Genomic DNA, 144179 nt, shown 5'->3' on the forward strand with positions numbered 1-144179 from the left:
CCACTGAGGCAGGAACTGAACAGAAACTTTAAAACGTTGTGTAACTTGGGAGTCTCACTGGATTCAGTTGGACTTGCTTCTGAAAAAGTATGCATGGAGGAGGGGTGAGTCGAGCTTCCACAGCATTGCAATCATGCATTCTAAGATATCCCATTGTGAGTAAAATGTGCCAAGTCCCATCCTATTTTCATTTTGGCTTTGGGCGCTTGTACTATCTGTGTGTGTAAAAGTAAGAATCTATGTCAGCTGCAAAGCATTCCCCACTTTTTTTCTTCCCTCTGTTTAAACTGCTGGAGTAAACTTTTTTTAATGGTTTTAAATAAATAAATAAATGCTCATGCAGTATTTTTCTCTTAATCTGATAGTTAAGCGCCTTTTAGGGGCGTGCATAGATGTTAAAAATCAATTAAAATAACCAGGAATTGCTCCAGGAATTGCCCCGTTTGACAACCCACGTGTTTAACACCGGAAGATCTCTAGCTATGTCACCTGCCGAAGTGACCAGTCACGTAAGCCCAGCCTCCAAGCCTACGTCTTCCCCGCCCACTTCAGGAAAAGCGGTAAATGGCGCCTTTGGGAAGAGGACACTACGCGCTTGCTCAGAACGCCATTTCCGGTTCCTTCCTTTCCTATTCCCCGGCTCTTGTTCCTATTTTGCGTTTGATTGGCCGAAAGGGACGGGGCGGGACCGAGCGAACGGGTCTCCCGGGTGACAGTAAGACAGAGGTGGCAGTGGCCTACGAGGGAGGTGATGGCAGTGGCAACAGCGATGGCTGAACGGGAGGCGGCGCCCACCCTTGAATGAAGGGAGCTCACAGTCGCCGAGGGAAGCGGCTCGCCCTCGGCTTGGGCCGCGTGGCTTCTGTCCACCCTCCGCCCTGGACGAGGTGAGCGCGGAAGAGGCGCATTCTGCACTGGAGTCGGTTTTCTAGGACAGAGCTTGACAGCTCTTTCCCCGGCTCAGGGGAAGGAGACCTCAGGCGGGGTCCCATCCCCCTATTCCTTCCTCTGGCTGCATATTCCTGATGAGGTGGCGGCTGGTTAGCTAGTTACGGCTCCCCCTCCCACTGGAGGCCTTTCCTTCGGAGCGGAAGACCCATTGGGTCCAGTGCGTTCTCGCCTCTGCTCCGCCTTTTAGCCCTCTCCGCGTAAGAGTTGCAGCCTGCCTCACGGGGTTGTTGTGAAAGCAAGCAGAAGCGTCTTGTGACACCTTAAAAGGCTAGCGACATTTGTCGTGGCATATACTTTTATAGGCCAGAATCCACTTTATCAGGTGCACGGAATGGCATTTTGAGTGGGTAGGCACACCAATGCGCACAGCATGGAGAGAAAAGGGGCAAAGAGTGTTAGGAGTGAGGTCAGAGGGATATGAAATGCCAAAATGCCAAAAATTACAGGCGGCAATAACAGTGTTAAATCTTACATGCATGTAAAACAAGTGCAGCTTCGACATGCCCCTTCCCTGAATGTATTCCGCCAAGCTTCGAAGACCTGGCTCTTCAGACAGGCCTTTGGGACTTCCGGGGAGGGTTAAATTTTTACGACCAATAGCCTACTACTCTGTACTGGAACTGTTTTATTGTTTTATTGTTATATTGTATTTTATGATGTATTTTATTATGATGTAATGTATTGTTGTTAAATTGTACGTCGCCTAGAGTGGCCATTGGCCAGATAGGCGACCCACAAATTAAATTATTATTTATTATAAGTGCAGCTAAATGGCAGTGTTGATGTTAATACAGACATCCCGGTGCTTAAATTAATTAACAAGTAGTTATTTTAATTTGAGCTAAAAGTGATAGAATTGAACATCTGGGAAGGGTTGTTGTGGCATGAGTTTCCATTTTGTTTTGTGGGAATGAGTTGGGTAAAAGTTGGAAGCAGCTCTGAAACTGGCGATAGTTCTTTATATAATGGTGAGTTTTGATGCCTGTTTGTTTCTCTATACCCACATAAAGTTGTCACTTGGAACAAAACCCACCATTATCTTTTTTTTTAGTTTGGGGTGCCTTCTGAGCATTGCAGTAGTTGACTTAACACCACTGGATAAATGTCCTAATCCCTCTTCTTGGTTTTTCAACATTTTACAGAGCATAGATGCATGCCTTACAGGTAGAGATGTGAAGGCCCACAAAAAAGGGGAAAATTGTGTTTTTCTTTTTTTCCCTAATTGCAAGTCAGTTGGCTTGGCTGTTTTCTTTTAGCTAATGTAGAGAGTTATGGGCTATTGCACTTTATCGCAACCTGGGAGAAAGTAGACTAAGCAATGCATGCTTACCTGGGAGTAAGCCCTGTTGAACCCAATGCAGCTTACTTCTGAGCAGACATGTGTTGCATTGCAGCCTAAGGAATGTGAATGGGAGATGCTTTGTTTTGCGAGACAGGATTCAACCTGGGGGGGGGCACTCTATGGAAGAGATGCTTAAGATATGTAACAGGACAAACTTAAAATGGAGATTCTAAGTCATGGAAAGAGGTAGAGAGATTTTTTAATGAGATATACCATATTGTTAACACTTTTTTCCACAGTTCCAAAATTCTAGTTAGTAGTAAAACTACAAAATGTAACATTTACCAGTTTGTTATAGTGTACAGTGCTTGGAGGTAGGTGGGAGCACCATGAATGCCTGATTAGTCTAAAGTCATGGTCATACTTCATAATGCCAAATATTTGGTTGCCTACAGGTTGCTGTAACTGGTAAAAACTGCTGGGTGGGAGAGATTCAAGACATTTAACAGTTGCATGCTTGTTAGCTCTGTAGGACACATTCTAAACCATGTGATTTTCAGAATATCGCTTCAAGTGCTGCTACATTTGCTATGAAAGATCCTGAATTTGTCCCTAATCAGTAGCGCAAACTAAAAAGATACAGGCTACCTAATTTTATATTTCCATTTTCATCATTAAGTCTTTTCTTATTGAGTTAGGTTAGTCTACCTGTGCTATTGATTTTAATTATTTTAAAATTCTGGTTTGTTCTCTTTAAAACAAAAGTAATCTCTGAAATATAGCTCTCTAGTTGTAGGGGAAAAGCCTTGTGTTTCCTTTGCTTTGTGCTAAGAAGATTTGTGGCAAAAGGAAAACCCTTTCCAATCTAAGCAGTGTGAAAGCCGTAGTGCACACTGGCCACTTGTCCTTCCTCATTGCTGTGGCATTTCCGGAAGTCTCCACAGCTAAAGTGGCTTGGAAGATGGAGTCAAAGTTGTACATAAAACGCCTTCTTCTCTCACCTGTCAAATATCAAGAGCTTTTTTTGGATGACAGCACAACGTTCCCTCCTAAAAGAATGGCAAAGCAAGAACAGTATTGCTCTGTTGCCTCCCCCTTCCTTTGCCCCCCTCCAATCCGCTCCCTCCTCCTTCTCCATGGTCAGTTTTACCTATCCTAACCATGATTGCATAGGAGTAAATCGCATTGAAATCAATAAGCATGCAAATGATGACCTGCTTTTCCCCTTCTTCCCCTCTCCTCTCCCTTCCTCTTCCCCTCCCCGCTTCCTTCTTCCTCCTCCCCTGCCCACTCCAGCACTCACTCACTCTCCCCCCCCCAGTCAGTTTTACCTATCCTAAGTATGATTGCACGGGAGTAAATCCCACTGAATTCAGTAAACATGCAAATGATCAAACCTGTCCTCCCCTCCCCCTCCTGGCTGCTTTCATCCCCCTCGTCCCCTCTGCCCTTCCCCCTCTCCCTCCCCCTCCTCCCCCTCTCCATCCCCCCTGTGGTCAGTTTCACCTATCTTAACAATGATTGCACAGGAGTAAATCCCACTGAACTTAATAAGCATGCAAATGATCAATCCATTCTCAGCAAACTTGCACAGGATTCCATTTCTTACCTCCTGGTTTAAAAACAGAGAAATTCACTAATAGGCAAAAACCTTGCAGTTTAAGAACGTATCCATAGCCCACAGACTTTTCTATCAAACTTTAAAAAGCAGGGAAATTGGGCAGCTATAGTGAATGCACCAGGAGAGCAGAGACCTGACCTCTTCTCTGAGATATTGTACTGCCCTACAAATTTATCGATATGCAAACACAATTTGAGTTGGTCTTTCACAGTCCAATCTATTTCCTGTGTAGCTTGAACGAATTTGGAACGTGCCTCTGAGCAAGATGGAGAATTACATTTTTGTATGTTGGTGTCCTTACTTTGCTTCTTTCCTGTGTTACTACTGTTTCTACAGAGTATCTTAACCTAGAAAATTATATTTCATTATTCATCCTAGAAATCTGTGTCAAATTTATTTTTATTAATTTCACAGCCTTTTTATTGGTCAATGTTACATGATGTTGAAAATATCCTTTTGTGTTTCAAACTGGAGGTTATGTTCTATTTCTATTTTGGGTGCATTACCAGTTGAATCTGAAACTGCAGTTTGATGTAAAACCAGACTGATTACAATATGTTACCACCTAAGCAATGAATCCAGCTGTTGGGGGGGAAAACAAACTTGGTCTGCCCAACATGTGTATTTTCAGCCTGCTATGCTTAAACTACTCCACTTAAGGAAAGGTGGGCATGGTCAATTAAAAACATAGAGCACACCTAGAAATTTGCTAGAATATATTTCACCTCCCACTGTTTTATCTTGTGAAAACTGAGACACTCCTCATGTCCATTGGAGACTATTCTGCAGAATAGTCAGCGCCATTATTCCACAATTGTTTTTGGAATTTTTTTGAGTCAATTTTGTTGCTGTACTTCACGCATTCACAGAAACAGCAGCAAAAGAGAATGATTTACTATAGGAAACTTCACTAAAATTGCAAAGTAAATCAAACATTTAAAATGACTATCTGAGCTATATCAACTGTCTTACTATTGTTGCTTCCTCCCTGATAAAACAAGATCAGCATAGCACATGTCTTGTTTCTGTTATTTGGGCTGATTGCAGGGGTTGCCACCACACATCATATGCTCAGAGGCACATGTTACCAAATTCTTCCAAGTTACACAGGAAGTGGATTGGATTGTGAAAGAAGAACCCAGATTGTGTTTGCATTTTGATAAATTTGTAGGGCAGTCAAATATCTCAGAGAGGAAGTCAGGTCTCCTGCTCCCCTGGTGCATTCACTATAGCTGCCCAATTTCCCTGCTTTTTAAAGTTTAATAGAAATGTCTGTTGGCTATAGGTACATTCTTAAACTGCAAGGTTTTCTGCTTATTAGTGAATTTCTCTGCTTTTTAATCTGGGAGGTGAGAAATATGATCCTGTGCAAGTTTGCTGAGAATGGATTGACCATTTGCATGCTTATTGAGTTCAGTGGGATTTTCTCCCATGCAGTCATGCTTAGAATAGGTGAAACTGACTATGGGGGAGGAGAGGATGAGAGAGGGAAGGAGGGGATTGGAAGGGATGGGGATGGGGTGGGATTGGTGAAGGAAGGGGAGGCAATTGGAGGGAGGGGAAGGGAGGGCAAGGTTGAAAATTTGCATGGTTTTTGAGTTCAGTGGGATTTACCCTTGTACAGTCATGCTTAGGAAATATGAAACTGGCTTGGAGGAGGAGGGGAAGGGAGGAGATTGGGTTGGTGGGCACTGGGCAGAAGAAAAGCCCTTTTGCTTTTCCAAAGGAAAACATTGTGAACAGTATCATTGTTTTTCAGGGTTTCCCTCACCTTTTTATTCTACAGCAGGCACATGTAGCCGCCCACCCAAATTTAAACCAAAGCTGTCCCTGGCCACATCCACACCAGACCTTTATTTTTCTTTAGACAGTCATGGCTTCCCCCAAAGAATCCTTGGAAGTGTAGTTTGTGAAGGGTGCTGAGAGTTGCTAGGAGAGGCCCTGTTCCTCTCACAGAGCTATTCCCTCTATCCCCAGAAGAGGGGCTGACTGTTAAACCACTGTGGCCATTGAAGTTCTGTCAGGGGAATAGGAGTCTTCTATCAGCTCTTAGCACCTTTCACAAACTACATTTCCCAGGATTCTTTGGAGGGAAACCATGACTGCCTAAAGGGAAATAAAGGTCTGGACCTCAGAGCTTGGAAAAGTTACTTTTTTTGAACTACAACTCCCATCAGCCCAGTCCAGTGGTCATGCTGGCTGGGGCTGATGGGAGTTGTAGTTCAAAAAAGTAACTTTTCCAAGCTCTGGACCGTCTGGTGTGGGTGTGGCCCCCTGATTAGCCAAGCCAAACAGTTGTGAGTCTGGCTTCTAGAACACTGACAGTTGGTTCTTACTGAGCATGCCTGACACTATAACAGACTTCAATGTTAAATTTCTTAAATTAATTAAAAATCAGCCATGCATTTTTAAATTGCAGAAGATGAAGGTCAGAGTATGGGGCAAGGTCAGTAATAGGATTGCAGGTACTCTGTGAACGTGGATGATATTTAATTTCAACAAATGATGAGACCACTGACAGAAAAAAGTCCCGCTTGGGTCTGGATTTTTTTCTCTCCTTTTACACTTTGAACTCTTGATTCTCTCTGACTGTTTTGTGTATCACCATGAAAACCTAGAGGGTTGTAAGTTTTGTAAGGCTTTGTTTTGAAATGAGCTTATGGGAAGCATCAGAATGGCGTGGTTGGTATTTTCAATATAACCTTGCGGAATATGAAAAATTGATGGTGGCTATAGTATACAGCCGTTTTTGTGGCTGTATAATGAGGAAGTGCTTTAACATCATGCTGCATCATCAAAGCGTTGTTGTTAAACATTTATTACTTGCCCTTCACCCAAAGGTCCCAGGGTGGGTTACAACAGTTTTAAATTACAGCACTAAAAATAACTTAACATATATATGTTTGTGGTCATGAAAAGCAACTCCTATGTAAGGTTTGTGATAATGAAAATACACAGGGAGTGACATGCAGGCAAGACTACACTGGATCACAAAATACAAAATATGCTATAAAGCTCCTGGGAGGACTGTACAGGGGTGTCTGGATAATAGTATGGATTTCAGGTTGTAGGTTTACAATTATTTTATGCAGTTGCACTGTGCAAACTGAAATGGTCATAGTTACTATTTGAGTTTGATTTCTCTATGTATGAAATTATTCCTTAAGAATAGCTCATAGTACAATCCCTTTATGTGTCTATTTACAGTTATTCCTAGGTAAACATGTATGCACTTTTATTCCCAGATAAATGTGTATAGGATTGCAGGCTTAGTGTTGCACATCAGGAGCAACTGTAGGGTTAACTGACTGCAAAGTGAAAGTAAGTCTGACTGCTTTGAGCTTTTAATAAGAGCTAGAGTGATAAGCATTATGGCTTGGATATTTTCAGTGGGAATGTAGAATAAAGTTTATTTCTCCCAGTTCAAGTCGGTCTCTGAATGAGAGGTGGAGAGCCAAATATTATTCATTATATTAATAGCATTTTCTTGTAAAACGAGAGATTGGTTGATTTTTCACTAATTAGTATCAACTTCTTAAGTTTTAAGATTTGCTTCTCGTCAAGCAGTAGTGAAGTGCAATAGCAACTTGCCTGATAGCCTAAGTGAATACATAGTGATTCATTGATAGTCTATGCCAAGAATTGCTTCCAAATAGGGAATATTTTGTAAAATCAGAGAGTTGGTTCTTTTGTTTATTTCATACTGTTAATGTGTCACAAATTACCAACATAGGTCCGCATGGGCAGGCAGTCTAGTAATTTTTAATGACTTTTGCCAGGCATATTTTAAGTTAATGACAAGTTGCCCTGATGTTGCAGTTGAAAATCATTCATGACGGTGGTATAACAGCTTTTCTCGACTACAGTTCCCGTAACTCCTGACCATTGGCCATGCTGGCTAGAACTGATGGGGGTTGTAGTCCAGCAACATCTGAGGACGCAAAGATTTGGAAAATCGGTATAGAAGAGAGCTACTCATTTGAATTCCAGTTTTTCCAGTTTTATCTAAGTGTCTTATTCCAAATTATCTATACACACTTTAGGGAGCTATGTACAAAGGTTTAATTAAATATGTACCTTTGGGAATAACAATGACCTATTGTGAAAAAGGCAAATTCTGTGCTAGGGATCATTAGGAACAGAAATGAAAATAAAACTGCTGATATCATAATGCCATTTTACAATCCTACGGTAGAATACTGTGTACAGTTCTGGTCACCTCACTTCAAGAAATATATATTGTAGAGTTGGGAAAGGTTCAGAAAAGGGCAAATAGAATGATCAAGGGGATGGAGCAACCCCCCTATGAGGAAAGGTTGCAGCTTTTGGGGCTTTTTAGGTTAGAGAAAAGGCAAGTAAGTAGTGACATGATAGAAGTGTATAAAAGACTGGAACAGGTTCAGAGGAGGGCAACAAGGATGATCAGGGGACTGGAAACAAAGCCCTATGAGGAGAGACTGAAAGAACTGGGCATGTTTAGCCTTGAGAAGAGAAGACTGAGGGGAGATATGATAGCACTCTTCAAGTACATGAAAGGTTGTCACATAGAGGAGGGCCAGGAACTCTTCTCAATCGTCCCAGAGTGGAGGACACGGAATAATGGGCTCAAGTTTCAGGAAGCCAGATTTCGACTGGGCATCAGGAAAAACTTCCTAACTGTTAGAGCCATACGACAATGAAACCAATTACCTGGAGAGGTAGTGGGCTCTTTGACACTGGAGGCATTCAAGAGGCAGCTGGACAGCCATCTGTCAGGAATGCTTTGATTTGGATTCCTGCATTGAGCAGAAGGTTGGACTTGATGGCCTTATAGGCCCCTTTCAACTCTACTATTCTATGATTCTATGAAAATTATTCATGGCATAGAGAAAGTGGATAGAGAAAAGTTTTTCTCTCACACACACAACTAGAACCCGTAGACATCCAATGAAGCTGAATGTTGGAAGATTCAGTAACATACAAAAGATAGTACTTCTTCACAAAGCACATAGTTAAACTATGGAATTTGCTTTAAAAGAAGATTAGACAAATACATCACGGATGCTGTCAATGGCTACTAGCCATGATGGCTGTGCTCCACCTCCATGGTTGGAGGCAGCATGCATCTGAATACTAGTTGCTGTAAACCACAGAAGGGGGAGTGCTCTTGCACTCAGGTTCTGCTTGCGGCCTTCCCATGGGCATCTGCTTGGCCACTGTGAGAACAGCATGCTGAACTAGTTGGCTATTGGCCTGATCCAGCATGCTCTTATGTTCTTAATGATCTGATCACATGTCAACAAAAAATATAAATAATCTGTAGGTCATGTTCAGGATGCATACAAAGGTTTTATAAAACATCTAGCTCATATTTGATCATGTGACAATAAATTAAATATATAACCCGTTAAAATAAATAGCAATGTGTCCTTCAATGTGGCTGCTAAATGTCAATGTACGGCCTTCAAGTCGATTCCGACTTATGGCGACCCTATGAATAGGTTTTCATGAGGCTGAAAGGCAGTGACTGGCCCAAGGTCACCCAGTGAGCTTCATGGCTATGTGGGGATTTGAACCCTGGTCTCCCAGGTTGTAGTCCAACACCTTAACCACTACACCACACTGGTTCTCAATGTGGCTGCTAAGCCCGCTCAAATGCAAAAGTTTCTTGAATTATGAATATTACTGAAATGTTAGCTAGCATCCATTATCAAATGCATTTTTTAAAAATAACCAGTTAATTGAATCAATTGGAATGGCTCAAAACACAGTAAACTATAGTTTTATGTAGCTAACATATCAATAATATTCATGATTCATTTTACTTGCTTGTTTTCTTCAAGTCAAAACAGTTGTAAGCCTGGGGAATCAAGCTTAAAACAGAGTTGTGTGATCCATCACCACACTCATTCAAAAGGAAGAATTTAAAGGAAGATATATGTAGTCCTAGCAACTAGGACTGAAAAAAAAATCCCAGGGCTCCTAACAGCCTAAAAATTAATGGTCCCCCACCCCATTTTCTTAAGCTGTTGCACCATACCTAATTGTGCCAACTTTATTTAGACGATCCTCCTCTCCCCCCCCCCCCCCCCCGGTGCAGTGGAGGAAGATATCTTCAGTCTGGTTCCTTTTGCCACTCACTCCAGAGACAGGATTATGCAAATCAGACCCTCTGTGGGAGAGAACAACCACACTCTATCTTTCCTATTCCCCTGGCCAGTCTCCCGCATAGCTCTTTATCCTTTTTTCCTGTGTTCATATCAGATTTTGTGTTTGCTGATTCTTCTGTCTCCATGTTTTACCATCTCAAAAAAGACATTGTAGAGTTGGAAAAGGATCGTTTTGGTTGCCCATTTCTGAACAAGGAAATGGAGCAACTCCCCTGTGAGGAAAGGTTGCAGCATGGGGGGGGGTAGTTTAAAGAAAAGACAAGTAGCAGAAAACATGATGGAGGTGTTATAAAATCATGCATGGTGTGGAGAAAGTAAATGGGGAGAAGTTTTTCTCCCTCTCTTATAATACTAGAATTCATAGACATCCAGTGAAGCTGGATGTTGAAAGAGTAAGACAGGCAAAAAGAAAGTAATTCTTTACGCAGCACATAGTTAAACTATGGAATTCACTCCCAAAAGATGCAGTAATGGCTGTTCTCTTCCTCCATGGTTGGAGGCAGGATGCTTCCAAATATCAGTTGCTGGAAACCACAGGAGGGGAAAATGCTGTTGTGCTCAGGTCCTGCTTATAAGCTTCCCATAGGCATCTGGTTGGCTGCTGTGAGAACAGGATGCTGTGAGTTGAACCTGAGACCCTGCAGAAAGCATGATTTTAACATTGAGCATTGGCACCTCCCAAATAGCTGAGAATCCCAATAATATTTTTTTCTGTGCGCGGCAGCCCCTAAACTGTGGTACTCCCTCTTCACACAGATAAATCTACCCTCTTCATTGTATAGCTTGTGCTGTATGCTGATGACATACCTCTTTACTCTGGCCTTTAACAGTTAAGATGTTTTGTTTTGTGAGACCCACCTCTTTTGCTGAATTAATATTGTTCTGTTCCATTTGGAATATTTTTACTTGTTTTTATAATTGCAATGGTTCTATCAATTTTTATAATTGCATATTCTGTTGTAACCCACCCTGGGACCTTATGGTGAATAGTGGGGAAGAAATCAAATAAATAAAATCTCACTATCCTCCATTCAGGCAAGTGAGAGACATTATCACAGGTGAAGGGCAAATTCCTCTAGGCAAAACCCCTTGAAGTTGTGGAGCTACATTGGTGAGGGGGTATGGCCTGGGGAGAGTCTTAATAGCCAAATTGAGAGGTTTGCAGGGTCAAATTCTGCCTCTCACGGCTGAGGCCCCCCACCCCTGCTATAGATATTTTGCCTGATTGGGACGTTCCAAATTTATTTCTAATGTCACATTAAGCAACGTCTCATAGCAGCTCTAAAGAGCAGTTATTCACAGAATGACTTTGAGACTTGCACTGGGAACTGCTGTTGAAGGAGTGGTGATAAATGTTTTCCCTTCTGACTTGAGTATGCATGTGAACGCCTTGAGACCATGCCTGTGGATTCTAGTCATATTGCAGTGTATGTGCTGACTTGCTCCTGCAACAGTAAGACAGTAAAAGTAGTAAGCTGATGTAAACTTACGTTATACATGTCAGCATAACTGTATTAATTCTTTTTGCAGGTGAAGACTTTCACCATGGCCATTACACAGTTCCGTCTTTTTAAAATTTGTACATGCCTGGCAGCAGTACTCTCTTTTTTTAAGCGGTTAATATGCAGGTAAATAGCTACTCTTGCATGTGACTTGATTTAATTGCAATTTTTTCCTAACCTTTGTTCTTTATGAAAACCCTTTTTTATTATTATTTCAGCGGTGGGGGAAAATCTAAGAAAATGTTTAAAACTCTACCTTAACTTCTATGCGTATGTGTATAAACTGGCTTGTACCAGAAAGTATTGGTTTAGAACTTTGTACAAATTTCTGAATTTATTCCTGAATTGTACTGTCAAGAATAATCAGTTTTGTTTTGCAGTGGCGATTGTTTTATAAACCTGCATTGACTCCTCTTTTTTCATGTTACCTGTATAAATTTTTCTGAAACTTCTGGAGTACCTGGAAGTGTTAGCAATTTTTCTTCTAGTGTCAACTGGCATTTTTGGCATCGTAGAAGTTAACACTGTAAAAAATTGGAAAACATTTAGGAAAAAGAGAAATGTTATGCTGCAGAAGCAACCAGAATCCTGTGGTACCTGAAATACATTTTCTGTGCCATATGTTTTTACAGAGCAGAGTCCATTCTACTGGATGCATGATGTTGTCATTAAAATTAAATGAATTGGTATAGGGTGCATATCTACATCTCAAGTCCAAAGAAAATGGTAAAAAGTCTTCTTTTTTGTTAAGTACAAAGAGTTCTCCAAAGTCAAGCAATTCAAGATAGCAGTAGGTGTCGCAGTACTTGTTAGGAGTGGGTTCCATCAGTGCTAACTGGATCTTGTATTCATTTGATTTTATTTTCTGTCTCTTTTCTCCTCTTTTATTTTTCTCTTTGTTCTCTGCATAGTAGATGCTTTCTCTCACGATGAATAAGCATATCTAGATAATAGTATAAACAACCATCAAAGAGAAACAATTCCTTTCAGAAAGTTTATGCAACAGTAAATATGTTGGTCTCTAGGGTGTCAAAGAACTCTTATAGGCTGTTGCAAACAACAACAAATATGGACAAATTCCAGTGGCTTACAATTACTACTACTACTAACTACTAGTTTTTACTTACACAGAAGTAGCCTTATGGCATCAGTAGCATTCATATTTTTAAAACAGAGTTTCTGTGAAATTTCTTTTGGTTTCAAGAGTATAAAAAAAAAACCTTGAAAATATTGGCAGCTTTTCTAACAATCTTAGACAACAGGACCGTCTAGATAAACATTCTGGTAATCACAGCATAGTTCTCATTCCTGATAATCCTTCCTTAAATTTGCTTCTGGCTTAAATATGTTCTACAATATTCCTGTCTTACACACAGAAATCCAAATGTTGAGGATACACTCCCCCCAAAAAAGCTTAAATAGTAACAAGCATGCATATTTTAATTGTTAAACTTGTGCAAACTCTTTAATTGAACAGCTTGTGTTGGAGAATCTGTGGCAGTGAGTAAACAGAAATGTGATTTTTTAAAAAAACGCTTTTAAAGGATGTGTTTAACTATGCAGGTCTAATTAGGTTAAATGGTTTTGGTACAGTAGCACTTCCATATGATTATAGAAATCTGCAAATAAAAAGCAAAGTCAATGATCTCTAAAACTTCTTCTTAGTTATGTTTCTTGAGCCCTTAAATCTTAATTTTTCTGTGGTAGTTTCCCCCCACTTTTCTCCTTATCCTTCTGGCGACCACTTGAGGAATTGTACATATATATATATAGAAGCAGCTAAAGACACTTTAATGAGAGATAACAAAATCAAATTGAATGGATCTCCTATTCACACGTAATTAGCTCTTTGCCTGAAAGTTATCTACTCAGAATTAAACTCTACTGAGTTCAATGGGACTTGGATTACAGCCATAGCATCTTCCACAACACTGACTTTACACTTGTCTAGGTTGCATGGATGGGGGTAGAAGGGAGGGAAGGAAATTAATGTTTATTTATAATAGAAGTTCAGTAGTGGCATATAAAACTTCTGATAATAGAATTGTCAAGAAAATGTGGTAAATAACTAAAAAAATAAAAATTAAAGGTACTAGATTTGAAGTCTCTCTGTATACCCAGAAGTCCTGAGTTAGGGGGATAAGATGAGCAGTAAATCAAAATAAACAAGAAAAGGTTTGTGCAGCAAATGCACGCCTTAGCTGTATGCGTGAGGAATTAAAGGAATATGTGGCGATCGTTTGTGGATTAGCTGGGATCCAAGGAATTGTACAACAGGTTCTGTGCTCCCAAAGAGACTTTCGGCTTGTGTTTCTCGAAGTAGCTCTCGGTGCCACATGACAATCTGCTTTTGTAATACAGGGTATAAGAATAAAAAGTCCTACAGGGCTTACCTAAGTCTGGAGTGTCTAATAAGTCTTGGAATACCCAGCCATTGTTCTGTAGGGAGCTGAGTAATACCAGCTGCTATAAAATTTTGTTACCGTTTTGCTATTGGCTAGCAAGGAGGTGACTTACTGATGGCACGTGTTCTCACTGAGACATCCAAAATTTCAGATGTACTGCAAACAATATGTGCACAATTTAAGTTTTCTGCTTTTCACATTTGGCTATAATTACCTTAGGCACATTCAACAATAAGAGCACTGATAATATATTTGTATCAATTGATCATTTCCCCTCATTTGGCTAATGGGTTAAATTTTGATTCTACTTGTCTTTATAGCACCGGTTTAAAACGGAAACATATCAGCTGAGAAATATCTACAGTAGTTAAGTAGTACAAGGTGTAAATTAGGATGTACAGATCTGGGTTAGATGAAAAGCAGCTGCCAATCTTTCCTTCTTCAAGCCAGATGTAAACTTGTTTATAGAAAAGTTACTAACCTTTTCAAACTGCTATATTTTTATTTAGCGCTTTAATAATTTTCTTTAACTTAATTAGCTTTACTAATAGCTCATAGTGTTCATGTTTTCAGAGCTAGGAAGTATCCTGCCTTTCTTTTTCAGGACTGGAAGAGGGCGAAAACTAAGTGGAGACCAAATAACTTTACCAACTACGGTGGATTACTCATTGGTTCCAAAACAGGTAATCTCTCTAATGGGCTGGATGTCAATGACTGAACAATGGTTCTTCCAAATGGCACAGTAAAATATACATAGTTGATGAATGTCAAGTTGAAAATTGAAAGCTGAAGTCTTTCTGTTGCTCTTTAGTCAGAAGTAGAAGATTGGACTTCATGGGATGAAGATGCACCTACAAGTGTGAAGATTGAAGGTGGTAATGGTGATGTGACCAGTCAACAAAATGGTTTGGAAGAAATAGAACCTGACTATTTTAAGGACATGGCACCAACAATAAGGAAAACACAGAAAGTACGTTTCTTGCATGTATAACGCCATATTCAATATGGCATCTTCCAAAGTAGTCATTATTTATTTATTTATTTATTATTTAATTTGTATCCCACCCTTCTTCCCACAGGAGCCCAGGGCAGCAAACAAAGCACTAAAAACACTTTAAAACATCATAAAAACAGATCTTAAAATACATTAAAACAAAACAGCATTAAAAACATTTTTTTAAAAAACAACTTTAAAAAAGGGTTAAAAACATTATTAAAAAAACATATTAAGCAATTGTAACACAGATGCAGACTGGGATAGGTCTTAACCTAAAAGGCTTGTTGAAAGAGGAAAGTTATTAGCACCAGTATTTGGTGCACAGAAAGTGTTTTTTCAAGTGAATCAGCTGGACTGGTACAGTTGGCTGTTGTATTGTGATAACGTGCAGAGTTACATGTGTTATTGTCACTGGGCGGCTTGGGTTGCTGCAAATATAGCAGCATGGATGGATATGTTACTGCTGCTTGTGTCAAATTTTGGAGGCTTCAGAGTTCACTCCTTTTCTGTTCTGTAACTTAGAGCTTGACTGACTTATACTTTTCCCAATTGGTTGTTGTTAGTTAACATTATCAAGGGGGCAGTTAAGATTTTTGCCCAAAGAAAATCAATATGAACTTCCATTATACGGGCTGACTGAGATATCTATTTGTAGTTTGAGATATATGTAGTTTGGTACGCTAATCTTTTGATAGTGGTATGCTGCAGCACCATACCATTCCATATTCATTTGGACCTTCTCCAACATCCCAAAACTGCTGTGCATCACAGCATACATGTTGTGATGCTTTCTGCTAGCACAAGCAGGCCCTCTATGTGTTTTTTTTGGTGTGTGCGTGTGTGCGCTACATAAGTGTCACGGACCGTGTGTGCAAGAGAGATGTGTAAGCAACTGGAATTCCCAACACTATCTGGAGACAATTATGTACCACAAAGGGTAGTGCATTTAAGCTTTTCAGAACATCCTTTCCTCAGTTGAAAAGTGAATGAACCCACACAAGCTTTGCGATCATACTTGCTCCCTTCTCTCCTTTTTGGTATACACAAGGAGGAGACCAGAAGCATGTGCTTCTGCTTTTAAACAGCCATTCTCCAAACATGGTAAACACTGGTTTGTTTAAACTCTGGTTAATTAAAACAGACTTGGAACTGAGACCATGGGTTGATTCTCTCTAACCAGAACTAAAGTAAACCAGTGTTTCCCAGGTTTAGACATAATGGGAAACAATACTTGAAGACTGGAAGCAGATGCTTCTGAACGCTTGGCCATGAGAGATGAGAGTGGGCTTGCTCACATCATGAGAAACTATGGTTTTTCATTGCATCTGAACCGGATCACTGCATTAGAAGAGTGTGTATGTGTTCCTTTCCAGTTCAGACATGCAAATGTGAGTCTGTACCTTGGTGATACAGTACTGTCATGTGGCATGATTTGTTTTGGGCCACAGTAGGTTTTTGAACTGGAAATCGGCCGATTTATTCTGTTAATAATGGAGGTATTTCTGATTTGTTTTCTTTTTCCTCTCCAATATTATCTTTCAGATTATTGTTAAAAAACGTGAACCCTTAAATTTTGGGAACCAGGATGGCAGTGCAGGATTTTCTAGTAGATTAGCAGCTACACAAGATGTTCCTTTTATTCACCAGTCTGTAAGTATCTTCTCCATACTGATCACTTTCAGTTAATTATTTTTTCTCAGAAAAAGCCATAGCTATTTTTGCTTGTTCAGAGGCAGGTCATGTTGTTGAAATGTCTTTTAAGAATACTTGTCAATGCCAGGTTTCCACAGGCATGACCTCAGTTTATATGGTATATCTTGAAACTTTTTGATTGTGTTATTCTACCTGTGTATATAATACAAAAGACCTGCTGAATTGTATGCAAGGTAACAGTTGTAGAACTGGCAAATCCTTACCCTTCCAAGCACTGGAGAGCTTTTTTGGAGGCTCTTTGTAGAATAGCTTCAGGCCTGGCTCACTATGCTTTCTTCATTTCCACCAGTTGTTTAATGGATGCGGGATTGATTTATTCCGTCTGCTTCCTCCTTGCCCTGTATTACCTGCAGGAAATAGTTTTCATCAAAATTGAGAACTAAACTAGTGCACCCATTTGCCTCCTCTCCAAAATTGTGGTAATTTCCCCCCATGAAAGAGACACTTAGGGGTGAGATCTAGAGGTTCACCCATGATCAGGGAACCCTGCTAAAAGGGGTTGACTGTGTTGAGTGGGATAGGAAGAACCCAAGGCAGAAGGGAAGGTTGAAAAATCAGGTGCAGGCACCTTCTCTGAGTGCACCTCCCACATTTCTCCCTTCCCTTTCAGTACCCTGTTCTACAATCTACCCCATTCAGCAGGGTCCCCTGATCATCGGGGGAAACTTGCTCAGGAGCTACAGGAGAGAGAGAAGGGGGCAGGAAACTCGCCTTCTGCCAACCCCTTTCCTCAGGAAGATTTCTGCATCCAATCTTCTATATCCTTCCATGATGCCAGTTTCACATACATAAAAGCTAGGAAGTGAATGAAACATCTGATCATTTGCTTTGTCTGATAGTAAGAACATCAGCCATTTTGAATGGTTCTTCACAAAGGGGATGTTACCACCGAGTATAGAAGGATGGCAGAAACATGGAGGAGTAATGTATGCATACTTAAGAAATTAAGAATGTCTTGGCCAGCATTAGAAAGCAGAACATGCTTTTGTGTTTTCGTAAGTTTGTTCAACAGATTACAGCATGGATTTTTCACATTCCGCAGTCTTAAATTAATAATACCCCCCATGCTATCCTGATGCTTCTCATGAGCTCATTTCAAAACAAAACCTTACAAAACCTATTGTCCTGAGCTAGGGTTGCCAGACTCAGGGCCTGAGAATGATTCTGTATCTTTAAGAGAAGAGAAAATTCAGCCAAGTGCAGGTTTTCTTGCAACATTGTAATGGGGAAAAACCACAAGGTGGAATTCTCCCTTCCCCCTGCACAACTTTTAAAGATACAGAAGACCTCTTGGAGACTGGGCCTGGCAACCAAGAGGTCTTCTGTATCTTTAAAAGATGTGCAGGGGGAAGGGAGAATTCCACCTTGTGGTTTTTCCCATTACAGTGTTGTAAGAACATCTGCACTTGGCTGACTTTCTCTTCTCCTAAAGATACAGGATCAGTCTCAGGCCCTGAGCCTGGCAACCCTATCCTGAACTCAGAAACGCTTGCTTAACAACCCTCTAAATTTTCATGGTGATACACAAAACAGTCAAGAGAGAATCAAGAGTTCAAAGTGTAAAAAGAGAGTGAGAAAAAACAGACCCTTTTTGGACTTCTTTCTGTCAGAGTTCTCATCATCTGTTGAAATTAATTAAAAATCAGCCATGATCACAGAGTACCTGTAATCCTATTACTGACCTTGCCCCATACTTTGGCCTTCATCTTCTGCAGTTTAAAAGTTTAAAAAGTGCCTGGCTGATTTTTAATTAATTTAAGAAATGTTGGCTTAAAGTCAATGATAACGTCAGGCATGCTCAGTAAGAACCAACTGTCAGTGTTCTCAAAGCCAGACTCACAGCTCCTTGGCTTGGCTAATCAGGGGGCAACACCCACACCAGACTTTGATTTCATGTGAGACAGCCATGGCTTCCCCCAAAGAATCCTGCTAAGTGTAGTTTGTGAAGGGTGCTAAGAAGAGATTCCTATTCCCCTGACCGAGCTCCAGTGGCCAGAGTGGTTTAACAGTCAGCCACTCGGATTGAAGCTCTGTGAGGAGAACAAGACATCTCCTAGCAACTCTCAGCATCCTTCACTAACTACACTTTCCAGGATTCTTTGAGAGAAGCCATGACTGCCTAAAGTGAAATAACAGTCTGGTGTGGATGTGGCCAGGGAGAGCTTTGGTTTAAATTTGGGTGGGAGGCTACATGTGCCTGCTGTAGAATAAAAAGGTGGGGGAAACTCTGAAAAAGAGTGATGCTGTTCACACTTTTTTCCTTTTGGAAAATTTGTACATCACCAAATCTCTTCCCCTCCTAGCCCTCCTCCTCCCCCCTCCCCTCTCCTCCCCCAGGTCAGTTTCACCTATCCTAAGCCTGATTGCACAGGATTAAATCCCGCTGAACTAAAAAAGCATGCAAATGATCAAACCTGCCCTCCCCTATCACCTTCCAGTCCCCTCCTTCCCCTCCCCTCTGCCCTCCCCTCCTCCTCCCCCATGGATAGTTTTACCTGTCGTAGGACTACTACCTGGGAGACCAGGGTTCGAATCCCCACACAGCCATGAAGCTGACTGGGTGACCTTGGGCCAGTCACTGCCTTTCAGCCTCAGTAATCCACCTCTAAATACCACTTACCATGAAAACCCTATTCATAGGGTCGCCATAAGTTGAAGGCACCACTCACCATTTGTTCAGAGGTACGTGTTACCAAATTCTTCCAAGCTACACAGGAAGTGGATTGGATGGTAAAAACCAACCCAAATTGTGTTTCCATTTTGACAAATTTGTACGGCAGTACAGTATCTCAGAGAAGAGGTCAGGTCTCCTGCTCCCCTGGTGCATTCACTATAGCTGCCCAATTTCCCTGCTTTTTAAAGTTGGATAGAAATATCTGTTGGCTATAGGTACATTCTTAAACTGCAGTGTGTTTTGCCTATTAGTGAATCTTCATTAAATTCCCTTTTTTTTTGGCAGGGGTAATAGAGTTCCTAGTTACAGTAGGTGACACCATTACAATACTATAAATAGGATGGCACAGCCATTATGCGAAATAATAGTTTTCTGAGATTTAGCAAATATTTCTGTTGGGTGTGTCACGTGTGTTGAATTATTGTCTTTTTCAGCCAGAACTGGGAGACTTGGAGACATGGCAGGAAAACAAAAATGCTTGGGAAGAAGAAGATGCATCCTGGCAAGCAGAAGAAGTTCTTAGGTAAATTTACACAGATAACCATGAGTATGTGCTGTTAACTAGCAGGCATGGCTTTAGGGAGGATAACCTTTGACTGTGTTCGCAAGCTCCTCTGAGCTATGGTTTATAGTTACAAGGATAAACCTAGGTGATCCTCATCTCGTGTGCTCCTCCCATCCCTTGTATTTTTCTACTGCAACCATTAGTAGGAAATTGGAAGCTACAGGGCTGTATCTCAACACTGCAGCTTTACTGTTGCAACAGACTTCTGTGTGCACAACAAGCTTCCTCTTCTGTCCGCTCTAGGCCCCCTCCCGTTGGAGAACCCTCCAGAGCAGATTTTAAGGGTACATCGGGGGAGGAGAAGAATGGAAGTCCTGTTGTGCCAGCAGAATTACATGCATGGATCAATTGATACAAACACTTTTAGTTTATTTTGCTTTTATTTTATTTTTTTAAACATACTAGATACCAATACAGGACAGATAAAAATCTTTGGGGCAAACAGTATCCAGGGTCCTCTATGACTACAGAGCCTATAAATAGCACTTTTCCATACCTTCCTGTTGTATACTAATCAACACAAGAATCAAAAATAGAATGGTCAACAGGCACGTGAAGCCACGCCCTTGCTGAAGCTAAGCACGTTTGGATCTGGTCAGTGCCTGGATGGGTGACTGCCTGGGAACCACACACATACTGCCTTTCTTCCATGATGGAAGAAAGGTGGGATATAAATGTAAGAAATTCAGTAAAATTAAAAATATCCATCAGAAGTTGGGAAATGGGAATACAGAAGAAAAGGGGAAGCAGGTTCTGGTGCACAAAGGTGGCTAGTTTTCTCCTTATTTTTTGCACGAAATTAGAAATAGTATTCTATATGTGCGGAATGAAAGAAGCTAGATTTTCAGCTATGTTCACATTTCATTGGAGCACAATAACTAAAAAACTGATGTCAAAACTGTTATCTGTTGAAATTGATGGCAGAAGTCACTAGCAACACTTTCGTTTTAGACACAAACTCTTTAGCTGTGTGCTCAAGCGCTGTTACATGACATCAGAATCTAAAGGCCAGAGAAATGACTGACAAGGATGCTGAATCCCTCTCATAATGTAGTGTTGCTGTATCCTACCCACCGTTTGTCAGCTCTAGTAAGCATATACCCTTTAGTGTGGATCATTTCATCTTTTCTAGGATGCTACTTTCAACATTTGTACAGCCAGGGAGTTGTGGTGGTCTGTCCATTTTTTTATCTGCCCTTCATCCTAGAGGATCAAAACGATGTACTCTTTCTATTCACACAACCACCCTGGGAGGTAGATTAGGCTGTGAGAGAGAGATCTGAGAAATGTGGGTTTAATTGACATTTGGGCCAGTTACTAAGTCCAGCACTAACCACTAAAGCCACACTCTCTTGGAGAAGTTTGATCCATCAGATAGATGTCAAGAGGCCTGCTTGTGGTGATGGTGCAGTGTTGCTATGGACAAAGTGTGCTGTGTGGAGAAATTTCACCATTTAGTTTAAAGGAGAATATGTAATTTGAGACTATTTGAATTTCTAAGTAATTGGTTTCATTGTTAAACTGCTCTTAACAGTTCAACCCAAACCTCCTGTAGCTTAAGCTCATTAGATCTAGTCCTGCTCTCTGGGCAAATGAGAACAAGTCTTTACCCTATTCTGTATTATGACCCTTGTCCTCTTCTCAAGAGTAAATATGCCTAGTTCCTCCTCTTTGGACCTGTTTTTTAAACCCCTATTTTCATTGCCCTCCTTTGAACCCACTTCAGTTTGTCTATATCCTTTTCAGTATATCATTCAGAAATGGACTCAGTATTGCAGATGAGGTCTGATTAGTGCCTAATAAAGTGAAACTAGTACTTCCCGTGATGTGGAAACAATGGTTCTTCTTACCATAGCTTTAAATGGCTTTAACCCTTGTTTGCAGCCAGATAGCACTGTTGACTCATGTATGATTTACTTCAATTTTTAAATGTACCACTTCCAAGTCAGATATCCCCTATCTTATACCTGCACATCTGATTTACAATTCAGCCTAAGTGCCTAACTTTGCATTTGTTTCTGTTGAACTTTTTTAAAAGTTGCCCCCGTTTTCCATTCTACCAAGGTAAATTTAAATTTTCTTCCTGTCTTCTTAGATATTAGCTGTCCCCCAATTCTGTAATTGCACCATTTGACAAGGATTCCCCATCATCTAAGTTAATGGGGGGGGGGAGTTGAAGAGTACTGGATCCAGGACAGAATACTGCAGTATCTGTTTAAAAATCTCCTTCCAGTTGGTGAAGAACCATTGATCAGTGCTGTTTAAATATGATTTTCCAACCAACCTAATTACCTGTAATAAAAAAGAGCTGCCTGATTGGTAGTTGTGATAGAATCACATTAATTGAAGTGTATGTGATCTTGGCAGGGGAGAATTGTTTAAATTGGTGTTGCTTTTTGGAAATATTGAATCCACAAAATGTCTTGACTAGCCACCAGAGGGCTCAGTATACATCTAAAGTAGCCTCTCCAATTTCTGCTTAAAGAAAAATCTTGCTTCCAACTGTTTTAGCTTCTTGAGGATTAGTGTCTGCACTTGTTAATACCAGGCACTTCATGGGATGTTTTCCATGGCAAAGTCAAAATATGGTCTGAAATTGTTGTCCATTTTTAAAAGAAAATCTTATCAGACTGCCCTTAGAAGTGGTGAATCTTAAGAAAATGCTCACATAAGTTTCACACATTTCCATTATAGTCTCCATGATAGCCTACATGATACCTTGGTAACATATTCCTTTGCTCAACTCTAAATAGTATTGGAAAGCATACTGTCTTTCTTGGTAAGCCCCAATACATCTTTGGTTCAGTTCCAGACAACCATTATTTCTTTGTCACTGTATTTGTACATTGCAAGTCTTTATGTCCGCCTCTTCCTTTACAGTTTCATCTTGGCTGCTCATCAACTTTCAGAAGCTGCAGAATTAACCCTCTTAAGTCAGCTGTGGTTGCATGAGTTCCTATGGTGGATATCCTGTTGAGGCATGGATTAGATCTGGTCTACACATGCAGCAGAGTGGCATAGACTGCAGCTGGGTGATCTTACTCTTGAATGCTTCCCTATATTTAAAAAATTAATTGACAGAGACAACAAATCACATTTGTTGAAGGACTAGCATAGAACTTTTCTTCCTGCTAAGTTGGCTTTCAACTTGGCAGAGAGCTTTTTTATTTAGAAAAGCATTAAAAACTAGAATCTACCACCTGCAGTAGGACGTATATTCTACGAGTTCATTTTCCTACATATATAGACTGGGGGTTTATTAGCTATCACTTTTTACTGCTGTAGAGTTCACCCAGAAGTTCTAGAATTGTTGATCAGTAAGAGGAAACATGAACTGTATTACATAAGCTTTAGTGACTTTTCCCTTTTGTTCACTATTCTTATTTCTTCAGTACTAACCGAAAGAAAACCTGTATCTGTCATCTTGTAATGCAGCTTATATATTAGCAGACTCTTGTTCTTTCATCAACATACTAGTTGAGTGTGGCTTTTCTTACCTGCCAAATTAAATCTAGTTGACCTGGGCTTTGATAAGAAACTGTCCCTAGTTTCAAAGGGTCTGCTGCTGCAAGTTGGTGTAGACTTGTGACATCTCAAAAATGGCATCAAGAGGAATGTGAAAACAGTCTCAGTCCATGTCTAAGAATGAAACTGGCAAAAGATTGTCACAGGATAGAAAACCAGGTGGGCTCATCCTTTCCATTTCGGAGTGTGTGCCGGCATGAGGAAATCACTTTATAGGGTCATATTGCTGAACTCATAGGAAAAGCTGTCCACACACCACTGCGGTATATGCATGAATGTGCATTCAAGGGGGGGGAAGTCAATTTCATTTTGGTGTTTGTTTTACAGCTGGATCTAAATGAATCCCCATCAAACTGAATAGTCAAACCTATAGAACAGTATTCAACTTTGGACAGATTGCTTTTATTAGTAGTATCCTTTGAAGCACCCTAAATAGCTGTTTCAAATTGGAAAAGTCTTTGTTGAGGCACAAATGTATACAATATTTGATCATAATGGAAACACAAAATAGGACTTTTCTCTTTGTGTTTCTAAGCAGCATTGCAAAGTTAGGATTTTTAAGTTAATGAGCAGTGTTTTACTCAAACCATAATAATTACTAAAGGAGTATTGAAAATTGTCTTTCTAAAGTATACGGTGAGTAGCAGGAGGAATGGGCAAATTGCTCTGTGGCGCACATGATTGAGTAGGGTTCAGAATCTATTAATATTGGCATAATAATGCCACTTCTTATTTTAGTGTTTCGTGCCTCAAAATGCTGAATGGAATTTGAGCTCACCGAGTACATTATGTAAGCATGGCTGGGCAGATAATGATCCAGTGATGGAGCACCTCTGTAAATGAACACTTGTCTAACTCACCAAAGCACTGCTTATGTCAAGCGAGAATGCATACTCTCATAACGTACGTTAGTAATGCCTTGAAAGTTAAGAGAGCTAATTTTTGTTTGGTAAATTAAAACAAAAATGGGGATGGTAATTTATTTTTATATGTAAAGGCAGACAATGCTAAACTGAAGCCAACCTGCCCTTTCTGCCGTGCGCCATTTGACCTCAGCAGTCAGAGCCCATTGCTTTCAGATATGTGTAGCCTAGTTCCATGTTGGATATTAGTTTGGAATCCAGTGATGCCCAAGTATCTAGTTAAAAACAAACTGATGATGTTCAGGAAACAGCTGCAGTACAGTGTTGTCTATTGTGTTGCTCATAAAAAAACAGTATTTCATTAAATGAGCAGGCCACCAAAGAGCATGGCTCTGTGTTAATGTTAATTCTTTATCTTCTGCAGGCAGCAGAAAATAGCAGAAAGGGAAAAAAGAGCAGCTGAACAACAAAGAAAGAAAATGGAGAAAGAAGTGCAGCGGTTAATGAAGAAAGAGCAAAATAAAATTGGTGTGAAGCTGTCCTAATGCCACTTGCGTTGGTCTCACCATGCCAGAGGAGGGGAGAGAATTCAGCTTCTAAGGCATATGCATAATTTTGTATTGATCCCAGTATTTTTAGAACTCCAGCTCACTACTTACTTTTCAAGCCATCTTGGAAGAGACAGTTCTTCCACAAAGTATCTTCAACTGGACTGTTCAAATGACAAAAGCATCATCCCATTAAAACCCGTCATGACAGGACAGTGTTTTTGGCAGAAGCCCTGTCCCCGTGCACTTCTACTGCAAGAGATACTGCTGCATAAACTCTTCAACTGCCTGTTTTGAAGCTAAAGGGGGGGAAAGGTGTAAATAATTGAATGATGGCAATCTATTATTATGCTTATTACCAGAAAGGTGTGTAATTAAATACTTTTAAAGAATGTATTGCTCCACTGCTTGTCTTCACAGTCCCTGCCTTTACTGCAGTACTAAGTGCCTCATTGTAAATTCTAGGGAAGAGAATTGAGCTTACAGTATCATGCATAGAAGGAAAAGAATTGATCAACACCAGCCATGGCATAGTTGCTTTGGGGGGGGGGGCATAACCAAAAACAGGAGTTCTGAAGCAGCAAGAAAATAAAGTGGAAGTTTTGTGTGACACCATTTCCAGCACTTGTATTTAGAAAACAGCAATATAACATGTCTGCAGGCAGCAGCCTTCCAGGAAGGTGGGAATGTTGTTGAAATCTTGCTTGGGTCCTTGTACTTCTGATGCAGTTTGCTTATCAACATCTTTAAACTCCCAAGACAAAAGCTTTGCTGAGATAGCATGGGTAACTAGTAGTTCCCATGTATAAGCAACAGAAAAATCCCAGAGCTGCTTAGGTGATGATCCAAACCCCATGGCACCTTGGCAATGCTTATGCAAATTAATATAACAATGGCTGCTTCTGGACCTTGAAATTCAAGTTTTAAGGGCCAGGTCTCCTTTGATACTCTGTGATATCACAGGACAGGCAATTGTGTAAAGTCAGTGGCACCATGATTGGCTTTTGTCCTTCCTACAAAGCTAGGATGTAGTCTAATGCATGAGATCAGGTTTCTTCTACCCCATGTGTGAGTAAATTTCCTTTCCTGGTAACGAAGGGTTATTGCATCTATGCCAGACATCCCAGAGTTTGAAGAATGTGTCACATGGAAATACTGAGTTGTATCAATTTGAAGCTGGCCTCCCCAAGGAAAATATGGGTTGTTGATTGCACAGGAATGAATGGCTCCAGTTTGTATCTCTTAAATTAGCATGCTGAGCCAATCCTTGGGCTGTTTGTCAAAGCTGAAGGCAGCTGGAAACACTTACATGGATTCTTGTTTTCACAGGTTTCTCATTTAGGAACTTGTCATTACCCTGACCACTCTAGATTTGAAAAGTAAAGGTTGGTACTTGTGCTGAGGTGAGGGCCAGCCTCCATTTTGCCTTTAATATGCAGAGTAAGTTGGGATAAATGTTCCTGGGTTTGATGTGTAGCACTGGCCTCCTATGTGTCATGCTCCTCATGTGGCCTCCCATATCAACCATTAGAGGGTATAAGAGGCTAGTTACCCATTAGGGAAAATATGTAAGCATTTTTCACTCTTTTCACTGGGATTTAGTAGTGAATAAATTGTTCCGGATTACAGTCATTTTTAGAAATAGTTGTTGTGCTAGTGGGGCAACAGTGTTAGATACAGCCCCTTGTTACTACTAAATTACGGAATTCTTATGGTTGGAGTATTGATGAGCATATAAAATAAAGTTGGCAATAAAGTTGACATACCTAATCAGTTGAATAAGTGGCAGATTAATCGACTAGCCCTACTAATTAGCCATCACTTCAAATGCAATGTGATCTTTCAAGAAAAGTAGGATATAGAAAATGATTGGTAACACTTCCTGTTATCTGCTCCTGATTAACCAAATGGATGAATAATCTCATTCGTTGGGATCTCCCTAGGAAGTATCAGGCTAATTATTGTTATTAGAATAAGAGCATAAGGTTCTCATAATCCAGCATCCTGTTCTCACAGTGGTCAACCAGATGGCTCTGGGAAGCCCACAAGCAGAACCTGAAGACAACACTCCTAATTTGTGATTCCTAGCAACTGGCATTCAGAGGCCTGCTTGGAACATAGCCATTGTAGCTAGTAGCTTTATCCCTCATGAATCTGTGTAATCCAAGTTGGTGACCCTCAGTATGACTTTTGGCAGTGAATTGTCATTTAATTACATGCTGTGTGAAGGAGTACTTTTATCTGTCCTGAATCTTTAGCTTCATTGGATGGCCTGGTGTTCCAATATTACTTTCTCCACATCATTTCATACACTTTTATCATGTCCCCCTGAGCTAGATAGGCTTCAGTAAAGCAGTCTTAAATTTTTTGAGTTCTAATCCTACCAAGTTTTGTCTTCATTGTTATACAGTTGCATTGTTTGTTCTTTAGTAGACTGCAACTGAGAACATTTTTTGATGTAAACCAAGGGTATGGCTACATGCACAACTTTACTATAGAAAAGGTATAGAAAAGTCTCTGTGTAACTAACGAACAATCTAACTACATAAGATGTGCATGAAACATTCCATACAAGTTTGACCACCATAGGAAGACACGGGAAAAAAAACCCTTTACGGAATATGCAAAGATTGAAGCCAGTGGAACTTCTTACATGCTTAGAAATGCTTTTTGGCTCCACTGCACTTTAGCCCCACTGAGTAAACCTCTGAGAAAAGAAAGAACACCGCCAGCTTAATTTTTATATGAAGTTTGTGGAGAAAGTATATCTTCAGTGCATTGGTTTGAATGGGATATTTATCTCTATACACAGTCTCACCCATTTAGTCATGTTTTTTGCCAACAATTTTTTTGGGGGGGCGGGGTCTGGGAGTTGTGCATAGTATGACTAGGACCACAGAAAGCCCTTTTCTCTGACAGTCATAATCAGAAGTGGGCAATAATTTCTCAATGGCTTTGACAGGATTTTATTAGACTGGTCAGAACCAACGTGATTACAGTAATAGGTCTACATGTGACTGAAGTAATCCTGGGTCTACCCCGATCATGCATAGAGCAGGGATGGGAGAGAGATCTTCAGTAGAAGGTGCATGAAAATTCTGAGCTGGTCCATGCTGGCTGCTTACCTCTCTCCCCTGCTCCTCACCCCCGTGCTGTTTGCACAGTGGGACTTTCAGTATCTTGAGTCTAAGGACAGCATGACATTGGGAGGAGAGTTCAACTCAACAAATTCTTGCATTCCCCTTTTACTCTAAAGGCCATACTTCACATTTCACACCCATTTGTAAACAAGTTGGTTTCCTGCCATCACGTGGGGTTGTAGCCAATGTACTAACGCGTTCCGTCAGGGGATAGATATCCACTAGCGCAACAGAACTTTCCCCCTCTCCCGGTGTGTGCCCTGTGCTCTCCTCAAATCTGCTCTGGAGGGCTGAGGAAAACCTCAGGACAGATTATGGAGCAGGAATAGAGGAAGGAGAGAGGGGAAATTCCATTCTGCAAGGGTAAATCCTTGCACTGATTGAATGTATTACTTCAGTGGTTCCCAACCTGGGGGCTGTGACCTCTGGGGTGTGTGTGTGCAAAGTAATCCAGAATGGGCTACAAACAGTAAAGAATTTTTTTAAAAAAAGTCTTCACTACCTGGATGCTGTCTGCCCCCCACTGTCACTGCAGATAACTCCTCCCCCTTGCTCCAAACAAGAGGGAAAGAGTTTGCTGAAGAACCAGACAGCCATTCAGGCACGCCAAGGGCAGGCACCGGCCTATACCACACATGGTAGATGCCAAAGGAGGTTGAGGGAGCTACCAGGAAGGGGATTACTATCCTGACTCCCGTCTCCTCTCACTGCAGCTGCTGTTGATGATGCCCTTACTCAGAATGAGGGGAGAGGGCTTTTTGTGGAGCAAAAAGAAGCAAGGCTGCAAGGAAAGGCTGCTTTCCCTTTCCTTCCTGTCAGCCAGCCTGCCTGCCTTTCTTGGCTCCTGATTTACTGCCATCTCCTTTTAAAAATTATTATATGTGAGGTCACCCGGATCTTGCCTTCGGCCTGAACAGAGCCAAGGAGCAATGAGGAAGCTCAGGCCTGGCTCGCCCCCCATCTCAGGCTAAGTGTGTATGCTAGTTTCCCCTTTATTCCACCTACATTCCACCCCCCAACCTCTCTCTCCAAGATGCTGCAGCAGTTGAGGGCTTTCCCGCTCCCACATGCCCAAATGCATGCACTCCTGCAGATGCATGCAGGAGTGGCAGGTGTGTCTGTGTGTGTGCCTGAACTGATTCATCTTCTGCTCCACTCTCATTCCCCAAGTGCACACTAACCAAGTTATCAGTTCTGATGATCATCTCAAGGCCTAAAAGCACTAACCCCCCTCCTCAACCTATCCACCCTTTTGTCTTCACAATCTAGCATCCCTACTACCACATTGTTGCTTCTTGATGTGGTGATGACGATTTTAAAAAAGCTCAGCAGGCTGGCTGAGGCTGGGGTCCACATACTGCAGATGAAATATATTAATTATTATTGCACTTATATTCCACCTTGCTCAAGGTGGTGCACATGGTTCCCCCCCTCCCTTCCATTTTATCTTTACACCAACCCTGTGAGATAGGTCAGGCTGAGAGACTGTGTCTGGCCCAAGGTCACCCAGTGGGCTTCATGGCTGGGTGGGGATCTGAACCTGGATCTTAGCCCAACACTGTAACCCACTGGGGTTAGGAGACAGGACTGTACATCTTCAGACTGTCAAGGGAGGAGGGGGATCTCAAATTGATTGGACCTTTACATTAAGAAAAGGAAGCAACACCTCCCTGTCTGCAGGGAGCTTTTTATGGAAAGGGGTATTTGGAGATGTGATTTTGCCACGCACCATTTTTTTCAATTAACATAGACTAAAATTATAATTAGTGGGGAGGTTTCATTAATTTTTTTGAGCTTACAAAGGAGATCCTGTACTCATAAAGGTTGAGAACCACTGTATTAGCTGGATACCGCCCATGGTGTTTGAGCCTCAGCTGTAAAACAGTAAGTTTCCTTACACAAGTCATTAACTTCCCAACCTAACTGAAGGTTGTTGGGGGGCTAAGATGCCACTCTAAGCTCCCAAGACATAGGGTGGGAACCAAATACATTAATTAATAATGAACAAAGTCTTTCTCTTCTTAGGTCAATGTAGGAACAATAATTGCACCTGTGTGTTTTTCTTCTACATGAGCAAAAGCAGTAACTTTGGCCATGTCTATGCTAGGGCTGTGGAATCTGTGGCCCTCCAGATGTTGAATGACACCTCCCATCATCCCTGTGGGAAATGTATGGCCATCCAGATGTTGCAGAACTACAATTCACTCAGCCCTGTTCTTTGGCCATGCTTGCTGGGGCTGATGGGAGGTGTACGTCAGCAACATCTGGGGGACCACAGGTCCCTCAACCCTGCCCTATGCAGGCTGTTGCCCCTACTATTTTCTAACTTTTGCAAGCACATAAATCTTTTTGTAATAAGCCATGTTCAGCCAAATCAAAGACACCAAGTCAGTTTGAACATGCTTTACTTGTGATTATAAACCTTTTTCCCCTTAAAAGATTGTTTAACAAGAAAAAAATAAGTTAGTACATATACATTTAAAATATTTCTTCATACACTTGAGTGACATCAGTACATTCCAAGTAAGACTTCATTTAAGACTTAAAACAGACTTCATAAAATATATTCACAGTCATATTTATAAGCATGGTTAATCACAAGAGTCAAGACTCCCCACCCATCTACAATAACACTTCTTTTTTCTTCTTCTTTTGGTTATGGTCCCCTTGTACACAGGATCAGTGGAATGCAGGGCAATTACATTATTAAAGCACCACTAAGAAGCACAGACAGTACATGCTAGGATTATGTAAGCTGCCTTTTTAAGAGTAAACCTCCCCTCCCATGCGAAAACAATTTGGTATAACAATCCACACATCTGACGACAGAACGAGAAGTGCTTAACATGCTTCTTTTTAAAAAAAATGCACTTGTGTTTACACTTAGTGGAAGTAAGTTTCCATGCCACCAATAGCCTTTCTTCTTCAGTTTCAAACAATGAACATGTTTTCAACTAAATATAGTGCAAATCAAACATTTAGGAGCAAAACAGACAGACCCACCATTATATGTATGCAACTAGAAGAACCACCACACCCACCAGAACTTAGCCTCTTTTGCACACGACGCAAGAGAATTTCCTCTAGGGTTGGACATTGATGGGTACGTGGCGAAGGGAATTCAGAGCCACCAGGCAGCATCCTCGAAGCAATGCTCCAAAATTGTAGACTGGATTTGTTCCTCCTCTCTGAGTACTGAACATCCACATTACTGTTGGCAGGATGGGAGCAGCTACAGCCAAAACATCTACGAGGAAGTTGCTGCTCCAGTATCTTTTCACAACGCTTCCCTCATGCAACTTCATAACATCCTCAAAGACTTCAGAATGACAGTCTGTGAAGTCTAGTTCTTTCATGACTCTGTTTTCATAACACCTAGAATCCACAGTGCTGTGTGCTGACTCCACGGGGGACAGAAGGATAGCAGAATTTGGATCACATGGAGTCAAGTCCACGGGCAAGTCTGTGATACTTTCAGGATAAAATCCATCAGATTCTTTCAAAGCTGGGGATGGACTGATGGGACTTCCATCTTGTGCTTTGAATATGTTTTGAATTAGCTGTTCCATGTTTGAGCTGTATAGCAACACATCAGCCTGAACTGCCTGTTCCACTGCCACACCATGGCTGTGGTTGTCATCCTCTTCTTTGGAGTTTGTGAGGTTCCTTATGAGATCCAGGTGGTTTAAGGAGGAAGGTGGAAAGAGAGCTGGATGACCCAGTTCAGTTGTGGTATCAGTCATGGTCTCTTCAAATGTATCATTCCCATTGGCCACATCATCGTTAAGCAGCACACCACTATCTGCCATATCCTCTATGGAGTGGTCTTCCATGAATACGCTGTCAGCCATTTTGGAATAGGCTGTACTCAGAGTCAAAGACTTATCAGGCGATCCACATGGATACTCTAGACTCCGATCCTCATTACGAGAGCCATTCTGTGCTATTTCCATACTCTGAAGCAGGGACTCCAGCTTCTTGTTCTGGATGTTGATGTCCACAAAGTACTTCTGAATCCCTTTGTCCTTCTCAGCCAAGCTGTTTTTCATGGTTTCGATAACCTGCTTGAGCTGTTTGATCTCCTTCCTTGCTTCTTTCAAGGCAAGCTGGGCCTCTACCCGGTGACATTCTTCTTCAATCCAGTCCTCCCTCATGCGTGCGAGTTGGGATTTGAGTTCCTTGATTTCTGTTTCTCTGAAGTGAGAGAGAGAAAAAGACCAAAGGCATCGTATCCTGTGACCAACAGTAGACAGCTGGACAAGATACATGAAGGTGGAGAACATATCAGAGGTTTTTGCCTGTATCAGACAGTTAATTCATAGAGGCAGTCAACTTTGTGCCCTCCAGATGCTATTGGACTACAAGGCTCATCATCTCTGCCAACTACCAATGCTGACTGGGGCTGATGGGAGTTGTAGTCCAACAATATCTGGAGGGCACTACACTGGCTACCCTGTAATAGAGAGGAAAGTGATTTTTACCAGAAGGAAGTGATGACAAAAAAACTTTTTTCTGATACACTGAGTGTCCTCATCTTTAAGCAAGAACATTGTGCGTGAAATTCACTACTACGTGAGTGGAATCCCCTCCCACCCGTTCCCTGCAATCTTCTATCCCGACCTTCAAATCTGTCATGGAGGGTTCCCCTGGTGGGGGGATGTAGGGAGATGCAAGGAGAGAAAAGGATGGGTAAGTCCTGTTGCATGAGCAGAAGTCCATTCCACTTGTGGACTAACAGAACCAGATATTGCCCTCTATTTTTTCTCAAATATTTTTTCTCAGTTGCAGTGCAGCATGTCATTTAGCCTTAAAAATCTAAAGTGGATTCTCTAAGTTTTTTTGTTTGTTTGAACTGAAACTGGCTTCCAGTTGCTTTCCGGGCCCAATTCAAGGTGTTGGTATTAACCTTTAAAGCCCTATACGGTCTCGGCCCAGTTTACCTGAAGGAGCACCTCCAGTACCACCAACTTAGCCGCCTGACTAGATCAGCCACGCAGGGCCTTCTCTCAGTACCACCAACAAAAACAGCTAGGTTGGTGGGAACTAGGGAGAGGGCATTTTCAGTGGCGGCCCCCACTCTCTGGATCTCCCTCCCGTTCGATCTTCGACATGCCCCTTCCCTGGATGCATTTCGCCGAGCATTAAAAACCTGGCTCTTTGGACAGGCCTTCGGGACCTCCGGGGTGGGCTAAGCTTTTATCACTATTACTGAATGCCCGTTGTTTACATACTGTTTTATGCTGTAATTTAGTCCTTTATTGTCGACTGTATTGTACTGCTATGTATTTTACAGCGTATTTTAAATTGTATTTTACTGGAATTCAATTGTGTACGTCGCCTAGAGTGGCCTTGGCCAGATAGGCGACACAAAAATTAAATTATTATTATTATTAGAAACATCTTTCATAATAGGTATTTCTGTTGTGTGCCAAATGCCAGTACAAATGGCCTTTTTGACAGTCGACTTGAGCAACAATAACAAAACCCAGTACAGCTGCCCAGTTTGGCAATCTTTTCTCCCAAATAACAAAATCTGGACAGTTTTTGAAACAACACATTTCAGAGCAAGGCATGGACAATTCTGTAAATTCTCACACTATTTTTATCTCTTCTGAAGTCTCTATAGAGCTAGAGGTTTTTTCTAGGTCTAGAAAACAGAATTAATTAAGTGGTAGGATGCATTTCCTCAAAAACTGGAATCTGGAATGAGGCACTTAAGATTTTATTATTTCAGTGGTACAGAACTGAGTAACTAGATTCTTCCATGTAGTGTGCGTGATAAACAAACCATAACTACTGAGCAGTGGATTCAGACACTCAGCAGAGCAGGTAGGGATTACTGCTAACACACCCTCTAGATCAGGAATAGCTAACATGTCACCCAGACCTTGTTGGACTACAATTCCCATCATTTCTGGCTGATGGGAACAGGAGTCCAACAAGTTGAACACTCCTGCTCTAGATAAAGTTCATAACCAGATGAGCTTGTGTGCTCCACTCAATTCACATTTTACTGTGGACTCCTTTGTATGAGCTCACTAGGTATCATCCATTCATATGGAGAATGTAATATCTCATAGGTATCTCTGTAGGTGCAATACAATATGTGAGACAGCACTTCAGTGGTATCAGCTGAAGCTATTTCCATGATCCTCAAAGCCTTTCAAATGGTGGAAGCCAACACAGCTGAGATCTAACAGCTTGTGCTGCACATGGAAATGGAAGCGGTAAACCCCTACTGCAAAAAGCATTCCAAACTCCACGTCTGAAATAATCTCTGGAAGAGTCATTTCCTCATTCTAATAGCTCCTGCATAACTCCAAATCCCTAATGTAGCTTCTTTTTTGTATACAAATTTACATATCAAACCAACACAAGCAGCATCAAGTCACTTCCAACCACTATTCAAAACCCAGCTATAAACAATTTGTTCCAAGCAGTAAAATACACTGGGCTATATCCAGCTAAGACTTACTCAGAGCAGACTCACTGAAAGTAATAGACCAAAGTTAGTCGCGTGGTCTTCTATCAGTCCCAGCCGACGTGGCCAATGGTCGGGAATAACAAGAGTTACAACCCCTGGAGGGCACCACATTGGCTATTCCAGCACTAAAGCATCTTAACGTAGGTACCAAGTGAGCCTCACAGGTCATGGCATCCATTATTGGAATTGCCGTCACTGAAAAAGCCTTAACAGGAACTGTTACCTTTCTTGGAGTCTGCTCTCAGATTCCTTCAGTTTTGTTTTCAAGTGCCTCACTGTAACTTCCTTTTGCTGCAGAGGGGTCAGATACTGTTCTGGACTGGGTGGTTTGATGCCATGGTTCTCGCCACAAGAGATGTACCTTGCCGGCCGCCTGCAACAGAAAAATGCTGTTGTGCCTGCAAAGCCGTGTTTACATTCTGTGCACAGTAAAAACTGGTGATTTCGGCTGCAATTCTATACACACTTACCTAGGAGTAAATCACACGGAACTGATGGTTTCCTTTTTAATAACTGTGGTTAAATTCTTATTCTTCTTAATGACTGCTGTATTTTTTAAATCTGTTCTTCCTTCTTAATGCGGTACTGCTGCTTTACTGCATTTATTGCTGCTGTCAAAACTGTTTTTAAAAGGTTCCTTTATTTCTGAAGTGACCCACCTTGGGCTCATTGAGGAAAGGTGGGATACACAGGAATGAAATAACTCAGGGGTTCCCAAGCAGTGGTCCATGGACCACATGTGGTCCGCAAACTTCATTCGGGTAGTCTGTGGCATGTCCATGCTAACTATTCATATTGCTCTTTAATTGCTTCTTTTATTTCTTATATTGTATATTATTGTATTACTAGTTAAGTTCTATGGAGTCCAAACTGGAACACAACAAAATACAAGAAATAAAAAAGCAATACAAATACATTTGAAAATCATACAGCATCTAGCACAGCACATTACGATCACCACAACAGGCAGAAAAATCATTAAGTGGTCCACCAAGACCATCAGCAATTTTCAAGTGGTCTGAAATAATTCATAATAAAACAACTACTTTAAACCTCTCCACCCAGCAAAACACCCTGATGGAGAAGCAAATTGCTGGTTGTCAGATTTATCATTTTGATTAGTGACCTCCCTCCTCAGATGATCTGCATGCAAATGAGATTGTGGGGTGGCCACATCTACTGTGGACATGTGGCCTCTGAAGAGTTGGTCTTCGGCTAAACTTAGCCACTCGCACATACTGTAAACCGCCCAGAGAGCTTTGGCTATGGGGCAGTATATAAGTACGATAGATAGATAGATAGATAGATAGATAGATAGATAGATAGATAGATAGATAGATAGATAGATAGATAGATAGATAGATAGATAGATAGATAGATAGATAGACAGACAGATAGATAGATAGACAGATATCTCCCTCCAATTACTGTACAAAGCAATGCCGCTGGGCTGTTGATGGCAGCCAAGCCACTGCTTGAAGTGGCAGGGAAGCAATTTTTTTCCGCTCAACAATTCTGTTTTTAAAGGTAAGGCTTTACTGAAAAGGCTCTGGTAGGAACTACAGCTGTGCAGTGGATCCAGGCAAATCTCAGATCCTGAACTGAATTGGGCTGACCCAGAATTTGCTCAGATCAGATTGAAGCAGCCCCAGAACATCCTGGATTGGATTGGGTCCACCAGGAGAAATCCATAATTGTCAAGAGGGAGTTTGGCAGCAAACAGCAGGGAGGGGAGGAGATGTGCAGGTTGCATGTATCTCCTCACCATAGAATCATAGAATAGTAGAGTTGGAAGGGGTCTATAAGGCCATCAAGTCCAACCCCCTGTTCAATGCAGGAATCCAGATCAAATCATTCCCAACAGATGGCTGTCCAGCTGCCTCTTGAATGCCTCCAGTGTTGGAGAGCCCACTACCTCTCTAGGTAATTGGTTCCATTGTTGTATGGCTCTAACACAGCCTTTTTCAACCAGTGTGCCTCCAGAAGTTGTTGGACCACAACTCCCATCAGTCTCAGCCAGCATTGCCAATGGTCAGGAAAGATGTGGTCCAACAACAACTGGAGGCACACTGGTTGAAAAAGGCTGCTCTAGAAGTTAGGAAGTTTTTCCTGATGTCCAGTCGAAATTTGGCTTCCTGAAACTTGAGCCCATTATTCCCTGTCCTGCACTCTGGGATGGTCAAGAAGAGATCCCAGCCCTCCTCTGTGTGACAACCTTTCATGTACTTGAAGAGTGCTATCATATCTCCCCTCAATCTTCTCTTCTCCAGGCTAAACATGCCCAGTTCTTTCAGTCTCTCCTCATAGGGCTTTGTTTCCAGTCCCCTGATCATCCTTGTTGCCTTCCTCTGAACCTGTTCCAGTTTGTCTGCATCCTTCTTGAACTGCAGAGCCCAGAACTGGATGCAGTTCAAGATGAGGCCTAACCAGTGCTGAATAGAGGGAAACTAATACTTCACATGATTTAGAAACTACTGTTAATGCAGCCTAATAGAGCGTTTGCCTTTTTTGCACCCACATCATACTGTTGGCTCATATTCAGCTTGTGATCAATGACAATTCCAAGATCCTTCTCACATGCGGTATTGCTGAGCCAAGTATCCCCTATCTTATAACTGTGCATTTGGTTTCTTTTTCCTAAGTGTAGAACTTTGCATTTATCCCTGATGAATTTCATTCTGTTGTTTTCAGCCCAATGCTCCAGCCTATCAAGCTCCCTTTGAATTTTGTTTCTGTCTTCCACGGTATTAGCTGTGCCCCCCAATTTTTTATTATCTGCAAATTTGATAAGCATGCTCTGTAACTCCTCATCCAAGTCGTTAATAAAAATGTTGAAGAGCACTGGGCCCAGGACCGAGCCCTGTGGTACCCCACTCGTTACTTCTGCCCAGTTTGAGAAGGAACCATTGATAAGCACTCTTTGAGTACGATTCTGGAGCCAATTGTGGATCCACCTGATAGTTGTTCCATCCAGCCCACATTTAGCTAGCTTGCTAATCAGAATATCATGGGGCACTTTGTCAAAAGCTTTGCTGAAGTCAAGATATATTATGTCCACAGCATTCCCCCAGTCTACAAGGGAGGTTACCCAATCAAAAAATGAGATAAGATTAGTTTGGCAAGATTTGTTCTTCATAAATCCATGTTGGCTCCTAGTAATCACTGCATTGTTTTCAAGGTGCTTACAGACTGGACTGCTCTATAATCTGCTCCAGAGTTTTTCCAGGGATTGATGTTAGGCTGACTGGTCTGTTATTCCCTGGTTCTTCCTTTTTGCCCTTTTTGAAGATAGGGACAACATTAGCTCTCCTCCAGTAATCTGCCACCCCCCACTCCTGACCACAGGGGCACGGGGGCAGGATATGCACATCTCCTTCTTCATCCCCCCAACCACCAAATTGGTGGCCCATGCACAGCCCTAGTAGAAACTGTTACCTTTCTTGGAGTCTGCTCTCCAAGTCCGTCAGATTTGTTTGGGTTTTTTCATGTGTCTTAGAGAGGTTCCCCATCCCTGTGCTGAATGATAGTGCTTGAGTCAACCATCAGTTTGCGGTTGGAATAAGACTGTTGACAGAATGTACCTTTTTCTGGTTGTCTGTATTTCAGTGACATTGTCTCATCTCTTCTACAATTCCAGTAACTAGATGGCAAAGCAACAAAAACTGCCTACACATGATTCAGAAATATTAGGAAAGACCTAAAACTATGATACTGTTAAGAGGTTATGGAACTCTCTCTCTCTTGGAAGATCCTGTTGGTGCACTCATTAATTAGGTTTTGGGACCTTTTAGAGACATCGTTAATTCTGCCAAGAGTTTTTAAATTCATCTGGCTGCATTGGCTTGGCATTTGGTCTGCCACTCTGTTTGTGTCTACCTATTTTGTTTGACAGTTTTTAGATATTTCCTTTTTAATTTTATTAACTGTCTTTTGTATTTTTATACTGTTAGCTACCTTGGGCTTCTTTTGGGGTAGAAAAGGGGTGTTTCAATTTTTTTTAAAATAAATGCAGTAAAATATTACGAATACAGTGGGGAAAGGCCACATTCTCAAGCCTGATCCTACACTTATAAGGACAACCTGACAGGATACAGGATATCTCTGATTAAGACAGCCTTCGCCAACCTGGGGCCCTCTGGATGTTTCAGACTACAACTATGCTGACTGTGGCTCATGGGAGTTGTAGTCAAAACCATCTGGAGGGGGGACTAGGGTGGAGAAGGATGGATTAGGATTTCCCAGAATATTTGTTTTGCTAATTAGCAACCTCTTTGGACTACTCTTATTTTATTTATTTATTATTTGATTTATATCCTGCCCTTCCTCCCAGGAGACCAGCTGAACAGCTCCTGTACCCCTTTCCTTCCCCCACCCCACCCCACCCCACTACAGACACTGAGTCAATAGCAGGTTTGAGTTGACAGAAACGCACTATACATTTAAAGCAGTATGATGCCACTTTAAACAGTTCTCAGGGCATTTTAACAGTCAGCCCCTCTTCCCAGGAACTCTGGGAACTGTAGCTCTGTGAGAGGAATAGCAGTCTCCAAGCAACTTTCAGCAACTTTCACAAACTACAGCTCCCAGGATTCTTTCAGGGAAGCCACGACTGTTTGAAGTGGTATCACACTGCTTTAAATGTATAATGCAGATGGGGCCAAAGCCTATACAACAGCAAAGATTGGCAGCCAGTACAGCACTTTCAGGATGTGTGTCATATGGTCCCATCGGGCTGCCCCACTTACCATTCTGGTGGCTGCGTTCTGCACTAGCTTCAGCCTCCGGAACATCTGTGGGTTTTGGAAAAGGCACATTCTAGGCCCTACCTGGGGATGCTGGGGACTGAACCTGGGACCTTCTGCATGCACAGCAGCTGCTCTTCCACTGAGCCCTTCCTAGACATCGTATCTCCTGGAGCTGATTAAAGTACTCTGGACTAAGCAGACAGCAGGCAACATCCATTTGCCTTTGGTAATGACGCCATGTGAACAAGTGGCCACATAAAGAAGGTCAGTAGGGGCACACATCAAAGAACACAACAGTATGCAATAACACCAGAGGCTCTTTTTGCAGCCGCCGCAGGTCAAGACAATGGCAAGCAGTGTTAAATTATATACTATCCCTCAACAGACTGGTTTAGAAAAAAAGTTCCTGAAGACATTCCGTTAGTAAAGAATACATGGCCTTTTGCAAAGCTTCTTCCCTCCAAGGAAAAGAAATTGGTTGGGAAGGTGTTATTGGCGCCCCATCACCATCACCTGTTCAAATGTTTCAAGGATGTAGCTTGAATGCCTATAGAACGCATGAGCCTGCTATAATGTATAACAAAGAAAATCTTCAAGACTCGGATGACAGCCAGAGATGGAGGGGGCTCAGATGACTGTGGGGGAGGGGAGAGAAACAGCTTGGAGAAGCTCACTTGCCTCAAAATGGGGCTGTTATCACTTCCCTTGTATGAGCCTGAATTGCTGCTGCTGGCTGAAGAAGCCCCATAATTTGTGTGGGTGCTAATGGGACTCAACTGATTTTTGCACAGCATCGACAGGAAGTCCTTCTCACGGGATGTAGTAGGAGGACTAAATCCAGACTTGGAAGACAAGGCTCCGTTATTCCGTCCATGAGGCCCCCGGCTAGAATGGAAAGGAAAAACAACGCGTTCTAGTGCACCATGCAAAATATACACTAGGGCTACGACGGTTAATCAGTCAGTCAGTGGTACTAATCAGTTAAAAACCTCTTGGTCAATCGAAAAGGTATCCCAACTTAATTAGGGAAGGGTCGTAGCTCAGCGGTAGAGCACCTGCCTGGCATGCAGAAGGTCCCAAGTTCAGTTCCTGGCATCTCCAGGGAGGGCTGGGAATGTTTGCTGTCTGAAAACCTGGAGAGAGCCATTGCCAGTCAGTGTAGGCAATACTGAACTAGATGGACCACTGGTCTGATTAAGTATATGGCAACTTCCTATGTTCCTAATTGGGCAAGATACCTCTTTTTAAATATTGCTGCTGCTGCTTTTCTTTTCTTTTCTAGCAGATCGCAAAACTGCATGAGGCAACCTGAAGAGGCATCTTTCTCTCACACGAGAGGGAAAGCTTCTTCTAAGATAGCACCAGCCGGGACACCTGTGCATCAGGAGTGGGAAGCCTTTGGCTCTCCAGATGTCGTTCGACTCAAACTCCCATCATCCCTGACCATTGACCATGTTGGCTGGAGCAGATGGAGTCCAGTAACATCTGAATGGCCCAGTCTAAAAGCAAGGGCTATACTGCTCATTTCTACACAACTATTGTTTTACCCATATGCAAATGTATGCAGATTTAATCAACTGATTGACTGACAGACTAGCTAAACCTCAGGCAATGAATCAACTGAAGATTTCTTTAATTGGGTGATAGCTCTAATATGTATTAAACGGTGCACTAGTACAGGTTTTCTACAAATACATATATGTGCACACACAAAAACATAATTTTAGAAGCCTATGACAATAAATCTTGATCTTTACACCCAGGAGACACAAGTGGGGATTTGAACTCACAGACTCTTGACTTCCTGCCAGGCTCTCCTCCCCACTGTGCTATACCAGCCATGGGCAAGCTGCTTAATCCCAAGGAGACCAGTTGCCCCCCAGCTGGCAGTTGCAGACAAGGAAGGGGCTGGCTTCTGCAGCTGTGGCAAGCTGAGCAGGCCCTAGCCAGCTGGGGAGGACTAGCCTCAGAGGGAGGCAATGGTAAACCCCCTCTGAATACTGCTTACCATGAAAACCCTATTCACAGGGTAGCCATAAGTCAGGATCGACTTGATCATTTTTCCATGACAATAAATCTCAATGCCCTAATCAGAGTTCCAAATTGTGCTTGCTGCTTGCAAACAGAGAATAAATAACTTATCTAAAAGTATTGTGGCACAGCAGAAGTAGTGCTGGACTTAGAAAGAGGACACCACAGTTGAAATCCAAGTTCAGTTATGAAGCCTACTTTAGTAGCCTTAGTTTCCTCTCCACAGATATCACACAAACTATGGTTTGAACTAATCATATTTTAGAAAGCAATATCCCATTTTTGGGCAAGTAATAAGAACGTGTGGTAGCCTCCCAGCTCCAGGGATTCCTGGATGAAACGGAGTATCTGGATCCATTTCAGTCTGGTTTCAGGCCTGGTTATGGGACGGAGACGGCTTTGGTCGCCTTGGTAGAAGACCCATGCAGAGAACTGGACAGGGGGAGTGTGTCGCTGTTGGTTCTGTTGGACCTCTCAGCAGCTTTCGATACCATCGACCATGGTATCCTTCTGGGCCGCCTTGCTGGGATGGGATTTGGGGGCACTGTTTTACAGTGGCTCCGTTCCTTCCGGGAGGGATGAACACAGAAAGTGGTGCTGGGGTATTCCTGTTCGACTCCTTGGCCGTTAGCCTGTGGGGTCCCTCAGGGCTCAGTTTTGTCCCCCCGTGCTATTTAACATGTACATGAAACCACGGGGAGAGGTTGTCCAGGGATTTGATGCCATCACACCCAACTGATGACACCCAACTCTACTTCTCCTTTCCACCTAATTCCAAGGAAGCTGTCTTGGTTTTAAACCGGTGTCTGTCATCAGTGGTGGACTGGATGAGGGCGAACAAATTGAAGCTTAATCCAGACTAGACAGAAGTGCTCCTGGTCAGTCGAAAGGCAAATCAGGGAATAGAGATTCAGCCTGTGCTGGATGGGGTTACACTCTCCCTGAAGACGCAGGTTCGCAGTTTGGGTGTGCTCCTGGACTCAGCTTTAAATTTGGAGGCCCAGATTTCTGCGGTGGCCAGGAGTGCTTTTGCACGATTAAGATTAGTGCGCCAACTGCGCCCGTTCCTTGAGCCGTCTGATCTCGCCACGGTGACACATGCCTTAGTTACATCGCGTTTAGATTACTGTAACGCGCTCTACGTGGGGCTGCCTCTGAAGACTGTTCGGAAACTTCAGTTGGTGCAACATGCTGCAGCCAGAATGTTAACTGGGGCTGGTTACAGGGACCATACGACTCCCCTGTTATAAAAGCTCCACTGGTTGCCACTCTGTTTCCGGACACAATTCAAAGTGCTGGTGATGACCTACAAAGCCCTATATGGCTTAGGTCCAGGGTATCTGTCAGACTGTATCTCCCTATATGAGCCTGCCCGGGCCCTGAGATCCTCAGGAGAGGCCCTTCTCTCAATACCTACGTCCTCACAAGCACGACTAGTGGGGATGCGAGATAGGGCCTTTTCGGTGGCTGCCCCGTGGCTTTGGAACTCCCTTCCTAGGGAAGCAAGAATGGCCCCCTCCTTGCAGTCCTTCCATCGGCAAACAAAGACTTTTTATTTCAACAAACCTTTGGAACTGAAAGCTGTTAAGGACAAGACTTGAAGGGTGCTGCATTGCTATTGTCTAATTGTATTATTTTAAACTGAGTTTGAATTATTTTAACTGTATGTATGAATGATTTTAATACTGTAAATTGTTTAATTCAATTTTAATCTAGACTTTTGTATGTTTTTAATTATATGTGTGCTTTTATCTGGAAGCCGCCGTGAGTTCGTTTTGGAAAAAGGGCGGGGTAAAAATAATGATAATAAATAATAAATAAATAAACTATGGTTTATTTTAAATATTTATAGGTCACCTTTTCAACCAATGTTCCCTCATGCTGGATCATGACCTCATAACACATGATAAAAAAAATTCAAAATACAACAGTGATGCATTTGGTCTGAACTCCAAATGTACAAGGCAAGCCATGGCACAGAGCCTTTATTTTCATTAGTGAAGCACTCTCATTTCCATGGTGCAATGGCCACCGTAGATGGGACAATGGCTATGTCCATTCAGATATCATGCCAAACCAGAATTAGGGCTGCAATCCTGTGCAATCTTACCTGACAATAAGCCCCACTGAACACAATTGGGCTTACTTTTGAGCAGACATATATAGGATTGCACAGTAAAATTCAAGCAAAGGGTTAATTATGATTGCTTGAATAAGAGATCCATTCAATTAGATTTTAATATATCTGAATAAAGCACCTGTTAGCTGCCTCTTTAGTTCTTTCAGCCCTATATATACCTGCAAATCCTGAGGTCATCACCAGGAACATCAGGAGAAATGTGCAAATAAAGCTACTGCTGAAGAATTAAAAGCATTACTGCAGTCCATGGGAGTAATTTAAAGGCTAAAGAAACATAAAACAAAATTTTTAGAGCTGTTTGTATTTCCTTTTCATTTGCAGACTTTTACGTGTCGTCAAAGTGCTATTGTACCAAACGTTCCCCAATTTGACATTCATACAATTACACACGTCACCCTAATTTAGATGACTTTTTTTTTTAAAAAAGCACATATTTACACACTGGTGCATAGATTTGCTCCCTCCATTTTCATTTCTCTTTTGTAAATATTGCAAAATTAAGCTTGAAAATTTGAGGGATTTGTACCTGAAAACCTAATTTTCAAAATGAACCAATGATAAAAGTATAGGAAGCTACTTTATACCAAGTCCGACCATTGGGCCATCTAGCTCAGTATTGTCTACACTGACTGGCAGCAGCTCTCCAGGATTTCAGGCAGGAGTCCTTTCCAGCTCTCTCTGGAGATGCCAATGATTGAACCTAGGACCTTCTACATGCAAAGCACATGCTTTTACCACTGAGCTGCAGCCCTTGTTTATTTTAAAACAACTTATTGTGCTTAGTTTTTTTAAAAAAAAATGATTTCTAAGTCCTTTTCACTTCTTTTTATTTAACAGAATTATCAAAATGCCACTGGTAACATGGGTTTTGCCCACTGGAAAAATACAAATTAGGCTACTCATGTAAACAATTACATGCAAATTAGCAACATGGCAAGTCTCTAAGGAGGCAAGTGCAGAACCCGGTAGATGGTGCACCCCCCCCCAAAAAAAAAGTTTCTAAAAAAAATTAAAAGGCAGCAGTTTGGAGAGAAAAAGGGGAAGGCAGAATATACACATAAGATACACCACAAACCATGGGGCAAAAAGCTCTGAATTTAGAAAGCCTTTGAACTGGCTTTCCTTCTCCCCTTGCATGGAACATTTTATACCGACCAGATGGCGGAATGACTGTGCTGTAGGGCAGCATCCCAAGGCTGTGATTAAGTTAGCTTAGTTCTCATTTGCTTATGAGAATACAGTAGAAGGGGAGGGATGGGGGCCTGCACGGCTGTACAGATACGTTGAGCAAATCACCCTCAACTGCACCTGGCCCTTGCACAGAGGCAAAAGCCAAACGGCCATTTTTAAAAGACTTAAAAATGTGGGAGGGGAAGGAAAACAGAAGACAAAACAAAACCTGTTTGCATTTTGTGCACATGGCACAATAGAGATATTTTTGGCAGATGTAATTTGCGTCCTTGGCTCGAGGGATGCATTGAGAAGAATATTATATGGGGCTTCAGAGAAAATTTTAAGGCTCAGCCCTGTGGTTTTCCTTGCTTCGCCTCCTTGCTCAAATAACTTTGTAAAAAAAATCATTATAAATGTCTGTAACTCAAATATCCTAGGGTACAATTCTAACTTTTTTCACGGGGGAAACTGCACAAAGGTTACCAAGTTACTAGTGTAATTCACCTTACCTAGTTCCAGCAAAATTGTTTTGTTACAATGTTCAATTTCCCTTGGGGAGGATTATGTAAGAGGGAGAGGAAAGTGGGGATTTTCTTCTAAAAGAGGGACACTTCCCAGGAATCAAGCACATAGCAGCTAGGTTTTGCCATTTTATGTTGCCCTTCCTGTGAAGAGCTCGAGGCAATGTTCTTCTGCTCAAAATGCCTCCCCACCAAGCTGTCTGTTCCAGCGGCATATTTACAGTGGCAGTTATGGATAAAGAAGCCTGCAGGAAGAGAAGTAGCTAGCAGAGGTTTATTCTGGGTGGGAAAATGGCCAGTGGAGAAAGCACCTCTCCCACCCACCACTCAAAATCGTAGTCTCTCCAAACTGCTCATGTTTTAAAAAAATATACGTCGGGACTTCGTCATGTGCATTGCGTATAAGGTGTAATTTGACTTTCACTGAAAGCTGCTCTCTTATCACAATGCTTGAGCCAGTTAGGATGTAACTCTAAACAACAGTTTAGCATTACAAAAACAAGCCTCAGTGAAGTCTCAGGGGAGTTCAGAAGCTTTCACTTCCATTTCAGACTAATCGCAGCTTGCTATGTCGTCTAAACTCAGACACTATGATTAATCCTAACTATAGTTAGTGGAAACAAGGTCTATGAACCTGACTTGTTTCAACTAACTATAGTTAAGGTTAACCACAGGTTGTCCAGGTTTGGACAACACACTCAACTAGAGTTAATCTAATACATAAGTAGAAACTTCCCATCTCCTCACAGCAGCACAGGAAGAGGAGAGCGAAATGTATAAGCCCAACATTTGCTGAGGCTTGTTTTTGTAAGTCTAAACCAGGATAGCAGCTTGTATATTTTCAGCATATGAGAGAGATGATGTTCATTGTATATGGGCAGCAAATAGTTCTTAGGAGCTCCTGCGATTAACCAGGAACAATTTATGAATTAATTATAGAACGCTTTGTAGTGAGCCCAGGCAGGACAACATATTCTGTACACCTTGTCCTTTGCCAGGGCCGGTTCTAAAGGGCGGCCAGGTTGGGCACTGGCCTGAGGGCCCCGGAGCTACAGGAGCCCCTGAGGGGCCCCTAAGGGGCCCTCCGCCCCCCCATGATCCACACACCCCCACCCCCCACTTACCTGTCAGACGGCTTTTTAGTATTGCCGTTAATGAAGATGGCGGCCGCAGCTTCCCTTAAGGTACTGAAGCCACTGCCGCCATCTTAGCTGATGGCAGAGATGTGTGTGAGTAGCACGCACGTGTGCCATCAACAAAGATGGCGGCGGAGGCTTCATTCCCCTTAGGGAAGCCACGCCCGCCATCTTCATTAAGGGCAATGCTAAAACAGACCTTCATTAAGGGCAATGCTAATGCCCAGACAGGTAAGGGGGGCCGTGGGGGGGCGAGGGGGCCATGGGGGGGCGGGGTAAGCTGATGCCCAAGGGCCCCTGCATGCCTGGAGCCGGCCCTGTCCTTTGCCATATTGTAGTCAAAGCAGTATGTTTGTCTGTGTATATGTAAGTGTGCACCATATGTACATGCTTTTGGCAGGAGTTGCTTGTTGGAACATGATCTCATGATACAGATAGGAAGGCTGGGCACGACAGAATGTAGTAAATTGCCGTTAAGTGACATCTCCCATAAAGCAGTTCTGCTGCAAAAAGCAGTGCCATATCCATCCACTCTCCTCCAATTGCTTTGCCAATAATAAAAATCTACTGTCTTCCCTTTCAGTTTTAACTCCCTCCTCTGTAACCCAGAGGCCTCTGCATCATCATCCTCACCCCCCACCCTGCTTCTTGTGCCCCTCCTTCTCTTGGCCTTTCAGCCTCATCTGCTCACAGCAGCCAGAGTCCCTCTGAGCAGGCCCCAACCGGAAGATCAGTGAGACCGAGCCCCAAGAAGCAGAAAGATGCTCTGCCAGAAGGGGTCTGGAATCTGACGGAGACACTCAGGGGAAGCACCAGCTGATCCCTATTCCTTTATCCCCCTGTAAGAAAAAATGAAGCACGTCTATCATTCTGCTTGATCCCAGGGCAAGGAGGAGCTGCAGGTGAGAATCCTCACATGCAGTCCACGCATGCAATAATTCTTGCATGTGGCCCCTGGTTTTGTACACACATGCATGGGTCCTTGTCAGGGACAGCAGTAGAGGCCCCAACATCACACCTGCACCAGGCCCCATAAACCCTCTTGGTGACCCTACAAAGCTGAAAATGGGAGGGGGGTAAGGCACTCTTCACCAAGGGTGCTATTTATCCTACGGCCGGCCCTATTTAGTACCGTCTCTAGTTGTGAATGTTTTAAATTTGTTTTAAATTGTTTTTAATTATGTATTTTACACAGTTGTGACCTGCCCTGGGACCTACTGGTGAAGGGTGGGTAATATATTTAGTCATCATCTTGTAACATTTAGATAAGGTATGGGGGAACCTGTGGCCCTGCAGAAGTTGCTGCACTACAAACTCCCAACAACCCTGGCCATTGGCCATGCTAGCTGTAGCTCACAGGAATTCAAGTCCAACAATATTCAGCAGGCATTTTAAGTCAGGGTCCCCCCCCCCGATTTTTATGGTTGATTTTCTCTCTATTGTGTCTTTTGTGTAACCTTGTTGTACACCGCTTAAAGACTTGTAACCTCATCATATGCTGCTTAGTAGTATATTAACTGCTGAAGTAAATACATAACAAATAATGTCTGGAGGGTCATGGGTTCCCCAACCCTGCTTTAGATAACAACCCTCACCTAGACATCAGATTCTGGCTTGTACCTTAAAGCACACCTGCACAAATGCAGAGAATCCAGGTCAACCTTCTCCATTCCCTTCCCTTTCCCCACCAACCATGGGTGTGTAGTCATCCAGGGTCTCAGGACGTCTTAGACCCTTTACTTTTTCAGAAGCAGAGTCCATATGTCCCCAGAGAATATGCTAGCCACTGAGAAGAGTTTTCCAACTTGCTTCCTTGTCCTTTCCTGCTGATTGGAGCCAACCAGAGTGAAAGGAGGTGAACCAGCCACTGAGAAGACTCTTTTCAGTAGCTAGCACTCTCCCCTTTCATGCTGATTGGCTCCTAGGGACAACTGTTGTTGTGGGAGAAAGCATTAACAAGGATCTCATTCTCAACCCAGCAGCAAAAAAAAAAGGGGGGGGGTATGTGCCTGTGACTATCATGAAGGGACCCTGCACTTCTGAATTTGCTGTAACATGACTGCCACCAACACGCGCGCGCACACACACACACACAAATCTTCAGTGTAAGACACATTCTCAGGATGGGAGTTGGGATAAGATGTTGTTGCATACTTGCGAGAAAAGGATGACTTCTTGCTTCCAGCAGCAGACATATGGACTTCAGGAGCCGAGATGCTGCCCGTGCTGCTTGACGAGCTAAAATCAGCTTCGCTTCCTGGAAAGGGAAGGGTAAAAGTTTGGTGGAAATTCTAACTCAAGAATTGATGTGCTGGGCTTACAGCGCTGTGGTGAATCACTGCCATCCTTCCTTGCCTCTCCCACTGGAATTTGGAATCCAAGCCTGCAGTTTTGCAAAGCGTTAAGGGTGGATCCATTTCAGGTTCTTCACATTTCCTCAGACGTGATGAGCCAAGAGAGAAATAGGATATAAAAGTTATTCTGATGTTAAGATACATTGGATTTTACAGTACAGACTTTTAAAACAGCTGAGATTTACTTTTCCACCAGGAATAGTAGAAACAGGCTACGGGCTCTAGCACGCATTTCTTTTATTTATTTAGTATACCCTTCTCCTAAAAATGTCCACAGTGGTATAGAAAATCAAGTTTAAAATACATAAGACTAGCTGAATCAAATAAAAACACAGAAACAAATGGGGGGGGAAGTGTATAAAGACAGGTTGAAGGCCTTTTACCAGCTATGGCCTGCACATCAACTAGAGTCCCTGCTGGATAGAGACAACCTGCGAATGACTATCCATACTTTGGTAAACCTTGAGATCACACTACTGCAATGCACTGTACATAGGGACTGCGTTTGAAGACTCTTCAAAAATTCCAGCTGGTTAAAAACACAGCTGCAGATTTCTGACTAGGTCTGGTCGATGGGAACATCTCTCACCAGTTCTAATAATCTTCTCTGGTTAGTGGTCATTTCTTTCCTTCCAACCATTTCTTTAACAAACAAACAAGGGAACAAACAATGTTAAAAATTATATCACTATATCATGTTGTATGTTATACCTTTGGATTTGAAACAGATGGTTAAAAATAATGTCATTACAGAGCTGCTTTTTTTCTGTTACACCCCAACAAATCGTGCCACAGTGCGCTTTGTGTGGTGTGAGGTCTTAAAGTCTCATTTGGTCTCTTCCCCCATCAAATAAAGCCATACCACCGGCCCAATAAACCATCTTAGGAGTCTGTTCATCTCAATGCTTGAACTTGTTTGATCAGCTTCTCAGCTTGTGCGTTATTGCAGACATAGTTATATCATTCTGCGCCATTTCTAAGCACGATTCGAAGTGCCGGTGCCTACCTTTAAAGCCCTACATGGTTTGAAACCTGAAGGAACCCTTACCTCCACACTAACCAGCCCATGCACTGAGATTGTCACCACAGCTCTCCTCTGAGTGCCTCCACATTCAGAGCTGATCAAAGAGAGGGCCTTCTCAGCAGCAGCATTTATGGAATTTTTTTTTCCCCAGAGAGACTAATCTAATCTAGTACCTACTTTGCTCCCTCTTTGGTCCTGGGCAAAGACCTTTCTTATTCTACCAGGATTGTAACAGTTAAATTGTGATATTTTATGCTGCCAGTGTAATTCACTGTTATAAAAATTTCTGGGGGGTGGGTGGGTTAATTTTATTTTTTGTTATTGTTGTGAGCCAATCCTGAGGATATATGGAAGGACAGCACAGGAATCTACAAAACAAATAACAGTAATAAAGTTAAGAAGAAATCAAAGACTAAATGTTTTTGCCTCTTGAAAATATTCCAGGTATGAAGTAATTTGTTGGTACAGATCCCATTCATTTCAGCAGGAATGGCACTAAACCAACTGTCTTGCTGGATCGATTTCGGAATGTATGCCTGAGACAGCTAGATGGCTTATAAAACACTCTGCAAAAGGAACTGTGTGACTCTGTTGATTCTCCTTGATCTCTCAGCTGCTTTTGATACCATCGACCATGGTATCCTTCTGGGGAGACTCACGGAGCTGGGAGTTGGGGGTACTGCTTGGCAGTGGCTCCGCTCCTACTTGGTGGGTCGTCAACAGAAGGTAGTGCTTGGGGAACACTGTTCGACACCCTGGACTCTCCATTGTGTGGAGTCCCACAGGGATCGGTACTGTCCCCCATGCTTTTCAACATCTATATGAAGCCGCTGGGTACGGTCATCAGGAGTTTTGGAGTGCGTTGTCACCAGTACGCTGATGACACGCAACTCTATTTCTCCTTTTCATCTTTTTCAGGTGAGGCTGTTAATGTACTAAACCGTTGCCTGGCCGCGATAATGGATTGGATGGGAGCTAACAGACTGAAGCTTAATCCAGACAAGACCGAGACGCTGTTAGTGAGTGCCTTCTCTGCCCAGATGGTGGATGTTCACCCTGTTCTGGATGGGGTTACACTCCCCTTGAAAGAACAGGTTCGTAGCTTGGGAGTTCTTTTCGACTCTTCCTTGTCTCTTGAGGCTCAGGTAGCCTCAGTGGCAAGGAATGCTTTTTACCATCTCCGACTGGTAGCCCAGCTACGTCCCTATCTGGACAGTGACGACCTCGCCTCAGTTGTTCATGCTCTGGTAACTTCTAGATTGGACTACTGCAATGCGCTCTACGTTGGGCTGCCCTTGAAGACAGTTCAGAAACTACAGTTTGTCCAGAATGCAGCGGCCAGATTGTTGACGCGGACAAGAAGGTCCGCTCATATCACACCTGTTCTGGCCCGTCTGCACTGGCTTCCTATTTGTTTCCGGGCTAAATTCAAAGTGCTGGTTTTGACCTATAAAGCCTTACACGGCATGGGACCGCAATACCTGGTGGAGCACCTCTCCCAATATGAAACTACCCGTACACTGCGCTCAACATCTAAGGCCCTCCTCCGAGTACCATCCCATCGAGAAGCTCGGAGGGTGGTGACTAGAAATAGGGCCTTTTTGGTTGTGGCTCCTGAACTGTGGAATGGTCTCCCCGATGAGGTGCGTCTGGCGCCGACGCTGCTATCTTTTCGGCGCCAGGTGAAAACCTTTTTATATTCCCAGGCATTTTAATGCGTATTAGTATATGTATTTGATGTATTTTGCTACTGTTTGATTATTTTGTTTACCTTTGTTGGTTTGATTTTATTGTATTATTGTATTTATATATTTTGATTGCTTTATTGTATGTACACCGCCCAAAGAGCCCTTGGGCTTAGGGCGGTATATAAATTAAATTAATTAATTAATTAAATAAATAAATAAAAAGCAAAACCTCTTATAGTAGCTCTAGGGACACAGGACTCTGAGGGAGAGGAAACAACTCTGCCCTCATACGCCTCCTCTGTGAGGCTGTACAACAGGGACAGAGAACCATAGGCCTCGATTGTAGGAAAGGGATTTTTCAGAGTGAAGAAAGCAGCCCACTGTACAGTACAAAGGATATATTTGTTGCTCTCCTAACGTTTGCCTTTGGCCCCACTCACCAACTGGAAGGTTGTCCAGAAGGGCACTCAGGCTGAAAAGGGTTCCTCATCCTTGGTGTAGAAAGATCTACAACCAGTGCCTCAGTATCAGACACAGTGTTGCCAGGTCTCCAGATTTCACCCAGAGACTCCAGGTTTTGGGGGTCCTCTCCGGGTCTCAATCTCTGGATTTCTGGCTGGCCAGGGGCTGTGACAACAAGCCCAAATCTCCCTTCCTGGGCCGATTTAGGCCTGTTGATGCCCCCCTCCTGCTTTGGAGCCGGCTGCATTCAGTTGGTTTAAGGAGGAACTTCCTATTCACCCCCACCCGATCAAATGCAGCTAGCTCTGAGAGGGATTGTGACAACAGTGCCAAATCGCCCATTGTCACTCCCCCTGGCTTCATAGCCAGCTGCATTCAATTGGGGGCAAGGAGGAACTTCTTCCTCACACCCCATTCAATGCAACCGGCTCTGAGGCTGGGGAGAGTGATGGCTCCAAATCTCCATTTCAAGCACCCAAGGGTTCATAGCTGGCTGCATTCAATCAGGGGGGTGAGAAGAAACTTCACCCCCGACTGAATGCAGCCAGCATGGGATGCACCCAGCTCCAGGTGCCCATCCTGTGACATCACTAGGACTCGCTCTATGACATCACTAGGGCCCACCTCTGAAATTTCAGGGTTTGGGATGCTTCTGACCTGGTAACCCTCATTGGGCAGGGCAAAATGTTCTGAGGGCATGCCAGCCGTCCCTGATACATATACATCCTGGAAAGGAATGGAGGCAGAATTCCACTAGCCTCAGAGTTTGCATAAATTATTTCCCTCCCACTGGAATGAATGAGAGGGAAATGGTTTTTAAAACCCCTGCAGAGCATATGAAAAAGATGGTCTATCTGCCTTTGGCTCTCCCCCCCCCAACACACACAAACTTTTGGACTGCTCTGCCCCCGGTGCAATTCTATATATGTTTACTCAGAAGTCCACTACATTCAATGGGAATTATTTCTATGCAGACATGCATAAGATCACGCTGTAAAAATCACTTACTTCAGCAAGGCTTTAATATGCATAAAGATCTACCTCAGGGACAAGGAACCCGTGGCTCTCCAGATATTGTTGGGACTACAGCTCCCATCATCCCTGGTTGTAGGCCATGCTGGCTGGGGCTGATGGGAGATTGACTCCATCAACATCTCAAGGGCCACAGGTTCCCCATCCTTCATGCACCTGATAGTAGTAATAGTAATATCCCCACCACCACCAATATTTCCATCTTAAGTCATGCTATATTGTTTTTCACATGCACATGGTGGAGGTGTTGGGGGAGTTCAGTACGGTAGATGAGAAAACAATACAAGTAAACAGACGAGCTGTAAGCTATGTTCTAGGTCAACTTTTTGCATATTTTGAAATAAATGATTGATTGTATGGAGCGCATATGGCACCAGTTTTGTATTTTTGTTGGCTCAGTGTCATCCTAGATTAGTCAAAGGAAAAGGAAGGGTGATCTACTTCAAAATAGTGTGGCCATCTCAAGAACCACATTACATTCATATCTAGTTCAAAAAAAAATGCAATGGAGATTGGACAGGCTCATTTCCTAGTTAACAATACACAGACACTGTTAACATGCACTCTTACATGAAGTCATGAATCACTCTGTGAAATTAAGCAGATTTCCTATAAGGAACATGACTGAAGAAGGAGCATGTGTATTACCTTTACTTCATTGCCTGACCTCCTTACTTGCCAATTACAAGTCGGCAGCAGCAGCGAGCGTAGGAGGGCATTTTAACAGTAACAGATGAACTTCGGAGCAATTCCAGACCATTTCAAGCCAAGTACTTTGTAGCTGTGCCCACTAGTTAATAAATAATCTGATCCCATTTTTTTCCTTTCTTTTTTTCCTTTTAAAGTTCTGCAAGCCATACGTTGAAGAAATCAGAATCAGGGATAAAGGAATTACAGTTCAGGGCCATAATCCAGCCTAAATAAACACTATCAGGGCTCCTCCAGATGACCTGCTTATTGAGCATTCATCCAGATTTGCTTGCAAAAACTTTACGCGGTGATTAGACTATGGTCACATCCACACCATACATTCACAGGTAATTTGTTAAGGGTGCTGATGTCCTCACAGAGCTACAATTCCTAGCACCATTAACAAACCACAATTTCCAGGATTCTCCATGACCGTGGAAGTGGTATAAGAGCGCTTTAAACATATGGTATGGATGAGACCTAAATCTGGTCTGTATTGAGCATTCGTTCTGATTTGTTTGAGGGGTGGTTATATGACAATGCACATTCATTCTGTTTTGCTTATGGGGTGTTTATACATAGTCCCATTAATCATTCATTCATCCTACACATTTCTGTACATTTCCCTGTCACTTTCCTAACCACAGAAAGTTCATTTAAAACACAAAAAGTGGACTTGTTGCACTAGGGCAGCAGAGCACTTCAATCCACTAATTGTGCAAACCTAAATTTCCAGTACACTTGAACGACCCCTGCAAAATGGTGACTGTCTAGAGCAGCCTTTCCCAACCAGTGTGCCTCCAGATGTTGTTGGACCACAATTCCCATCTTTCCTGACCATTGGCAATGCTGGCTGAGGCTGATGGGAGTTGTGGTCCAACAACATCTGGAGGCACACTGGTTGGGAAAGCCTGGTCTAGAGGCACCCAAAGTCCTACCAGTGTCCACCACATGAGGTGGAAGGATCTGTCAATTTCACTTCTCCCATTTCTCATTTTTCCAATCTTAAATTGGAATTTAAATCTCCAAATTTCTGCAGCAATTTGAATTGAAAAAAATCCCCATGAAAATCCTTCAGCATTTTAGTGTGAATTTCTCCTAATAAACACATTTTGTATACAGTTTTGACTAACGTACATAGTTTTCAAGTAATTTCTCCTAATAGAATGTTTTTGTAGATTATTTTCACTAATATGTTTATTTTTATGCACACTTTCCTCCAATATAGGCATTTTTTAAAACATTGGTTGACGAACTGTATCTCAAAATTCAGATTAGTGCGAATTTCAAAGGATGGCTGCATTTTGGTCCCCATTTTGTTTCGGGAAGTGTGAATTTGATAGATTTGGCTTTAAATGTAAACTGAAACGAATGTCTCCACCATCCCTAACCAGTATTTCAGGATTTATTTACTCTTCCCACAAAAGTGAGGGGTAAAGGCATGGATAGCAGGGCTGTGGAGTCGGTATGCAAAACCTTCGACTCCAACTCCTCTATTTTTCTACTGTCCGACTCCACCCAAAATTGCTTCCAACTCTACAGCCCTGGAAAGGGCTGTAAATGTCTTTTTAAATTGGAAGCTCTCATAGGAGCATTTTTATCGCTGCCTGAATATGCGCTGATCTTGGCATCACAGCATTTGTCTTCATCTGGGTCCTGTGTCATACACTGACACACAAAATGTTTTCCATCTTGAGTTATGGTGAAATGCTCAACTACAGCTGACTTCATGGGAAGCTTCTTCGACATTTTGAATTTATATTTTAAAAAAAATGCCAATCAAAATTTATTTTGAAGCCATAGTCGGTACATTTCTACCGACTCCGACTCCACCCAAAATTGCTTCCGACTCCAACTCCATGACTCTGACTCCACAGCCCTGATGGATAGCTCTGCGTATTTTGTACTGGGCCACAGATCTCTTGCCCCTTCTCCTCCCCACTTAAAAAAAAAGACTAACAGGGCTGCCTGACATGCTGCAAAGGGCAGTGTGGATAAGTCCCCAGCCACTTGCCAACTTAATTTGCTCAGAGACCAAAATATGCATCTATACATACAAAGGAGCATATGCCTCAAATCTTTTAAGTACCTAGCAACACCCCTAGTTAGGTGCTTTCATTCACCTGAATGGTCAAAAATGACACAGAGACACCACTGTGATGCAGTATATTGACTACTAGTCTATGGGAGAAGCCAGCATCAGAAGTGCTTCTCCTAAAGTTTAGGGACAAACTTGAATGTGTCTTTGCATCTAACTTTCAGGTTGGTTTGTTTTAAAAACTGCAAATGGCTTTAGGCAGGGGAGCTAATAATGACAGTAGAGCAGGCATGAAGGGGGAATGTAACCCTTTCCTCCCCTGCACTGATCCTAAAACAAATCCCTCTCCTAAAGCAATGTGCTTGTCTCCTCCCAGGAGGATTCCTTTCAGGATTCCAACTGTCAGCCATGACCTCCTCCAGGATACTCCATTCCACCATCACTCAATGTTCTATAGCTCAACAGCCATTCCAACTGATCATCAATTTTCCATAGATACTGAGCATGCCAGTGTGGTGTAGTGGTTAAGGTGTCGGACTACGACCTGGGAGACCAGGGTTCAACTCCTCACACAGCCATGAAGCTCACTGGGTGACCTTAGGCCACTCACTGCCTCTTAGCCTCAGAGGAAGGCAATAGCAAAGCCACCTCTGAATACCGTTTACCATGAAGACCCTATTCATAGAGTCGCCATAAGTTGGAATCGACTTAAAGGCAGTCCATTTCCATTTTTTTTCAGTCATCAGCCTGTTTTGAAAAAGTTTTAAGAACACAAGAAGAGCCTGCTAGATCAGGCCAGCAGCCCATCTAGTCCAGCATCCATTTCTCTCAGTGGTCAACCAGATACGCACGGGAAACCCAAAACCAGTACCTGAGCACAAGAGCACTCCCCATGGTTTCCAGCAACTGACATTCAGAAGCATACACCCTCTGACTGCAAAGGCAGACCATAGCCATCATGGTTAATAGCCTTTGATACCTTCTCCATGAATTTGTCTAATCCTGTTTTAAAGCCATCCAAGCTGGTGGCCATCACTGCCTCCTCTAGCAGCGAGTTCCATAGCTTAATTATGTGCTGTGTGAAGAAGTACTTTCTTTTATCTGTCCTGAAACTTCCAGCATTCAGCTTCATAGGATGTCCAAGAGTTCTAGTGTTTTGCTCTGATTTAAAAAATGTGTGTGTAATTTTCAAACTTTTCAAACCCCAAGCATCCTGATACCTCTTTTGTGTCTCTCAACACCTTCGTTTTGTCTCCATTCCTGTTGCTACTCAGCACCACAGTTCACTGTTAGAGGGAGAATCGAGCTTGCCCTGATCTCCTTTCCATCTGTATAGTGTCTTCCCTGTCTGCCTGGCTCCACCCTTATTTCCATCCCCTGTACATTCTATAGCGTCTCAAAGACAGAAAAAGGGAAATGACTTTTATACTTATGACGGCATAGGCAATCCACACACTAGGAATGGGGTTTGCTATCTGATTATGATTCATTTTTCAATTTATTGAATTAGCTGCCAGTGACTATTCGCCATAAATTGTATTTCATTAGTTACTGCAATTGTCGATTCTCCCCTTTTCAAAAACCTTTTTGAAAAATCACGTAATTGTTTACGTTGCTCCTTAGGCTGTTATATTATGCAGTATAGAGGGAAACTGATTATGAAGATAATTACATAATTCTTGGCACGGATTCTTTTTTTAAAAAAAATGTGTCACCAACCACTGCAAAAGCACACAGAGTTCAAAGCGAACTTGCAGATTCTCTCACAGTTCGATAACAAATCTGACTTTGCCAATATTCTACCCCATCTCTATCCTGCTCACACAAGGGAAATTCCAGCTTCAAAATCTCTAGACTCATCATCTCAGAGCATTTAAATTCCCACTAGTGACTCCTTTAATATAGAGAGGTGGTGTCTTAAATGGAAGATACCTTCAACAGCGTTGATCTCATTGCTTACATTTCAGGGGGCATATTTACTTAAGCTTTTGGGAAAGTATATCCATGTACAAAAACAAGAGCACTTTTTTATAATTCTTTTGCAGAGAGATGTGTGTATTTTATGCTTTCTGCAGAGTATAGTTTCATAGAAGCGTATCCATGGAGACAGATCCTTTAATAACTCCTCAAGTTAGCAGGTCAAGTAAGCAAAGCTAGATAGCTCCATAGCAACAGGCATGAGACTAACAGGGAGCCAATCAGCAAATGAGCAGCATCTCTCTGTCTCCCTCTCTGGGGAATCTGCACAGCACATTATCACAATGCGCAGGCTGACTTACCAAAAGGGGCACTACCCATTTAATGAAGGTGCAAAAGGAAACGACAGACTGAACAAAAAGTCATTGCCTTAAGGCTTACAGCATGTAAGGACCCAGACAGCTTTATCTATGTGCAACTGGTGCTAGAGGCAGCATTATTCCACAAAATCAAGAGCAGTCATCGATAACAGACAAGTCTCTTGTAGAAAATGCACACAAGTCTGTCTGCAGCTCTCAGTTTAGAGTCCTTTTTCACTTTAGGCTCATTTCATTGGTTTTAGGGCCACTGTCATTTGGCAGGGTTTTCAACACCCATCAGGATGGGAGAGCACAGATTTGCATAAAACTTGCAAATTTTAATTTATTATTTACTTTATTTTATTATTTATTATTTCACCAGTGAGCTAAGGGCAATGAAACAGGCTGGACACCGGCTGGAGCGCAAGTGGCAAAAGACATGCTGTGAGGCTGATCGGGCATGAGTAAAACATCATAATCGTGCCTACTGTGTGGTGGTGAGGGTGGCAAAGAAGGCCCACTTGTCTGCCTCCATTGCATCCTCAAGTAGCCGTTCAGAGGAGCTTTTCCGTATGGTCAGGGGCCTGTTGACATCAACATCAGGAAATGGAGCTTTAGACCCTTCAGAGGCCCACTGTGAATTGTTTGCAAGGCACTTTGAGGGTAAAGTTGCTCGCCTCCCTAGCAGTCTTGATGCCCCATCCGCATCTACTGTAGTCCCCAATGAGGTGTTCAGTGCAACATCTGCTGCAACTTCTTGGGAATGGTTTCAGTTGATGCGGCCTGATGACGTAGACAAGGTGCTTGCGTTGTTGCAGCCAGCAAAGTGTCCTCTCGACCCTTCCCTTTTTGGCTTATTAAACCTTGCCGAGGGGGTCTGACTGAGTAGATCCAGGGTGTGGTCAACGCATCATTGCGGGAGGGAGTGGTTCCAGCTGCCCAGAAAGAGGCAGTGATCCTGAAAAAGCCCACCCTGGACCCATTGGTTTGTGACAACTACCAACCGGTTGCAAATACCCCCTTTTTAGGGAAGGTGATTGAGAGGATTGTGGTGCAGCAATTGCAAGTACTCTTGTATGAAACAGATTATCTTGACCCATCCCAGCCTGGGTTCAGGCCTGGTTATGGGACTGAATCAGCCTTGGTCACCCTGATAGATGACCTCTATTGGGAGAAGGACAGGGGGAGTGCAATCCTGTTATTCAGGGCCAGTTCTAAAGGGCGGCCAGGTGGGGCACTGGCCCGAGGGCCCCTGGAGCGACAGGGTGTCCCTCAGCTGCCCCCCTGCCCCCCGCACCTACCTGTCTCCTGTCTTTTACCATTGCCCTTAACGAAGATGGCGGCTGCGGTTTCCCTAAGGTACTGAAGCCCCTGCCGCCATCTTAGTTGATGGCAGAGATGTGCGCACGTAGCATGCACGCGTGCCATCAACAAAGATGGCGGTGGAGGCATCATCCCCTTAGGAAAACCACGGCTGCCATCTTCGTTAAGGGCAATGGTAAAAGACAGGAGAAAGGTAGTTGGGGGTGTGGGGGGGCCATGTGCGTGTGTGCGCACATGCACGCACACATGCCAGGGCCCAGGGCAAGCTGATGCCCAAGAGCCCTGGCATGCCTGGAGCCGGCCCTGCTGTTATTCTTACTTGATCTCTCAGCGGCTGACCATGGTATCCTTCTAGGCTGACTTGGTGAGATGGGTATCGGAGGCACTGTTTTACAGTGGTTCCGATCCTATCTCCAAGGTCGTTCTCAGAGAATAGCATTGGGTGACTTTTGGCCCGCTTGCAGTTGTGCTGGGGGGGTGCCGCAGTGTACCATATTGTCCCCTATGCTGTTTAACATCTATAAGAAGCCCTTGGGAGCGGTCATCAGGAGATTTGGGTCAAGGTGTCAGCAGTATGCTGATGATACCCAGCTCTATTTCTCTGTAATATCTGAAGCGGGAGAGGCCGTGCAAGCCCTGCACCGCTGCCTGGACTCAGTGGTGGGCTGGATGAGGGCCAATAAACTGAGCCTGAATCCTAGCAAGACGGAGGGCACTGTGGGTTGGTGGTTCTTGAGTTCGGATAATTGGTGAGTTGCCTGCTTTGGACGGGGTCATACTCACTCTGAAAGAGCAAGTCTGTAGTCTGGGGGTGCTCCTGGATCCATCTTTGTTGCTAGAGGCCCAGGTGATCTCAGTGTCTAGCAGTGCCTTTTACAAGCTTTGGCTGGTAAGACAGCTGCAGCCGTTTCTGGACCGGGATAGCCTAACCATTGTTGTCCATGCACTGGTAACCTCCAGGCTGGATTACTGTAATGCGCTCTATGTGGGGCTGCCCTTGAAGTTGGTCCAGAAGTTGCAGCTGGTGCAAACTGCGGTGGAGAGGCTGGTCACTGGGGCAGGGTATCAGCAACATGTCACCCTGCTGCTGAAAAAATTGCACTGGCTGCCCATTTGCTACCGGGCCAAGTTCAAGGTTCTAGTTTTGAGATACAAAGCCCTATATAGCTCAGGACCAGGATACCTGAAAGACCGTTTTATTCCTTATATACCCAGTCGATCACTGTGCTCTGCAGGTGAGGGCCTCCTGCAGATACCATCTTATCAGGAGGTCTGTTCTGCACAACATAGAAAACGGACCTTTAGTGTGATGTCACCGACCCTGTGGAACTCCCTGCCCTTAAATATTAGACAGGCGCCATCTCTGTTATCTTTTCAATGCCTATTGAAGACTTTCCTCTTTCAACAAGTCTGTATCTGTGTTGGAATTGCTTTTTAATATGTTCTTAAACTTTCTTTTTTAAAGTGTTTTTAAACTTAGAAGATGTTTTGATAGCTTTTTTTAAGCAACGTTTTTGAAGATGTTTTGTTTTAATGTGTTTTAAAGTTTGTTTTTATGATGTTTTAATGTAAATTTTTAGTGCTTTTGTTTGCCGCCCTGGGCTCCTGGCTGAGAGGAAGCGTGGGATATAAATCAAACAATAATAATAGTAATTTATATCCTGTCCTCCCTCCCAACAGGAGCCCAGGGCAGCAAACAAAAGCACTAAAAACACTTTAAAACATCATAAAACAGATTTAAAATACATTAAAACAAAACATATTTTTAAATTTTTTTAAAAAAGCTTTCAAGACATCTTTTTTAAAAAAGGTTAAAAAACATTTTTTTAAAAAAGGTTTAAAAACATATTAAAAAGCAATTCCAACACAGACACAGACTGGACACAGTACATAATTTATACGTACAAAAGAATATAAGATGCTGCTGTGATTTAGCTAGCTCAGTCTTGTCCACAATTTCAGTTGGGGTGGTATTCAATGATAGTCCTACTCAGAGTAGACCTGTTGAAGTTAATAGGCAAGACTGATTATGTTCATTAATTTCAACAGGTCAACTCTAAGTAGGACTTAACTGAATACAGCCCAGGGTTCCCTCCCTGGAATGCTTGGAGATGCCGAGGATTGAATCTGGGAAATTCTGGATGAAGAGCAAATGCTCTATCCTTGAGCAACGGCCCTTCTCTCTTGAGCTATGGTCCTTCACTAGACAGATACAACTCTTTGGTGTATGCAACTCTAGAAATCATCACTATAACAGTAATACAACACATCACTCCATAGCAGGGAAGACTGTGGCCAGGTGTCCTGTACGCCTGCTCAGACTGCTGTCCAGCTGCTTACTGCTGCTAGGGATGTTCTTATGCCTGTAAACCAGACTTGGACTAGACCAGGCTTCAAAGAGAGGACTGTCCTCTGTAAAGTAGGCCACATGGCCACCCTAACATCCATCCTTTTCAAGTATTGCCATGTGTGTATTTTTGTTGCCCATCTTCTGTTGGGGAAAGAACAAGCAAGCTTTTGAGCATCACCAAGGCCTCCTGAAGGCAGAAGCCAAGGCAGAAAAAGATACTTTAAAGACATGTAATGCTGTATCTTTTTTTTTTTTCCAATAATTTTTATTCAGATTTTCATAAAACATACAAGACAAAATCATAAAACATTCAAAGACAAAAAACAAAATCAAAAATAGTTAAACAAAAAGAAAAAAAGAAAAAAAAAAAAAACAAAAATAAAAAATAAAGAGTAAAATATTGACTTCCCATTTGTCAAAGATCAAATCAGTTATAAGTCTATAATATATAACAATCCTGTCTCTTAAGTCATATTATAAAATCACTTTCCTCCAGTAGTTATCTTACTTAATCATCAAATCTCATAAACATTACTTTATTCTTTCCACAAAAAGTCAAAGAGAGGTTTCAATTCTTTAAGAAATATATCTATCAATTTTTTTTTCCAGTTAAGCATATCGATTAATCCATCTCATTACTAATTATGATAATCTTATTGTCATAACCATAGTCAAAATAAACATTTCAATTAATCCATCACATCAGAATCTGTTAGGTTCAATAATTTCAGTAGCCATTGTTCTATTATCTCTATTAGTTCCATTTTCCATCTTCCATCTTCAGTAGTCTTGTTAAGTCCAGTAATTTCAATATCCAATCTTCCATTATCAGTATTCCATAATAATCTTGCTGTCAAAGCCATAGTCATATAGTAAGAGTCTGATGGGGATTACCTCTATCCCAAATATTTTCTTGCCATCCATTCTGAATAGGTTGCTGAAATACTGCTGTAAAATCATATCTCTGTTCTTTTTTTCAAAATACACTGGGTCATCTCTTAAAAGTTTTTCCATTGTCACATGGCTGCAGTTAATTCCATAGATTTTCTCTATATTGGGCTCCATCACATCATTCCAGTCCAGAAGATTATCCATGCCATTGATAACTTTATCTCTAGAATCTTCATTCATTTCTTCAGAGATAACATTGAGTTCCAAACAATAGATTTTATTTCTAAAGTCCATAGACTCCAAATCTTGTTCCTGTTCCACGTTGGTTCCAATCTCCGGGATCTCCTCTCTCACAGGGACCCCTATTCCAGTCTCCAGGGTCACCTCTCTCACAGGGACCCCTGTTCCAATCTCCGGGGTCTCCTCTCTCACAGGGACCCCTTCCAGGGTCACCTCTCTCACAGGGACCCTTATATCTTTAATCTCCTGCTTCATTTTACTCAATTCAATTTTCATTATCTCAATCTCATCCATTATTTTCTGAAACATAGTTATTTCCAGATTTTCAGCCACTTTCTTAATTGCCATTTTAAAAGAAAAATGTAGGAAAACCACTTCTTATTTCAGCAACAATTGGGTTAATACTCCAAACTTGGTGACATCACAGTATAAACAGAGCAGACAGCCTTATCTCTCCAATAGTTAAGTAAACAAAATGCAGTTCCCAGGATCGAAACAATTAATGGCAATCGTCAAGAAACAGATTCGTCAAAATAAAATAGACCAAAAAGAGAGTAGTCTCAAAACAGTATAATATTTTTCAAAATAAAAATCTGGAATAGAAATCCCTCTTCTGTGTATATCTTTAGAATGCAAATCCAGGACAGCTTTTTGCAACAAAAACAGAGATAAGCTATTAATTAGTGCGTAGCAGAGAGAAGTTATGGCTCCCCAGTGAGATGTCAAAAACTGATCAATCTGGCAAATCTCTTTTAAACAGCAACAATTTAAGTCAAGTAAAAGAAAAATATAGAAAGAAGGGTGCTTGCCTGTTAGTGCGTTCTCTCTTAGAAGATAAGATGAACGTTCGCTTTAACAGATAGAGCTTGCTGTTGAAAATCCGTCCCACCTTCGTCGGCTGGACCTCGTCCCATAAATTAATGAGATCTGGTCGTCCCAACAAAAATAGGCTTTGAGGTTAATCTCTTCGTTTCTCCCTACCCGGGAGAAGTTTAATCAGTCAAAAAAAAAAGAAAAAACTGACTGATATATCTGAATAAGCTTCTTTTGAGGCAGGAGCCCGTCTCAAAAGCAGGCACAGGCTAAGTCACCCTTCCCGGAAGTCAAGACATGTAATGCTGTATCAAGAGGTTCCCAAACTGCGATTCATGGACTACTAGAAGCCCTTGAGCTTCATTCACGTGGTCCATGGCATGTACCTATTAAATATTCATACTTATTTTTATCGTATTTTTATTGCTTATTTTATTTCTTACACTGTATTGTATTCTATTACAATTTGAAATCTATGGAATTAAAATTATAATACAATAAAATGCAATCTAAGAATTAAAAGAAGCCACCAAAATACAATTAAAACTCATACAGCATCTAGCACACTGCATTAAATTGCAACAACAGGGAGAAAACCCATTAAGTGGTCCACAAAGACCATCAGCAATTTTCAAGTGGTCCATGGGGGAAAAAAGTTTAGGAACCACTGCTGTGTTATTGTTAACAACAGCACCATTAACATGGGCAAACCCTGCCCCAAGGAGCTTGCAGTCTCAAATTGCAAATCATGACAATGGGAGAACAACAGAGTGAAGGAGTAGAATGGAAGGAACAAGAGTAGCAAATGGGAAAGTGGAGAAGGAGGACAGGCAAGCATAAGAAAAAAAGAATCTGAGCAAATGTAGCTAACAATTATTTCAGTTGGCTTTGTTTCAGTTGGGTTCCTAGATAGGTTGGACTTTGAAAAAGGGTTTGAACGAAGGAAGTGAGTTGGCATCGTGCAGGTGTTCTGGCAGAGCATCCCAAGCATAAAATGCAACAAAAGTCACCCCCTTAAAGCAGTCTTCCCCAATCATGTGCCCTCCAGACGTTCCTGGATTCCAACTCCCATCATTGCTGGCCATTAGCCATGCTGGATGGGGCCAAGGGAGTTCAACAACAACTGGAGGGAACAGAGACGCATTACAGAATGGCCTTTAAGGGGAGGAACCTTTGGTGACAGAGCTGTCACCAATGCTCCACAGGAAGTGGTGATGAGAAAGACGGAACACAGGATGGAGTGAAGCCATGTACAGTTTTTAAATGAGGTGTTTGCACTGCACATGGAAGAGGGATGGTACTGCTTCCGAGCCTAGGAAGAGAGAACGCTTCAGCTGCTTTGTCTCCATCATCCCATGCTGTCATCTCCTTATCTCACACTTAGGAACACAGAAAGCCTTACACAAAGCCAGACTATTGGTCCATCTATCTCAGTACCTACAAGGATTGGCAGCGACTCTCTAGGGCTTTCAGGCAGCAATCTCTCTCAGCCTTATGTAGAGATGCTGGGGACTGAACCTGGAACCTTCTACGTGTAAGGCAGAAGCTCTACCACTAAGCTATGGCCCTTCCAATCAACATTGTCCCATGGTTCCATAAACATTGCATCGTACCTTGCCTCAAACACACCCTAAGCGTCGGCCTTGAATTGGGAAAAGGGGTTACATTCACACATTACATTCATAAAGTGTACTGTCTTGTGTACATGTGTACACAAACAGTTGAGCGGTACACTCATACAGTTATTCACATTTAAGGTTTAACGAATGTACAGTCTGTGTAACTGTGTACATAACAGTCGAGCTGTACAAATCAACAAGTGTACACTGTTTCACACAAATATCTGTACATAGGAAGAGACATCTTGTACCTGTGTTCAGTGTAATATGTGAACAAGCCGAACTGCGCTTACCAGGTGAGCTCAAGTGAAGTGGAGCAAATGACAGCAAGTATACGAATGCGATATATATATATTATTTTGATCACACATGTGCTTCCTCCAAAGTTTTCCCTCTGCAGAAGATCAAAGAGAATTACTAGAAAATAAGTCACAGCAGAAGTTAATTGGAAAGATCATCAAGCACCTTTTTCATGGAAATGAAAACAGAGCCAGGATTTTTTTTTTCTACCAAGGATCAAATGTGGCAGAAAATAATAATTTAAAAAGTTCACCAAAGTATAACTTTCTCAGTATCAGTTTATCAGTGCTGAAATAGCATAGCCCTATCTTTAAAATCTAAGAGGGGACCAAGCAATATTTTTACACTGACAATAGGTCAGTGAAAAACGAATCTCCAAAGAACACTCAACCATTCCCATGGCAAAGCCACTATTCAACTTAGCACATTCTGTTATGTGTGTCTGAACAGCAAATACAGGGCGTGCACGTGCGCACGCACACACACACACGTTTGCTGATCTTTGCAGCAAACTGAGAACAAAGAGCCGCAATCCAAGCACAATATTACAAATGCCATTTTATAAAATACTTTGCCAAGTATGTTTTCCCCAAGAATAGAATATTATGCTTCTGGATCAATGTGAAGTCTAATGCTTTGCGCGACTTCCTACAAATCACAAGCTCTCTCTGCAAAGTTATATCCGTGGCTCTTACATGGGAAATTCCATGTCAATTCATGTGCTTCAAGGTAGCTGGTCATCTTTATCATTCAGTTTTCTATCTGGCTGGAGAGGCCGTCCCAACTGCACCATACCATGTCTGTGAGCACACTAGTCGCCTACAGCAAAGTGTTTCCATTGGCCACACCAGGAAGGGTAATGGGTTGATCTGCCAATCAGCTGCAAAATCTGTTTGAAGCAGAATCTTTAAAAAATATACTCGAGCTGCTCACACCAAGTTTCAAAGTAAAAAGGAGTGAGGTTTGGCTAGCATCAGGTGACCGTTTTCAGAAAAGAGAAGCGGAGACACATTGGAACCAGCAGAACTGTAAGTGTGTCTCTACCCTAAGTCTCAAAATATGGAAGTCAAATTCCTAAAGGAGAGTTAAGGCTGCAATGCAACTGAACTCAATGTGACTTATTGCTCATTGACTTTGCACTGAACAGTATGAAGCCAAGAAGATTGGATGAAACCATAGATTGAAACATAGGATCCAGTAATTTTCCCACTCTGGGCACAAGAGCACCTTGTGGGAAGGGGAAGGCGATTCAGATCAGGGAAAACAGCCACCCTTCCAATCAAATGCTGACCACTTTGTGGCTGTTTTAAAGTAATGAAAATCTTAAACCACAGAATTCCCATGCCATGTGTCATTTGAGGTCCGTACTGTTTGTTTGGCAGGTCACCCACCCCTTTGAACCCACATAGCCTCCAAAAGGCTTTTTTAAAAATAGGTGAGTAAAAGGTACGGGAGGGAGTGCTTGATCCCTCCTCCCTCCACCACTGCTCACTGCTGTAACCACCCCAGCGGCCCATCCTGCTCCCAAGCAGAGTTTCCAGACACATGTTTTTGCAGCTGTGAAAAAATCATTAGGGAAATGCAGGTGAGAAGCAGAGGGTGGGGAAAAGATTAAGAACGCCCTACCACCCTGCATCTTGCCTCCACGCTGCACCCTCCCTTTCCTTCTGAGGCTGGGGATATGACTGAAGGGCTGTATAAGGATACTTATTTATTTTATTCTTTATTTATTTGTTCTATTTATACCCTACCTTTCCTCAAAGTTGTGTGCATGGTTCTCCCCTCCTCATTTTATCCTCACAACAACCCTGTGAGGTAGGTTTGGCTAAGAGACAGTGATTGGCCCAAGGTCACCCAGTGCGTTTGATGGCTGAGTGGGGATTCGAACCATGGTATCCCAGGTCACAACCCAGTACCCTAAACATTACACTACACTGGCTCTCAGTTCTTACAATAACTAACTTAATAAATAGCATCCACCTGGTTTCCCAGATCCAATTTGGTCTTGAAGGACCATAGCTCAGTGGTACAGCACATGCAGGATCAATCCTGGATCAACCCCAGGATCAACCCATGGCATCTCCAGGTAGGGCTGGGAATGTCCCCTGTCTGAAACTCTGGAGATCTGCTGCCAATCAGTCAGTGTGGACAAAAATGAGCTAGATGGACCTTCCTGTGTTCTTAGATACCGATTTGGTGAAAGTTACCCTGAGAGTTTAAAGGCTGAATGGAGTTTAAACCCAACTGTCTCCAGTCCAAGACCAATATTTTCCGTGCAAGAAATCCTGAGGGTACAAGGGATGTCCTAGATCTCATACTACACCTGGATGTACAAGTAGCTTTGGTAGCGATGAGCCTGTTTTACCAGTCTGGGCTAGTTTGCCAGCTGTAGCCTTTCCTGGAGATGAGCTGCAGTGATCCCTGTCTTGGTGTATCTGTGGCATGACTCCAGAGTTCAGCAGCAAGCAAGACACCTAGTTATAGGCTGCAGGTTCCTGACTCTGAGCCTGATGTTAGTGACTAGGAGGCCACTAAACCTGAGGCTGGCAGGCAGAAGCTCCCTGGACCAGATGCTGTAATGGCAGGACCCAGTGAACCAGAGCTAGGACCCTCCCCTGGACCCAAGGAACTGAAAGCCTCCCATACTAACTTGCTGGTCCAGCAACGCAAGGAGCACACCAGGCAGGAGGCCAGAGAGCATGGAGGAAGTGACCATCTGCCAACTAGAGAGTGAAGAATATAAGAGGAGCCTGCTGGATCAGGCCAATGGCCCATCTAGTCCAGCGTCCTGTTCTCACAGTGGCCGTCCAGATGCATATGAGAAGCCCACACGCAGGATATGAGCAGAAGATCACTCTCCAGTCCTGCAGTTTCCAGCAACTGGTATTCAGAAGCATACTGCCTCCAACCATGAAGGCATATAGCCATTGCAGCTAGTAGCCACTGATTGCCTTATCCTCAGTTTGGCTCTTTACGGACTGTCATTCTCAAAAAGGGGGTGGAGCCTAGAAGAGGTCTCAGCCATATGGCACATGTAATGCCTATTTAAGAGGTCTCAGCCATATGGCACATGTAATGCCTATTTAAGAGGTCTCAGCCATATGGCACATGTAATGCCTATTTAAAAAAACCTTCAATGGCTCCAGATTGGTTGCCAGGCCCAATTTGAAGTGCTGGCTTTGACCCTGAAGAGGCCTGGGCCCAGGATAATAAAACAGCTGCTGGCTGCTGTATGCAGACATGAGAGAGGTCTTCTTTATAGCGACACAACAAAGCTGGCCAGCTCCCTCCCTGAGGGAATCTGGTCTCCTTCTTCCAGAGGGCTTCTCTGCTTCCCCAATTAGCTTTCGATTTTTGTTTCTGCTAGTTAGTATTTATAGATTGTCTTTTGTAAAACAAAAAATGGTTTGCTTTAATATTATGTTTGCCTTTGTATTTGCTATTGGCATGTCTTGATACTTGCCTTGGACACTTGTAGCTGAAAGGCCTAACATGTTGAAATGAAATAACAAGAGTATGTGAAGCACTCTAAACACTTAAGTGTTTAGTTTGTTATTACCATTTTTTTCTTTGTCACAGGCGGTTTACAGTCACATTATAGCAGAGAAATGTCCGGCATTCAGATTTAGGCTGCAAAGTAATACACATTTACCTGGGAGTAAGTCCCACTGAACCCAATGGAGCTGAGTAGATATGTATTGGATTGAAGCCTTATAAGTGGCTTCAGCATAATTCCCCCCCTTCCTGCCTCCCAAACATTGATACTTGATACAATCAAACATGACAGCCATTCATAAGAACACACTTTTATTTCCCCTAGAGATTATTTGCAAAAAGGTAACTCACTGTGGGAAAACTGATTATGTGAATGCTTAGTTAGCTGAAGATCAAAATAGAACTTAATGAACTTCTCAGCCAATTTTTTTAAAAAAGAGGGGGCTCTCGACTTCCGGGAAGGGTGACTTCGCTTGTGCCTGCTTTTGAGACGGGCTCCCGCCTCAAAAGAAGCTTATTCAGATATAAATCAGTCAGAACATTTTTTTTTGACTGATAAAATTTCTCCCGGGCAGGGAGAAACGTAGAGATCAACCTCAAAAGCCTGTTTTTGCTGGGAGGACTGGATTTCATTAATTTATGAGAAAAGGTCCAGCCAACAATGCCGGACGGACTTCCGAACATGCTCTATCTGTTTTAAGCGATACGTTTATCTTTTCTTCAAAGAGAAAACAGACTAACAGGCAAGCACCCTTCTTTCTATTATTTTTCTTACTTGGTTTAAATTGTTGCAGCAAAAGGAGATTTGTCAGATTGATCGGCTTTGAAGAACTTCTGGTGAGCTATAACTCTTCTCTGTTATTCACGAAATTAACTGCTTATCTCTGTTTCTGTTGCAAAAAGCTGTCCTGGAAGTGCATTCTAAAGATAATAAACAGAAGAGGGATTTCTATTCCGAGGAATGTTATATTGTCTGGGACTATTCTCTTTTTGGTCTATTTTATTTTGACGAATCTGCTTCTTCACGACGCCACTAACTGTTTTGATGCTGGGAACTAAATTTGTTTTGTATTCTTGAACATAGAGAGATAAGGCAGGCTGCTCTGTTTATACTGTGATGTCATCAAGCCTGGAATATTAACCCAATTGTTGCTGAAATAAGAAGTGGTTCTTCTTTATTTTTGTTTTGCTTTGTTTTCGTGGTTTTAAAAATGGCAACTAAGAAAGTGGCTGAGAATCTGGAAGTAATTATGTTTCAGAAAATAATGGATGAGATTGAGATAACGAAACAAACCCTGCGACAGGGTAGTAAGGAGCTGAAAATGGAACTGAGCAAAATGACGCAGGAGCTCAAAGGAATAGGGGATCCTGTGAGAGAGGAGAATGAGATCAGAGATGAGAAAAGAAAAAATAAAGGGAAGATACAAGCCCTGGAGATTGGAACAAATGTGGAATTGGAAAAAGATCTGGAGTTTATGGATATTAGAAATAAAATCTACTGTTTGGAATTTAACGTTATCTCTGAAGAAATTAATGAAGATATTAGAGATAAAGTTATCAATGGCTTGGATAATCTTCTGGACTGGAATGACGTGATGGAGTTTGATATAGTGAAAATCTATGGAATTAACTGCAGCCATGTGACAATGGAAAAACTTTCAAGAGATGAGCCAGTGCATTTTGTAAAAAAGAAGAACAGAGATATGACTTTACAACAGCATTTCAGCAACTTATTCAGAATGGCTGGCAAGAAAATATTTGGGATAGAGGAAATTCCCATCAGACTCTTATTATATGACTATGGCTATGACAGCAAGATTATTATGGAATACTGATAATGGAAGATTGGACACTGAAATTACTGGACTTAACAGGACTATTGAAGATGGAAGATGAAATTAATAGGGATAATGGAATAATGGCTATTGAAATTATTGGACCTAATAGACTTTGATGAGATGGATTAATCGATATGTTTATTTGGACTATGGTTATGACAATAAGATTATTATTATTATTAACGAGATGGATTAATCGATATGTTTATTTGGAGAAAAATTGATAGATATATTTCTTAAAGAATTGAAACCTCTCTTTGACTTTTTGTGGAAAGAATAAAGTAATGTTTATGAGATTTGATGATTAATTAAGATAACTACTGGAGGAAAGTGATTTTATAATATGATTTAAGAGACAGGATTGTTATATATTGTAGACTTATAACTGATTTGATTGGTGACAAATGGGAAGTCAACATTTTATTTTTTTGTTTAATCATTTTTGTTTTGTTTTGTTTTTTTGTCTTTGAATGTTTTATGACTTTGTTTTGTATGTTTTATGAAAATTTGAATAAAAATTATTGTAAAAAAAAAAAGAAAGAGGGGGCTCTCTTCACCTCCATATTTTATACAGCACCCTTAAAATGTTGAAGTTGTGTGTTTTTTTCACTTACATTTTCTATTCAAATTAGTGCTTTTAAATGGAACAGTGTCAACAGAAGCCAGTCAACACCACAAAATAAAATTTGGAAGAAATCCAAGGTAATTAGCTAATATACAAATGAGAAAAAAGCAAACAATGTGTCAGTTTGTAAGTTAGCATCAGGCGTTTCAAAACAGAAACAAAAGGAACCTTTTTATCCCAGCAGCAAATCATCCCCAAATGATGAGACAATGACAAAACAATGACAAAAATAAATGCAGTTCCTAGAAGGCTTGAAAGGAATTTTGTATTTCATTCAAAGTGTTCAAACACCTTCCGATCTTACAGATATTGCCCCCCAGGCTTCAAATGATTATAGCTTCACCTTTTTTAAAATTTCTGTTTTTAAAAAATAACAACACTGTGGTTCACATTTTTTGTTTTATGTTTGGGCCTGTTATGCTATTTGTCAGTATGGTTTTAAAATATTTAACACCATTGCATCTAAAAAAATGCAAAGATTTAGCAGTCCACATATATCTGTAAACGCAGACTAAGCATCTGATTTACGAGTGGATTTACCATCATCACAAAAACAAAGGCAGCATCGACAAGTGCAAAGATCCAAAAGTGATCTTACCCGGTTTTATGGAGCTTGTCTTTGTTTCCTTCTTATATCGAGCCGTCTGTTGAGTTCCGTCCCCCATTGTTCCCAAATTAAATTTCTTTCTCGTGTAGTCCCCTCCATCACTGCCTGTACAAAAACCAACTGGACTGTTTCCAGTATCAGGAGGAGTCTTAACTGGAGATACTGACTGGCTACTGGGGCAACCCGTGTCATCTGAAAAACAGGAGACCAAAATAAAATAAAATAAAAATATGCCACAAGAAAGGTTATTTGTCAGATTAAACACAGATGGCAGAGAATCATTTTTAAAATTTTATTATTTGTTGTTACACCATCCAGCTAAGAAAGCATGTAAGCCCTGCAATAGTAAATCAGATTTTTGTTTTCAGTGGTACAGACATCCTGTGCCTACATTTAAAAAAGGGGAGGGAGGGAGAGCAATTTGGGGGCAGCAGGTGGTTGCTTGGTCATCTATGGACTGTAAAAAAAAAAAAAGCCACTATGAATAGCTTAACCTGCTGCTGCCTGGTGACAATTTGTGAATCAGACATATTGAAAAGGTGGACTGATATAAATCTCCCTTTATTTGACACAAGAATGGCATCTGGTTCACTGACACACACAAAAATCTCTGTCCTGTAACATCGAGCGATAAAAAGGGAATAAACACAGAGAAATAATTATCCTTGAATAATATGTGAGGGGGCAAATCTCCTTCATCTCCAGTAGGAGACAGGGGTAAACATTTAGTTTTATGATTTACACAAAGGATAGCCAGACAGTGCTGTATACAGCCTTCCTTTGAGATCAGGGGGAGGGGGGGATGAAAATGTGGCTTCATGACTGACACAATGGTCATCTAAACAGTGCTGCGCAAACCTAGCTCCTATGAAAACCAGATTTTACTTGAGCTTGATGTGGGATAGGGGGTTATGTTCTTAACATTCATAAATGAATGAATGAATGAACGAACATGTTGCTAAACACACCTGCAATAAAACACCAGTCTGCAGGGGTGCCCAGTCCCTAAAGCTGGCCAGGATATTATTTTTACATACAATTCTTGTCTTTTATCCAAGAGTCCCAATACTTTACTCTGGTTGAAAACAACAACATCCCCTGAACTTAAGGCAGAGGTAAACAACTTATTTCAGCTTGAAGGCCACATTCCCTCATTGGAAACCTTCCAGGCACCACATGCCATTGGTGGGTAGGGCCAGAGGCAAAAAGCAGGCAGAGCAAAGGATTACTCTTACCGTTTGCACAATAGGCTATATTGGGGAAGGGCCACAGCTCAGTGGTAGAGCATCTGCCTCACATGAAGGAGGTCTAGGGTTGCCAAGCTCACGGCCTGAGAATGATTCTGTATCTTTAAGAGAAGAGAAAATTCAGCCAAGTGCAGGTTTTCTTGCAACTCTGTAATGGGTAGGGATGCCATATTCCAGTTCCACAAATCAGGGCAGGCTAATTTGCATATTACTCAAAAGTAAGTCCTATTGAATTCAATGGGATCTACTCTGGGCATATGGGATTAGCATTGCTTTTACAAAAGAAAGTATTGGGAAGGTTTTCAAAACACTGCCCAGGATCTGACTCCTGCACACAAGAGGGAAAAAAACCTGAAATGTATATACTTACCCAATTTATGAGATTTTCAGATAAACGGGGGGGGGGAAACCACCATTTTCTGGCATTGCAATGAGGTTTTCTAGACACTGCCTCAGGTCAATCAAACTGAAACACAACCTTGGCTTCACTGATCGGCTGCAATCCTGAACGGGTGGGGTTAAAGCTCTGAAGTGCTATACAGTACTGTTTAAAGAAAGATTTAACAGTCGGGGTGCGGCTGATGTTTTTATGCATATCTCGAGAACTGGACCACCTAGAAACTTAACTTTTTTTTAAATTAAAGCTGAGAATCCGGGCCACCTAAGGGGCTAAACAGGCGCTGGGTGGCATGCAAAGAATCCGGGTAAAACCTGGCTAACCGGGCAATATGGCAACCCTAGTAATGGGAAAAACCACAAGGTGAAATTCCCCCTTCCTCCTACACAACTTTTAAAGATACGGAAGACCTCTTGGAGGCAAAAGTCGGAGGTTTCTACATATACATATAACCCCCCTCAAAACCTGTATTTCCATCCTTTATCAGAGAAGCATTATCCCCATTCAACGACAGGTTCTAACTAGGCAAAAGCATTGAAGGACTGAGCAGAGCAGGGCCCATGTGGAGTCTGGCCTGGGAAAGAGGTTTGGCCTAGACAGAGTCCCCAAGGCCAGATAACAGAGGCCTGGAGGGACATGTTTGTTCTTGCGCCTGAGGTTTCTCACCCCTGACCTAAAGGATGAGTATCCATCCGGACGCATCTTTATCAAATTGTTTTAAAAGGCAAGTAGTTCCCAGAAATACTTTGGAAAAATGCCCAAAGAGTGAAATCTACACGGATTTCTCTAGTCTGCCAAAAATTCTTCTGTCCAAGATTATTATCTTTAGTACATGCTTGAATAGTGTGCAACCAAGTTTAGAAAACATTTGAAGTTTGGAAATGGCTTATGAGAGTCATAGGCTAGATGTGATTGCTGACAGTCTAGTCAAAGTAAACAAGAGCAGGTGTTGGCAACAACAAGTGATTGCATGGCAGGGAATCGTATTTCATTAGCAAAAGGGAAGGGCTTCAAGACCTACAGCACGTTTTCTAGGTTCCCCTTGCTTAGGAGGAGCTGAGATTCCTCCGGAGGGGTGAGCAGAAGAGCTTCACAAGAAAATTCCCAAGGGAAACCATTCTGCAGGAGTCAATGGAGAATACTTTTTTTTTTTTTGAAGGCAGTACACAAGTGCTTCCTGACAATCTGGTCAAAGTAAACAAAGAGGGTCTTGAACACTTGCAGCTGATTTAGTACCACTCGTTTTCAAATAAACAGATATAAAGCAGTATTATAAAATAAAGTACCTTGAAACATGTACAGTATCTCTTGTCACCATGTAGCAAGTGCAGCCTGTCCCCATGCAATAACAACACTTTATATAGCACTTTTAGATTAGAGTTTCAACAGTATCTTGTTGCAATGTGTACAACACTCCTCTAAGGTAGGTCAATATTATCATCCCATAGTTTAGATGAGAGAGGAACAGAAGGAGAGTGACGCACTTCAGGCCACCTTGTAAATTCATGGGAGAATCAAGATTCAAACCAAGGGCTTGCTGATTTACACACACTGATTTGTATGGCCAGGTCATCTTGTGTGGATGGTTGATCTAGTTCCAAACATCTCAAAGGAACCAGCTTTGGGGAGGCTGTTCTATTTCATCTCTTGAACCTGCAGTCTCCAAATATCCCCCCCTCCCTGTCCCTATAACAGAATTTCCAAATGCAAAAATAAGCAGGCAAGGTTTTTATGGTGGAATGAACAATGCCATCCTGTACACATCTATCTACTCAGCCAGAATTAAATGCCACTGAGTTCAGTGGACTTGCTGGAACAAGATTTCAGCTTAAATATGATCATCTAATAATTGCGGCAGATCAAAGTGCTCTTAAAAAGAGAGCTACAGGGTGTTGGGATACACAACAGTTTTCAATTAATACTCACTACACCGAGAAAGGGGAAAAAACACTAAAGGGTGAATGTATCTAAGATTAGAAAGTAGCCACAATCATTAAAACTGGCAGTCCTTAAAAACAACAACAGAGCTAAAAATTCTGAAGTTTTTCTGACAGTTTTTCTGTTTCCCCCTAAAAATAACAAAGCGGCAGCCAGGCAAATCTCTACAGAGGGAGTATGCCGACATCTTGACACCACTATGAAGAAGCCCCTGTCCATTGTGCTCACTTGCTGAGGCAGATCTTAAAGCCCATGGAAATTGAGATGGGGCAGATGGTCCCTGAAGCAACCAGGCCCTGGACTGTTTAGGGCTTCCTTTGCTTCCTAAGAGTTTGCTTTGTGCAGGGATTGGAAACCTGCAGCCTTCCACATGCTGTTGGACATAAGAACATAAGAACATAAGAAGAGCCTGCTGGATCAGGCCAGTGGCCCATCTAGTCCAGCATCCTGTTCTCACAGTGGCCAACCAGGTGCCTGGGGGAAGCCCGCAACTCCCACTACAACTCCCACCCTTCCTGCGCTAAGGCTGTAGGGATCTGGAGTCCATATACCATCTGGAGGGTCGCAGGTTCTTATCGCTGACTTACTAGATCCAATCTATGGATTTCCCAAAACTGTTTGTTGTTTGTTGTTATATGCCTTCAAGTCGATTCATTCTAATTATTACAGAGACAGTGTCATTTGCTTTATGTAGTGGTTATATCATCCCAAGCTTACATCGCTGGATGATAGTTTTCCAAATTAAGCCAGCATTTTGCATCATTAAAACATGCACAATTAAACTACGAAATTTGCTCCTGCATGAAGTAGCAATGGCCACAAACTTCGATTGCTCTAAAAGAGGATTAGACAACTTCATGGAGGACAAGGCTATCAATGGCTACTAGCCACAATGGCTATGCTCTATCTCCAGTCTCAGAAGCAGTATATTTCTGAATGCCAGTTGCTGGGAATTGCAGGTGGGGAGAGTGCTCTTGCTCTCAGGTCCTGCATTCAAGCTTCCCATGAGCATCTGCTTGGCCATTGTGCGAACAGGATGCTGGACTAGATGAGCCATTGGCCTGATCCACCAGCTTCTTCTTATGTAAGAGCTACATTCTCCCAAATTTAAATCACTGCATGCTTTATATTCAGAAATATGTAGCACGGAGTCCACAATGGAATTCAGTTTTATTTCAAGATATGTATGTTTCACAAAGTTACTAGGGCTGGCATCAGCTCCCAACATCCTGGGGCAGCTATAGGGCCCCAACTCCCTGCTAGGGCTCACTACTGGTATCTGTACCATGTCCCTTTTTAATTCCTTTTTCCAGCTCAGCACTCTAAGCAGGACAAGAAAGTCAGTGTGATGTAGTGGTTAAGGTGTTGGACTACAACCTGGGAGACCAGGGTTCGAATCCCCACATAGCCCTGGAGCTCACTGGGTGACCATGGGCCAGTCACTGCCTCTCAACCTCATGAAAACCCTATTCATAGGGTCGCCATAAGTCGGAATTGACTTGAAGGCAGTACATCTAAGCAGGACCATGGGTCCCTAGCTGCCATTTTAATCTCCCACAAATCCTTCAACACAGGGCATTGTGGGCATTTAAAACTGATAGGCCACAGCGATCCAGTGCTGCTAAGATCACTGCAGTCTGAGGCTGCCTGGTACTGCCAGCAGATAAATCTGCCAGGACTTATCTCCTCTACCAATAGAGATGGGGGGGCCCACAGCATTTCTCCATGCCCTCCCCCTCAAACTTGGATCCAGACCTGAAAGCTACACTCAGCCATACGCTCTTCCATTTTAACCCAAATTGTTTAAGCCCTCCAGTTTTCACAGACATCAGGCTGCTTATCATGGGAACAAAGTGGACTTGGCACAGACAGCAATTCCTCCTCTTGACTCCTATTATTAATGACCTTTAGACATACCAGTAACTAAGCCAGGCTTTTGAATTCTGCTGCAGACAATGAAAGGATTGGTTGCAAGTAATCCTCTTTCCTATCACCCCTCTGATATTTTTAAATAAACTATATACCTAAGGCTGGTGTAAACCTCTCCCCCAAAACAGTCACATGGAAAGTATACATCTGTACAGTTGCAAGACCCAGCTCATTCTGCCAGAAACATTTTTTCCATGCATGTAAGTATCAGATGTACATTTGAACTAAAGATCTTGTGTAGGATCAAAAGTTTCACCATCACCCAAAATAGCAGCTGCATGTGGAACTGTGCTGTCCATCACTAGAGGCAAGGTATCAGTAGGTCTGCAGAAGTATAAAAATCTTCAGGAAAAAACCCTGATGGGGACACCAAAACCAAACCACAACAGCCCAATGAAGCCTGAGCATGTTCAGTGATCACATTTTGTGTGTGTGTGTGTGTGTGTAAACAAACGCAGAAAGAGGAGAGTGGATTGTCTATCTTAAAGGAGGGGACAGCTGGCTTGCTGGAACCCTGAACATAAACACTCAACTTTGCAACGTCCTGCTCGCTAAGGCTCTGAACGTGCTAGTCGCCTACAGCAAAGTGTTTCCATTAGCCACACCTGGAGGGGAACAGATTGATCTGCCAATCAACTGCAAAACCTCTTTAAGCTGATTTTAAAAAAATAATAACACACACTCAAGCTGCTCCCACCACGTTTTATAGTAAAAAAGGGATGGGGTTTGACTAGCATAGTGTGCCTCCATTTTCAGAAGAGAGAGGTGGAGACACACTGGAACCAGCAGAACACTGAGTGTGTTTCTACCCTAGGACAAATAGCTATCTATAGCTACACAAAGAAACCGAATACAAAAGGAGATCTCCCTTACCCCAGATGCAAGCTTGCCATCACTTGCCAAGATCTCCATGTTAGAACTGCCTGTGGCCAGCTTGCATTTTTCCTGCCTACCTCCATAGCCTCCTCACAATTCATTCTTCATGTCAGAAGTTACTGCCTAATCAGTCACAAGAAGGCAGTTGGCTGGCTGAGACACAGACATTTAGAAGATGCTTGAAGACCTTAGCCATCCCCACACAGCCAACTTAGCAATTTCGCTCCAAGATCCAGCAACTTGTCAGAATGCCTTAGCAAAAACAATAACCCTGCTTTATCAGAGTAGACAGCAAACCAAAATCTATAGATGTTTCCAAGCAGTTACCAGATTGTGAAGGCACAGCCTCAGTCATAATAGGAACAGAGAGGAAATTTCCATGTTGTCCTTCGGTCACTGGAGATAGCATTTCCCCAAGGCTACAAATACAGTTCCACAGAAGAAATTAGAGGGGCAGGACTTGATGGTACCAGCAAACCATGAGCTTAGTAGAATCAGCTCTTAATCCTCCTCTGTTCAATTGATCATAGCTTTTTTTAAAAAAGAAGGTTCATTCTGTCTTCCGCTTTTATGACTTGGCAACACTTAATCTTGGATGGCACAAAATGTTTCCCCCGCCTTGTTTCACAAGACCGTCTGTTACAAACAGTTTCTAATAGACGTCAGCTATTAACTTGGCTGACAACTCAGGCAGGATGTGTTCAAGTTAACCTCTTTACAGAACAAGCACTTGAAAAAAATTCCTCAATTGCCTGGGAACAGACGCTATTCTTCACCAAACCACTGAAAAGAATGCTTATGTACACTGATGACAAGATTTTGAATCAACAACTAAGATGTGATCGTGGGAGAAGTGAAATGGAAGATGCACAAGAGAATGAAAACTCAAGTTCCTTCTCCAGTAGTATTTACAAGGGAAAAACAGAAACTTGGGAATATCTACATTATATACTTAAATTGGTTTTATATTTGTGCAATTGTCAGGACTTCTCCCAAAGATTCCTGGGAGTTGTAGTCAAGGAAAGTGCTGAGAGTGATCTCTTTAGAGATCCATAGTCTCCCTACACTAGAATTCATGATTTCCTGGAGAGAATCAATCAGCATTAAACCCATTTATGTCTGAGATAAAGGCTGCATACACACCACACATTTAAAGCAAGACTTCCCTCAAAGAATCCTGGAAACAGTAGTTTGTTAAGGGTACTGGGAATTGGAGCTCTGTGAGGGGTAAACAACAGTTCCTATGATTCTTTGGGAGAAGCCATGTGCTTTGCATGTGTGGTGTGTATGCAGCAAAATTACGTTCTCAAACTAGAGATGGGTCCATTTCCGTTCTCTCAGGGCTTATCCAAACGGAGCGGGATAATCCACGGTTTCCATATTCGGTTTGTCATCTGATAGTCCTCACTTTGCCTTTTAGTTCGCTCTTTTCCAATTAAAAAAAACCCTTTTTTGCACCCGCACCCGCAGCAGTAAGACCCCTACATTCTTTTCGCTTTTTCCAAGCTCCACCTCTAAAACCTCCCATCAACCAATTGGTCAGCAAAAAAATTACATATGCTCCTCTCCCCCTTTGTAACAAAGCACAATATGGCTGTAAAGGAGTTCTCGCCTCGGAAGGAAAGGCTGCTGGTCGGTTTCACGCCTGCCTTGTTTGTATTTGCGATAGTATGCTTAAACAAATGTATGCTTTTCTGCCTTTATTTATATTTAAGGAGATACACACGCTGGCAATTGCACTTATTTCTTCAAAAAAGCAAGAAACGTGTCACCCCCCCCTCCTTCTCCCTTTCCTTCCCACGGAGAATGAAATTGACAAAGCTTTCTGGAGGCAGGCTGAAACCGACCACCCCCCTTTCTCGCTTGCTGTGCATTGCAGATCTCACCCAGAGCGGCTGCCCAGTCTGCAGGCTGGCAAAAAATAAAATGCATCTGTGCAGTAGTTACAGACCCCCCCCAACACCCCACCATTGCGATGATTGGTTCAATTTTCCCGGGCTTATTCTCGCACATGCGCAAAAGTGCAGATATGTGATTGGCTGGAATGAGGAGAAGGGGCAAGGGGAAACGCCCAAGAACCGCCCATCAGCTGTAAAGTCCGCAGTACTGCATCCTAACTCCTGAAGGCACAGCGGATGATTCCTGATTTTAAACAGCAAATCGCATTTTTGCCGGTATTGCAAGGAGCAGATTTAACCCGCGAAAATGCGAAACAGCGTGAGACATCATTTCGACGACCAAAAAATAATGAACACACATAGCCGGCGTGTCACACATTTTGCAGTCGTCTGGATGAGCCCTCAGTTTCTCCTTTTCCCTCTCTTAGGGTAGAAACACACTCACTGTCCTGCCAGTTCCAGGGCGTCTCCACCTCTCTCTTCTGAAAAACAGGACACATGATGCTAGTCAAACCCCACCCCCTTTTACCCTAAAACTTGGTGGGAGCAGCTTGAGCGTTTTTTAAAAAATTCAGCTTCAAAGAGATTTCACAACTGATAGGCAGATCAACCCATTCTGCCTCCAGGTGTGGCTAATGGAAACGCTTTGCTCTGGTGACAAGTGTGTTCACAGCCTTAAATTCAGTTCTCTACATTTCTACAACAAGTGGTGGTTTTGTTTAAAATCCTCATGAAAATTCATCAGCATTTCAATGCAAATTTCTCCTAGTAAACACATTGTTTTACGCAGCTGTGACTAATGCATATATTTTTTTGCAATCAATTTCCCCTATATAATGAATTTTTGTATGTTACTTTCACAAATATTTTATTTTTATACACACTTTCCCATTACATATGTATTGTTGTAAACATTGGTTTGTTGGTTGGAGAACTGCATCATAAGGTTAAGGTAAATATGTACTTTGAAGGATATTTCAGGTCTCAGAAAGTGCAAATTTGGTAGATTCACCTTTAAATGCCAACTGAATCCAATTTCTCCCTGCATTCGTACCCTGAAGAGGTAGTTTGCATTGAAAGTAGGATGCGTTTTTGTGTTTTCTAATGCTGCTGATCTTTCCAAGCATCCATCACCGCCAAAGGATGCTTTGAAATCTTTTAAAAGAAATGAGATGTAGCTTATTTTTCTGAGCTTCTCAGTCAAACTCTGCATAAAGTCCTATGTGCAGATTCATTTAATTAGAAATGCTGAAGAGGGCAGGGGGAGGCAGGATGAGGGATACATTGCCTGGCATTCTTCTTTTCCAGCTCATGGTGGTGATTGATGTACAAAGCAGGTGAAGAAAGAAGCGAAGGTCATCAGGCGCTACTTCCCGAGCAGGTGCATGGAGCATTGATATAAGGACAATCACTTTGTAGAAAAGCTCGTGTGAGACTAAATCAGTCTTGCAGGTGCCAGGCAAGATAATTCAATATTAATTCATGTGCAGTCTGATCCTACGTATGTGCACTTTGAAACAAGCCCCACTGAGTTCAATAAGGCTTTGGCTTGAGTAAGTAACAGTGCGATCCTATGCACGTTCTTCTCAAATGCAAGTCCCACTGAGTTCATTATTTATTTATTTAATTAATTAATTAATTAATTAGATTTATTAGTCGCCCATCTGGCTGGTTGTCCAGCCACTCTGGGCGACGTACAGAATAAAAACATACAAATACATTAAAACATTAAAATCTCAACAATATAATAAACCTAACCCACCCCAAAAGCCTGTCTGAAGAGCCAGGTCTTCAAGGCCCGGCGGAAGCTCATCATAGCGGCGGCATGACGGAGATCATTTGGGAGGGAATTCCACAGAGTGGGAGCCACTCTGTGGACTTACTTCTAGGTTAAGAGTGTACATCAGAGGTGAGGACCCTTTTTTCAGCCAGAGGGCCATAGTTCCTTTTGGGCAACCTTCCAGGGGCCACTTGCCGGTGGTAGATGAGCCAGAGGCAAAAGCAGATGGAGCAATGAATGTAATTTTTGTACAGTAGGCCACCTTCTATATATATTCACACAACCCTCTCTAGCCTCCACCCATATGAGCAAGAGGCATTATTAGAGTTCAGGAACATAGCCCAGCCAGGCAAAAGCACTCAGTGAGAGTGTGAAGCAACATCAGTTGGGGGTGTGGCTGGAGAAGGGGTGTGGAGTATCCTGACGGCCAGAGACTTGGAGGGCTGCATTCGACTTCTGGATCAAAGGTTCCCCACTCCTGGTGTATAGGATTGCAGCTTTACTTTGTCCTATCCCCAAGGAGATAGGGAGGCATTGATGATGATATTTATCAGTCGCTTTATACAAAGAAAACGTCTCAGAGCAACTTGACAAAAACAAAAGATGGACTCTGGATCTGATCCAGCAGGGCCCTTCTTAAGTTCTTAATGTTTCAAAACTTTTATTCAGGCAAATATGAGTCTTATTAATATGTTCGCAACAGCAAGGATATTCAATTAGCCATGCTCGATGCTCAACACTATTGGGTTTTTTCCAGAGGTGGGGAACCCCTGGCCCAGAGGGGCAGAATGCAGCTCTTCAGAGCTCTCTGTCTTGGTCCTCAGGACTCTCCCTAGGGCAGCCTTTCCCAACTAGTGGGCCACCAGCTGCTCTTGGACCACAATTCCCATCTTTCCCGACCATTGGCAATGCTGGCTGAGGCTGATGGGAGTTGTGGTCCAACAACATCTGGTGGCCCACTAGTTGGGAAAGGCCTAGGGCATGTCCTCTGCTCAGACCACACCTACCACTCACCCTGCTCCATGCCTCCTTAAGTGCTTTGCCTGGTTGGAAAGAACTGTGATCATGTCCTTTACTTGCCAGATGTGTGTGTATGTGCATGTGTAGAAACCTTTGGCTTTCGTGTGGTTGAAATGTGACACTGCTGTATTCACTTTTGACTTTGGCTGTGCCCATCACTAGGGATGAAAGGATCTGTCAATTTTAGTTCTCTCAGTTTCTCATTTTTCTAATCTTAAATTCAGTTCTTCACATTTCTTCAGCAATTTACAATTTTTTAAGAAAAATCCTCATGAAAATTCTCCAACATTTTAGTGTGAATTTCTTATAAACATATTTTTGCAAGCAGTTTCTCCTAATATAATGCATTTTAGTATGTTATTTTTACCAATATATTCATTTTTATGCACACTTTCCCCTCAGATGCATTCCTGCAAACATCGCTTAGTTGGAGAACTGCACTGCAAAACTCGGATTAGTGTGAATTTTGAAGGATGGCTGAATTTCAGTTCTCAAGTTTTGGAAAGTGCAAATATGATAAATTTGGCTTTAAATGTGAACTGAACCAAATTTCTCCCCGCCCCCATCCCTACCCATCACTGGCATGTGGCCCCCAGAAGCTTATCCAGGAGGAAATGTGGCCCTCCGGCTGACGAAAGGTTCCCCACCCGTTTTTTCTTCTTTTCTCTTTCAAAATTGATGAAGAAGGACAATGCATTAGAATAGTTAAATTTTTATACAAGTCTTTCCTGATTGTATTAATTTTTAACACACAATCTGACTCTCAGCTGAGAATCATGCACTGGACAGTGACAATGTGCCCCTTATTTGCTGCCTTCCCTAGTTCAGGATGCATGTCTTATATAAACCCTCCACAGCTCATCAGATTCATTATTTGGAGAAAATAAATATTCAGCATATTTTGATCACAAGCATTAATTTATGTGTGTGTTGAGGTAAGTCTTGCTTGACATGCACAAGCATTGTACTTCTTTTCAACACAGATATGACACATCAACCAAAATTGGCAAAATGGTCTTTGCATTCAAGGGGAAATTACTTCCGCAGCTATGTTTGACATAAGTGTGGCATAAGTAATATAGATGCTGGACTCTTTGCTATCAGCACAGGAAACCTTTTTGTGACACAACTGATTTTCAATATGCAAAAAAAAACAGATTGGGATAAAAAGGGAGACTCATCACAGGCACAGCTTATTTTTAGATTTTACATTATTATTTGCCTTTATCAAGGATGGGATTCTGTATTCCCCACCCCCAGAACAGGGGTGACTAAGCTGTGGTCCTCCAGATGTTGTAGGACTTCAACTCCCATCAGCCCCAGTCAGCATGGTCAACCATCAGGGATTATGAGAGTTGCAGTCAAACAATACCAGGACAGCCACAAATTTCTTATCCCTGGGCTAGATAAAAGCAGCAGTGATTTTTTAAAAAACTTCAAAGTACCCAAGAGAAACAGAGCTTTTCAGAAATGAAAACAATGACACACCCTTCAGTTAAAAACCTTCCAATAATACTCTGATGGATAGGCAATAACTCAGTGGTTTGCACACATAAAGCCCCAGATTCAGTCTACAGAATTCTAGATAGCAACAATGGAAAGGGCTGCTCTCCTGAGAGCCAATCAGTTGGCATTACTGAGTTTGATGGCCTGAGTGTTCCTTATAAAACAGGGCTGTGGAGTCGGAGTCAGAAGCAATTTTGGGTGGAGTCAGAGTCGATAGAAATGTACTGACTCCAACTTCAAAATAAAATTAATGTTTTAATATTAATAATTAATATACATTTGCCATTTATGAAGGAGTCAGAGTCGGAGTCAGACAGTAGAAAAATTAATATACATTTGCCATTTATGAAGGAGTTGGAGTCGGGTAGTAGAAAAATAGAGGAGTTGGAGTCAGAGTCGGACAGTAGAAAAATAGAGGAGTCGGAGTCAGAGTCGAAGGTTTGACATACCGACTCCACAGCCCTGTTATAAAATATTAGCACTTAGCATCTAAATTTGGGGGGGGGGGACCTGTGGCCCTCCAGATATTGCTGGACTACAACTCCCATCAGCCCCAGCCAGCATGGCCAGTATGATGATAGTTGTAGTCCAACAATATATGGAAGGCCACAGGTTACCCATCCTCTGTGTACAGTTCTTTACAACAGTACACAACACCCTCTGGTTGCTGTCAGACCCTCCAGAAATCCCCACTGGAGTTAACACCTATCTTTGCATCTCACATACAGCAGCTGGATCTTAGAAGCTGCCATTTCCCTCAATGCCCTGGTGCATCTGATGTAGAGTTACTCAAAGGCATTGTGGGAAAATTAAATGGCAGTGCCAGCTGGGGAAACGGCCATTTAAATTTCCCATAATACCACAGAGCCGCACTACATTAAGCACTCCAGAACACTATGGGAAAATTTAAATGGTGGCTTCCCAACTGCCTGCTGCTGCAGCAAGATAAGCCTGCAGCTGAAGGGGGCCTCAAATGTAGGAGAGGGCGCAGTAAATAGCACTGGGCCAAAGGTCCCTTCAACACTGGAGCTGGCTCTGCCTTAGTGCATTCAAAGCTTTTCACATACATTACCTCAGTAATCCTAACAATAAAACCCTGTATGGAGGTCAGTATTACTGCTCCCAAGCTGCAGACAAAGAAGTAAGGCTATGAGATAGACGCTGCTCTGAGAATACCCATTCAATTCACGACACAGGCAAGATCTGAACCAGGGACTTCCTAGTTACAGTTCAGAGTCATAACTATTATATTACATTAATACTCCTAGATTGTGATTAAAATGGCAAACTAAACAGGCTACCAGATGTGCAGTAAGTCTCACTGTACTCCCAGGTAAGTGTGCATTCAGCCTTCGATATTTGACATCAAACTCTATTTTCAAAGCATAACTGCTTCCCTTTACGGCAAGAGTGAGAGGCCTCAGGCTGAGGGGCAAATGCAGCCCTCCAAGCCTCTAGAACCAGCCCATTTAACTGTCCCACACCACACCCCTACCCAGCCCTGCTACATACCCTCCTTGAGTGCTTTTGTCTGGCTGGAACGTGTCCTTGAATTGTGATAATGGCTCTTGCTTGCCTGGTGAGAGGATGGAGAAGTGTGTGTAGGGATGGGATGTAGAAACCTCTGACTTTTGTGTTCCTAGAGTACAGCCTACTGTATGAAGGTAAGAGTCACATCTCTTACAGGGAAGGACCGTAGCTTAGTGGTAGAACATCTGCTTTGCACGCAGAGGCAGGTAGGGATGGGATCCATTGGCTGGTACATCTCTGAAAGCATTCCATCGATTGCAGCTTCACCACCTCCTCCTGCTGTCCTGTGTCTGAGGCTGGTCAGTTTTCACACTAGCAAACAGAGAGCAGCCACTTTCTTTTTGGAAAGGAAATGAGGAAACCAGCTTTCAGTGCACCCCATCCCCCATCTCCTCCTTGGCAAGCCTAGAGTCCTTAACGTGGGCAAGATTCCCTAGTTTCTAGCTTGCCTTTTAATCATTTAATGGGTTAACACTACAGAGATTAGAAGGCAAGGCTACAGTGTCTCGCCCACACTAAAGACTCTAGGCTTGCCTTTCTAATCTTTATTATAGGCTTGGCTTGCTTCCTCCAGCTTGGAGCTTGGATTATTCGAGCAGAGTGGGGTGGCAGAGAGAGAGGGAGAGAAAGAGAGATGTAGTGCTGTGCTGTGAGTAAAACCAGTAAAAGAACTGGTTCGAGGAAAAGATCCAGTATCGTGGGAAAGCCACTGAAGTTCAGAGCAAACAGGATCGTTCCGCCATGGTGGACAGTATGTGGGAAAATCTGGTCCTAAATCCTAATTCAATGGAATTCCTGCCCATCTCTAGTCCCAGATTCAGTCCCTGACTTCCCCAGGTCGGGCTTGGAAAGATCCCCTGCTTGGATCCCTGAAGAGCTATCAGGCTAGAAAAACAAATGCTCTGCCTCAGTATAAGGCAGCTTCCTTTACCGACATTCTGCCTCTGGCCCTGCCCACCTGGAAGGTTGTCCATGAGGGAATGTGGCCCTCAGGCTGAAAAACGTTCCCCATCCCTGCTTTAGGTAAGGGGTTCCATTTCCTGTGGCTGGAGTTTAATCTCCTTCTCGTCTTATTACCTTGCAGGCAGATCTCTATGGCATAAGTTCCCCCAGGTGCTCAGGAGACACTCTTTTTTGTTCTCTTTGTTTGGAACACCTGCACAATTGGGCTATGAAAAGCTGGATAGCTGACACAAAATCTAAGTTTAAGTTTTCCTGATCGATAAGGTAAATGTGCTGCTCGCTGGAGAGAAGCTCCCAAGCAGCTGTGCAATGCAGCTTATGAGGAAAACAGACCCGATGTAGGGAAACACTCTCTGCAGTGGATGAGGCAGCTGATGTTGCTGGGAGAATGTTTTCTCTCAGCTTTGACATCTGAACCCTGCAGCTGAAATCCAAACCAAAGGGTGAAGGTGGGGGAGAGAGAGGATGGGAGGGTGCCTGTTTCAATGTCAGATAACAGGCAGCACACACCAAAGTATTTGTTCATTTTGTCGAAGTCTGGAGTCTAGCTGCAAGTTTTATATCGAGCCACCCTCATGAGCTCCACATGCAATTGGCCAGAATAAATGTACGTTTGGAAAGCTTGCTTTTTCCACCAATCAACAATTTCATAGAAGAAATAATGGGTTGTATACAATGCTAGTCCTACTAAGAGTAGCTCCATTTAAATTAATGAACATGGCTAACTTAGGCCCATTCACTTCAGTGGGTCTCCTCTGAGTAAAAGTGAGTTGGATACAACCCACTATTAGTCACGTTCATAGAGCCATTAAAATGCATGGATCAGACTAACCAAAGTCCATTCATTTCAATGGGACTACTCTGAGTAGAACTTCATTTGGTACAAGTCAATGTTGTTAGAATATTGTGTTGTAACTTTAAATAGTACCCCCAAACTGGTTACTATTTAGTCCAGATTTAACTAATCACATCCCTTTGAAATTTAGGAGAGCTCTGGCAGCCAAATGACCCCCTAAAGTGTCTCTGTGCATCTCTTCCCCAAGTTCAGGCATCAGCTCTGTGCCTTAAGACATTTCCAAAACTGAAGCAGGAATCCCCTGGGATTTTAGCACCAAAACCTTGTTTGTCCCTGTGATTATGCCACTCCAAGTCTAGGGATATGGCTTCCTGACACACTTTTTAGAAAATAACACTAAGCTCTCTGATTGTACGTTTGTTTCGGCAACTATTAATTTCTCTCCTCCGTGAGGTGACTTCATAGGTAAAGTATAGCCTACAGACTAAAAAAAAAACATTGGTAATGATAAGGTATGTCTATGCTGCTCAAACCAAGTGGATGTTTACATGCAGTAGCAAAGGGACATGGAACCCTTTTCAGCCTGAGGGCCACACTCTATTATGGGTAACATTCTCGGAGCCTCATGCTAGTGGTGGGTGGACAGCCAAAAGTAATAAAGGCAGAGGAAGCCAGAGGCCAAAGGTGGGCAGGGCAACAGATTGGACTTTGTATAGTAGGCTGCCCTGCAGCAAAGCACAAGTACTCAAGGAGGTAGCAAGGCCAAAGAGAGGCGAGGCCTGGGGAGAAAGGCTGGTTCCTCACACCTTGCTGTAGTAAATAAAGCTATGATCCTTTGCTCACGGATTTGGGAGCATGCTTCCTTGGAGTCCGTAGGACTTATCTCCACAGAATGATGCATATGATGAGACTGTGTGGCATTCCATACTGGAAGGATTTATGCATGCAACATAAACCATGGTGCAAACCTTTTGAAATGAGGGTACTCTGGATTATTCCATTTGCAGCTGGCATCCTGACAATCACATTTCCAAGTCTGCAATTCTAGGCATGCTTTCTTGAGAGTAAGTCTTACTAACTCAGCAGGTCTGCGAACCCAGATCAACTGGCATCTAGGACAGCAGTGAAAATGTGAAATTAAGGAAACAGCATCCTGGTTAAAGTGCTGTTGTTACGATATGACACGATGGGGGAGGCAACATTTGAAAGGCAGCAAAAAAGCTTATGCAGAAGGTCCCAAGTCTAATCCAATCCCTGACATTTCCAGGTAGGGCTGGGACAGACTCCTGCCTGAAACCCTGGATGTTGGAAGTGGGGCAAGACAGAGCAATGCCTGTTTGGGTTCTTTTGTTTGCATTCTAGAAGAAAGACAGAGTTAGGGTCCTCCAGCTGGCTAGGCCTGCCTACCTTTACTTGTGTTTTTCTCTACCTTCTGTTATAAACTGATAAGCCCGGGGAAGCTGACCTGCCCCTCCTTTGTCTTCTTCTTCGACTGTCCGAGGAGAGAGGAGACATCTCTGTCTTTGTTCTCTCTCCTGAACCATGAGGGCAATACCCAAGTCTGGGCGTTACACCTCCAACGTAGTTAGTCAGAACTAGGTATTCCTTTCCTATATACTACATATTTCTATAAATAAAGTAGCTTTTTCTTATTGTTATTAATTCTTAAGTCTCAGTAATTTAAATGCAGGGTAAAAGCCTGCTTCTTAGGTAAATACACACACTGGCACATACAGCTCAGACCACTGAGTCAAACCTATTAATACACCTATTAAGTCAAACCTATTAATACACACATAATGTTTTAAAAAACCACCTTGCATCTGATAAAGTGGGTTCTAGTCCATAAAAGCCTCTGCCATAATAACCTCTGCTCGTTTTTAAGGTGCCACAAGACTCTCTAAATAAATAGACTGCTGAAATGATTTTAGTCATCAAGCTTAATGGATTTTGTACTATTTTCATATCTTGGAAACTGCTTTTGTATTTTCCTAAAAATGAAACGTGGTATATAAACACAGTATAAGTGAATAGCATATATTTCAAATGACCAGGTTTTTAATTTTAGTTTTGGAGTGTGAAGGCCTTTGGTTATGAAGTCATACATTTTGTAATGTTCATAATGATATTCTTACAACTTTACTTTATTCATACTGGGCTAATGCAGGTTTCTGAGATATAATTATGCAGCACACACAGCATGGTATATTATTCAAAAGCCAGGTGACCTGCATTCAGTGGCAACTTGCAGAAGCAAGGAAGATCTTTCAAATTACCAGTGGCACCACCAGGGTCAGACTACCAGGCACAGGTCTGGGACCCTGCACACACCAACCTCCCCCCCCCAAAAAAAATCTGCAGACATCCGACAGGTGCTATTGCAGCACACTGCAGACAAGAAGGCAAACGGCTATATCAGCAACTGAGACTCTAGCTGCCTGCTGTTTTAACATGAAACATTTCTGGCCCCTGAGTGAGAGTGCCAATGAGCACAGCCAGACACTGCCATTGGGGTTGTGGGGCCAATGAGACCAGTGAGATGATCCAAGGTGGCTTGGCTCACCCCTCACCATTCTAGCACTCCAAGTTGGCAACTGATTGATGGAGCTTTCTGCCAAGGGGTCAGAAATGTTTCAGACTAAATAGAGGAAGCGGCTGGGCCAGCACTTCCCTCTGTGATGCACACAAGAAAGCAGCGTTGCCCTCAGGAATCACTGATCCATCTTGCTAAGTATTGTCTACACTGACTGGAAGTAGCTGTCCAGGGTTTCAGACTGGGGATATTCCCAACCCTACCTGGAGACACCAGGGATTGAACCTGAAACCTTCTGCATGCACAATAGATGCTCTGCCACTGAGATACGGCCCTTTCGCACACCAACTAACTAGGGAGAGAGGAACAGAGAAGAACACAAACAAACAGAGCGGCAGCAAAGAGGGAGAAGAGCAGGGAGACCAGAGTCCCCATCACCACCAGAAGACACTTCATCCAATTTGCCAGCACCTCTGCACTATCAGTACCCTTCTTTTCAATGGAGTACACTGGATAAGTCTACTGCCATACTACCATAAACATATCCGCTCTCATCTGATTTCGGAAATTAAGCAGGGTCAGGCCTGGTTAGTACTTGGATGGGCAACTGCCTGGGAATGCTGGGTGCCATAGGCGTAGGGGAAGGCAACGGTAAACCACCTCTGAATACCTCTGACCATGAAAACCCTACGAATATATCCAAACAATGATTCATTGGGTTGCCATAAGTTGTAATCGACTTGAAGGCATATAACAACAAACACTGGATAAACACTTAAAACCGAGGACAGGAGTACAGCAAGGTGGATGACTGCAAGTGATCCCCACAAGTGGTTCAGCTTTACAAGTCAGTGAGCCTTTTCTTTAAGCAACCTTGTCCTCATCCTTCCTAAATGTGAAAAGCTTAACAAGAATGCTTTGAGCACTATTTTTCCTTATGGTGGTAACAACTGGGCTTAGTGTGGGCCTCCTTTGTGACTGGGGGCTGTTTGGCAGCATGCCTTCCCTCAGCTGTACACTGTCAGGGCATACTTAAGGCTGCGTACATATTACACTGTGCAGCACAAAAATGTATTTTTTCTTAATCAGAGTATTTTGTGCTCATCCTCAACATGCTGCTCTCAATCTGGATTGATTCTAGATCCTGCTGTCCACAAGGGTTGGTACGGTTACTTGATATGCTTCCCCTTAATTAGGCTGTCCACGCCCTTTCCTCCTTGCACATGCCCAAAGTGAATGAAGGAGTTGGTATATGCCCACCCACAATGTCATTGCGCAGGTACGGCTACACCCCATTGCCAGGACCACCTACATGTGTTCTCACCTGTTTTCAAATGGACACACAGTGGGGTAACATAGAAGCAATGTTCAATGAGGGTTTTTTTTGAATGAAATTAGTTTCTCAAGAAGTGTTTTTTCAGGTCCAAAACAACAGATCTGCACAGAAACTAACAAGTACTTAGTCTCCATTGATTCTACAATAAAATGTTATATGTACACAGCCTAGTAGCCATTCCTTCTTCCTGGGAATACCACGGAATTATAGTTCTATGAGACAGGGAGCCATAGACTGTGTTCAGAATCCTCATCACCATCTTTGAACTATAAAGGGAAACCATGAGAAAGTTATAGAAAGTTGTAGAAAGCCAATGTATGTTAGTAATGTCGATATTCTGAAGAACTAAAAATACACTGAAGAACTCTATAAAAGAGATGCAAAGATGAGATTCATTCACAGAGGAACCGTATGATGAAGAACCAGAAATTTTAGAATGTGAGGTGAAAGCTGCTCTTAAAATACTTGGAAGAAAGAAATCACCAGGAACAGATGGCATACCAAAAGAGATGTTACAAGTTACTGGGACGGAATCTGGAAAACTAAACAAAACTAAACAATTGAAGTGTTCAATAATTCCAAAGAAAGGGGATCCCAGGGAATGCAGTAATTATTGAACTATTGCCTTAATGTCCCATGCAAGTAAAGTAATGCTCAAGATTCTACAACAAAGGCTCTTACCATATATGGAGCAAGAAAGGCCAGACATCCAAGCTAGATTTAGAAAGGGAAGAGGCACCAGAGATCATATCACAAACATATGTTGGTTAATGGAATGGACCAAGGAATTTCGGAAGGAAATCACCCTGTGCTTTATAGATTACAGCAAAGCCTTTGATTGTGTAGATCATGAAAAACTATGGAATGCTTTAAAAGAAATGGGGGTGCCACAGCATCTGATTGTCCTGACACGCAACCTATACTATGAACAAGAGGCTACTGTAAGGACAGAATATGAAGAAACAAATTGGTTCCCCATCAGAAAGGGTGTGAGATGGGTGTATTTTATCACTTTATTTGTTTAATCTGTACACAGAGCATATCATACGGAAAGCAGGATTGGACCAAGATGAATGAAGTGTAAACATTGAAGGGAGAAATATCAATAATTTAAGATATGCAGATGATACCATAGTACTAGCAGAAACCAGTAATGATTTGAAACAAATGCTGTTGAAAGTTAAAGAGGAAAGCACAAAAGCAGGACTATAGCTGAATGTCAAAAAGACTAAAATAATGACAACAGAAAATTTATGTGACTTTAAAGGTGACAATGAGGACATTGAACTTGTCAAGGATTATCAATACCTTGGCACAGTCATTAACCAAAATGGAGACAATAGTCAAGAAATTAGAAGAAGGCTAGGACTGGGGAAGGCAGCTGTGAGAGAACTAGAAAAGGTCCTCAAATGTAAAGACGTATCACTGAACACTAAAGTCAGGATCATTCAGACCATGGTATTTCTGATCTCTATCTATGGATGTGAAAGTTGGACAGTGAAAAAAGCTGATAAGAGAAAAATCAACGCATTTGAAATGTGGTGTTCGAGACGAGCTTTGCGGATACCATGGACTGCAAAAAAGACAAATAATTGGGTGTTGGAACAAATTAAACCAGAACTATCACTAGAAGCTAGAATGATGAAACTGAGGTTATCATACTTTGGACACATAATGAGAAGACATGATTCATTAGAAAAGATAATAATGCTTGAAAAAACAGAAGGTAGTAGAAAAAGAGAAAGGCCAAACAAGAGATGGACTGATTCTATAAAGGAAGCCACAGACCTGAACTTACAAGATCTGAACAGGGTGGTTCATGACAGATGCTGTTGGAGGTCACTGATTCATAGGGTCGCCATAAGTCGTAGTCGACTTGAAGGCGCATAACAATGACAACATGTATGGATGTCAGTTGGACAGTGAAAAAAGTGGGTAAGAGAAAAACCAACTCATTTAAAATGTGATGTTGGAGGAGAGCTTTGCAGATACCATGGACTGCAAAAAAGACAAATAATTGGGTGTTAGAACAAATTAAACCAGAACTATCATTAGAAGCTAAAATGATGAAACCGAGGTTATCATACTTTGGACACATGATGAGAAGACAGGATTCACTAGAAAAGACAATAATGCTGGGAAAATCAGAAGGAAGTAGAAAAAGAGGAAGACCAAACAAGAGATGGACTCTCTGAACAGGGTGGTTTACAACAGAAACTATTGGGGGTCACTGATTCATAGGGTTGCCGTAAGTCATAATCGACTTGAAGGCACATAACAAGTTTAGTATAGATATCTTTTGGGGATGGTGGGAGAGGGATGTACTTTCATTGCCATGCTGTAATTTCAACACTACTTGAATGAAATGGGCATTGTTTTAATATTGTCCCCCCAGACAAAGGACACTGAATTGGTGCAAGGTTTGATGTCAAAAATCACTGGTGTTGCATGAGATCTGCTGGGTCATTGATTAGTGAGATAAGGATTACAAATGCCTTTGGATAATTAAGAAAACCCTTTAGAAATCATAAATTCGTGATTTCCTAAACCAATTATCCCTCAAGTTTTACAGACAAAGTTAAGTTTGCAGATCTTCAAGCTCTTATAAGCTGTTCCTGGATGAGCCTCATCCTTTAAATGTGCAAACTTCAGCTCTGTTTAAAATGGGCATACCAATTTGTTCATGCAGACTTTAAGATAAACAGCAATCCAAATAGTAACATCTGATTTCAGTCAGCAGCATATGTTTCATGTGTCCAAGACTGACTTTCATTGACAGTGAATTTATTTCTCTCTAAGCTCTACTGTATACAGCCAGGCAACAGACATGTGGAAAAATACAACATTAGATATATATGTAGTGTCTATTTGGGAGACGCATTTCTGACAGACAGAATGAACAAGGACTGTAGTTTAGTAGTAGAGAATTTGCTTTGCACGCAGAAGGTCCCAGGTTCAATCCCTGACCTCTCTAGATGGATCTGGGAGAGGACCCTGTCTGCAATCCTGGAGAGCCACTGCCAAACAGTGTAGACAAGGCTAAACTAGATGAACCAATGGTCAACTCAAATAGGCAACTTCCTATGCTCAGCAAATATACTAACTTTCTACAGCAGCAGTTCTCAAACCTTTCCCTCCATAGACCACTTGAAAATCGCTGAGGGTCTTGGTGGATTAATGATTTTTCTGCCTGTTGTAGCAACCGCAACGCACGGTGCTACATGCTGTATGATTTTTAAGTGTATTTTTATTACTTCTTCTATTTCTATTTCTTATATATTGTGTTTTACTGTATTAAAATTCGAATTCCATACAGCCTTTCCCAAACTCTGAGCCCCCCCAGATGTTGCCAGACTACAACTCCCATCAGCCCCAGCCGGCATGGCCAATGGTCAGGAATGATGGGAACTGTAGTCCAGCAACATGTGGGGACCCAAAGGTTGGGAAAGGCAGAATTCAAATTGTAATACGATAAAATTCAACGTAAGAAATGAAAACAATCCAATACAATTAAAAATAAATATATAATGCAGCGGATGTGCCACCTCCCATGTTCAACCACTAATCCATGCCACAGACCACCTGAATGAATGGACCTCAGTTTGGCAACCCCTGCTCTACAGGTTTTAGCTGGTATATTTGCTGCCACTGGACCACTCAGGGAAGTTATTCTATTTACTTGGGTGAAAAGGAAAATAATTGTGCTAACATAGGGATGGGGAATCTGTCGTTCTCCAAATGTTGTTGGACAGCAATTCCCACGATCCCTTACTGTTGGCTGAGCTGGCAGTGGCTGATGAGAGCTGGAGTCCAACAACATCTGGAGGGCTACAGGTTCCTCCTCCTTGAACTACAGCACAAGCAACCATACTGAGTCTACTACTCTCATTTTTCAATGCCTAAAACAATAAATATCCTGTTAGTTTTGCCACGGCCTGATGATTATCAATGTATGGTAACACTAGAGGTGTGAAGGCTTGCGGCGAGGAACAGAAAAATGGGGGGGATGGTCCCCCTCCAAGCCTTTTTTATTTTTTTTAATTGGCAGACTACTTCATGATTTTTCTGCCTGTTGTAGCAACTGTAAGGTACTGTGCTAGATGCGGCATGCCTTTTAATTATCTTTTTTCCAGACATGCCATGAACCACATGAATGGAGTTCGTGGACCACAGACTTCAGTTTGGGAACCCGTTTTAGAATAATGAATAAAATGTTAAAGACAAGTTGTTCATATATTTACTCCCCCAAAATGAGTTCAAAAACCAAGGAATAGACTCTTAAGGAAATTAAGTACAGCATCAGATCATTACAATTCCTCTGCAATGAAAATAAGCAAGTCCTGAGTCGTACACTGAGAGTACAACTCTCAAATGCAGAGCAAGAAACATTTCTGCCTCTAGGAGGCACAGCCATTGACATAAGATAGGAAGGATTCACTGCCTTCTTTGATTGCCGGCTTCCTCATGTTGGCCTAGGAGGTGAATCTGTTTGTGTCCTCTTGACTAGGCCTTAAAGGAATGCGAAAAAGTACCAAGCAATACAAAACAGCAGAAACTGATGGTGACAGAAAAAATGAGACTGAATAAATTTCATGTGGTATACATTTAGTTCTCCTGTCCCCTCTTGTTTTCAGCTCTTTCTATTGAAATGAATGCTTTATGTCTGCTTGACTCTGTGGAGGACCGGAGGAGACATAATAATTTTCAGAATACATAATAATTTTGTTTTACTTTTGAAAATATCTTTTTACATGTTTTATGACTTGTGAATGACAGATACGATTGAAGGTCACTGATTCATGGGGTCACCATAAGTCGTAATCAACTTGAAAGCACATAACAACAACAATGACTTCTGTGTTTGCCACCTTGGGTTCCTTTGGGAGGAATTATGGAACAGCTTACCGGAGGAAATACGCCTGGCGCCTACAGTTCTTTCTTTTAGGCGCCGGTTAAGACCTGGCTATACTCCCAGGCATTTTAATGTTTAATGCTTTATGTTTAATGTTTTTAGTTCAATGTGTTCCTTTGTTACTGATTTTATTCTATATTGTATTTTAATCTCGTTTTGTACACCGCCCAGAGAGCTATTAGCTATGGGCGGTCTAGAAATGAAAATAAATAAATAAATACATAAGGTTAGGTTACAAATTTAATAACTAAATAAATATAATGTTGATAGTTTCTTCTGTCTTTATACTTTTTTGCCTACTCCTCATAAACAGACAAAACCAAAGAGATGCTAGGTTCTTTACAAGTCAGCAGCTTGTAGCTGAATTTGTAACAATTGTTTTAAAAAATAAAAAGTAAATTGAATTGGTAATTATTGTCTGAACAAACTATACTTTTAATATACCAAACGTGATAATCTTACAGGCAAACCAAATAATACACCATATATATCATTTCTAAAGTAACAAAGTGATGTTTTATCTGTAAAGCATGCTAAAAAAATAAGTACCGTATATTCCGGCGTATAAGACGACTTTTTAACCCAGGAAAATCTTCTCAAAAGTTGGGGGTCGTCTTATACGCCCAGTCGTCTTATACGCCGGAATATACGGTATTGCATATTTTTCCATTTTTACTGAAAATTCTAGGTTTTTTTCTTGGGATTTCCCCATGGCTTCAAAATTTCAGGGAATTTTACACCTCTAGGTAACACGAAGGCAGGCTTTTTCACTGGTGGTACAAGTGTTGTGGAATGTCCTCCTTGCTGAAATATGAGAGGCTGCATCAGTACTGGCATTCTGCCAGCTTTTGAACACATACAGTAGGGCCCCGTTTACCGATGCTTCGCTTACCGGCGTTCCGCTAATGCAGCAGCTTTCATTCCCCGTTTTAAAGCCGACTTTGCGTCATTTTGTGCGACGCACCCCATTATACTCAATGGGGTTCTGCTTTGCGGCAATTTCAGCTTTACGGCGGGGGTCCGGAACGGAACCTGCCGTATAAGCGGGGCCCGCCTGTACCAATTTAGGGAGGTTCCCCTGAACCTGGAACTTCTAATCTTATTGTTTTAACTGATTTTTTTTCAACTGTTTTGTCATGCTTGTTAGCTGTCTTGTTATTATAAATTCAAATTAAGAATGCTTAATTATTTTCAATAATTAATTATAAATAATTATTAATATTAATAATTATTAATTATTTTAATTAAGGATGTTTTAATTAAATAATGCTCTGATGGAATTACTATTGTGTATTTTAATTAATCTTGGATTTTGGAATTGTTTTTATAGTTATAAACAGCATAGAAGCCATTTTGGCATATAAGCAGTATATAAAATAAAAGTAATAATAATCCCCATATTCTCTCCTACATAGCCAATATTGAGCAGAGTGAACCAATGGTATGATTCAGTATAAAGTAGCTTCCTATATTCCTAAGAAGTTGAAGCAGGTTGCCTTGCCACTGACTTTCTCTGGAAGATTCCATGCACACACCAAGTTGCTAAGACAAGCTTGAGTGAGTAGCTTTCTGTTGCAGGGGTGGGGAATCCATGGCCCTCCAGATGCTGTGGGATTCCAAATTGCATCAGCCCCAGTCACCATGGCCAAGGATCGGGATGATGGGAGTTGTAGACCTACAACAACTGGAGTGCCACTGATTCCTCCTCCAGGGCCTAAAAGATCAACGTTTTCATAGACACCCTCTTTCTTCTAGTACCTGAGCAAAAGCTGTTGCTGCTGATTGTCCTTGCAGACCCTCCAGAAGAGCTGAGGGGGTTGAATTCTCTGCTTTCCTCTTCAGAGAAGGGAGACTCAGATGCCGGTGACACTTTCTGGTGGCGAGGTTGCTGCTGGGGGAGATGAGGCCGGAGGACTAGTCGAGGAATCCGGCTGCGGCAGATCTCCTTGTCCTGAATTTTGTGCTCCTGCCAATGACAGTAACAATGGGCACGTTAATTCCATGCAGGTGCCCAGCCCCACCAGTCAAAACGTGAAGTCAGGTCCAACTCAAAATGCGAAGTCGGCAGACAGGTTACCACCAAAAAGTGCTTCCACATGGGCAGAGCTGCACATGGCTAGCATTCCAGTGAACCATGTGGTTGGCACCAACAAATGGTGGGAAAAGGGGAGGGGGCCATAGCTCAGTGGTAAAACACATGTAGTCCCGGGTTCAATTCCTGGCATCCCCAGGTAGGTTTGGAAATAGACTGCTGCCTAAACTCCAGAGAGCTGCTGCCAATCAGTGCGACAATACTGAGCTAGGTGGACCAATGATGTACCCTGAAGCTCCAGTGTTTCTAAGCATGAAACTGTGTGAAGCCCTGCCCACTCAGAAGTGATTTTCAGTGGCTGTTATGCCACTCGTGAACTGAGCCTTCAGGCCACTGCAGACCTAAAATTGTGAAGTAAGAATGCAGCAAATTGACATGCAATATGCATTGTAATGGTCCACTTGCCAGGAAGCTGCAATTGCCTGCTGCTGCCTGTTGAGTGCACACTCCAGGCAACTCTACCATCATGTGTGAAATGGCCCTTAGGGCTTTTCCAGCCGCCTGTGGATGTATTCCTCAACTGCATTTTGTGAAATTGTCCACACACACAAAAAGGCCATCGTCATATCCACACTTAATGGATGAGGCTTAGCCTTGTTCAGTCAGTGAGACTTTGTGTGGGGGGGGGGAGTCCAGGAAGAGGTGCAGACCAGTGCTGGAGAGGGAGCATGAAAAGATGTCAACAACTAAGGGAGAAAGGTTTTCCAAATGGGCAATGCATGCCTTCTCTGCAACAACTGGGCAACAGCACTGCACTTATTGTGCTAAAACTGGATCAGCTGGAAAGGCTCTTAAAAGCCATTATCACAGTCCTTGTCAGTAGCCTCACCACTTGTATCGGCAGGGCTCCGGCCCCCGAGAGACTCAGACGGAGGCAAGGAGGGCGGGGAAGGAATACCCAGAGGAAACTGGGGAGTCCATTACACCTTCCCAGATTTGCGATGACGTTATTGTGAGCTTGGTCTCTCCCCCTCCCCCCAAACCAGAGAAAAATCGGCGGCAGGGGCAGACCAGTAGTAGTGACGTCAGACTCTATCAGGGACGGACCAGGGACGCTCTTCTGCCTGGTGCTGTTGCCAGGGAGGGAGAGGTAAAGGGAAGTGACACCCCCGAGCTACCCTTTGCTCAGGGAGTAAAATGCAGGGCTCGCCGCCGCTTATGGCTTCCCTTCACTTCAGCCCTCCCTCATCCCCATGCCCCCCATTTAATCTCCCTTCTCTAATAAACACACACGCCCTGAAAACCAAATAGTATGCCTTAATGACGTCAGACTCCATCAGAATCAGCACCGTTCGCTCTTTGAGCTTCGGCTGTGGCGTCTGATGGGCATTTTAGAGAGGGGCAATGAATATCCATCAGCCTGCCTCATCTGGTGGTGTAAAAAAAGAAAAGAAATAGAGGGGGCTGGGGCGCATTCAAGGCTTAGACACCCCTTCGAGCCAGCGCTTAAGTCCCAGGGTCAGCACACAGCCGCGTTCACACACACACTGTAGCACGCATACACATTGCCTACCGAGCGCGTATATTTGCTGGCGACGCGGGTATTTTACAGGCACAGAGGCATGCCTTGAAGTTCTAGGCACACGCATATCCCGATTTCCTCCGCTCGGGCTTCCCACCACTTGCCAGCCCCTCCTGAGAGCCCCCCACTCTTCCAACTGCCCTCTCACCTTGCTGCTTTCCTTCAGGGGCCCCATCCCGCCTCGTCCCGGCTGACCGAGGAGGAGAGCCACGCAGCTCTTGCCAGCGAGGAGCGGGCGCTGCCAATGCCGCAGCAGCTTTCCTCGCCCGCCTGCCGCTCGCTGCTTGCGAGCGTCAGCCCTGCCCCGCCCCGCCGAGGCGCTGTCACCTCACCCCCCCCCGGCACGTGGAGACGCCGCTGCTCTGCTGCTCCTGCTGTTGCTGGCTCCTGTCTAGTCCCGTGGGCTGCTTGGCTCTGCTGCAGCCGCTGACGCCTCATGGCAGAGGGCGGCAGTGCCGCGGATGGGTTCGTATGCGGGGTTTGTTTTGTTTTGGAGGCTCCCTTTCCAAGTTCTCTGCGTCGACATGCTTCTCTCAGCAGCGTGCAGCGTCTTCTTGGGGACAAAATGGAGAGATGCTTGCAGAACCCTGAGGACAAGAAGGAAATCAACAGACACCTGTAGTTTGGAAGAAGCGAATGGAATTTGCAGGCTTGGTAACTCCTTCTATGGGATGAAGCCTGTCACCGCTCAAACAAACAAGGGGAGGGGGTTTTGTGTTGTTGTTGTTATATCTCACCTTTCCTCCTAGGTGCTCAAGGTAGCATACATTATTTTCCTTCTCTCCATTTTAACCTCACAACAACCCTGTGAGGTAGGTTAACGTGACTAAGAAAAGCCTCGTAGATCAGGCCAATAGCCCATCTGCTCCAGGATCTAGTTCTCACAGTGGCCAACCAGGTGTCTCTTGGAAGCCCATAAGCAGGACCTGAGAGATGGTGATTGGCCCAAGTAGGACACCCAGTGAGCTTCATGGTTTAGGGGGGATTATAATCAAAATCATTTATTACCTGTCTTTCATCCAAAGGTCCCAAGACAGGTTACAACAATTTTAAAATACTTTTAAAACAACCTAAAACCCCCAAATAGGGTGGGTCCTAAAAATACATGTGTCAGGCATAAAAGGCCAGGATAAAGAAGTGCATCTTCAGCATTCACCTAAAACAGTACAGCAAAGTTGCTAGATGCACCTAGGTAGCGATGGAGTTCCACGATTTAGGGGCCACCACAGAGAATGCCCTCTCCCAAGCCGTTTCCCCCATACATTTCCAAGGGTGGTGAAACTACCAAAAGGGTCCCCTCTGCTGATTTCAACACCCGAGATGGTCTGTAGAGAAGGAGGCGGTCTTTCAGTGGTCTTGAACCACCAGTGTGAACAGGCCCATCTCCAGTTTGGGAAGGGGAGGTTGGGCAGGCCACCTTTGGTGCCCACTCAGTGATGCACTCCCACCCCATGGCCAGAGCTTGGAAGATTACTTTTAAAAAGTAATAAATTACAGTTACAATAACATGGCCCCCAAAAGTAGTAATTACCGTTACAATTACAATTGTTCTGAAAGTAACAGATTACTTATTTTTTTTCTCAAAAGTAATCACTACAATTACATTTCAGTTACTTTTTTTAAAAAACGCCTACAAGGTGCTGGCCTTGGCTGCTGCACATCTAAGTAGCCTAAAACATTAAAAATAAACACACATATACAGAGGTAGAATAATTCTTTTTATCCATAAAATAGCAATGGTGGTCTCTCCGCTGGTAAGGGAGGTGGGGAGAGAGGCAGAGGCCACTACTCAGATCTTTGCATATCAAACCAAGTGCAACCCTCTCAGCCAGCAAGCATAATCTTTCTCACTTAAGCACCTCCGGGACCCTACCCTGCCCCCAATTAAGGGACACTCACCCAAGCAAACATTTTCCCCTGAGATGTAAAAAAGGTAAAATACTGTAAATGCAGCACAGTAGCCAGAGAGGGTGGTGGAGGCCATTTTGAGTGCCAAGTGCAAACACAGCGTTCACACACATACACGTTGCTATCTTTCACCTCCACAGTTCTTTATCCCCATTCTGCTGCTGCCTCCTCCTCTTTTATCCACGTTCTTGCCCTCTGGCTCCTTTCCCCCCTCCACTCCATTCTTCTTCACCACCACCATCCATTTTTTAAAACAATTGTTTTCTCCACTCCACCCCGTCTTACTCTCCACCTCCTCCCTCGTCGCCTCCTACCCACCCACAGAGCATGTGGGAAGAGTGATGCTGCACAGAAGCCCAGTTTGAGAGGCACATGATTTTCATCCACAGATCAGAGGAGCAGAAGACTTCCCCTGCTCTCCCCCCCCAAGTAGTGCCCAAAACAATAGAAAAACAATAATTGTTAGAATATTGTTAGAAAAACAATAATCTTTAATTCTATGTGTATGTCTTTTGTGGCTGGCTCTGGAAGATCTCAGGCTTCTAGTTAAAAACAGCAACAATAGATCCTGCAAACCTGAAGTCAGTCCCCAGTCTCAAGATACAGTCTTGATCCCTGATCTTTTGGGCAGGTCCATGGTCTTTCTGGTAAGGCGGTGATAGGAGTGGAACAGCTCCTGTCTGCCTTGCAATCTAACAGGGAATCATGCAGAGCTGCAGATTGTGTGAACTGGGACAATTCATATTCCAAAGTGTGAGTGAGTAAAAGCCCTCTGTAGAGAGGTTATTTCACACAATGAGCACCTCCACACAACCCCTCCAAGTGGTATTGTGCCCTCTTGCAGCTTGTCATGTGGGTAACACTGCATATCTGAACTGTGACACTGATGTACTAGACAAAATTGTGAGTTCTGAGCATGAATGGTAACACTGTGCCAAATAAGTATGATTGGCTGCAGAATCCCAGGCTGTGGTCTGAAGGCACATAAGGCCAGCTCAGGGTCAGGTCTGGTCAGTGCCTGGATGGGAGACTGTCTGGGATCCATATGTGAGCCACCATGAGTTTCATGAAAAGAAAGGCGGGGTATAAATGTAATAAATAAATAAATAAATACCAGGCCATTACAAGTTTTAAATTTAATTCAAGTTACCTTTGTTTATGTAAGTTTTATCATAAGAGGAAACCTGACTAGACAACATGGTTCCACCCCATTGTCTCTTGAAACACTGCTGGTTTTATTAAGTAAACTACATGGTGATGAAAAGTAGGAATCCACAAATATTTGCTTTTTAAAAACGAGTGTTTGCTGACAACAAATCCAACAACTCTCTCCTGTTAGATTTGGCCAGATCTCCAATAAGAATACAATAAGAACCTGATGGATGCTCATCTCGTCCAGTATACTGTTCTCACAGTGGCCAAACAGATGCCTATGGAAAGCCAGCAAGCAGGACCCCAGCACAACAGTGCTTTCCTCACTTGTAGTTCTCAGCAACTGGGTTTCAGAGGCATTACTACCTCTGACGCTGGAGACAGAACACAGCTGCCGTGGCTAGCAGGTACTGAAAGCTTTATCCTCCATGAAATTCCTTTAGTTCACTATGGCGTAGGTCTGATTCAGCATTCACAAGCCATGCATCGGATATCAGGTTTGTTGATTAACAGAGAAGCTGGATTAGTACTCTCTGTTCAGTGTTGCTTCAGGTGTGTGCTATGTAAGCAAGCAGAACCTGTTTCTCGTTCCATTTTAAAGTTCTTGATGTTTCTGAGAGATTTGGAAAAAAAAGTATGCACAATATCAAGAGTATTATTGACTATAAGAGACAACTAGTCTCAAACAGCATGAAATGGTATTTGATATTTATTCCTTATAGCAGGGATGGTGAACCTGTGGCTCTCCAGGTATTGCTGAATTACAGTTCCCACTATCCCTAACCGTTGGTCATGCCAGGTGGCACTGTTAGGAGGTGGAGTCCAGCAGGACCTGGTGAACTACAGGTTTCCCACCCCTGTCTGACATGCACACATGAATACATGCTAACTACTAGTAGTAGCATTACTACGCTGATCAGTCGCTTTGTACAAAAGAAAAAATCTCACAGCAACTTGACAAGATAAGCAATTTAAAACCAGAAAAAAAATAAAACAATGAACAATACAAAATGCATAAAATGTTCACCTAGTAACATATGAATATGCTCAAGTCCTACTCATCCCACTAAAAGACAAATGCCACCGTAGGAGGCAATTTAATTAACCAAAGGCCTGGTGAAACAAAAAGGTCTTAGCCTGGTGCCTAAAGACTGTGGTGTTCCACAGATGGGGGGCCATCACTAAAAAAGGCCCATTCTCATGTGGCTACTCTCTGCACCTCCTTTGCGTGGGACACATGAAGAAGACCGCAGGGTCTGAGCTGGTTCATGTGGGTACAGGCAATCCTTGACACTTGCAGGCACACTCACAAAGCATCAGTGAAACGTTGATTTACCGGGGCATTACATGGAGAGCCAGTGCCATGTACTGGATTGAGCAGGGGTAACTAATCCTCAGTTCAGGGGCCTGATGCAGCCTGCCAAGCACATTTTTCTCCGACCCCTGATTTTGGTGGCATCAGTGGTAAAATACTAATGTAGACACAGTAGTGAAATGGGTGGAGTCAGTGCCCTGATGAGGATACTAATTACTCCTGCCCAGGTCATCAGATATATCATCTGATGAGTAGAGAGTAGGTGATACCCCCCCAGCTGATCTGCATAGATCAGCTGAGGATGGAGGGGCTGTGTGCATGTGTGTACGAGTGAGAGAGATCGGGGTGGCCATATCTACTGCCAGCATATGGCCCCTGAAGTGTTGGCCGAGGATGAATATGACCTTCAGGCAGGGGAGTAGTCATCTGGGGTCATGGGAGGGTCATAAAGCCGTTACTTTTTTGGGAGCAGGGTCCCTGCCAGGTCCCTATGTAAGAGCCAATCAGCATGAAAAGGGGAGCACGTTAGCAACTGATAAAAGTCTTTGTCCTTTCTTACCAATTGGAGCCAATCAGTGAAAGGAGGTAAGTCAGCCACTGAGAAGACTCTTCTCAGTAGCTAACAAAAGCCTCCCCTTTCATGCTAATTGACTGTTAGGGACATATGTGGACTCGCAAGATGACAGGGAGAGCACGAGAGATGAGGGAAAGTGGAATAGGGCATGTGGCCGTGAGGGTGTGGTGTGACTACCATGTAGGACCCTGCACTTCTGAAATTGCCACTATACTACTGCCCTCAGGTCCAAAAAGCTTAGCCCCCCGACTCGAGCCCACAGAAAAAAACCTTGGCTCAAATCTCTGCTCAGCTATTAAGCTCACTGAGGCTGTAATCTTATACCCACTTACCCAGGGATGTAGTGGTCCAGGGTCTCAGGAGATCTTAGACCCTTTGCTTTTAGGGGAGCAGGGTCCCATCATGGTCCCTGTGCCTCCAGCATCCTGTGAGCCAAGCAGCATGAAAGGGGAGTGAGCCACTGAGAAGAATCTTCTAACATGCTTCCTTGTCCTTTCCTGCTGATTGGAGCCAATCAAGTGAAAGGAGGTGACTCAGCCAGTGAGAAGACTCTCTTCAGTAGCTAACACTCTCCCCTTTCATGCTTATTGGCTCCTAGGGATGTCTGTTGTTGTAGGAGAAAGCAGTAACAAGGATTTCATTCTCAACCCAGCAGCAAAAAAGGGGAGGAAGGGTTGTGGCTGTGACTATCATGAAGGGACCCTGTACTTCTGAATTTGACACTACACTACTGCACTTACCTTGGAGTAAATCCCATTGAACTCAGTGGGGCTTATTTCTGAGCAGAGTTTCATAGGATTGAGCCAGTCATTTTCTGTGAGCTCACCCTGACAGAAGGTAAAACGGAGTGCACCTTCTCCCCATACCCACCCAGCACGTATTCTTCACTGAGTTCTTTGGGCAAAGGGCATGATATTGTGATACAGGAGTAGAATCTTTTACAAGGCCACAGTGACGCATCTGTATTCTCAAACAGGACTTGCTAATTGATTCCAAGAAAGAGGTACAATTCCCAGAGCAGTTTAACAATCAATCCCTCTTCCTAGGGAATTTGGGAAATGTAGCTCTGTGAGGAGAACAAGAGTCTTCTAACAACTCTCACCACCCTTCACAAACTACAGGATTCTGTGGGGGAAATCCTGACTGTTCAGAGTGGTCCAATGCTGCTTGAAATGTACAGTGCAGATATGGCCAATGTATGAGCTCCTGATAGAAGAAAGCCAGAAATGGAGACTGTGAATGAAAAGGTCCCATTTCAACCTGCAGGAAAAGCAATTCTGTGGACCTCTCTGTCTTGGAACCGTCAACAGAGATAATGGGAAAACTATGCGGCACACCAGCAAATCCTGCTCCTTGACATTTATTTATTTATTTATTCATTTATTTATTTTATTATACTTGTATACTGCCTCATAGACGAAGCTCTCTGGGCGGTTTACAGTAACTAAAAACATTAAAACAGATACAATTTAAAACAGATCTTATAAAAAAAATTTAAAACACAGTTTAAAAATTTAAACAGTATAAAAACATGAATAATTTAGGGTTGCACAGGTACAGAGGACTCTACGCCCTTTCTAATTTAGGTCAATGCTGACGCAAGTAGACCACTGACTTCAGAAAATGTGTCACATTTGCAATTCCACAGTGCAAAGTCTTATTTATTTATTTAGGATACCTCTATCCCCACCCCCACCTTTTTTTTTTTTTTTTTTTTTTTTAGCTCCAAGGGGTTCTAGCTTACAACAGATTTATACAATAAAAATCAAAAATTGCGTCTGGTAACAAGAATATGATATCAATATATATTTTAGGACCCATCCTATGTTTGTGATTGTAATTTTGCTTTAAACTGTTTTTAATGTAGTGTTTTAAATTGTTGTAACCTGTTCTGTGACCTTAGGGTGACTGGCAGGTAGTAAATTAAACTACTACTGCTACTGCTACTATCAACACTAATAACGTGTCTGGATTATTCAGGAAACATATCCTGCCCTCAACCTTAATCTTTGTTGGGGTCATCCTTTGTGGCCATCTCCTACCAGGCAGCAAATCCATGAAGGACATCTGAGGCAACAGATACGACTGTATAATCTGCAATGTTATACCTTTGTGTCCTCATTAATTAACCCTTGTCCATATGATGTTGCAAGCTAGTATGGATTTTTGCATTCACAAATCCGCATTAGAAATACCATCGAAACACCGATATGCTTTCCTAAACCAATAATCATTTGCATTAACATCCGTGCACTAGGAGGCAATGCTGCAGACTTTCCTGCAGTAGGCGAGCCATGGGCGTTTCTCCTTCGTATGCCAAGCCCCTTGTCTCCTTCCCACCCAATAGCACATCCACAAACCTATGCATGCGTGGGAATTTTTTTAAAAAAGATATCTGTTTTTGCACTCTTCAGAAAAGGCACACAAAAAGCAAACAACCATTATGAACCAATCACTGAAAAGAGGTGGACTTAGTGGCCAATGCTAAAGCAATTTAGACACATATGGATGCTTGATAATCAGGTTTTCACAATAATCTGACCATGACAGGACATGTATGGATCTCGAGGCCACCAACCAAATACGGAAAACGCGGTAGAAAAAGAGGAAGGCTAAACAAGAGATGGATTGATTCCATAAAGGAAGCCACAGACCTGAACTTACAAGATCTGAACAGGGTGGTTCATGACAGATGCTATTGGATACTGATTCACAGGGTCGCCATAAGTTGTAATTGACTTGAAGGCACATAACAGCAATAATTTGGATAGGCCCAGAGTGGGACTGAACTGATGGAAGTCGCTCAGCCCCATGACAGAAGCAAGTCTTGCCTTGCTGTCATTTGGCAGTGGGATGAATTATGTAACAATAATAAAAATTATTATCTAGCCCCTTATCTAGCCTCCCCCCTCAGGAAGAGCAGGGCCATGCTAACTAGCCTTGCCCATCCACATCCTAGCCAAGCCTGCTGTCCTAATCCATGCATTGGGAGCAGAGGTCTGAAGAGTGAGCTGGTCTGCACATAATACAGCCACAAGAGTAGCTGTATACTATAGTCACCATGGATTTTTGGCATTCCGCAATATAAAATTGAAAATATCCCCATGCCATTCTGATGCTTCCCATAAGCAAATTTCAAAACAAAACCTTACAAAACTTATAGTCCTGAACTCAGATATGCTTGCTTAACAACCCTTTAAATTTTCATGGCAATACATAAAACAGTCAGAGAGAATAGAGAGTTCAAACTAAAAAGGGAGAGAGAGAAAAACCAGACCCCTTTTGGACTTTTTTCTGTCAGAGTTCTCATAATTTGTTCAAATTAATTAAAAATCACCCATGTTCACCGAGTACCTGTAATCCTTTTACTGACCTTGCCTCATGCTCTGACCTTCATCTTCTGCAGTTTAAACATTAAAAAAAAGCCTGGCTGATTTTTAATTAATTTAAGAAATTTTGGCTGGAACTCAATGATAATGTTGGGCATGCTCAGTAAGAACCAACTGTCAGTGTTCTCAAAGCCAGACTCACAGCTGCTTGGCTTGCCTAATCAGGGGGCCACACCCACACCAAGTTTAGACAGTCTTGGCTTCCCTAAGAGAATCCTGGGAAGTGTAGTTTGTGAAGGGTGCTGAGAGGAGACTCCTATTCCCCTGACAGAGCTCCAGTGGCCAGAGTGGTTTAACAGTCAGCCTCTCTGATTGAAGCTCTGTAAGGGCAACAGGGCATCTCCTAGCAACTCTCAGCACCCTTCACTAACTACACTTCCCAGGATTCTTTGAGAGAAGCCATGACTGTCTAAAGTGGAATAAAGGTCTGATGTGGATGTGGCCAGGGACAGCTTTGGTTTAAATTTGGGTGGGAGGCTACATGTGTTTGCTGTAGAATAAAAAGGTAGGAGAAACCCTGAAAAAGTATGATACTGTTCATAATGTTTTCCTTTTGGAAAGGAAAGGGGCTTCCCCTCTGCCTAGTGCCTATCTATCTATGAATGAATGACATTCTGTTGCATACACTGAGCCATATTCCGTTACATTCCATCATGACCAAGAAAGACAGCCCAAGGCCTGGCTTAATCCAAATAGGTACAGACTTGATTGATTGACTGAACAGCTGGAATAATCAGGCCCAAAGACAAGATTTAGTCCCTGATTTTATCCCTTAATTTTCTCCTGTAGAATGGACAGCTAACTTTAATTGCTATGAGAGGAAAATAACATGCAACACTTTTGAATGATGTTGGCAGTAAAGAACAAAACCTGCCCTCTGCCTCAGATTTGGACTTCACTGACAGCGAAGAATCCCATCGGGGTGGAACTAGAGCCTTCAGTGTACTAAAATATAGCAACCCTCCCTCTGTGCATTCCCCTCTAGCAGGTTCATACAAAAGTGGGACACGCAGCTATCAATAGGGGGTTGTATCCAGTGAAGTTAACGCAAGGGCTTTCATCTGCACAATGAGACTTCCACTCCTTTGCCCATGAGCCCCTTTACGCCCACCCCAAATCTGCTCTGAAGGATTGGGGGAAAACCCTGAACAGATTTTTTTGGGGGGAGCAGGGAGTGCATGTGGAGAAGAGTGGGTGAGAAAGCCCCATGGAACAAGCCCCACGGAATGACTTTGTTGGCTACAACCCATGCTGGGTTGTATCATGCAAGGATGATAATGGCAAAGTGGTTAGGGTGTTGGATTATGACCTGGGAGACTAGGGTTCAAAGCCCCACTTGGCCATGAAGCTCATTGGGTGACCATGGGCCAGCAACTGCCTCTCAGCCTAACCTACCTCACAAGGTTGTTGTGAGGATAAAATAAAGAGGGGGAAAACATGTATGGCACCTTGAGCTCCTTGGAGGAAAGAAGGTATATAAATTAAATAAATAAATAAGCCCACCCTCTCTCTCCAGACACATCGCTACATATAATGCTTAAGGCCAGAATAACAGGAAACCTGCTGTGAATATCGATACCTTCTAGTGATAGATATTAAAAGGAAGAGCATATTGCAACGACCCCATTCAAAACTAGAAGCCTCATCATTATGAACGTCTCAGATTTACAAGCAAAGTACCTACATCACTTGGGAGTCTCTTCTTTCTCATAAGAAGAGATAAAGGCTATTATATTGCTCATTAGGGGACTAGATGAGAACAGAATTAATTGATTAGGTTGATTATGTTTCCATCTCCTTAATTCACCAAGAAGCGAAATTAAATGGGAAGCAAGCCTTTAAAGCTACACCCATTTTGTGCAAAGTAGCATTTCTATGCAGGTTTTAAAACGCAAACATGATGTGAACAAATTGTTACAGTTAACAGATTTACCTGGTGGCTGACCGGCTGAACTAACATGTCAGGTATAGATAATCAACCTCCTCAAGTCCAATGTCGCCCAACAGAGACATGATAAGTTTTCTTTCCTGCTGTCCTGATTCAGCAGCTTTGTGCTGGTTTAAATAGAGGACCTTCATGTCAATTTGACATCAAAGGGGAAATAATTGGTTTTAAAATTCCCTAGTTTTTCTTTTCTTTAATTTTACAAGATTTCTATCCCTCCTTTCAGAAAAAAAAATGTAAAAATTCACAATTAATATTAAATGAAAACAATAAATAATTATTTATTTCTGCTGTTTTTAAAAAACTCAATAAAATTAATTTAAAACAACAAGGAATAAAACTACAGTAAATGCAGCAAGAATAGCAGGTGAACAACAAGAATATAATCAATTGCCCATTAGAAGCTCAGGAGAATAAAATGCCTTTTCCTGCTGCCTAGTGAAGCAGGTGCCAGCTGAGCATCTCTGGCAAGACTGCTCTACAACTGGGACACCACCACCAAAAAGGCCCTTTCTCTGATCACCAACCACCATACCTCTGAAGGCTGTGGTACCCAGAGTCAGGGCAGTGATACAAATCTCTTAAATCCAAGAGTGTGAACATGGCATGTAGAATTTCAGGATGCTTTCTTTTCAGAGAAAGATTACACACACACACAATGCCTCAACCCTGAAATCTACTGTGGTACAGTGGTCAGAGTGTTGGACTGAGATGGAAGAGATCAGGTTGAAATCCCGACTTAGCCATGAAACTCATGACACTGAGCTAGTCATTTAGCATCTACTGAAGACCTTCTTCCAACAAGCCTTTTAAAGAGACATCTTTCTTAGTCTGCATCTTTATTGGAACTGTTTTTCAGATGTTAAGATTTTGGGGGAAGTTTTCATTGTTTTATTATTTGTTGTTTGCTGCCCTGGGCTCCTTTGGAAGGAAGGATGGGATATAAATTTAATAAACAAATCAATAAATACACCCCTAGCCTCTGTTCTCCCTCTCTCTCTCCTCCTCCCATATGTATACCACCTTGAGCTCCTTGGAAGAAAGGCAGGATAGAAATGTAATAAATATTGTTGTAAAATTGGAGGAATGGACAGAACAGGGTTAATGGAGCTCAGAAACTCCATTACCAAAATTGTTTCCTTTTGTCAGAGAGAGAGCTGTCTCATTGGTCTCAAATGCTGTCCTTCAGAATGGCTAGGAAATACTGGAAAAGGAAACACCACTTTCTCCAAATGGCATTATCAAGGGTCCTACATGTGAAGAGAAGCTTCAATTATAGAGGAGGAGAACTGAGTCTGGGTTCTGTAAGTATCTGAGGCCTGGTTTGCACACAATATTAAACCACATTTTACAATAAACGATGGTTTGACATGCATAAGCACTTTGAACATCTGCTGCTCCTCACTGTGCCATCTTGGGGAGGAAACAAGCAAAAAAATCATCTTGTTTGTTGAGACATGTAAACCTAGGCTTCTGGTTTTTTCTCTCCAAACAAACCAGCAAGAAGAACCCTAGATGTTTCCAAACAAACCATAAGCTTGAGTTCACACATCACAACAAGCCAGACTTGGGCTTGTTTCTTCCCATGCAATCAGAAATGCAGAAGGAACAAAGTGATTGTCTGTGTTAAACCATTTTAAACCTGTGCACCTCCAAATGTTGCTGGACTATAGCTCCCATCATTGCTGACCATCGGCCATGCTGCCTGGGGTTGATGGGAGTTGCAGCCCTGTTCAGTGCAGTTTAATGATGCATGCACACCAGGCCTTAGAGCGCTGGCTGTGTCTCTAGAGACCTGTTGTGAGATCAAGTGGAGTTCCTCTGTTTTTAACTATTTCTCCATCTATACTCAATCTGTACATTTATGAATAAATGCAAATATTATAAAACACCAATAAGCCTCCAGTGACCACCTTCCAAGGGGAACCAAACCTGGGTAAGTACTGCACCCCTGGAACTCCTCATTACTCAGAGAAGTGGAGGGGAGCATTACAGTAAAAACAAACCATCTTTTTAAAAACACACTGTTGTACAACTTTGCAAAGAGTTTTGCCATCTGACATGTGGTGGAGCTGCTTCTTGGGACATGCAAGTCCATTCACCACCCCCCATGGGATGTGCAGAATCATGTCAATGTGATGACCTTCTGAAAAGCATGCAAACTTACAGTGGAAGGAAACTTACAAAATCTTTTGCTGATGGACCATTCTTTCCCCCTAGGCGCTATGCTGTGTGTTAACATTCTCCTTACCGCTGGTGCTTCAGTGACCACTGGTTTGAACTGACAAATACCGCCAAATGCCAAGATTAAAATAAAATAAATAAACAAGGGTTGCCTTTTTCTTTCTTCTCTAGACTAGGCAAGGACTTGCTAAAGGCCTGATAAGGACAAACCAAACATTTGGCATGCTAAGCGTCATCGAATCATAGAGTTGGAAGGGGCTTATAAGGCCAATGAGTCCAACTCCCTCCTCAATGCAGGAATCCAACTTAAAGCATAACCAACAGGTGCCTGTCCAGCTGCCTCTTGAATGCCTCCAATGTTGGAGAGCCCACCACCTCCCTAGGTAATTGGTTCCATTGTTGAACTGCTCTAACAGTCAGGAGGTTTTTCCTAAGGTTCAGCCGAAATCTGGCTTCCTGTAACTTGAGCCCATTATTCCGTGTTCTGCACTCTGGGATGACTGAGAAGAGATCCTGGCCCTCCTTTGTGTGACAACCTTTCAAGTACTTGAAAAGTGCTATCATATCTCTTATCAGTCTTCTCTTCTCCAGGCTCAACATGCACAGTTCTTTCAGTCTCTCCTCACGGGGCTTTGTTTCCAGTCCCCTGATCATCCTCATTGCCCTCCTCTGAACCTGTTCCAGTTTGTCTGCATCCTTCTTAAAGTGGGGTCTCCAGAACTGGACACAGTACTCAAGATGAGGCCTAACCAGTGCCGAATAGAGGGGAACCAGTACTTCACATGATTTGGAAACAATACTTCTGTTAATGCAGCCTAATATAGCATTTGCCTTTTTTGCTGCCACATCACACTGTTGCCTTATATTCAGCTTGTGATCAACAACAATTCCAAGATCCTTCTCACATGTAGTATTGCTGAGGCAAGTATTCCCCATCTTATACCTGTGCATTTGGTTTCTTTTTCATAGGTGTAGAACTTTGCACGTATCCCTGTTAAATTTCATTCTGTTGTCTTCAGCCCAATGTTCTAGCCTAGCAAGATCCCTTTGAATTTTGTTTGTGCTTTCCAAGGTATTAGCTACTCCTCCCAATTTTGTGTCATCTGCAAATTTGATAATCATTCCCTGCACCCCCTCATCCAAGTCATCAATAAAAATGTTGAAGAGCACTGGACCCATGACTGAGCCCTGTGGTACCCCACTCATTGCCTCTCTCCACTTTGAGAAGGAATCCTTGATAGGCATTATTTGAGTATGACTCTGTAGCCAACTGTGGATCCACCTGATAGTTGTTCCATCCAGCCCACATTCAGCTAGCTTGCTAATCAGAATATCATGGGGCACTTTGTCAAAAGCTTTGCTGAAGTCGAGATATGTCCACAGCACTCCCACAGTCTACCAGGGAGGTTATCCGATCAAAAAATGAGATAAGATTAGTTTGGCAGGATTGGTTCTTCATAAATCTATGTTGGCTTCTAGTAATCACTGCATTGTTTTCAAGGTGCTTACAGATAGACCACTTTATAATCTGCTCCAGAATTTTCCCAGAGATCGATGTCAAGCTGACTGGTCTGTAGTTCCCCAGTTCCTCCTTTTTGCCCTTTTTGAAGATAGGGACATTAACTCTCCTCCAGTCATCCGGCATTTTGCCCATCCTCCACAGTTTCGCAAATATGATAGAGAGCGGTTCCAAGAGTTCTTCAGCAGTTCCTTCAATACTCTAGGATGCAATTCATCGGGCCCTGGAGATTTGAACTTGTTCAAAGTGATTAGGTACTCCTTGAACATTTGCCTATTAAGAACATAAGAACATAAGAAGAGCCTGCTGGATCAGGCCAGTGGCCCATCTAGTCCAGCATCCTGTTCTCACAGTGGCCAACCAGGTGCCTGGGGGAAGCCCGCAAGCAGGACCCGAGTGCAAGAACACTCTCCCCTCCTGAGGCTTCCGGCAACTGGTTTTCAGAAGCATGCTGCCTCTGACTAGGGTGGCAGAGCACAGCCATCATGGCTAGTAGCCATTAATAGCCCTGTCCTCCATGAATTTGTCTAATTTTCTTTTAAAGCCATCCAAGCTGGTGGCCATTACTGCATCTTGTGGGAGCAAATTCCATAGTTTAACTATGCGCTGAGTAAAGAAGTACTTCCTTTTGTCTGTCCTGAATCTTCCAACATTCAGCTTCTTTGAATGTCCACGAGTTCTAGTATTATGAGAGACGGAGAAGAACTTTTCTCTATCCACTTTCTCAATGCCATGCATAATTTTATACACTTCTATCATGTCTCCTCTGACCCGCCTTTTCTCTAAACTAAAAAGCCCCAAATGCTGCAACCTTTCCTCGTAAGGGAGTCGCTCCATCCCCTTGATCATTCTGGTTGCCCTCTTCTGAACCTTTTCCAACTCCATAATATCCTTTTTGAGATGAGGCGACCAGAACTGTACACAGTATTCCAAATGCGGCCGCACCATAGATTTATACAATGGCATTATGATATCGGCTGTTTTATTTTCAATACCTTTCCTAATTATCGCTAGCATGGAATTTGCCTTTTTCACAGCTGCCGCACACTGGGTCGACATTTTCATCGTGCTGTCCACTACAACCCCGAGGTCTCTGTCCTGGTCGGTCACCGCCAGTTCAGACCCCATGAGCGTATATGTGAAATTAAGATTTTTTGCTCCAATATGCATAATTTTACACTTGTTTATATTGAATTGCATTTGCCATTTTTCTGCCCATTCACTCAGTTTGGAGAGATCTTTTTGGAGCTCTTCGCAATCCCTTTTTGTTTTAACAACCCTGAACAATTTAGTGTCATCAGCAAACTTGGCCACTTCACTGCTCACTCCTAATTCTAGGTCATTAATGAACAAGTTGAAAAGTACAGGTCCCAATACCGATCCTTGAGGGACTCCACTTTCTACAGCCCTCCATTGGGAGAACTGTCCATTTATTCCTACTCTCTGCTTTCTGCTTCTTAACCAATTTCTTATCCACAAGAGGACCTCTCCTCTTATTCCATGACTGCTAAGCTTCCTCAGAAGCCTTTGGTGAGGTACCTTGTCAAACGCTTTTTGAAAGTCTAAGTACACTATGTCCACTGGATCACCTCTATCTATATGCTTGTTGACACTCTCAAAGAATTCTAATAGGTTACTGAGACAGGACTTTCCCTTGCAGAAGCCATGCTGGCTCTGCTTCAGCAAGGCTTGTTCTTCTGTGTGCTTAGTTAATCTAGCTTTAATCATACTTTCTACCAGTTTTCCAGGGACAGAAGTTAAGCTAACTGGCCTGTAATTTCCGGGATCCCCTCTGGATCCCTTTTTGAAGATTGGCGTTACATTTGCCACTTTCCAGTCCTCAGGCACGGAGGAGGACCCAAGGGACAAGTTACATATTTTAGTTAGCAGATCAGCAATTTCACATTTGAGTTCTTTGAGAACTCTTGGGTGGATGCCATCCGGGCCCGGTGATTTGTCAATTTTTATATTGTCCATTAAGCTTAGAACTTCCTCTCTCGTTACCACTATTTGTCTCAGTTCCTCAGAATCCCTTCCTGCAAATGTTAGTTCAGGTTCAGGGATCTGCCCTATATCTTCCACTGTGAAGACAGATGCAAAGAATTCATTTAGCTTCTCTGCAATCTCCTTATCGTTCTTTAGTACATCTTTGACTCCCTTATCATCCAAGGGTCCAATTGTCTCTCTAGATGGTCTCCTGCTTTGAATGTATTTATAGAATTTTTTGTTGTTGGTTTTTATGTTCTTAGCAATGTGCTCCTCAAATTCTTTTTTAGCATCCCTTATTGTCTTCTTGCATTTCTTTTGCCAGAGTTTGTGTTCTTTTTTATTTTCTTCATTTGGACAAGACTTCCATTTTCTGAAGGAAGACTTTTTGCCTCTAAGAGCTTCCTTGACTTTGCTCGTTAACCATGCTGGCATCTTCTTGGCCCTGGCGGTACCTTTTCTGATTTGCGGTATGCACTCCAGTTGAGCTTCTAATATAGTGTTTTTAAACAACTTCCAAGCATTTTCGAGTGATGTGACCCTCTGGACTTTGTTTTTCAGCTTTCTTTTTACCAATCCCCTCATTTTTGTGAAGTTTCCTCTTTTGAAGTCAAATGTGACCGTGTTGGATTTTCTTGGCAATTGGCTAGTTACATGTATGTTTAATTTAATAGCACTGTGGTCACTGCTCCCAATCGGTTCAACAACACTTACATCTTGCACCAGGTCCCGGTCCCCACTGAGGATTAAGTCCAGGGTTGCCGTCCCTCTGGTCGGTTCCATGACCAACTGGTCTAGGGAATAGTCATTTACAATATCTAGAAACTTTGCTTCTTTGTCATGACTGGAACACATATGCAGCCAGTCTATGTCCGGGTAGTTGAAGTCACCCATTACTACCACATTTCCTAGTTTGGATGCTTCCTCAATTTCATATCTCATCGCCAGGTCTCCCTGAGCATTTTGATCAGGGGGACGATAGATCGTTCCCAGTATTAAGTCCCTCCTGGGGCATGGTATCACCACCCACAACGATTCTGTGGAGGAGTCTGCCTCTTTTGGGGTTTTGAGCTTGCTGGATTCAATGCCTTCTTTCACGTATAGAGCGACTCCGCCACCAATACGTCCTTCCCTGTCCTTCCGATATAGTTTATATCCAGGGATAACCGTATCCCACTGGTTTTCTCCATTCCACCAGGTCTCCGTTATGCTCACTATATCAATGCTCTCCTCTAAGACCAAGCACTCCAGTTCTCCCATCTTGGTTCGCAGGCTCCTAGCATTAGCGTACAGGCACTTGTAAGCAGTGTCTCTCTTCAAGTGTCTTTGGCACTTGTGGTTAGGCCTGTGGTAATTTTGCTCTTCTGAATTTATATCCTGTGCCCCTGCTCTCACAATGCCTACTTCTAGGCCTACCCCTTTTAAAATTTCATCATTTCTTTGGTTTTTATCCCAGGGGGGAGGTTTATTTCGAACCGGACCTTTCTCAGCTCCTGTCGGGTTTCCCCCCTCAGTCAGTTTAAAAGCTGCTCTGCCACCTTTTTAATTTTAAGTGCCAGCAGTCTGGTTCCATTCTGGTTCAAGTGGAGCCCATCCCTTTTGTACAGGCCCGGCTTGTCCCAAAATGTTCCCCAGTGCCTAACAAATCCAAACCCTTCCACCCGACACCATCGTCATCCACGCATTGAGACTGCGAAACTGGGCCTGTCTGGCTGGTCCTGCGCGTGGAACCGGTAGCATTTCAGAGAAAGCCACCTTGGAGGTCCTGGCTTTCAGCATCCTACCTAGCAACCTAAATTTTGCTTCCAGGACCTCACGGCTGCATTTCCCCATGTCGTTGGTGCCAACGTGCACCACGACCACTGACTCTTTCCCAGCACTGTCTACCAAACTATCTAAACGACGGGCGATATCCGCAACCTTCGCACCAGGCAGGCAAAACACCTTGCGGTCTGCACGCCCATCACACACCCCACTGTCTATGTTCCTAATGATCGAATCACCCACTACAAGGATTCCTCCAGCCCCTGGAGATATATCGTCGGCAAAAGAGGATAGCTGCTCATCCCCCAAGGAATGGGTCCCTTCTAAGGGATCGTTTCCCTCTTCCTCAGCTGGATGCTCTCCTTCCCCGAGACCATCGTTCTCCATGATAGCAGGAGAGCTATCATCGTTGGAGTGGGACACAGCTATAACGTCCCTGAAGGCCTCCTCCACACACCTCTCTGCCTCTCTCAGCTTTTCCAGGTCTGCCACCTTGGGCTCAAGGAAATGAAGTCGTTCCCGGAGAGCCAGGAGCTCATTGCACCGAGAGCATACCCACGACTTCTATCCAACAGGCAGATAGTCGTACATGCTGCAGACGGTGCAAAACACTGGAAAGCCCCCACACCCCTGCTGGCTTCTTACCTGCATAGTTTTGTTTAAGGTTTATTACGTCAATGGGTTGGAGACTGCGGTTTAGTTGAGGTCAGGGAACAGATGGGCAGAGTGGGGGGCCCTGGCCTCCTCGTCCTGCTGCCGAACTCGCTCTGCTGCTTAACTCGCCTTGATGCTTTGTCAGCTGGGGCCTTGACACTTTGTCAGCTGGGGCTCCCTCTAGCTCGTGGAGCAGGCTCCCTCTCTAGGGTGCTCTGACTTTATATGTGTGGCTGGTTCCTCCCAGCTACTGCTGCCAGCCAATGATGTGTTACTTGAGGCTGATGGCTATCAGCTGGGGCTTAACTCTTTAGTATTCTCTCAGGCTTCCTTCCTGAGCGAGGAGTGGGGCTGTTTAAGCTTTTGGCTGCTTTTAATCTCAGCAAGGGGCTGCACCTTCCAGGCAAGTCTTTTGTGTTTGTTGTTTTCCCACCTAGAACAGCCTGACCTTTCTTTAACCTAGGGAAACAGAGCTTGTGGTTGTGTTTCAGGAAGGCTGAAGCTGCCCTTTTTAGCAAGGACTGAGCTGACTCTCTCCCTGTATGTATCGGTGGAGTTTCCTTTTCCCCCTTCTCTCCGACTGGAATTTAGCCTTGTTTACAGTGTCCCCTGAAGCTTTCCTGCTAGGGTGGTGTTGAAAACTAGCTTTCTATACGCTTCCTTCTCCTAGGATCTGTCTCCTAAGATATAGGTTCTTTCAGGATTTGGCTCCTAGCCCTTATTAGTTATTTCTCTGAGCTGTTTTACTTCAATTTAAATAATGGAATAAATGGGAGCTACTTACCCTCTTTTCGCTCTGCTGCTTAACTCGCCTTGACACTTTGTCAGCTGGGGCCTTGATGCTTTGTCAGCTGGGGCTCCCTCTAGCTCTATTAATCTTAAACTGCAGTCCTGCCCCTTCAACTTCATGTTTCCCAGGAGGATCATAGACCCTCTTTTGGGAGAAGACTGAGCCAAAGTAGGAACTGAGCACTTCTGCCTTTTCTTTGTCATCTGTTATTTTGCCATCCTCATTGAGTAGCTGTTCCACCATTTCTTTCTGTCTTTTACTATGGATGTACATGAAGAAAACTTTTCTGTTGCTTTTGGCATCTCTCTCTAACCTCAGCTCATTCTCAGCTTTAGCCTTTCTGACACCATCCCTACAATTCCGTGCTACCTGTCTGTACTCTTTCTTTGTGGCCTGGCCTTCTTTCCACTTTCTGGATGTGTCCTTTTTTGTTTTCAGGTCATTTCTAAGCTTTCTGTGAAACCACATTGGCTTCTTCTGTTATCTTTCCCCTTTTTTCTTTGATGGAATTGTTTGCCATTGTGCCTTTAGAATTCCCTTTTTTAGAAACTCCCACTCATTTGGACTCCTTTTCTCATTAGGGTCACTTGCCATGGAACCTTACTTACCATTGCTCTGAGTGTATTAAAATCAGCTTTCCTTTAGTCCAGGGTAAGCATATGGCTACTCTCAGCTTTTGCTTCCTTTGAAATTAAGAACTCTAGTATAGCATGGTCACTTTCCCCCAGAGATCCCGTAACTGCCACTTCATCCACCAAGTCCTCTCTGTTGGCTTGAATCAAGTCAAGGATAGCTGATCTCTAGTTGCTTCTTTCACTTTCTGTAGGAGAAAGTTCTCTCCCACACAAGTCAGGAATTTCTTGGAGGGGCCGTGTGTGGCAGAATTTGTCTCCCAACAGATATTGGGGTAATTGAAGTCCCACATTACTACTACATCATGCCTCCTCGAAACATTGGCAATTTGCTTTGCAAAAGTTTCATCCTCATCAAGTCATATTTACTCTCCTTTATTAAGAGTTCAAGTTTGTCCTGTTTGTTTCCCATACTCTGGGCATTAGTATACAGACATCAAAGACCATGTGATTTACAGCCTGGCTTCCTTCCTATATTTTTATGAATATTACTGGGCCTCAATAGAGCAGTTTCCTCAGTTCCTCTTACTGTGCACAAGCCTTTGCTCATTGTTACCGCCAAGTTTACGTCTCCCTCCCCATTAGGATTCAGTTTAAAGCTGTCCTGATGAACTTCTCCATGCTGTGGCCAAACACATTCTTCCCAGTTCTTTTGAGGTGCAACCCATCTCTTGCCAGCAGTCCATCTTCCAGAAAGCATAGCCCATGGTCCCAGAATCCATATCTCTTGCATCAGCACGACCTTCATAGCCAATCATTCACCTGGAGTATTTTTCTTTCCCTTTCCACTCCTAACTACCAGAGGAATGGGTGAGAAAACTATCTGGGCTTCAAAGTCCTTAGTTTCCTTCCCAGAGCTTCAAAGTATGATGTGATTTCTTCGTAGCTCTGCTTGGCAGTATCATTCATTCCCACATGAATGAGCAGAAAGGGATATCTGTCAGTGGGCTTTCTGAGCAATGGCAACCGTTCTGTCACATCTCTAATCTGTCCGCCAGGGAGGCAACATACCTGGCAAGTCCATGGATCTTCTCAGCATACTTGGATTTCAATCCCACACAGTAGGAAGTCTCCCACTACTACTACTCTTCTTCTTGTTGTGGGGTGTGGTTTCATTCCCTCTGCTTGAGTAAGCTTCAGCCTCTTGCTCACTGTTGCGTGGGGTCTCCTGTAATTCTTCCCCTGCAGGCTGTCCTCCAGTCTCACCCTCAAGTGCCTGGAAGCAGCTCTGTAGTTCCACTGGTGAAGGGCGTCTTCAAGCTCTTTTGCTCCTGTCACCCCTTTCTATGGAGTTTCTTTCCCTTCACTGTTGCTCTCCACAACTGTCTCCTCTTCTCCTTCAATATGCTGTTGTTCTTCCACCTCCTATAGTTCTCTTTGTTGTTGTTATTCCAGTGTTCTATCTAATAATAATATATAATAATAAAATTTTATTTTTAGGCCGCCTATCTGGCCGAATGAACGGCCACTCTAGGCGGCGTACATAGATTAAAATAAGATACAACATATAAATACAATTATAACGTCAGTCTTCAGTTAATCAGCCCACCCACATCTGTACGTTATAAAACTATCTAACAACTCTTCATCTTCTCATATACTCTTCAATTTTGTCACCTGCCATTGCAGACTTCTTACCTTTTTCTTCCAACAGCGCCACCAGCTTACACTTGTTGCAATGTTGTTCTCAGGCAAGAAAACAAACATTGCACACACTTTGCAGGTCACCACCACTGAAGTGTCCTTCCCTTCCACAGTCTCTACTGCCTTTTGTTTCTTTCTTTCTACTTGAATTGGAATGGCCTGTGCTTTGTCCTGTCCTCCTTCGGGGTAAATAGGAGAGTCCCACTGGTGTGTGGTGTGTCGTATAATGGGAAAATCCCCCCATTTTTTCTCATTTCTCTTTAATGATTTAAGTGGGACCTGCAACATAATGTTAGAGCATGGAGTGCTGCTCTTCAGGATTTCAGTCACTCCATTTCATTCTCCCCATCCCCAGTTTTCTGTTTTTGTCCCCCCCCCCACACACACACTCAGTCTGCATTCCATGGCCGCTGAGCACACTCAGACCTCATTGTACTGTTTTGGGCTTTTTCTTAAACATTTTTGGTACTTCTGCAAATCTTGGCATATTCCCAAGCCTGCTTAATACCTCCCTCTTGTGCATGGGTGGCACCATTCTAGCTACATAGGGAACCACACTCGCAGTACTGAACATCAAAGGTGAAGAGGACGATTTGAATACATGCATAAATAGATGAGACTAGGGCCTGGTCTACCCATGCAACAGAATGAGGTGGTAGGATCCTGAGGTCATATAACAGACTGTACCTCAGACTGCGGGAGTTGGGGGAAGAATGCCATTTTTAATGTAAAATGTAAAAAATGCCTGTAAGTAAAAACCAAACAAAAACAGCAACCCTAGCACTTCAGGAGAAACATTCTAACCTGGCTTGCTCTTTACTGCAGTAGTTTTATACTAGTTGTGAGGTTATTTTTTCCATGGAGGAGCCTTCAAAAATAGCATCACTCACCTGCAATCTGATATGGTACAGTCAATTCTATCAACTCCTTATAACCTCATTCTACTGCCTATTACAAACCCACTTAAATTGTTGTGTTTGTTTCATGTACATAATGCATGCCTGTTTTCTGGGCTGGCACAAATATAACAATTATTACCCAAACAGAAAAACCCCATCCCATTTTGCATGTAATAAATGTATTGTTGGGTGTGCATCGGATCGAACTCATCTTTTCATATTTCAGTACCAAGCACAGAGTAGAAAGCTCATTATATAGCATAATACATTCACTGTGACATGATTACTTTCACAGTCCCATGTTGGGTTAAAAAAAATGTGACACGAACACTTATCATACTACTTCAAGGGAAAGATCTGTCTGTCTGTTAATAGAGGATAGATTTATTTATAAAAATATTTGCATACCACAATTTCATTTAAAAAAAATCAAAGAGGTGTATAACAAATACTGTATATGTACAGTAAAATCCACACAAAAATGACCAGAATCACAAATAATCAGCTAACTGTAGAAAAGAAATCCCCCCCTTTAACTATCTGCAAAAGCCTGGCAGGACAGAACATTTTCAGTAAACATCTAAAAATTAATACAGAGAATGCTTGTTGAATCTCTGTCGGAAGAGCATATCACAGGGCTGGGCTGATGACATTTGTGTTGATGTCAGATGAACCTCACCAACTCAGGGGGACAAACAAAGACACTCCTGCAGATGATCTCAGTGATCAAGCTGGGGTCTAAGGTTTCAGGAGGTCACTAAGGTACCCTGGGTCCAAGTTCTTTGTTAAAGTAATACAAGGACTTTAACTTGGCTTGGTAGCAGATGGACAGTCAGTGAGGTCTTAATAACAGTGTTATATAGCATTGGTCATCTCCAATCAACAGTATAGCTGCCATATTCTGCACCAGCTGAAGCTTCTGGACCAGGCCTAAAGGCAGCCCTACATAGAGTGTGTTGCAGTAACCCAGCCTCTACCTGCCTCCCCCACTCTCTTTTTCCTTCCCACAGGGCAGATGGTTAGCTATGACATGGGGAGGGGACAGTCCAACTGGAGAAGATCCTGATGTTGACTTTGCCTCTATCCCTTCCTTTGTTCCTTTGCACAGGGCAGATGGTGTCCACCATCTATTATGATGCCTATGGAAAACCCACATGCAGGACGTGAGCCCAACAGCAGTAGTTCAGGCAACAAGTAGAAGTGTGAAATGAACAAAACTGAAAAGGACCTGGTTTCTATACTAAATCATCCTCTTCCTTCACCATGTTTCCATGGTGATAAGCATTGCTGCTGTTTCTGAGCTCCCAATGAAGCTTCTTTTGATCATATGCTCATCTTATAGCTTTTACACTTAAAAAAATCACACAACTGATGTAATAAGGTGTCGAAGGCTGCGCACACACGAACCCATTTGTAACACAAAAAATGTAGCTTTTCTCAATCTGGAATAGTTCATGCTAGTCCTCCATGCTGCCTTCAGTCTAGATTGATTCTAGGTACTGCCTTCCACAAGGCTGGGTATGGTTACTTGATACACATTTGAAAACTCTCCCCTTCATTAAGTTATCCACACGTTTTCCTCCCTGCACATGTCCTAAGCGAACAAAGAAGGAAGTGGTATATGGCCATCCACAATGTCATTCAACAGCTGTTGATACACTCCTCCACTGCCTACCTCTGCCTAGCTCAAATCTCACCTTGGCCATGACACCTTTTTTAAGGAGATGCAGAGTGGGAATGGGCCATAGCTCAGTGGTTGAGTACATGCTTTGCATGCAGAAGGTCTCAGCTTCAATCCTAGGTATCTCCATTTAAGGATCAGGTAGCAGGTGATATGAAAGGCTTCTGCCTGTGACCCCGGAGATCCACTTCCAGTCAATGTTATCTTGATGGACAAACAGTCTCAACTGGTATAAGGCAGTTTCCTATGTTCCTTATGCTAGGCAATGCATAAGGAGCTTTTAGATGGTTTCAAGTGTCTGGTAGCTGTATATGAGCCATGCGTTAAATCCAGAGCTTGGAAAAGTTACTTTTTTGAACTACAGCTCCCATCAGCCCCACCCAGCATGGCCACTGGATTGGGCTGATGGGAGTTGTAGTTCAAAAAAGTAACTTTTCCAAGCTCTGGTTAAATCTGACCACGTGGAGATTGTTCCTGATTGTATGGAACATCAGTTCACTGCTAATACATTCCCCCCAAACCCTTTTACAAAATTGGCCCTGGGCTGATTCTGAGACAGATTTCATGGCGCGTACATATCAAATTGGGAAAATACAGTGAATTGGTGAAGGGAAAGTGATCAATCTGCAAAAGAAACTGAAGAGTTTGTTTATCCACCCTTTCTAGGTCCTATTCTCCACTCTTCTAAATTTGTATATGCCCTTTTACACAGTTTCTCAGTTTAAAGTAGGTGTAATCCCTATGCATTATCTTGCTTTCCATCACATCTAATAGTTCGTCCATGGGATAAGAGGATTAGTTCTTTGATGAATGGGTGACTGCCTAAAGAATAGGAAGAAGAGGTAGAAAGAAAAATGCTTGAGGTGGCAGGGCACTCTGCTGATGTGCTTATGCAGCCCTGACCTCATGGCTGTCCTGATTAACCCCCACACCATTCCAGTCAGTGGTAGCGACACTGCTATTGAGAGGTCGCAGGATTCCACCATGCCAGCTCTTCCTGGAGAAGTGAACTGTTCTCTCACAATAGGGGGATGTAAGAAGGATTTGTACTGGGACTGGTGCTTTCTAACTTAAATGATATGGAGTTAGGGGTGAACAGTGAGATGGCCAAGTTTGCTGGTGACACAAAAAGGGTTTGTGAAGAATTCCAAAAGGATCTCTCCAAACTGGGTGAAAGGCCAATAAAATGGCAAATGCAATTCAACATAAGGAACTATAAAGTAGCGCACACTGGGAATGCACTCTGGGGCAAAACATCCTAACTGCACACATACCCTGATGCGGTCTGAGCTGGCAATGATTGGCCAGCAAAGAGGCCTTCCTGGGTAGCTCAATAAAAACATTGTCGCAGTGTGGGACAGCTGTGCAAAAGGCAAAATCCATGTCAAGGATCATTAAGAAAGGGATCTAAAAGAAAATGGTCAATATAATAATGCCTTTTGCAAATATGTGGTACAATTACACTTGGAATGCTGTGTATAGTTCTGGTCACTGCATCTCAAAAAGGATTTAGAGCTGGTAAAGCTGCAAAATAAAGGCAACCAAATGATCAGGGGGCTGGAGCAATTTCCCTGACAAGGAACAGTTACAATGTCTGGGAGCTGATAGTTCTAAAAAAAGGTGAGTAAGGAGGAAAATGACAGAGGTTTATACAATTATGCATAGTGAATCAAGAGATGCTTTTCTCACTCTTTCATTATACTAGAACTCAGTTTCATCCAATGAAGCTGAATGGTGGGAGATTCAGGACAGACAAAAAGAAGTACTCCTTTGCACAAAGCAGAGTTAAATGATGAAATTTGCTACCTGGAATTCAGATGCATGGTTGATCCTGAGCATGACTGAATTCCCGTTTATTAAAAAAAGAAGTCCCTCCATTCTTCACCATCCACCAATATCAGGGAAATCACTTTTATTACAGCAATAACAAAATGGCATAATGGTCTGGTAAAAATGCCTTTTATTCATGAGAAAAATCCTAAGAAACGTTGGAAGAAATATAGCAACAAAGGAGCAAAAGTGCATATTTGATGTCCATGACCCCAAATAATCTGATACTGGGCAAGAATCCTATGCCATATGATGTTCATTTATTTATTATTTATTTATTATTTTATTTATACCCCGCCCTTCCTCCCAGCAGAAGCCCAGGGTGGCAATGTTCATGAGTGTACGATCTCGTGAAGCCTCACACCATTCTGCTGGGTTACTTGGGCTGCCATCCGATTGGCTCTGTGAGGGCATCCCAGAGGTAATAGGATAGTGTGGATCTTTCCCTCGGCAGACAATGAGGGAGATCCATGGCAGGAAGTCCACCCATGAAGTTATTCTTGTTGCAGCCACAGAAAGCTCTGCCGCAGTGTCTCCTATGCCACTGGTGTTTTAATGGTGGAGGGGGGGGATGGAGACATTCCAGAAGGGTGTTAGGGATAGATCAGGGAACTGCTGGATCCAAAGCTCTCCCATGTCTCCAACATGTCCCCATAACATGCCAATCTTGAAACCGGAGTACTTATTTTCCCTCCCACTGTGATCTGTGGGAAGGAAAATGGTAATATATAAATAAAAGCCATGGAGGACTGATAGAAAAAGGGGGGAAAGTCCTCCCACCATCAACTTCTGCCTTGTTGCAATGAGCTGTCAGGGCTTTGGATAGGACAGTTTGTCCACCTTTGATTCGCCCTCTCCCCCTTTTGGATTGCTCTGCCCAAGAACATTCCAAATATAGAATGTGAATTAATAAGCCTTTTATTAACAGTAGCCAAATTTCATCTGGCTTCATTATGGAAATATACCCACCTATTAAGGTGCAGTTTGATGAAGTTTAAGGATTGCTTATAATGGCCAAAACATCTGTACAAATTAGGGCTGCTTTGAATCCTAATTTCAAGGCTGATTTCTTGGGGAAATGGTTCCCACTCCTGCTAAAGTCAATCATACTGATTTCTAATACACGGTGTGTTTCATTTTCAAAGAATCTGATCTTTGGTGAATCTGAAATGAGATTATGTCTGAAAATTGGTGGTTATGTTTGAAATGAATGCTCAGTGACATGTTGGTTAATGAAATGTTGGTTTATGTCTTGCTGTTTTGTAATTGAAAAAAAAAGACACCTTCAAATGAGAGAGTTAAGAAATCATCCCAATGGGACTTAATCCCCACTAAGTGGGATGAGGATGGGGAAGGAAAGAAAGAGCCCATAGTACAGAGATGGGGAACCTGTGGTGTCCAGACATTGTTGGAATACATCAGCTGCTGCCAGCATGGACAATGCTCAGATATCTTGGAAGTTGTAGTCCAACAACTTCTGGAAGGCCACAGGTTCCCCATCCCTGCCAGAATGGATCATCAGTGCTTTTGACATCTCTCCTCTACCCAGCAGCTCTATTCACAGTGAGTGCTTGTTCCAACCAGTGAAGACTGGTGGCTCAAGGATCAGTGTGGCAGTGAATCTATTCCAGGTTTTAGTCTGAACTTTCAAGGAGCTGTCCAAGGTGCTGAAACACAAGTTAAAAATGGGTTCAGCACCTTGGACAGATCCTTGAAAGTTTGGTCAGGCTCAGTCCAGCATTTTTCCAGTCTCATGAGACAACCAGACCTAAAGCCCATGCCTTGTGATATCTTTGACGACAGGTTCCCCAGAAGCCCGACAATGAGACACCAGAATGGGCTGCTTTCCCCACCACCACCAACAATCCCCCCCACACATGGAACAATTTGCTATGGGAGAGAAAGAGCTCTGTGTGATTGTAGCCTTAAACCACCATCATGTGGCCTATCAGTTGATGTTGTAATGCAGGGATAGCCAGTGTGGTGCCCTTTAGCTGTTGCTGGACTCCAACTCCCATCAGCACCAGCCAACATGTCCAATGGTCATGGATTTGGGAACTGCAGTCCAGCAACAACTGGAGACCTCTACCACAATATTTATGATGAGACAGCCAACAAACTTGCGTGTGTGTGTGTGTTATCTGACTAATACTGTGCATTAAGAAAACTATTTTCAGTGACAGATAATTGAAGACCACACTGGATTCTCTCCCCCCCCTTTGTATATATGTATGTAGTTATGCCACCAACAGAAAAACAGCATAAATAATTCATTCTAAAAGGGGAGCAGGAACATGATGAGCAGACAAAATAATGACTGAAGAGCAAGGAGAGAAAGGAAAGTGTCTATTTCCCATACATTTTTCATTCATCTGGTTGCTGTTGAGCTCATACCGATGTTCAGCTAGTATTCAGAGAGGCAAAGTGCCTCTGATCCTGGAGGTTGTAGTAGCCGTCATGATTAGCAGTCATTGATAGACTCCATGAATTTGTCTGATCCCCTTTGGTCCTGTGGAAATCTGAGAAGCTGATAGTGGTGTTTGTATGAGACCAGGATTTCCAACCTCAAAGGTCTTCTGTGTGCTGTATTCTGATCCCAAGCTGTACGGGACTTTATGCACCACCACCAGCAGCTTGAATTTAGCCCAGTAGCTAATTTGCAGCCAGGGCAATTCTTTCAGCAGTGTCATAACATGGTGGCAATATCCTGCCCCAGTGAGCAATAGATCTGCTGCATTTTGTATCAGCTGCGGATTCCGGACCCGCGTCAAGAGAGCCCCACATAGAGTACGTTGTTGTAATCCAACCTGTAGTGTATGGACAAGAGTAGCCAGGCTATCCCAGTCCATAAATGCCCATAGCTGTTGAACCAGCAGAAGCTGGTAAAAGGGACCAAGTCACTCAGATCATCTGGGCTTCCAGAGGCAAAGATGGATCCAGGAGCACCCCCAACTATAAACCTCTGGCTTTGCCCACTAATGGCACATCCCTCACCCTCCTGAAAGTTATACATCACAGAATGCAGCCCTCATGCTGAAAAAGGTCCCCCACTGCTATCTTAGTCCAACATTCTTCTAACCACTCTACTACATTGGCTCTCAGTGTAGTGCTGTCTTTGTGGTGTAAAGGTGGGGCACTAGTGGCACTCTGCCATGCACAAAGCCCATTGCCACCCAAGGTATGTATGAATAGGGCCCTGGCAGCAACCTGCCATTCATTAAAAACCAACTGGTACATCAAGCATCAAGCTTAGACACCTTCCTGCCATCCTCCTTCTGTGTGAGGTTGCAATCCATCTGAGCTGGATCTAGTTTGCTGTGCTGGAGTATCTAGGATAAATGAAACCAGATTCCATGTAGCATTCATTTCACTGCTGCTGACACCAAATGGCATGACCTGAGCTGATGAATTGAGCAGAAGCAGATGATGGTTGAGAGGAAGTCTCAGGGCTCATCTACATGGGAGCATTTCTTCTTAGGAAATACACTGCATTTACCTTCGTAATAGATTTGCACCATCTTCAATTCCTGCTCAATGTTAGCTGCCAATTGCTTTTTCCCTTTCACACAAGTAGTAAGGATTAGTTTTGCTGTTTCCTTGTGGCCCTGCCCTCTAATTATACATTTCCACTCCCTTTGGTTGCTAGGTGACCAAGCATGCTCAGTCTGTTCTACCAGCTGCAGTCAGTTCCTTTAAAGAAAAAACCCTGGAAGTGTGAATATTGGTATTTTCCATGCCTATGGTTGGTAGGATACAGGTGAAATAAAAATCTTTGTTTGAGCAGTGTTATGCTTTTGCTCATAAGTCAGGGGGGAAAGGAAATAAAGGCACTGTTTGCAGCAACATAAAAAAGGCCAGCAGAAGAGAGGAGAGCAACTGGAAGTTGCTTGTCAGCCTACAGGAAACAAAATAAAAAAGGAGGAGGAGATAGTGGGTGTGGAAAGGGGAACAATTGACACACCCACCTAAAAGCACTGGAGCAAAGTGCCTACATGGAGGAGGCAGGCTAAGCCCACACATATTTTTCTCCCCTTGTCATATTATCAGTGGATTGGGTTAGTGCAGATTTACATGGGGAAAACTGCGTGATAGGTTCTGTTTGCCAGCAATGTCATGTGAACCATGCAAATTTAAAGGTGATGTGAGTAGCACCAAACACACAGTAAACCACTGTGTAGATGACCCCTCAGTCACGAATGCTTGCTGGCAAATTTGTCACATTTCAAAGCAGCAGCAAACTGCTGCTTTATGTGTCTCATCTTTGAGCACATTTGTTACAGCTGAAAGCAGGAGAGAGGGGGGGCAGGGAAGATGTAAGAAAACAATGCACTACATCATGGAAGGCAATGCTCAGGGAAGCAAACTGACAGGCACAATCCACAATCCGCTCCTGCGCCACTTTCATTGAAGCTGATTTTAGAGGAATGGCTGATAATTATAAAGAAAACAGGCTAATAGTTTTCATTAAAATGTTTTGGAACAGGTACTTCCCCTGCTCCCAGTCATTTGGACCCTTTGGTTGGCCACACACACAGGGACAATACCAAGGGTAAAGTGAACATCACCCAAAGCCATCATTGTCCCACAAGAGATGAGGAGGCAATTTGCCAGACCAGAGGGAGATACCTGCACAGCCTCCAGATTTATTTATTTGGTGACAGTTCACAGTTATGGGCACTTAAATCACGGAGGTTGAACTGTGCATGGTGCTGTGATTGTAGAAAACCCATGCATCAGCCAGGTCATTGTCAGGCCCAATTGAAGGTGCTCACTCTAGTGTTTAAAGCCCTAAATGACTTAGGCCCCACATATCTGAGAGATTGCCTCATTGCTTACAGGGTGTTAAGATCAGCAGAAGGGGCCTTCTTGGTAGTTCCACCACTACCAGAAATTTGGGGGGGGTGGTCTTGGAGAGGGCATTCTCTGTGTCAGCCCCTAAGTTGTGGAATTCCCTCCCCACAGAGGTGTGTCTGCTACCTTCACTGGTTATATGTGGTCCTGTCACCGTCCAGCTTTCGTTGTATGCTGAACCCACCCTATTCTTGTGCTTGAAATTTGTTTTAATTGTTTTTAATATTAATTTTTAAACTGTGGTAACCTGTCCTGGGATCTGCTGGTGAAGGCCAGGTAGTATGGAAGCAATCCAGGATTCAAAGAATTTGTTTGTTCCCTATGTATGCCCCAAAGGGATTTGAATTTCTGCTTTTAGAACAGCAGCCCTCCATGCCACATGGCAAAGAATTTTTGAAACTGAGGGGATTTTCAAAAGCGGTTTGTGATGTGACACGACTGAGTCTGCTCTTCAAAGAAAAACAAAGAAGAAATCTTGCTCAGTATTTTGAAATGTCTGGGCAGCCCAAGATAGTTATTTGAATCTTGGCCAAAATCTTAAATATACTGTAAATCCAATTGTTCATTCAACCTTAAATACATTCTTTCTGCTTTTATAAAATCTGTGACTTGCCTTCCCATTTTAGAGGAAAGATGGAGGGTTGAATGAATGCTAAATAGAGTTTTCACAATTCTTGCATTCATCTGAAATACACCAGGGATTTTTATAGATGCAGAATGAATGTAAAAAACACACAACTTGCATGAACAGTTTGTTAATTAATAAAAATAACTATTATATTTCAATATTTTTCCCAGCTGCTTTTCTATAGCCAATATCCATTGCCGCAGCCATTTACTTAGTTAGTTATTTACATACACCGCTTATATGACAAAATGGCTTCTTTGAGCGTTTGTACTATCTGCACCTGTAAATGGTGTCTAGATCTTTGAAGCTCAAAGCGGGGAGAGTCTGTTTGTGTCCAATCTCACCCACCTTGGTACTGGCATTTCACCTTATTGGAAGACTGGACTGCCATTGGGGGGGGGCATTTTTTATGCTAAATGTCAAGACTTCCATTTCAGATAACCAAAGGTTAAGCCTGCCATTTTTCTGTTGGAGCAGGGGTGGGGAACCTTGATCCTGGGGCCAAAAGTGGCCTTTTAAACATCTCTGTCTGTCCCTTGGTGCTCTCCTCATAGTGCATACCCATCTTCCATGTCCCACCCCTCACCAGCCCTGCTTCGCACCCTCCTTGAGCTGGCTGGTATGTGTCCTTGAACTCTGATAATAATGCATTTTGTTTGACTGGATGGAGAATAAATAGGGATGTGTGAGTGTAGAAACCAGTAGTGTGGTGGCAAAATCAGAACTGCAGGATCTCTTCATGATAGTCACACCACATCCCCTCATAGCCACATCCCCTTTGAAGATTATACAATTAAATGAGCTCTCAGGCTCTTACTTTGTTTGGAGTACTTCCCCTTACTGATGCATTGCAACAATCAATGTAGATCTCTGTGTATTGCCTTTCAGTTAGATCTGCTTCTGTGCACATACATGGGTAAGGTAAATTTCCCTTCTAGGTTGTCTTACTAAGTCTCAGAGTAACTGTATACGGGCAGAGTTTATGAGTTTTAGGAGGAAACTTAAACCTGGAAATTCCTGATCTTAACTTCTGATATTGGCTGAACACCACACATACACACACACACTCTTAAGCATATTCATCTGTATTTCACCCTACCATGCAGAACACATATACATGTAGAGCATAATTAAAAGCTGAAATTCTCTCTCTCTCTCTCTCTCTCTCTCTCACACACACACACACACACACCTTGAATGTATTTTTACTCTCTTTCCCTCCTCTTCCTCTACTACTCCTGGCTTTGGGCTGGAACAAAACCACACATCTGATCCTCCCCCCCTTTTGCTGCTGGGTTGAGAATAAGATCCTTGTTAACAAGCAAACAAACTGGCAACTGTGCAGCAGAGAGAGAGAAAGAGAGATTCAGCCCAAGTTCTCCCCTCCGCTACCCCCTTATTTCCACTTCTCCTTGCTTGGTTGCTGTCTGTTATCATCTCCACATCCATCAGTCCTTCCTATGAGTGCCCTCTCCCACAATAAGAGACTTCTTAGGAGCCAATCAGTATGAAAGGGAACTGTGTTAGCTACTGAGAAGAGTATTCTCAGTTGTTGACTCTCCTCCTTGTACTCTGATTGGCTCCAATCAGCAGAAAAGGATGCTGGAGATGTAGGGAACGTGCTGGGTCCCTGCTCACAAAAATAAGGGGTCTAAGACCCCCCCTGACCCTGGACAGCTATATCCCTGTTTTTACCTCTGGTAAAAATTAGCTTACTGTACAAGGATAAAATTGTTCCTCTAATTTTTGCTTCTGCTCCTCCGCCATGTGGCCCCCGGAAGGTTGCCCAGAAGAGAATATGGCTCTTGGGCTGAACAACGTTCCTTACTCCTGTGCTAGGGATAACATCACAAATTCTGACTTTTCAAAAATGTTGCTCCGAATGCCACTTTCTATCAGATTGTTTGCCCTCATACCCTAGAATAGAGACACGCTGAGTAAAATGGACTTAATAATGGGCCATAATTTTATGAAAACTTACAGGGATCTGCAGGGGGGAAACATCCAGGCATTCCCAGAGGCGAAGGTCAAGGAGGCAAAGATGACTCTGACTGACTTCAACTCACTGATACTCAGCCCTAGGCTGGGCAGGGAGAAGTAGAAAGTGAAAAGGACCAGTTAAAGTAAAAACAACTAAATATGCTGAACCTGCCTACTGAGGCCATTGAAAGCTGAACCCAAATACAGCAAACTGGGTATTCCCCGAACCATTGCCACTATCCAACAACTGCACAGTATCAAGTGGGTGAAAAAAGGCACTCCTCAAGAGCAGTTGTAGGACTACTCAAGAATTTCTACTCAGTCCCTTATGTTCTGTATAATTGTTTACCTGTTGGTTGTTAACTGACCTGATCTCCAGACTGGAGTATGGATGGGATATAAGAATCTTGATTCATTGATGGAATGAATGACTAAAAGGTGTCTGGCATTCCCACACTGAGTTGGGAAATTGGTGCTGCTGCTGGGCAGTGAAAACACTGGTGAGGAACAGCAATGTCAGTATTTAAAGCAATGATGAGGCCCTTCAGATGTTGTTGGACTACAACTCCTATAATCCCTGGGCATGTGATGTTACATGAAGCTGATAGGAGATGATGATGATGATTAACATTTATATCACAGCCCTCCTTCTGGAAGGAGCCCAAGGCGGCAAACGAAACACTAATGGCATCTTTAAAAACGTCTTAAGGCATTTTTAAAAAATAAATCTTTAAAACATCTTTAACAAAAGAAAACCTAAAAACAATTCCAACACAGATGCAGACTGGGATGAGGTCTCTACTTAAAAGGCTTGATGAAAGTGGAAGACAGAGTCCAACAGCTGGAGGGCCACAGGTACCTAATCCCTGCTTTAAAGGCTGGCTTGCAGCCCCTCCTGAATGTGCCATGCTGCTTGCCATTCTTGTGCTTGACCATTCTTGTGTTACCTTCCGGCATGGGGATAGGGCACAGGTGCCCCCACCTGAATGCTGTGGGTCAGGTAAGCTTCCTTGTGCCTTTCCTTTAAAAATGCACTTGAAATTCCTTGAATAGCTTCTCATTCTAAAGCATGACTTATGCAAGGCCTTGTGTCTGTGAATAAAAATAGTACAGAAATAGATGAGCTGTGGAAACATAAGAACAAATTATGTCATGGTTGAGAAGGCACAGTACTCTAATAAGACATTATACCGTATTAGATATTGTATCTTATTCATTAGGCAGAGGAATGGAATCAACATCCCATATTTTGCTCAGCATGAGGCAAGGTATTCTGTTTTCGAACCAGGAAATTGTATGCATCAATGTCCTCCAAAAGTTAATACTGAACATCTAATTTCCTTTCAGTTGGATTATCTGAGTTATACCAATGGGACCTGAGATGAATAAGCATGCATGAAAACAAGGGAATTGTTAACGCAGGAAGAGGATGTAATTAAAGAAAAGGCTTGGAGGGATTTGTCATATGTTAGACTTTTTGTTTAATTTCTGTTACCTTATTTCTGTCACTTTCCAGAAGCCTAGACTGAGTGAGGTAAATGTGAAAGTCAGAAGTGTCCTTATGAGGTGCAGACTGTCTAGCTGTCCATGTGAGGAGATGCTCATAGCAACATAGGAAGCTGCTTTATACTGAATAAAACTTTGGTCCATTTAGCTCACTTTTGGCTTGGTTACACTGACTCACAGCGGCTCCTCAGGGTTTCGGACAGAGGAAATTCCCAGCCTTGGAACATTCTTCATGTAAAGCAGATGCTCTGCTGCTGAGCTATGGCCCTGCCCTGGGTCCTTACAGAGGCCTAATACATCTAGTGCTGCCTGGGTTGCTAGGCAGCACCATCTCCTTGATGGTCTTCATGGAACCTTTGAAGAGAAGCAGTTGAAAAGGCTATAGGATTGTGAGCAGTAACATCTAAAGCCTGTGCAAGGGGACATCCTCATAATCAACTCTCCTATGCCTCCTCCCTGATCCTTTGTAAGTCATCACTGCCTTTTGAAAGGATCTTATTATTGTGTCATTAGGTATGAATTTTCACTTATTGTGAGTCTTTGTGGAAGCTTGTTAGAATTAGGGATGTTGGAAAATTCCATCAGAAATGGATCTGGGAGCAGAAATTGCCACAATTCATATGTTCATCGAAAATCAGGAATGGAAATCGCACAAACAAATACAAGCTGTATTCACTATTTTTTTTATTCTGCAAACGTTATTTTCTGCATTGTTTTTTACTTTTCCATTCCACTGAAATTAATTACATAACTAATCACATAATTAATTACTTTCATTTCGGCCACAGTGGATAGTGAGATGAACTGTATAGGTTTTAGCAGAAGCCGAACTGTAGTAGGATAGAAACAGCTCTGATTGCAACAAACACAGCTAAATCACTGTCTTCTTACATTCCTAGTTAGAGCTGAAATTTCACACAAAATTTAAATTAGCAACCTTCCAGAAATTGAATTGAACTTTTAACTCATATTATATTAGACTTTTAACAGGGGAGTTCTCCAGCTCTGGATTTCCTGCATTGAGCAGAGGATTGGAACAGACGGCCTTACAAGTCCCTTTAAACTCTCTGGTTATATGATTGTCAAGCTGCAAACATACACCTCTGGTGACACAACAGACAGTGCTATCTTCTGTGCAGGGAAAAACAAGGTTTGAAACAGCAGTTAATAGAGTGTTTCAAATAAAGAAAAGAGAGCAAGTGCTGACACCTAGAGGCTTTGTCTTAGCATGGCACTTAACAACAGCAGCTGCTATTTATAGATTTGTAAACTTCCCTGCAATGTGTAACCCTTGGGGCAGAATTAAACGAATGGAGGTTCTATATTCAGCCTTAGGCCCAGTTTACCCATGCATTTATTTATATTGCTTGATTTTGCCTCTCAGTTCAAGTGTTGAGTCTAAATGTATGAGATGCCCCCACTAAAAATGATTGTGCCTGTGTGGTTCTTAGTGACATCACAACATGTGTCTGTTCAGCTCTTCTGTTTTTATGCATGTTTTATTTATAGTGTAGCTGTTAATTTGCTGATTTCCCCCCCCTGCCAAGACCATCAGCAATTTTCAAGTGGTCCATGAGGGGGGGGGGGATTGGGAACTACTGATGTATGTGAAGCACTTTGACCATCTGAAATGTGCTATATGAACCTGAAGCGTTAATTAAATAAGGTGCTAAAAGTTTTGGAAATGGAATACAAACTAGACAGACCACATTTAGGAGCAGGTCAGACAAAGTATAGTCATTTATTCAGGGATATCCCCTTGGAACTTTTAGTGGGGAGGTCTTCTAGTTGGCCACAAGATGGCGCATGAATAATATCAAGATATGCAAAACTGGATAAATCCACTCAACAGAATGTTGTAAATGATTGTGCCCACTTACCTACATTCTTAAAAAAAAAGAAGTACCCAAGTACAGACAAAACTTTTCAATTAGTGGGACTTAAATATGATTGTTTAGACTGGGGCTCAACTTATTTATTCAGAAGGGATTAGTCCATATGCCCTGTTTGCTCATTGTGTGAGCATGGTGTGAGAGCCTGTGTGGTGTAGTGGTTAGAGTGCTGGACTAGGACTTGGGAGACCAGGGTTCAAATCCCCACTCAGCCATTAAGCTCCCTGGGTATCCTTGGAACAGCAACTGCCTCTTAGCTTAACCTACCTCATAGGGTTGTTGTGGAGATTAAATGCGGAGTGGGAGAACCTTGTATGCTACCTTGAGCTCCTTGAGAAAAGATGGGCTATAAATGCAATAAATAAATGAATAAATAAAATTGTAGTAACTTCAGCTGCCACTGCATCTAGCTGGCCACTTTGAGAATAGACTACTAGAATAGATGGGCTTTTTGCCTAAACCAACTGGGCTCTTCTTATGTTCTTATGCGACAGCTCTGGGAAGACCATGGGTCCTGTCTGGTTTCTGGGTTGGAGTCTTTGGACTCCTGAGGATGATGGCAGCATGATGGCCTTGGGCCCAGGAGCTGGTGGCATGCACTGAGGTTTTCAGGGGAAGAGGGTCATCCAGGGTTGCTGCTGAGGGAAAATTCTTCTCTCACTCCATCCTTTCCTCAAATTCCATGGTGTCATCCTCTGAATATGTGGAGCCTGACAGGACCATGATATCCATGTAACCTTATACAATTTTGGACCAAACAATAGGAGCAAAGAAAGCTCTCTTATACTTTGCCAGGCTTTTGGTCCATCTATGGTCCCATCTGCACTATACATTTAAAGCAGTACCACACCACTTTAAATAGTCATGGCTCCCCCAAAGAATCCTGGGAACTGTAGTTTGTTGAGGGTGGTAGGACCAAGAGACAGGCCTCTCCTGGTGATCTCAAAGCTCAGATAGGCTCATATGAGAATTCCCTGGGAAGAGGGATGGATTATTAAACCTCTTTGCAAATTGTAACTCTGCAAAGGTAATAGGGGTTCCCAGGATTCTCCCCTACTGTGAGAGTTACAATTCGCAAAGAGGTTTAATAATCCATCCCTCTTCCCAGGGAATTTTCATATGAGCTTTGAGATCACCAGGAGAGGCCTGTCTCTTGGTCCTACCGCCCTCACAGTAGGGTTGCCATATTCCAGTTCCATAAATCTGGGCAGGCTATTTTGCATGTTATGCAAATTATTTGCTAATTCTGCAAATTGAGGATATTAATTGTTGCATTGTCCATTTGTTTTATTATTGTGCCTAGTAAAATTGGGGAAGGATGTGAGGAACCTTTTTAAAAAAACCTTACATTTTCAGCCTTAAATGCCTAGTCCAGTTTCCAACACTATGGACCATTTACTTATTAAGAGGATTTATATCCTGCCCTTCTACTGTTAAAAATAGAGTTCAGGGCAGCATACAAACATAATAAAAGCAATAAAATACACAATCATATAAACATGTAATAAAACATAAAACAAATTGATGCAGCAGTATAAAAATACAGCATAAAACAAAAAGCCACCAAAGCATCAATTAAAAGCGATATTGTGACCGCGAGGTTGTCTGTACCAACAATTAGGAAATGTGAAATGAGCACACCACTACAACTTGTAAAGCAGATAAAAACAATATTATCAGTTCAGTCAGCCATCTAAAGAGAGTAGTGTCTGAGCAGGTGAGAAGTGTCTTTAGTACATTGATGCTCACATATCAGATCAGGGAGAAGGGAAAACACAGCCTTCAGTGATCAAAGCTGGATTTTGATGGAGACTTGAGTGCTGGCATCTCTTTTTAAAAAAAATAAAATAAAATGCAATGAATTCTAGAGACGTGGCAAACTGCTAGCATTAAACAGGGCAGCTATTCCATTACTATTGGTCTTAAGGATGACAAAGCCATTCCTATTGGTCCTAAGGGTGAAAGGTTTACACACCCCCCCACTGTATTAAACACACACACACACACACAGACACACACACATAGTCTTTGTGTGTATATATATATGTAAATATGTATATATCATATGTATGTACACACACACACACCTTCCCTGGGGAGTAAATGAAGTAGGGTGATCTTTGGCCTGCCAGTCATTCGGAAGAAGGATATGGATCAAAAAAATACTGTTTAGCCTTTTCTGGATTGCTGAACAGAGGGTCTCCTGGGCAATAGGGTGAGTGAAGCTGCATTCCAATACAACTTTACTTGGGAATAAGCACCATTTGCAAGGCTGAAACTAATACTGCAGCCTTTTCCTACAGAGAGGTCTGCTTTTATATCTTGTATTTGTTCAGGGAAGGGAGTGTTTGGTGGATTCATATCCCTTTATTCCATCCTCCATGATGGGAGGCAGACCCTCCCATTGCATTTACCCTAAGACACAGAAGCAATTGAGACAAAGGCTGCTTCACCTTGCTGACTCAACCAGAAAGTCTATGGATAAGGGGTGAAGCTACATGTGTTGATCAAGTGAGCGTGTGCAGTTTTCTAAACTGCTAGACTCTGCATATGCAGCAGGCAGGCAGACTAAAATTCTTGATTTTCTCAGGACAGCTGTGGTGTCCCTCATTGGCTAAGAACAATGGAAGGCGGGAACAGGCTGATTTCTCACAAAATAGGCAGAAAACTGCCTCCACATTTTGCCTTATATCTCTGGATCCACAAGGGCTAGAGTCTTGCTTTTTTAAAAGCAAGCAAGCAAGCTGGGAATCTGGGCCACCTAATGGGCTAAGTGGGCACTGGGTAGCATGGCTACAGTCCAGGTAAAACCCGGCTAACCGGGCAATATAGCAACCCTCCCCTTACAGGCATGTTGGTGGGAACACCAGTTAATTATAACCTTCTGTATGTTTTGCGTATACGTTTTTAAGTGTATTTGTTTTAATTTTTGTAAGCCACTGTGAGTTGGAAAAGAACTTTTGCCAGTTTTGGGAAAAGGCGGGATATAACTGAATAAAATGAATAAATATATAGCCCTGCAGATTGTAGCTCTGGGAAGGGAACGTGGTCTCCTAACAACTCTCAGTTGCCTTAACAAGTTACAGTTCCCAGGATTCTTTTGAGAAAAGCCACGACTATATGAAACAGTAGATTATTGTTTTAAATGTATAGTGCAGATGGGGCCTAGCTCAGTATTATCTACACTGACTGACAGCAGCTCTCCAGTATTTCAGACAGGACTCTCTCCCATCCCTACCTAGAGATGCCAAGGATTGAACCTGGGACCTTTGGCGTGCAAAGCTGGTATCCTACCACTGAGCTTCCCCATTGTCTTAATGGTATATAAAGCCCTTAACGTAGTGAGACAAGTTTACTTAAGGTATTGCTTTACTTCTTCCACGCCTATTCAATCACTTCAATCTGCAGAACATGCACTTTTACAAGTCCCACGCAATGTCCATACTGCATTTGCAAGGAATCATACCTTTAGTGTTGCAGCACCTATGCCTTGGAACTTCCTGCTTATTGACATTAGGAAGGCACCTTTGCTATGATGTTATGCAGAAAACTTTTCTGTTTCAACAGGCCTATCCAAGCACATGATTTAGTTACATTTGTTTTAACAGATTTTTATCATTTTTAATTATAGTTTTATGTATATTGGTTTGTTCATTTTAGTCACCACGCTTTGCACATAAATGGACTTGGAGGATTTTTCACTGGCTTGGAGAATTCTTTTTTGAGCAAGAGGTGTATCAATTTTCTTAATAAAGACCAGTCAATCAGTCAGTAACCACATGGTTAGCGTTTCAAGTGTATTTGTGAGGTTTTTTGTTTTTCAGATGTTTTGGGGAGACTTTGGGAGAAAGAATCAAACACTTACAAACAGTGCTTATGGGAAAGATGGCTCTGGGGCTCATGCTGGCATTCCCAAGAGGTCACTTCTCACTTTGTAGCAGCGGCATCTGCAATCAACATGCTACAAGTCTATGAGCTATTCTCTCATCTCTATCTGCCCCTGGGAAGTGATAGGCGCAGAGGCTTATGCTGCACTTAGAGAAGCATGCACAGAATACAAATCCTCAGGGTGATTTCCAAGTCAATTTCCCAGGCATCAGGTCTGGCTGCGTGCCTTAGATATGGTTCTCTTAATTGCTTAGTAAACCTGGGGTGTATTGTGGACTTAGTGTCAGCATGCAATATGGGCATGAGAAATATAATCTATTAAGAACAGAAATTAAACAAGACAAGGCATTGGCCACTGTGTCATTTGCAAAGCCAGTTTTGTTTACCTGTGAGGATACAGCCACAATTTAAAAAACCCGCACACACATCACAGGACTTAATTGAGCTCCAGGTAGTGTAGCTCTGAGTCCTCAGACTTGTTTTTGAATCTAAATCACTCAGCCCTAGGCAATTAAAAAAAAGAAACATGAGAGAGCGTCTCTAGGCATGTGTTAAGTGCATTTTCTTCACCACTGAATAACGACAGCCTGCCTTCATTAGGACTGGGGTTTGGGGTCAGATTTTCAGCATGTATGCTTAAAGAAAACAGGGACTAGGGCAAGTCAGTGTGGTGTAGTTGATGAAGGGCAATTCAAGATTGGAGAGACCCAGGTTCAAATCCCATCTCAGCCGAGAACCTTGCTGGATGACCTTGGGCCAGTAACTATCTCTCAGATTCATTGGTGGCTTTTCCCCACTGAGACTGGTAGGGTGAAAGGCAGGGAGCCCAACAGTAGGTGGAGCCGGAGCCAGCTAATTCTACTTTTGCCCCTATGCTCCTGCCTGCTGAGTTTTGCAAACGGCAACACTGAGACTAAGGAGGAGGAAGCTGACGGCAGGTGCTGAACTGGATGTAAGCAAAAAGGCAGGCATGTGAGGGCCGGCTAAAGTTGGTGGGGTAGTGCCCCATCTACCCTAATGGACAAGCCTCCGTTGCTTCAGCCTAACCTACCTCTCAGGGTGGTTGTAAGGTTAAACGGGGCATGGGTGGTTATGAGAACCATGATCTCCCTGGAGAAAAGGTGGGAGATAACTAAGTAACTCTGACCACCCAATTCTTCTGCCTTAACCTGGTTATTATTATTTGCACTCCTTTCCCACCTTTCTGTAATAACATATAGCCCCCAAGGGAGCCTGCAAAGCCATGAAATAAAGCGAATATCAGTAAAATGAGAGGGAGTGAATCCCTCCTAATACATCTTCATGACAGTCTAAAAGTCTTCTGAAAGGGGAAGGTCTTTGCCATTTTTCAGAAGGCAACCAAATGGCAGTAGCAGCTTGTATGTTGGGACAATGCCCTGGAGTTGCCTTCCCAGCACCAGTCTCTCGGCTGCTGACCACCTGACCCTGATGGCAATGTGGTACCTCCGCTGTCGGAGGTAGTACGCTTCTGTGAATTCAAGGTGCCGGAAAGTGCAGGAGAGGAGAGTACTCTTGCACCCAGGTCCTGCTTGTGTGCTTCTCATAAGGCATCTGGTTGGACACTGTGAGAACAGACTAGAGGGCTGCTGGCCTGATCCAGCAGGACCCTTCTTATTTTCTTTCCTGGATGAGGCTGCGGCAGGGCAGGGGCAAGTTGAGTGCGCAGTGGCACAGCCAATCTGGGCCTCCCACACGCCGATACCGCCAAATGGGGCTCCTTAGACTTTTTGAAGCTTGAGTCCAATGACAAGATGGTATTTCCTCTTCCATTCCATGTACAGAAGCTGACACTGGCGATGAAGCCACTATCTGTCTCTCCATCTGTTGCAGCGGAGTGCAGAAATAACTAGTCTGTGACGACTGGTAGGTGAAAGAATAAAGAAATGCACGGTTTATAGCTGCACAGGAATAAAACCATAGATGCTGTTGCAGCCATTGTGGAGCCACAAGGCTTGCACTCACAGGCACTAGCTCTGACTGACTGGAAAGTACCCTATCTTGAGAGCACCTAACTTGGATGCTCCTTTCACAGTGTAGACAGATGTACTGGAATATGGAATTGGTTGTGCTTTGATGCAAAACAATGAGGAAGGAGATTTACGTCCTATTGCTTTTCTTAGCAGAAAACTGCTTCCAAGAGAATTTTTTTTAGCCACAATTGAAAAAGAGTGCTTAGCTTGGGGAGGGGAGGCAGGGAAGGCCATGCAACACACACATTTCAACACCTTGTCCACCATTCCCTATCCCCAGCATCTGCCACCTGAGTTGGTTGCCTCACTCTGTCTGAAGCAAAGTTTCAAGACATATGTTAGGCTACCTGGCAAACTATTGTATTGGCTTCTTCTTCTGGGGGAAAATAAATTAGTCCATCACTGTTTCCAGGGCATACGTGAATCTCAGTGGTCAAGATTATACCATACACTACAACACAGAACTTTCATGGTCAAGTCCAGTTGCTTAATCAGAAATCTTAACAATCTTTCCTTCATTTTTTGTCAGACCTCCCCAAATGTTTGCAGTCCTCATGTTTGTGAAGGTTGGAAACACATTGGTAGTTACGGATCAAAACTTAAGGGTAGAATTCAGTGCTAGTCTGACTCAGACTAGAACACTGAAGTTAATAGACATGATTAACTTAGTTCCTTTAATTTCATTGGGTCAGCTCTGGGTAGTACTTAGTTCAATGTAACACTAAGCAGATCATTCTGACAGCTCAAGGATTTCTCCTCCCCCTGCATGCCCCCCCAATCTGTTCTGATTTGGGGATGGCACAGGGCACACACGGAAAGAAGAGAGGGGTACACAAGGAGGAGGAGAGGGCTAGCGCTATTACAACTTTTAAGTTGAATGTCCATAGCATTCAAATGGTAATGTTGCTTACAAAATGTAGAGTGGTGTTTTTGAACTCCCGCACCCCCCGCTCAGTTCCTTCACATTTTTAAATGTCTGTCTTTCAGGTACATTCCTTAAACTGGATTCATTCTTCAGTGTAACAATATTAACAGAACAATCCTATGTGTGCTTGTTCAAAAGTATGTCCCTTTGTGTTGAATGGGACTTTCTCCCAGGTAAATGTGCACAGCCTACATCTATCATTTCTTGAAACATGTCAGGTTTCGAATACTTTTTGGTGACACAGTTCTTGTTCCATTTGCTATAAAGAACACCTCTAACCATTTAAAATGTATTTATCTGTCATTTTCATATCCTGGTCATCTTGCCCTTCCTCTGAACAGGAGCCCAGAGCAGTTTACAATATAAAATTACATAAAGCAATCAATACAATAAAAACAAAACTTAAAAACCACTTAATCACAGTCAGTTAACATAATTCAGTAGTGACAAATCTTTGTCCTAGCATCCTCCTAGCATCCAAAGGCTTGGACAAAGAAGAATGTCTTCAGCCTACACATAAAGATCCTAATGTGGGAGCCAGCCAAAT

At 42.8% G+C, this 144179-nt stretch overlaps 2 protein-coding genes and 1 pseudogene across 7 annotated transcripts; 2 read left to right on the forward strand and 1 right to left on the reverse strand.

Annotated features, from left to right (window-relative positions):
• Positions 1 to 581: 581 nt before the first annotated feature.
• Positions 582 to 25187, forward strand: EBAG9 (estrogen receptor binding site associated antigen 9). 2 transcript variants are annotated; one of them, XM_061605308.1, is made up of 7 exons: positions 806 to 887; positions 11534 to 11631; positions 14515 to 14593; positions 14722 to 14880; positions 16450 to 16557; positions 19729 to 19817; positions 24672 to 25187. In XM_061605308.1, exons 2-7 carry the CDS (start codon positions 11549 to 11551, stop codon positions 24790 to 24792), a joined length of 639 nt encoding a protein of 212 aa, XP_061461292.1. In that variant the 5' UTR covers positions 806 to 887; positions 11534 to 11548; the 3' UTR covers positions 24793 to 25187. The 2 variants fall into 2 exon arrangements, with proteins under 2 accessions (XP_061461284.1, XP_061461292.1); XM_061605300.1 differs by lacking the exon at positions 11534 to 11631 and having other exon boundaries at positions 582 to 887.
• A 5136-nt stretch (positions 25188 to 30323) lies between these two features.
• On the reverse strand, positions 30324 to 100379 carry SYBU (syntabulin). Of its 5 annotated transcripts, XM_061605259.1 has the most exons (8): positions 100254 to 100379; positions 98250 to 98457; positions 71822 to 72022; positions 48320 to 48422; positions 39942 to 40049; positions 37855 to 37935; positions 34643 to 34792; positions 30324 to 32129 (listed from the first exon to the last, which is right to left on the reverse strand). In XM_061605259.1, exons 1-8 carry the CDS (start codon positions 100278 to 100280, stop codon positions 31019 to 31021), a joined length of 1989 nt encoding a protein of 662 aa, XP_061461243.1. In that variant the 5' UTR covers positions 100281 to 100379; the 3' UTR covers positions 30324 to 31018. The 5 variants fall into 5 exon arrangements, with proteins under 5 accessions (XP_061461243.1, XP_061461251.1, XP_061461233.1 ...); XM_061605267.1 differs by lacking the exon at positions 37855 to 37935; XM_061605249.1 differs by lacking the exon at positions 37855 to 37935 and having other exon boundaries at positions 39843 to 40049.
• LOC133375913 (5S ribosomal RNA) lies at positions 90761 to 90879 on the forward strand (annotated as a pseudogene).
• Positions 100380 to 144179: the final 43800 nt, after the last annotated feature.

The sequence above is a fragment of the Rhineura floridana genome, chromosome 1 (genome assembly GCF_030035675.1).
Source record: "Rhineura floridana isolate rRhiFlo1 chromosome 1, rRhiFlo1.hap2, whole genome shotgun sequence".
NCBI classification, from domain to species: Eukaryota; Metazoa; Chordata; class Lepidosauria; order Squamata; family Rhineuridae; genus Rhineura; species Rhineura floridana.

What these genes read in the sequence shown, in the direction of transcription:
- EBAG9 (XM_061605300.1), top strand. Translation starts at nt 802, where the DNA reads ATGAAGGGAGCTCACAGTCGCCGAGGGAAGCGGCTCGCCCTCGGCTTG. An exon ending in ACTCATTGGTTCCAAAACAG is followed by an intron (nt 14,594 to 14,721) that starts GTAATCTCTCTA and finishes GTTGCTCTTTAG; the next exon opens with TCAGAAGTAGAAGATTGGAC. An exon ending in CAAGCAGAAGAAGTTCTTAG is followed by an intron (nt 19,818 to 24,671) that starts GTAAATTTACAC and finishes TATCTTCTGCAG; the next exon opens with GCAGCAGAAAATAGCAGAAA.
- SYBU (XM_061605249.1), bottom strand. Translation starts at nt 100,280, where the DNA reads ATGGGGCCCCTGAAGGAAAGCAGCAAG. An exon ending in CAGCAACAGCTTTTGCTCAG is followed by an intron (nt 72,023 to 98,249) that starts GTACTAGAAGAA and finishes CCTGTTTTTCAG; the next exon opens with ATGACACGGGTTGCCCCAGT. An exon ending in GAGAGCAGACTCCAAGAAAG is followed by an intron (nt 32,130 to 34,642) that starts GTAACAGTTCCT and finishes CTCTCACTTCAG; the next exon opens with AGAAACAGAAATCAAGGAAC.